The 108,360-nt window shown below is 40.8% G+C and overlaps 2 protein-coding genes and 1 pseudogene across 5 annotated transcripts; all 3 read right to left on the reverse strand.

Annotated features, from left to right (window-relative positions):
- Positions 1–411: 411 nt before the first annotated feature.
- Positions 412–33,392, reverse strand: LOC135709516 (aquaporin-like). 2 transcript variants are annotated; one of them, XM_065231913.1, is made up of 4 exons: positions 33,210–33,392; positions 1,243–1,498; positions 887–1,180; positions 412–824 (listed from the first exon to the last, which is right to left on the reverse strand). In XM_065231913.1, the coding sequence occupies exons 2-4, from the start codon at positions 1,489–1,491 to the stop codon at positions 618–620; spliced, it is 750 nt and encodes a 249-aa protein (XP_065087985.1). In that variant the 5' UTR covers positions 1,492–1,498; positions 33,210–33,392; the 3' UTR covers positions 412–617. The 2 variants fall into 2 exon arrangements, with proteins under 2 accessions (XP_065087985.1, XP_065087986.1); XM_065231914.1 differs by lacking the exon at positions 33,210–33,392 and adding an exon at positions 33,035–33,137.
- Positions 33,393–58,344: 24,952 nt separating this feature from the next.
- Positions 58,345–91,582, reverse strand: LOC135709423 (aquaporin AQPAn.G-like). 3 transcript variants are annotated; one of them, XR_010518349.1, is made up of 5 exons: positions 91,281–91,582; positions 60,101–60,351; positions 59,659–60,033; positions 59,252–59,596; positions 58,349–58,850 (listed from the first exon to the last, which is right to left on the reverse strand). XR_010518349.1 is itself a non-coding variant. In XM_065231730.1 (4 exons), exons 1-4 carry the CDS (start codon positions 91,378–91,380, stop codon positions 59,402–59,404), a joined length of 921 nt encoding a protein of 306 aa, XP_065087802.1. In that variant the 5' UTR covers positions 91,381–91,582; the 3' UTR covers positions 58,345–59,401. The 3 variants fall into 3 exon arrangements, 2 of the variants coding, with proteins under 2 accessions (XP_065087802.1, XP_065087803.1); XM_065231730.1 differs by having other exon boundaries at positions 58,345–59,596; XM_065231731.1 differs by lacking the exon at positions 91,281–91,582 and adding an exon at positions 60,468–60,516 and having other exon boundaries at positions 58,345–59,596.
- Positions 64,382–65,011, reverse strand: LOC135709548 (uncharacterized; annotated as a pseudogene).
- Positions 91,583–108,360: the final 16,778 nt, after the last annotated feature.

Below are 108,360 nucleotides of genomic sequence, written 5' to 3' on the forward strand. Positions count from 1 at the left end.
GTCTACAACACGTTGATTACATCTTGGTGTTTTCGAACGGAAGGTGTTGCGTACCATCTACGGTGAAGTGCAGATGGATGACGGAACGTGGAGGAGGCGAATGAACCACGAATTGCACCAGCTGCTGGGATAACCATCCATCGTCCACATCGCAAAAATTGGGCGACTACGGTGGGCTGGGCACGACTTCTTCGGACAGCAGAGGACAACAAGGCCTTAGCCTGGTTGGTAAGGTAAGGTAAGGTAAGTAACATCTGGGGTAGACAAAATCAGGAAAGCACTGTATTGAGCCGTTTTGATTGGCTTCAAAAGTAATGTTTAAACGCTATTTACCCTATGTTGTCATTTGATTCTCTACTATCCACTATTGATGGACTTAACGGACGCATTGTTTAAAACTTCAATATCTTTATTCCGCTGTATCGTCTCAAACATTACACATCGCAAAATACAGCTTACATTATCCTGTCCTTAAAATTAACAACAAATTCATCCACTTCCAGTAAACCGGAAACTTTCTAAATTCTCTTCTGTTCATTTGGCATTTGTTTTTCAGTGGCACTATCGATGAAGAGCGTTACCATAACATAACCTTCCACTGACGAGGTTTGAGCATTCTATTTCTCGGCATTGAGTGCCCTCATTTCACTGATCAGTTCCTGCTGAGGAGCTTCGCGCCTGAAGACGGTCTTGTACATGAAAGCGACAATGAACGCAGCGGACAGCGGACCCACCCAGTAGATCCAGTGATCCGTCCAGACGCCGTTCCACAGAACCGGTCCCAGCGATCGGGCCGGGTTCATACTAGCTCCGGTGTAGGGGCCCTAGAAAAAAATATTCATATAATTATACTTTGAACAGCTTTACTGAATAGAAGAATGCTTACGGCAGCAACGGCCAGACATCCGATGGTGAAACCGAACTTGAGCGGTACCGAATCGTGCAATTTGGAGTTGCGAGGATCCCACACACCACAGCACATCAGCACTAGGACACCGGTGGCCAGGAATTCGATTCCCACGGCTTGCATCGTCGTGATTGCATCGTTGGGCGTGGTCACACAGAAACCGGCTCCATTTTCCAGAGCACCCGTGAACACAGCCGCCGGGGTGAGCATCTTGAGCATTCCGAAACCCATGAAGCCTCCGACGCACTGGGCAATGAAATATCCGATAGCCATCTGGAAATCAAGGAATGTCTTATAGATCATGATGGCTTGGAAGTTTGAAGGTGAATAATTACCTTGGTGGAAACCATACCGTAGACCCAGGCCGCGGCCGTTACGGCCGGGTTGATGTGACATCCTGAAACGCATCCGAAGATCTGCACCAGGATCATGACCACCAGACCGAAGTTGATGCACAGCTCAAAGTGTGATGGAGTGTGCCCGAGTCCTCCTACGCAGCCCATGCATCCTAGCAGTACCAGCAGAGCCGTTCCCAAAAGCTCCGCCAGCAGAATAGATATGTTGTCTAGGGTTGATTTCTTCATTTTTGCTCTGCAATGAGAAAAGAAAATTCTTAAGTTAGAATACAGAACTAAGTCATTGGAGTGACGAGAAGAGTTCCGTCATGGGTCATGTTTCGCTTGAACCCGGTTCTTAGCATCATCGCCCGATTTGAGTGATGGTAATCAAAACAACAGGTCGAACGATGGCGATTGCCACAATTCACCACATGTGGTCATCATTACGGAATAACAACATTATCAGTGGCTTATCACTGTGGCTCGATTGGGTGAAGTTGAATGAGACTCACTTTTTCACGCTATGATCTTTATAAATCCGTTTTTACACAGCACTGATTGGAAGAAGTGCCTCCAACGAGGTATACTTCTGACCGATAATGGAGCTAGGTCGAGCTCATGCAAAGCTGATTTTCAACTCATGTGTGATATCTGCAGAAACGTTACACAACAGCTCATCAATGTTGTAGGTATTTACACATTGCGGCTAAGATTTTAAGGAGAAAATTTTTCCATCATTATTCTGCTATGACGTACGCTGGTCATATTACTGCTCAGCTGATAACGTTTCGGAGGTACCATGGGCTGTACATACCCAAGACAGAGCGTTGCCGTCTGAAACAGAAGAAGCAATTGTCGAATGATAACCGGATAATTGACACAATATAATTTTTATGATTGGACCCTGCCATAAACTACTATCCTGATTGTGGAATCCGTTATGGCATCTTGGGCGGTGATTTGAGACTGGGATTTTTGTTTTTATTTGTACTCTGCTTTGTTCAAGCTTTAGTTGGCGGCGGTGGCTCTTCTTGACCTTCTATCCCCTGAGTAGTTAGTGTGAATAAGGGCGTCTATTTGATGTTTTGCTGTACCTGTTGTGGACATCTAGTGCATCCTGTTCCCTTAACTTGTTGAGGACACCCTGTCTTGCCTCAAAAGTTACCCTTTTTGAAGTACAACATAAAGGGCACCATTACGGAGCATGAGATTTGATCAAATTATTCGCAGTTCTACTTGTCCAACGCCCCCGGCTGTGTGAGGGATAGAGGATGACACACACACACACACACACACACACACACACTCTGCTTTGAAATTTTATCAGGTTTTAGACTCAAAGAACGCTATTGAGAATTGACGAAGTGTTCTGTTTTGATACAGTTGCCGAGCTGGCTAAGTGTGTAGTAGTATTATCCGAAGCACTTTATCACCGAAGACTTCTAACGCTCTCCATTCGCGGTCCGCCTTGATTCATCGTGTAACGTAGCTCTGAATTCATTCTAGAAATTGAATGAATTGAGAATTTGATTTAAATAGGATCGAACATGTCAGCTCTAATACGGATCAATCACACCATCCCTTGATCCACAGAACGACCCAGCAAAGATAATCCGGAGAATTCGTATGTCACATCAACCGCTGTTGCCGATTGCATGGCGCTTTTCGCTTCCGCCACTAATTGGCCTTACTCTCATCACTCCCCTATCATCTCACGCACATTTTCGTCTTCTCACTGGACGGAGCAATTGGTGGATGAAAAGTGCATTCACGTGAATCGCGATTTCCGACGACTGATCAAGTCTGTCGGTCTGATGAAAACATCAATGATAAGCGGCACGAGTGCTGAATTACTAATTGTTCCCTTAGCCTAGTCAGTAAAGGCGCAGCTACAATACGCCGAATCCCTCAAGTTCACCCACTGTCAATTTGTGAATCAGGAATTGGTAGGCTTGAAAGCGAAATTAATTCGTGTATTGAATATTAATCAATTGATTACCTTCAAGTTTTGGATGTGCGAACACTGGTGGATACAGGTTGATGCGTACAATCATAAGTAGGTACACTTCGGAAATTGAAGATTCCATGCATGAATGTTGCAATACTACTATATGTCTCACGGTAGTAAATTTAACAAGCTGATATTTTTTTTATCAGCAACATATGTTGGCGGCTTATTAAAGGCTTCGAAGGTCAAGAACTCTTTTTTATAGGGGAAATGCCGGCTTCGACCATTCTTGGCATACACAGTTTTGTTCACGAACTGGTCATTTGCTAATAACTTTGCACATAGTTGACGAAACATAGTTCTTTTTGAAGCAGTAGATAGAATAGAGTTTAAGCTTGTTATAGATACAACATAAAAGGCAATTTTAATTCTAGTAATAAACTATATTTTTTTTTGCTTTGAAAAAATGAAGTGAGAAATGCTCGCTGCACATCTTGGACTTTAAGTGTAAAAATTCATTGGTGTTGATTCAAATGTTAAGATTTACCTACTCTTTGCATGTCTATAGTAAACTATGATCCTAATCTATCAATTACTTAAAAGAAAAACAAATTTCAACAACTGAGTGAAAAGTTATTAACAAATGAGCAGTTGGTGTGTAGAACTGTGCATGCCAAGCATGGCTTCGACAATACCTTAACCTATTACCGTCAGGGGGGTAAACAAAGTCCTAGAGCACTCAAATTTGGCCAATAGGATGCTCTGAAAAAGAATGTATCCACATGCCAATATTTACCTCTCAAGGGCGTTGTTCACCCCCTGACAATAATAGAATAATGTATTACCAAATCCATCATTTACACTACATACGTTCTTCCTTCGTAAGTGTTTGCGTTAATTGTTGGTACACAATGTTCTGTGCCTCAAGTTATGTGGATGAGACCATAAATGCTAAAATTAAATTGAATATAATCTCACCATGCATTGATCCCAAACGATCATTCAAAGTTGATTCGAGAATTTATATGTTACATAAATTTCCATCGCATGCTTCTTATCACTTCCTGTACTAATTGGACACATTCTATATTTCATTCCAGTTAATTTCTCTATCATCTCACACGCACATCTGCGTCTTCTCGAACTCGGTCAGCGACGACAAGTGTATTCCCGCAAAACGTTTCCGACTACTTATTAAAGCTGCCAGTCTGAAAACAATTAAATCGTACTTGTTCAAGTGCTGAATGTTACCATAGAGGTAACTCTAAGACCGAAAGGTTTCGAAGAAACGTGCTCAACTTTTTGGCTCAGCTCTGGTACTATCTTCGGTCCCAAGCTAATCGATGCACCCCTCGAAACATATGAAAATCCACGAACCCCTCATTTTATCTGCCAAATTTTCATAGAGAATCAAAACAGTACTAGAATTTCAACTAGAATGGGTTCGTTAATCGATTTGCTTAGGACCAATAGGCTAGTCAAGTAGTGAGCCAATTTAAAATCGTTAGTTTCGTATTGATTGTTGATATTACTGCTGCTGGTAAGAACCGGAACTGTGAACAGTAGGTAGGGTGACGGGATGTAATTTGGCTTGTGCTCCTTATTTGAGCCCATCACTGAGATCAAGGATTGTAATTTATGCATAATTTTTCTACGTCAACGACATGTTCTTTAGTGATAGGCACCCTTAACCAAAAAGTTAGCGTCATTACCGATAGTAAACATGTTAGTAGGTTTAACGTGTTAACGTTAAAGCCACAGACAAACAGACATAGGACTCACAATCACATTCTTCGCAAATCAGGTTTTGGTTGGGAATGTGCTCGCATTTATCATGGTGGCGCCACTGGAGCGTTAAGCAAGCCACTATATTTCGAATTCATCAGTGATGTCAGTTCTTTTTCAGGTCAATTTAGAAGATTTCTGTTTTCCATGATTTGTTTTCTGTCGATCTTGTTTTCCGTACTGAATACCAATGCTACTGACGCACACATTTTTTCAACATTCATGTACTTCAGTTTTTTGGTTACAGGAAGTTAATATTCATCCTAACAATCAAATATCTGAAGGTTTTAAAATATTTCATCTTGGGTTTTTTTTTGAAAAAAAGGTGATTTGAAGTATACTTAGCCGTTTACAAAGGCGTACACGGACTATTGACGATACAAAACTGTTACGGCTCGAAACAAATGCAGTTGAAAATGATTGAAAAGGGGATTAAAGTAGTCAACATACTTAGTTCCAATAGTACAGTAAGACTCTCTATTCGGTACCGTAAGATATCGTAACTTTGTCATGATCTCATAATGGCTTAGGCTATAAATTTACCATTATTCAGCCATTCCATAGCAAAACGATGTAGTGGTTCTCAGAATTTGGTATTTTTTTTTTTAGTTTTGTTGCAAAATATATATTTTATTAATATGACCATTTCATCGTAAAATTGGACTTGACTTCTCATAATCCAAATGCGATTGTCCTTTTCTAAGTTCTTTTGGATTTTAGTAAAGCTTTCGATGATATCAACCATAAATTGTTATGTCGTAAACTAAGTAGTTTATTCTTTCTCGATACAACTTCTGTGAACTTACTTACGCAATATGTGGAATTCAATAATTCAAAATTAGAGCTTTTGAATGTAACAAGTGGTGTCCCACAAGAATCTGTTCTGGGTCCACTGTTATATTCCATGTTCATCAATGACCTTGCAAGTAATTTAGATTATTGTGCTTACCATCTCTATGCTGACATAGGCAAAGCCAGGGGGCAAATTCAGATATAGAGCAAAAATGAGTTTGTTACCTTAAAAAATATATTCTTTGGATCTTAATTTCTTGCAAGTTTTTTTTTAAATTTTTTTATAGGCCTGCCAACACACCCCCACACCAAAGAGCTCACACTGAGAGCCCCCTGGTAGTGGACTCCTCGATAGTATTTTTTTTAACGTAACAAGAGAAAACATATTGACATATAAATATAACATTACTAATTTTAAATTTTTGTGATGCAAAATAACAATCATTAACAAAGTTAGGATGTACCCAGTGGAACAAAGTTCCTTTGAAGGGATCCTCAACTCATGAACAATTCAATTAATTAATATATACAATTTAATATCTTAAGGTTAGCGTAAAGAGTGTAAATTTTATAATTATAAATCGATAGTTGACTCGAATTTATATCAAGAACTCGTTGATTTTGGATTTGTAGTATGGCTTTAAACTGGTTTTGAAAAATACACTCAGGTCTTTTTTACACGGGGGATACGGTCCGTGTAAAAAAAAAACCGTGTAAAAAAAACCTACGAGATTTTGATTTTTCGCATGCTTAAATGTTTTTAAAAAATCGGATTTTGATGCCATTTGTAATTAAAGCATGATATGGTCCATATAGACATATTTTTAAAATTTCTGTATTTACACCAAAAATTGTGATTTTTTTTTAAGTATGCCATTCGATTACAAAAAGCTTGAAACGGATAATGTGATTGGAATCAAGTCGATAGGTGGTATCGTTGTCGAGAAATCGTTAAAAACGTACCGTGTAAATCGTGGAAAACCGTGTAAAAAAACCGTGTAAAAAAAAAACCGCGTAAAAAAAATCGTGTAAAAAAAGACTTCAGTGTAGTCGGTTGTTTAAGTTTTTCAAACATTCCGGAAGTGCATTGTACACAGATGGACCATAAAAAGAAATTCGTATTCGAACGAGGCATGTGAATGCTCTCGAGCGTATTAGGTTATTCGCATACCGAGTGTTATGATCATGATTTCCAGAACAACATGTGAAAAGGGCATAAAAGCCTTTTGTAAACAAACCTTCTTATGCCCTTTTCTCGCCACCCATATGACACCAACGGAAACTTTTAACATCACCGTGTAGAGGACACTTTCCCCTTCCCGATGATATTGCTGGTTTGCGTGATCGACACTCGGTTGGCGAGAAAAGGGCCTACAAAGGTTTGTTTACAAAAAGCTTGTATGCCCTTTTCACAAGTGGCTCTTGATTTGTGATCGGTAAAATAAGGTTACGATGCATGTTGGGATTTTTTAGCGAATCATATATAAACAAACAAGACTGTAACTTGCACAAATCGCGTAACGGGAGAATACTGTGCGAATTATTTGCGTAGAGTCGAAGAGTGGAAAACAATTGTGGATGGTGATAGATGATTTTTATGCACCTTTTTTGCAATACTTGCACTTTTTTAGTTTATCCTTGCAAGCATGTCCCCAAACGATGATTAAGTACTGCAGATGAGAATGAATTCAGCCATGATAAAAAAGTTAGAAGTGCGTTCCTAGGCACAAATTTACTAACACGATACACTAGGCCACATAGAGATGATACTTTGCGTTGTACATGTTCTATAATATGATCCCCCCAAGAGAGCGTAGGATCTAATACCAAGCCCAAATATTTAAAACTTGATACTTTCTCTATTACGTTAGACCCAATTGACGGACTGTTGTATGGAGATTTTTTTTTCCTCGGTGAGTGGAACACCATACATTTAGTCTTTGATAAGTTTAACGAAAGTAAGTTAGTATCAAAGTATCTCATGAGTACCTGTAAATCATCGTTTATGCAGGAAATGATAGATGCAGTATCCTGATTTGGGTAAAAAAGTGCTGTATCGTCAGCAAATAATTTAGCTATTCCCTTAAGAGGTAAATTTTCTATATCGTTTATATAGATAAGAAATAAGAGAGGCCCGATATTACTACCTTGTGGAACCCCTATATTTACTGATCGGAGAGAGCTATGTGCTTCATTATATACCACAAACTGTTTCCTATCACTCAAATAACTACGTATAATGTCATTAGCCAATCCACGTATGCCATAGCTTTCTAATTTTTGCAGAAGAATATTGTGATTCAGGGTATCAAATGCTCTTTTTAGGTCAATAAAGAGGCCTCCTACGATACATTTATTATCAATTTTATTTAGTAAAAAATCAACTAGCTTGACTATTGCTGTAGAAGTACTACATCCTTTCCGAAAACCATATTGAAATTTATGCAAAACATTAAATTTGTTCAAGAATTTGACAAGACTAAAGGGTGTCCACGATGAAATTGCCACACACAAAATTGAATCGCAAAATTCGAGTTTTCATCCGATTGCCATCAAATTTTCAGGGATTGAGAAATAACTATTAAACTTCATTTTACCGTTTTACTCGTATTTTATTTACAGTCCATACGCAAATGCCCGCACCTTGGCCTTAACCCCGGCCATAAGATTCTGCACAACCTGTGAATCAACCGTTTTTTGCATGTAAACCCATACTTTCTTCAGTTCCTCGACTGTCTTCACTACCTTAGGTCGTTTAAGAAGGTGCTGCTTCATAATCGCCCAGTACTTCTCGATGGGGCGGAGCTCCGGAGTGTTGGGAGGGTTGAACATTTTCGGCACGAAATTGACCTTATTGTCCGCATACCACTTCAGCACGTCCTTGGAGTAGTGGCATGAGGCCAAATCCGGCCAGAAGATTGTTGGGACGTTGTGGGCCTTCAGGAGAGGAAGCAGCCGCTTCTGGAGACACTCTTTTATGTACACCTGTCCGTTCATCGTGTCCTGGGTCACGAAAGGTGCACTCCGCTTCCCGCACGTGCAGATGGCTTGCCAAACCAGGAATTTCTTCGCAAATTTGGACATCTTCTGAGTGCGGACATGCTCCGGAACGCTGAACTTATCCTTGGCCGTGAAAAACAGGTTGCCGGGGATCTGTTTGAAGTCGGCCTTCACATATGTTTCGTCGTCCATGATGCAGCATTCAACTTTCGTCAGCATGTTGAGGTACAACTTCCTGGCACGGGTTTTGGCGGACTTGTTCTGCTTCTCGTCGCGATTAGGGGCCTTTTGTACCTTGAACGTTCGAAGCCCAGCCTTAGTTTTGGCCTTCTGGACAAAACTTCGGCTTAGGTGCAGCTTCTTAGCCACATCCCTAACGGAGGCGTTCGGATTTCGGTTGAAGGCCCCAACTACGTGGTTGTGATTTTTGGTGTTGTACGGAATACTTTTTCCTTCACTTCTGGGCTTCCAATCGGTGGTCAACCGTTCCTCGAACCGCTTAATCACTCGCGACACCGTGGAATTCGCGATTCCCAACGTTTTAGCGATGGAACGATGCGAGAGATCCTTGTTCTCGTGATGAATGCAAAAGATTTCATCACGCACGAGCTGTTCTTTCGACTCCATTTCCGCGAGTTTTGATCACAGGACTTTAAAACTTGCAGGATGTAAATAATGCACTATGAACTAAATCCACCCAAATTTTCATTAAATTCTACCCAACGGTTAAAAAGTTAGAGCAATTTCATAGTGTGGCAATTTCATCGTGGACACCCTTTATTTACTAGAAATTTTTCGAAAAGTTTATTAACTACAGATAGTGTGGAAATAGGACGATAATTATAAGGATCAGACACATCGTCGGCTTTAAAAATAGGCACCACTCTTGCTACTTTGAGACAATCTGGATATTTCCCTTGTCTCAGTATACAATTGTAAAGTTGAGTAAAAATATTTGCAAACTCATTGAGGTTATGTTTGATTATACTTGCTGGAAGATTATCAGGGCCACAGCTTTTTTTAGTATTTAGATTATTAATCAAGGAAGAAACATCAATTACATCAGTAGGTTTGAGAAAAATAGTATGCTCTAGGCGACTTACAGTACTCAAAGGATTTAAGTTATTTTTTCGAATACTACTAGCAAGATTAGCTCCAATGTTTGAGAAGAATTGGTTAAACATTTCACAAATTTCTGAACAATTTGATGTTTTATGTCCATCCTATTGAAATTCAATATTTGGAGCATGTTTTTTCCTTGCCAATATTCCATTTAAGTTTTTCCAAACCTTGGCACTACTTGTGTCCTCAAATAATTTTATGAAATAATCATTTTTACATCTTTTTTTTTAAGCAATATCAGTCTTTTTAGTTATATGTTTCAACATTTCTTTCAGATGATCATTATAAGGATTTTTCTTTACTTTTTTTTCAAATATTTGTGTTTAAGTTTTATCCATTGCCACGTATGATAGTTAAGCCAAGGACAAAGTTTAGTTTTAACATTCACTCGTTCAGTTATCAACTTGGTGCATAATGCTAATATATCATTATAAGCCGTTTTTATAGTGATAATGGATTCATTAACATCTTCGGAGCAAACGAAACCATTTAAAAAACCAGTAAAGAGTTTATTAAGTTAGTAGTTATCTGCAAATTTTTTGGTTAACACAACATGTTCTTTTGGAGCTTAAGATTCCTTCAACAATTCGTAAAATCAATTTTTGGATTTTCCACACTGATTAATATTTTTTTTAACTAGTTCGTTTATTTACTAGGCTCAGTCGTGTGTGACACTTTGCGGAGCCAAAATCAGTAATGTTTGATTTACATTTTAAATAGCAGTATTTCTAGGTTAGTATTGGGTACCAATTACTCGTGGCGGGCTCGACGTTAATGGGTAACAATTGCAATTGGAAGGATCTAGGTAGGAAACTGGTTTCTGAAGCCTCCTTCAGATACTACTCTCGGACGGTTGACCAAATCCTGGCTGGGCAGGGGCAAGTAGCACAGGAACAGGAGGATAATAAGACTGGGACACAATGGCGGGAAATTGTTTGGAAAGGAGGGGATAGTCACATCAAACTCTAACATCAGACAAACAAAGGAATTCGTAGATCGCTTGCATGTAGGGAAGATCACGTGTTCCCAATACATCTCTTACTTCACGGAAGGGTTGTCTACCTCGGGCCACTAGGGTATCCAATAGTCGTGCTCTGGAGGCGTCATTACCCGGGCAATACCAAACTGCGTGATCGATGACATCATAACCGGTTCTGCACCTACATATATTGCTGTCAACGAGGTTTATTCTATAGAGATTTGCGTCTAGCGAGTAGTGGTTGGACATAAGTCTTGACATCACTCGAATGAATCCCCGACTTACATCCAGACCTTTGAACCACGCTCTCGAAGAAACATTTGGAATAATGGAATGTAACCACCGCCCAAGAGAATTATTTGTCCAATTGTTTTGCCAACTTAAAAGAGAACTCTGACGTACTAATGGGAAAAATTCATCATGTGAAATTCTTCTATCATAAATCTCGCCTTGTTGTGCGCCCACCTTTGCGAGAGAGTCTGCCTTCTCATTGCCTGGGATTGAACAATGTGAGGGGACCCATACAAAGGTAATCATATATGATCTTTCGACCAGCAAACTCATCTGCTCCCTTACCTTTGAAAGGAAATAAGATGAGTGCCTACCTTGTTTCATCGACCGAATAGCCTCAATCGAACTGAGACTATCCGAGAAGATGAAGTAATGGTCTATGGGCATATCGGAAATCATCCCCAATACGAAGTTGATTGCTGCTAGCTCAGCAACATAAACGGAACAAGGTTCCTGAAGTTTCCGAAAGGCGGTTGAGTATTCATTGAAGACGCCGAAGCCAGTGGATCCATCAATGCGTGATCCATCAGTGAAAAATCTTCTATTGCAATTGACTTGTTGGTACTTTTTATTATTAATTATTAATTATGGTTCTTGTTATTGTTACTGAGCATGATTTCCGTCATCTTTGTCAATAATTTGACTGCGATAACTTGAAACTTGTTGCTAAGAAAATTCTTAGGAAAATTAAAAAAAATGTTGTTTGGGTAGTTGAAGATGCTAATTTCAAATAACAGACTGTAGTGGTAATTTGTATACGATAGATGGAGTGGATGAAAGTATAGAGTTGATAGTTCCGTTAGAGTACGGTAGTGTGAAAATTGCATATAGATAGTAGAATAGCGAGCTAGGACAACTTTTAAGGAAGGTACAAATCGGTTTTTCATCTCTTTTTACCAAACTCCCTCTTTGGAGAAAGATGCTGAGGGGTGTCCCCCCCCCGCCACCACTGGCAAAAAGAGATGAAAGCCGACCGCTCAAGTACCAACGATGTGTTTGAAACAGTTCTACCGATTTTTTACCGCACTTCAGTTGTTATTTGAAGGAAGGCATCCAGTCGTAGGTTTGGAATTTGCAACTATTGTTTACCATATCGTGACCATAACCTTTAAATGCACAAATATCAGTTTCTACGATACGTACAACATTCAAATTGTTACTCCACGTTTGCTGCACTGCAACATACATGAAGTAGCAATTTCAGGTGAAATTGGGCTCTGATTTCCGATATTTGTGTAATTGAAAATTCGAAGAGGAAGTGCATTGTAGCTTACGTAGCAGCCATTTGTAGACTCTACAAGGAATCATCTTAATAGAGATAGTATGCTGGATCATGACCACATTCAAAAAAATCCACATGTTCCATTCATGTGTTTTCAAATATGCATTTTGCTAATTGCCAGTCACCATGATATCATGTGAATTTCATTCGCATTTCATGGGATCAATGTTCAAAAATCACATGTTCCACCTGTCGGTGAAATCAAAACAAATCACACCATAATTTCGTGTGTTTAGTTATTGAAATTCATGGGATCTTATTTTACTGACAATAATTACTTTTACCAGTAGCGATCAATTTGTCAGCCGGTGTGAAGAAGTTAAACAGTTCTATATGAAATAGAACTTTATTTTTGGCTTCATTAGATAGATTTTCAGCCCTTTGGCTGGATCATCTTTAAAACAGAAAACTGATCAGGAATGGTAAGTAAATCCTATTAAATAACTGAGTATAATATCAAAAACTGGAAAACTTTATATCTCCATAACTGTCTTTTACAGTATCCTTGGGTTCCTAGGTCCTGGTGGAGTGACGTGATTGGAGAGAGCTGCAGTGTTTTTTCTTCTTCTTATCTTTTATGAATTAATAATGATTTATAATGAATTAATAATTAAATGAAATGCAATATTGTTTTGATCGATTATCAAAAATAAGATAAACGAGCCAGATATGTTCGAGAATATGCTTTTGAATGAAGGAAATTTGATGATTAAGTGTCAGACTGTTGATAACAAAATGTGAGACACTTGAAATCCAAGTGTATCACAATTGAACTTGTAGTGTTCGGGAATAATTTACATTATAAGATTCACACATGAAATGGATGTGTTTAGCAATTTGCGCAAATCGAAGTGTGGAACACATAAGGGTAACGTGTGAATTTTTTTTAGGTGCACGAAAACTGTGATTCACGCTAATTTCACGCATAAATTTTTAAACAATTCGATTAATTTTCAATAACCTTTGCGGACTAATGAGCTCACTAAATTTTTGTCAACTTGCCGCTTTTCATGTTGTATGAATACGATGTCAATCACTCAAGGTCTGACCAAACTATGTTGAAACAAGTCCAATTAGGTTCTGTGATTGTCGAGAAATGTGGGCTCTCTATAAGGTCGCCGAGTTTTGTAAAATCTTGAAGTTTGATATGTCGCACAACGGGTTTTGGTTCTTTTCGAGAATTGGTCACTTCCCCGAGAGCACCGGATCATTTCTGGGAATCCACAACATTCTCGGGAGTGCTTGTGTGACCGTGTTTTGTCAATAAGGCCATTACCGGCCGGATTCCATGAAGTATGTTGTGTCGCACGACGGGTTTTAATTTTTATTAAGAATTTCCAACTTCCCCGAGGCACCGGATCATTTCCGGGATGACAGATAAAATGAGGGACTCGTGGATTTTCCTATGTTTCGAGGCGTGCATTGATTAGCTTGGGATCGAAGATAGTACCAGAGCTGAGCCAAAAAGTTGAGCTCGTTTCTTCGGGACCTCCTGGTCTTAGAGTCACCTCTATGGTTGTACCTTGTACCTCTTAGTTTCAATAGTGCTATCGACAGTATTTTTTTTTACTCGATTAGATTATCGTGTGTCTTTGCCTGCAACTCAGTCGTGCCATAGAGGTAACTCTAAGACTAGAGGGTCCCGAAGAAACGTGCTCAACTTCTTGGCATTTATATGAGCATTTGTGTACGCATAGGTGCGTAAAAACAGCGATTTTTATTCTAATGTTTTGGTGCCCTTAGAAGCTAGAACAAACAATTACTTCAATACATGTATTGATAACATCGGGACAATGTTACAACATGATTACGACCAAGTAATTCTCGTCCATTCCAGGTCTTTCAATCCCATATGACTTTCACTGAAACAATCTTATTTTTCTTCGGACAACCACCGCAACCTTGAACCCGGTTATTGTCTGTAGATGAAATCAAGGACGAAGTGGCAAGCAATTTGAACCTGCACAGTTGGTTGAACGTTGAACCTTATTTTCTTTATCGGCCAACCACATCTGATGCACTTATATTTATCTTCAAGAGACGAAATATGAATCAATATAATATTCGAACAGTAACGCAATTGTTGCTTAAAACATCAACTTCATCCAACTCTGCACGTACTGCATCTATAGAATGTTAGGTCTTCATAAGCTGGAGGGATTGATTTCATCTTCGGATGAGCCCGAACTGCAAGCGCTAATCATGATTTCAATGTACAAGTTGTCTAGTTTTAGAAAGAATTTAATGTATGTAATACTCTCGACTAGTAGCCAGACTGTCTCGGATCTACTGCTTTAGGTTGGTTACAATCTGGTTGCTCTGATTACCAACGTGCCAGTAAATTTCTATCAGCTTATGAATGAGTATCTGTAATAGTAAACTCGTATCGAGATGCAGACAAACATTTGGATGTTGTTGTGATTCGATGATAGAGGTCGTTCATATCGAAGAGGTTCACTAGGCTAATGTAGCTCTTTCATATTTTTATATTGAAAATATCGAGTCAGTGTTCGGTCGTCATGAGAATGTAGCAAATTGTTCGGGTGTAATACATGGGTGGCCAACATCCTAAAAAAAAGTGTGAATAACCAGTCCGGCTGCTGTGGAGTTGTTCTGCAGATCTCCAGTCACATTATACTAGTGATCAAACTCGCCGAACTATTCTGCATCAAGTCTGGTAGCCTTACGTAATAGTCTGCTGGAATATTCTCTTTTAGAAATGAGAGTAACGTCATTATTGTTCAGATAAATGCACTGAACCATTGCAACCAAATTCCTTAACGTCGAGTGCATTTATCTGGCGATCCACCATCTTGATCAGTTTCTCTAAAGTGAAGATAAAGAATTACCATACAATTCACTGGTTAATCTTACCAACCATCAGAAACTGTCCTGTTTTGCGAAAAACAACTGAACGTATTCCTCCTGCGGTAATTCCTCCAAAGCAAACTCATAGGCAGACAACATTCAACTGATCCTAACTGTAGATGAACCAGCTAAGGGCTGAAAGTCTCTCTAAAAAAGCAAAAGAACTGATCCAAACTCGTTCGAATGCAGCACGCTGGCTGCACAAGGTCAGAGCGATTATTCGTATTCTTGCAGAATCTCCGAGAAATGCTAAACACGATGATGAATCTCAATAGTGATCAACAGCGGATCCGATAATCACCCATATTCTTGTTTTCGCAACTTTTTTTTTTGTATAGAAAATACGTTTCGAACGAAAACGAGAATATGGGTGAATAACATTTATCACTGCTGATTCCTCTTCAAATTACACAGTACATCGCGTAATATGATAAAATAATAATTTTTCACGTCACACTCACACCCTTCTCGCAACATCCAAATTACTGTGTTGATACCAAAATTTAAAAATCCACTTCTATCTTTTGCATCTTTTGCAGCATGGAAAAGTAGATGCAGCGAAAACGAAAACGAAGTGTGGAGAGAAATCTGACAAAATTACACTGATTCAAAAAAGGACATTTATCGTGGCTGCTATCTACATGGCATTTTAGATGTGTCGCCCCCCTCGTATAATCATCACAATCCTTAAGCAATTATCCAAATTGTTCATACATAAGCCCCTCGAAAATGAATCAGCACTGTCAGAAATGACGTTTGACTTCGATTTAGGTTGGGTACAGCCCAACGTCAACATAGCCCAACGAGCGAAATTTGACTGTACTAATATCAACATGAAGCTTTAGTGTGATAATTTATTAGCTAGAGAAAGTTCTGAAGAGGGTAGGTTGATAATTTCGGCAGTGTGAAAATTGAATAGCACTTGAAAATGAGCGAAGGGCCATTAATGCGACAGTACAAGTCAAACGCACACTCATAAACCTAACTCATACATGAATGGATGAGGAGACTTGAATGGATGAAGAGACTACAGTCAAAAAGTGTGCGTTTGACTTCCTCATATACTGTCTGCGGCTGTGGAATAGTTCTAGCGATTTTCATGTTGATATTAAATATCATTTCCATTCAACTTATTCATAGATAATTGGTGATTCTTGGCGATTTTTGGCGTTTTAAGAGTCATTTTAGCGATTCCAGAACCTTCGAGTTTCACGAGATTTTAACTTAACTATAAATTAATTATAACACTATTGGTGGGTCACAAGATTATTGAGTTTCTCAAAGTGGGTCGCAGTCAACGTAAGTTTGACAACCACTGACGTAGAAGAATCAGTCAATCCTGCTTTAAATTGATTTTTAGCGATTGGCCCAAATAAGTAGCATAGCCCCAATGTAACTTCCCGTTACCCTATAGTATAAATAAACAACAGAAAGTAATGGGCAAGAAGATGCAAATCTATAAACGTGTAAGTATGGTTCCAGATCAATCCCTAGCCTCTTGCTCCATTCACCTGTCCGCCTCAAAGCGTGACATAACTAATGGATGCTCTTCAATTGAAACGGTTGGTTACTGGGACACTCATCACACCCCCTTGAGAAGTTCTCTATCTTACAACTAGCAACTCACCTAGAAAAATTGCCCCAACCTTGCCTGCCATAATGACACACAACAACATCATTAAATCAGAACCTGCCTAATTTGACAGCAAAAAAAAAATCATTCCGCTTTTCGACAATTAAGACCAATCTTCCAACTGTTCACGATGATCCGCAAGACTAGGTACCTCATTCATTCATCGGCGTACAATTCTTATTAGAGTGGCAACCATCGCGATCGCGATCACATCGAGCCACGCTTATTGCATTCATTTATTCACACTCTTCTGCTGTTGGTTTTAGATATCTAGCGGCAGAACGAAACCAAGCAGTAGCTGTTCCAGAATGATTCGTGGCTTAGTTGTCGGGAGATAAGACGCATGCAGTGTCATTTACCGCCAGTAGCAATGACAGTTCTGTCTTCTCGCCATGTGTGACGTCCGTACACTAGTAAATACCTAGTAAACAACTTTGTTGTAATGATAATTATCACCTGCTGATGTGCACTTCATATTTGATTGGTATGATAAGGCCAATAAATGGAGTAAGACATTGAAACCGGTTGACACTGGATGAGCCTCTGCATGCGACATTCTTCTACAACGCAGCAAATGTTTTAAAATGCACGTCCCCGCACCGGTAATAAATTACAATAGCTTACACTGCAGTAACTTCAAGATTCCAAAGTTATCAGGGTGCGAAGCACTTGTCAACAGCCTTGGAAGAAAGTCAACAAACGCATTAAATCGCTGCTCCATGGATGAGGTTATCTTCGGTCAAGAGCTGGCGCTCATCATTAGGTGAGGCTTTGTCTATTCCATAGGCTGACATTAACCAAATTCTGCTCCAGTTGAACCGGTTCGAATTGATCAATCATGCTTACGTTTTTTTTCTTTCGGTCAATCAATCAATACAAGCTTGAGCAAGAGGACGTTACATCGGCGTAAAATTGCCTGAATGCTTCTAATAACTGACAATTCGCACTACCGTCATCCCGGTAGGCACCTTATGGAGGTTGAAACAACGGTCCGCTTATCTCGAAATGGGCAGAAGCTTATCTGGAATATTTGGTGAATGCGATTGTTTTGATTCAACCTTTGAACGAAATGCTGTAATCTGTTGTAGGTGCCGGTGGTTTGACAATGCTTGATTAAAACAAAAAAAAATATGTGAAAACGAATGAAAATGTGTCACGGTCAACAGCGACTTCAAGGGATTGCCCGAACATTTAAGCTGATATTGGAAAGGTTACCAGATTGTTTGATATATAACCACCCTGGTGCCACATTGAAGGACATTGATTGATTACGCTTTCAACCCTATCAAATATTATTTTACACATTGGTAGTAACCGAACTTGTGTTATCCTACGTAAACCCGTTACTATGCACGACAAACAACAGATCGATTAATTTGTTTGCTTGTTTTATCCCCTACTTCGGTTGATTGTTCCGGTTCTGTTAACGGTAGCCAACAGGAATTAGTAATTCAGCACTCAGCAACGTTTATCATTTTTCTTGATTAGTCGTCGGAAACCGCGTTTCGGTTGAATGGACTTTTCATGTACCGACTGCCTCGTCGAGGTATAGAATACGCAAATGAAAACTGCGTAAGATGATAGGAATTGGGAGTGTGCCCAATTAGTAATGGAAGAGATAAGCGACATGCGATCGGAAGACATGGCGCTGCGGTTGTTGGTGACATGTGAATTCTCTGAACAAACTCTAGGTGATAGTTTTGAATCATGGGATGGTGGGATTGTTACCGTGTAGGATCTTGCAGTTGATATTATTCCAGTCAGTGAACTATATGTTACACAAATAATAACGACCGAAGAGCAGTACAGAAGGGAAGATCAGTTCCACGCTTAATGACAAATCAATCTACATACCCTCTTCTAAAGACCATTCTCTAGCTAATAAATTATCACACTAAAGCTTCATGTTAGATATCAGTTAAAACCAACTCCGAAAATCGCAAACTTCGCGTATGAAGTAACATAAAAAACACTTTGAATATGTGTTCCAGTCTGGAGGAGTACAAGTCTATCGGGAGTTTCCTGAAGGGCAACACGGTGAATTTTTACACCCATGATTTACCGTCGCTGAAGCCACTGAAGGTGGGTTTGCGAGGTTTACCATCATTCGAGGCGGCCATTGTGAAGGCTGAGTTGGAACCAGAGGCAGTGTATCCCATGAATTGGCAACCCCTGCCGAACACAAGCTACCGGTACCGGTTATTCCTGGTCCACTTTACGAAGGGCTCCACCACACTTACCGGGCTGAAGGACAACATCCGGAATCTGTTTCAGGTCATCATCTCTTAGCAGACCTCCACACCGTGATGTAACGCTGTGCATCAACTGCCTCTCTTACGGCCATGGCAAATATGCCATGATGTGACAAGTGTGGAGGGACCCCAACTAGTGCTGTGAGGAGGTCGTATTTATCGATAATATCGATATCATTTCGATATCGGATTTTCAATATCAATATCGCGACCGATATCCGATACTCAATGGAAAATAGATTAAACATATTTCATTGCCTTCCAGCTTCCTAATTCAAAAAATAAAATGATTGATTGATTGATTTATCTTTATTAAGGAGGTTTTCAGCCTGAGGCTGGTTTGCCTCCTAAAATAAAAAAAAATAAAAAAAAAATAACATAAAATGATTCGAAAACACACACTGGAGCGGAGGGACCGAGGTTGCTATTTTTGACAGAAGTTTCAGAGCCGCCTGGTATTATCGGTACAGTTGAAAACCGAAATAACCCACTAGCAACACACTTAGAAATTATCGCTGACTTCGGTAATTTTTACCGAAATCTGAACAGCTGAACTGTTCGGTAAAATTTATGCAATTCAATTCAATTGCTTTTCAACTAAATCTCCACTAAAATAACAAGATTTGATCATTTAAACAAGGTTGAACATGTTTTGAAATTATTTTCTAACTAAATAGCTTTTAAAATGAAGGTCAAAGTTTTACCGAACGTTCAGCTGTTCTGATTTCGGTAAAATTTACCGAACACGGAAACAAAATCTTAGTGTGAACACTCGATTTTACTCTCGTTCTGTACGTTAAACATAGAGTTGCGCTATAATCGCACGGTGTCTGGCCATTTGGCCGAATGCCGTTTGGCCGAACGTCGTTTGACCGAATGACGTTTGGCCGAATATTTGAAAATAGATTTCCAATTTATGAACACTACTATATTCCTATTTTTTTTTTCACTTTCCGCCATGCTGGTTTTTTTACATTATAAATATGGGATTTTTTGTTTAATTGTAAATTGTATAAAACTGAAATTCTATACCGTCGATGGATTCATTATTATTTCAAAGATAAGCTTTTAGTAGGCAGCTTTGGGTATTTTGGGCCACCCTTTTTAACATGAGCCGTTATTTGTAGTTCTGTTGTTCTAGTTATTTTTTGCACAGTATACGCAGCTTGTCATAAAATTAAGATAAATCAGAATTAAATAAAAAATGGAGATTTTTCCTTCTCTGTTTGAGTTTTGTTGTTCGGCATTCGACCAAACGGCATTCCGCCAAATGACCCGGAACCAATCACACAATTATGCGCTACAATATAAAGGCTGACTAAAAGTAAATTGCTACGCACAAAAAGTCCTGTAATTCGTGATTCAATAAGTTTAAAAAGTCCATTAATGGTTGCTTTGCAGTAGTTTTATTAAAACTTCAAAGTTACAGCAAGATGGTTACATTTCTCCAGTTCGAACGAAATCTCGAACCTTCCTCTTGATGGAGCCCATCAGCGCCCGCACAGTGGAAACGGACACAGAATTTGCTTGATGTCCTTGACTGCCCCGCCACTTGGTCAAAATCTCTGCTTTGAATTTGCCCATTATTTTTCGATTGGTCGAAATTCCGGGAAATTCGGAGGATTCATTAGCTTGGGGACAAAATCGACCTTATTGGCAGCATACCACCACCGACGAACCGACGTGACAGCTCATACAAATTACTTTCAAATTCGTGCCCAAGACGCCATATTTAAAATACGTTAAACACTACCGAAATCTACTCATCCGATCGCGTCATACGATAAGCAAGGACACGAACCCACGTATAATTTATATTACCTTGGTTTGCGTCTCACCTCGTTTGACAGATCTGATCGCCCGTTTCAAAGTTCGAATCGCTTATTTGACTAATCGAATTGTGGACAAACGAAATGCTCCTGTGGCATGTCGGTTCATCGGTGATACCCTAGGGGAGTCTCACTTTTAGAATGCCCATTGAATAAGCATTTAATTTATATCAAATGCATTTAATTTCCATCCTTTGCATCAACCATTCAGTGGGATGTGAACTTCAAAACAAAGGATGCACTTTTTCGGTGACACCTATACATACATACATACATGCATCGAGGCGAAGATAAACAAACACAACAGGAAAAGAAAACTTGGAGTAGAGAATTCACGAAAATATCCCTGCAACCTTCTCCGGCAGCAAAGAAACTCTCCAACGAAATCATTCAGCTCCCTCCGGAATTTCCCCTGCCAACGAAATTTCACATTTTTTTTATGTAGGTATTGCCAATTCAGAGAAAAATTTGCATTTGGCGTCAGATTATCAGCTTTAATAGCATGCTGTGGCTGTCAGATGCGTCGGATTATTTTCACTGAAACGGCAATAATTGTAATATATTTATTTGTCAACATCAACAGACTCAATGTAGCCCCAATGTATTTTATTTAGTCAAACTAAGTAAAACGTAATCCTGGTGGATGAACCCTTTATCAGAACAAGACAAAGTTCATAGAACTTACGTTGGCAGCTGCTAGAATCGTCTTCGGATTCATGCAGAATTTAATTCGCCGAGAAGGCAAAACAAATCGTTGAAACTTCCAGGAACTCCCGCTGGCAGCATCCAAAATCACCTAAATCACGCGGAACTTCGTCCATCGATAACGTGAGAAAATGCCTGGAGCTTCCGTCTGCAGCATCCAATCTCTTCACTGGTATCGTGCAGAACCTCTTTGGCCGACAATGCGTGGAAACTTCGTCGAAAGTCTCTGGAAACCTTCTTTGGCAGCATCTGAATTTTCGATTGGAGTTTCGACGGAGTTTTCAGATATTCACGGCGGAGAGGTTTCCGAAAGATTTCGGTGGAGATTTTCGGTGCTGCCAAAGGAGGTTCCAGTGAGCTTCGACGGAGTTTTCTCGTGTTTTCGGTGGAGGAGGCTCTGCACGATTCCGGTGGTGATTTTGCTGCCACCGGAAATTTCGACGGATTTTTTTCTGCGGAATAATTTTCTCAAGTCAGGAGTGTGGATTTAAGCGAACCGAAGCCAACAACAAAACAGGACAAAACCCTTCATGTATACATGTATTGGTGGGAGGTGTCACTTAAAACTACACACAGCAAAAAATGCATTCAATTTTTTTATGTTATAATAAAGGGTGATACGGTCAAACTTTGGTCAATATCAACTTGACGTATTTCTTTCAATTTTGCATTTAAAAAACCTGAACACCCCTCATTTTGAAGGTGTGTGTGTGTAGAATGTTGCTCCTATTTTGATTTTGGAATTCACTCTTCAGTTGTCAAAATGCAGTCCAAGCAAGAAGAGCAGCGTATCAAAATTTTGCTCGCGCATCGCGAAAATCCGAGCTACTCGCACGCAAAGTTGGCAAAATCGCTAAAAGTTGCCAAATCAACCGTTACAAATGTAATTAAAGTGTTTGGGGAACGTTTGTCGACAGCCAGGAAGTCTGGATCGGGGGGAAATCGAAAACCGGAAGCCGCTGAGACGACAAAGAGAGTTGCCGGTAGTTTCAAGCGAAACCCTAACCTCTCTCTCCGAGATGCCGCAAATGAGCTGGGTGTATCGTCTACAACCGTGCATCGAGCCAAAAAACGAGCCGGACTATCGACTTACAAGAAGGTAGTGACTCCAAATCGCGATAATAAACAAAATACGACGGCCAAAGCGCGATCCCGGAGGCTGTACACGACGATGCTGACGAAGTTTGACTGCGTGGTAATGGACGACGAAACCTACGTCAAAGCCGACTACAAGCAGCTTCCGGGACAGGAGTTTTATACGGCAAAAGGAAGGGGAAAGGTAGCAGATGTTTTCAAGCACATGAAACTGTCAAAGTTCGCAAAGAAATATCTGGTTTGGCAAGCCATCTGTACCTGTGGCTTGAAAAGCAGCATTTTCATAGCTTCCGGGACTGTCAACCAAGAAATTTACGTGAAAGAGTGTTTGAATAAACGTCTGCTGCCTTTCCTGAAGAAACACGGTTGTTCCGTACTGTTTTGGCCGGATTTGGCATCTTGCCATTACGGTAAAAAGGCCATGGAGTGGTACGCCGCCAACAACGTGCAGGTGGTTCCCAAGGACAAGAACCCTCCCAACACGCCAGAGCTCCGCCCAATTGAGAAATACTGGGCTATTGTCAAGCGGAACCTAAAGAAGACCAAAAAAACTGCTAAGGGCGAGCAGCAGTTCAAGGCAAACTGGCTTTCTGCGGCGAAGAAGGTGGACAAGGTGGCTGTACAAAATCTGATGGCAGGGGTCAAGCGTAAGGCCCGGCAATTCGGATTTGGAAAAGCGGAAGCCTAACTGAATATTTTTCCTGAATTTTATACTAATTGAACTTGAAAAAGAAATTTAATTTGATTTTTTAAATAAACGATTTCACCGATTTACACGCGTTTTCCCTTGACCAAATTTTGACCGTATCACCCTTTAAATGCACCTCAAGTGATCTTCCTCTAGCAGCAGATACAGCTGCAAGCAGAAGCTAGCAATATAGTTTTGGAGAGCGCTTACTCAACTTTTTCACAACCATTATTCAGTTTGTCAGTCGTACTGAATAACAACAGTCAGTAAACGCTAATGTCACAAAGTCAATAAAGTAAATATTTTACTCATTTGAATGCTTCTACACAACCAACCACTCTTGCTGAATAACATAAACCTGAAAAGTGTTTTTTCAACAACAAAACAATGTGTACTCAGCTAATAAACTCTGTTAGCGCTACTTCGGAAGTATTTTTACAGTCAGCTAGGTTTATTTTTAGACGTGTGCAGTTTTACAGCTTTTACTCTGCTCCTTTAGAAAGCTGAAGGCACTAGTCGAGAAAAGTGATTGATATGCACTCTACCCAGCGATTTTGTTGTAGAAGTGCATGTAGGTTTGTTTACGACAGTGCAAAGTGTTGGCGTAGCTCAGTTGGTAGTGTCAAGGATAGCCAATGCGGTCGTATCGAGTTCAATTCCAGGTGGTGCAGGATGAATAATTTGGTGTGGTGTTAATTTCGATTAATTTGATTCGCAACAAAATAAACTCAATAAATTCCTTTATTAAAAAAAGTAGAAGGGTCTGTGCCTAGGGGCACGAACGGAAGCTTGACGTAGGACCGCTAGTGGAAGGAATAAATATGAAGAGCATTTAGTTCTTTTAATTCATCAATTATCTATTATCTCAACTCTTTCCGTTTTTGAATTGTAGGCGTACCAAATTTACAGTATTTTTTTCAAATAGAAAGTTGATTAAGAGAATCAATTAAAATCACTTGCACCCCTGCTTCCAAGTTTGGTTACAAGATAACAACTCTGGAGAGCATTTTGTGTGGTCGTTGGGGGCTTGTGGTTCTGAATATGGACAAACAAGCACAGATAAATTCTATTCCAACTCTTACTCTTTGTAAGCCTTATGGCCCTGAAAAGGGCCGTTTTATTGAAGAGGACATCAATGACCACTTACGCTTGGCGTGTTTAGTGTAGGTGACATCATCCCGGACCTCATTTTCCAGGAACACTTTCAGCACACCTCGTAGATCAGACCGGAGATACGTTGACACCACCACGGCGAACCAGACGACCGATGGCGGTTATCTCGAAGAACTTTACGATGACGCTTGGGGCCTCCTTTACCAGACCTTTTCCTCTTTTACCACGACCAGTCAATTGTTGCTTGTTAGGTGTTAAGGAGTGGTCTAGCCACCACCTTCCTACTGCTTCTATTGCTGTTCACCACGCCGTCCGAAGCGAAAATGAGCTAATGCCATACAGCAGCGCTCTTTTATATATATTTTCAGGTTAAAGCAAAATGATGTGCAACCAAGTGGTATAAAAGCTACAAAGACTCCTCCCATCAGCCTCTTGTCCTCCATCTCGAAGCTATTCGAAAAATTGATACTCAGCCGTCTGCTGGTGTTTTCCAGTGATAATAACATCTTTCTCAAAGAGCAATTCGTGTTTAGGAAAGGCCACTCTACCATCCACCAACTCGCACGGGTTACTAACATCATCTAGCGGAATAAGTCCGTTTCCAATACATCTGCCATGGCATTGTTGGACGTCGAGAAGGCGTTCGACAATGTCTGGCATGATGGTCTAGTGTACAAGCTGCATCGATACAACTTTCCGATCTACCTCTTGATCATCAAAAACTACTTGTCGGGCAGATCATTCCAGGTCTACTTGAACAATGTCCCCAGGCAACACACAAGTTCTTCAACAGTTTACCTTTGTAGGGGTAAGAGGTGGGACCATCATCATCATATAACCTTCGTATGACTGGTTTTAGTTGTATAGAAGTTTACTCAACATAATTCCATGAAAATGTGTTGCTTGGGTCCCCTCTGATACGTTCAACGTTGATGCAGGGGTCCCTCAGGGTAGTCTGCTTGAGCCTATCCTATTCAACATTTTCACGTCAGACGTTCCTCCCCTGCCGGGTGGTGGTATCCTGTCAATATTCACCTCCACCATCTATAAGGGTCGAGTGATCCGTGCTCTAGCTCTAACAATCAGGCCTGGATGTTTTGTCCGACTATTTTAAGAGCTGGAAGATTTGTATCAATGCAGCTAAAACACAAACCATTCTGTTTCCACACTCGTATTCACCTCGGCTTGTTCCGCCTGCTAACGTCAAGATCCATCTTGATAGCACTCCCATTGAATGGTTGAGTGAAGTAGTCTACCTTGGTCTCACCCTCGATAGCAAATTGCTATTCCGATCCCATGTGGACAAGACATCCACCAAGTGTAACATCTTGATCAGGTCGCTCTACCCTCTGATAAACAGGAAGTCGACCCTGTCCCTCAAAAACAAGCTTGCTGTCCACAAGCAAATCATTCTGCCGGCTATTGAGTATGGTATGCCAATCTGGGAGAGTTGTGCAAAGTGCCACCACTTAAAGCTTCAGAGGATCCACAAGATCCTCAGAATGATCCTTAACAGTCCACCGCGAACTCGTAATTCTGAGATTCACCACCTGGCCGGTCTTCAAACACTCGAGGAGCCAAAGACGTTCACGCTGGAAAGGTTCAGAGTCGCCTGTCTGCGATCAAACCACCAGATCATTCGTGATTTGGAAACCTAGTTTAAGTAGTTATGTGCTCAAGTAGGTAGGTTATCAAATTTTCAAATTCAAACCAAAATAATCCCACAAAGGGTATCCTGTAAATTAGCGCTAAACGCACTCATCACATTAGAATAACCAATTAACTAGAACAAAGATGAAGAGTCAAAGGCTAACCAATTGAAATGTTAAATCATATGTTGAAACATAAAAGCTCAGAAAATAAACGTAAATTTTACTACTACTACTCCCATTATGAGTAGTTTGCTATCAAGTAGCGACACTGGCTTTATTTCTTTTGCTTACACGGCGAATTAGAACGACCCAAATTTGAGTTTAGTTCACTCATAATCGCCAAAAGTGCAGGACCTCAACGATGAGTAAATTTGTCTCATGGTTTCCTGTGAAAAACCTAAAAAATCTGCCGGAAATGAGGAAATTGACGAACATTTTATTCAGTCTCGGAGTAGTACCAATAGACTGAGTGAATCCAATCTTTACTTTTCTCAAATTTGGGATTTTTTCCCTGGAAAATCCTGGAAAACCCTGGGAAAACATGAGGCAAATTTACTCATCGCTGAGTTCCTGCACTTTATTTCTTATTTCTGAGATAACTCAAATTTGGGTTGTTCTCATTCGCCGTGATATCACCTTTAAAGATATCGGCGCCGGTGGTTAGCGTGAAAACCTCTCACCCCAGCAGGGCTGGGTCCAATCTCAGTCGGCGCCACCGGCGTGTTCTAAGGCATAACATCTCTGATCACGCCTTCCTTCGGGAAGTAAAGCCGTTGGTTCCTGGTTGACTTGATGGGTCGATTGGTAGGGTCCAGGAGTGGGAGCTGCCTCCCTGGCGTCGGTAGCATTGGAGCTCAGTACGGAAAACAAATCCTACAATAGGTCCGGTCTACATTGATCGATTCTCTTCATCGACACTCTCTTTCGTAAATAACTCAGCTTCACAAATCTGGATCAACAATAGAAAAAGGCCCATCAGCATTTGTAAACAAACCGTTACAAAGCCCTTTACTCACAAAGCGAAGGCAACTCACACAAACCAACACCATCATCGGATAGGGGAAACTTCTACCTACACGATGATGGTGTTGGTTTGTGTGAGCGGCCTTCGATTTGTGAGGAATGGGCTTTGGAACGGTTTGTTTACAAATGCTGATGGACCCTTTTCTATTGTTGATCCAGAAATGTTTCCTGCCGTATTCGTCGAATTAGATGCTAGATTGTTGCTTCTTCCATCGAAAATATCCGGCCGTGGCGATTCAAATTTGATCAAGGTTGATCAAAATAATTTGTACCCCTGTTTCCAGTTTGATTACATGAGTATTTTGTGTGATCGTTGGTTCTGAATATGGACAAACAGGCAGATGAATTATATTCCTACTCTTTACTGTAATAAGCTTGGTGACCCTGAAAAGAGCCGTTTTGTTGCCAAAGTTGGTGATGATTTAACCTCCGAAACCAAACAGAGTGCGTCTCTGTCACTTCAAAACGTAGATGACATCCATGGCCGCTTACGCTTGGCGTGTTTAAAGGGTGATACGGTCAAAATTTGGTCAAGGGAAAACGCGTGTAAATCGGTGAAATCGTTTATTTAAAAAATCAAATTAAATTTCTTTTTCAAGTTCAATTAGTATAAAATTCAGGAAAAATATTCAGTTAGGCTTCCGCTTTTCCAAATCCGAATTGCCGGGCCTTACGCTTGACCCCTGCCATCAGATTTTGTACAGCCACCTTGTCCACCTTCTTCGCCGCAGAAAGCCAGTTTGCCTTGAACTGCTGCTCGCCCTTAGCAGTTTTTTTGGTCTTCTTTAGGTTCCGCTTGACAATAGCCCAGTATTTCTCAATTGGGCGGAGCTCTGGCGTGTTGGGAGGGTTCTTGTCCTTGGGAACCACCTGCACGTTGTTGACGGCGTACCACTCCATGGCCTTTTTACCGTAATGGCAAGATGCCAAATCCGGCCAAAACAGTACGGAACAACCGTGTTTCTTCAGGAAAGGCAGCAGACGTTTATTCAAACACTCTTTCACGTAAATTTCTTGGTTGACAGTCCCGGAAGCTATGAAAATGCTGCTTTTCAAGCCACAGGTACAGATGGCTTGCCAAACCAGATATTTCTTTGCGAACTTTGACAGTTTCATGTGCTTGAAAACATCTGCTACCTTTCCCCTTCCTTTTGCCGTATATAACTCCTGTCCCGGAAGCTGCTTGTAGTCGGCTTTGACGTAGGTTTCGTCGTCCATTACCACGCAGTCAAACTTCGTCAGCATCGTCGTGTACAGCCTCCGGGATCGCGCTTTGGCCGTCGTATTTTATTTATCATCACGATTTGGAGTCACTACCTTCTTGTAAGTCGATAGTCCGGCTCGTTTTTTGGCTCGATGCACGGTTGTAGACGATACACCCAGCTTATTTGCGGCATCTCGGAGAGAGAGGTTAGGGTTTCGCTTGAAACTACCGGCAACTCTCTTTGTCGTCTCAGCGGCTTCCGGTTTTCGATTTACCCCCGATCCAGACATTCTGGCTGTCGACAAACGTTCCCCAAACACTTTAATTACATTTGTAACGGTTGATTTGGCAACTTTTAGCGATTTTGCCAACTTTGCGTACGAGTAGCTCGGATTTTCGCGATGCGCGAGCAAAATTTTGATACGCTGCTCTTCTTGCTTGGACGGCATTTTGACAACTGAAGAGTGAATTCCAAAATCAAAATAGGAGCAACATTCTACACACACACACCTTCAAAATGAGGGGTGTTCAGGTTTTTTAAATGCAAAATTGAAAGAAATACGTCAAGTTGATATTGACCGAATTTTGACCGTATCACCCTTTAGTGTAGGTGACAGCATCACGGATCTCATTTTTCAGGAACACCTTCAGCACACCTCGTAAATCAGACCGGAGATACGTCAGACACCGCCTTGGCAAGCCAGACGACGGATGGTAGTTATCTCGAGAATTTGCGTTTGGTTCTGAATATGGCGATGAGTGTGCACAATATTACGCAATTCAATCCTCCCTATTCGCACGCGCCCAAGGATCGGAGGCGAATGCCACTTCGACTTGTTTCGTCTACTTACTACTCTCTGACGACTGTGCTGGGGAACAGCATATGTATGTAGGTAATTGGTGTATTTGTTAGTTAATTCGACGCTTTTGGATAATGCTGGACATTTACCAGTTTTTCAATAGTTTCTTGTTAAAAATCAACATTCGGAAGTATTGTTATCGATGAGTAGCCATATTTCTGATCGATTGGTGATAAAATTATTGAAATTGGACCAGGGGCAGCTGAGTTATTAACGTTCAAAATCTTTCTTAATTTGTTACATGTTCCATTTTCGGTTTTCACAAAGTGTACCCCCATATAGAAATCAAAGACGTAGTCCTACGTCAAAATAGCGTAAACAATATTTAACTTGGTTTCAAGAGAAAGCTCTGTAGTGATTATTTGATAACCGGGGAAAGATTGAATTAAGCGCCTTTCAAGTCCACACACAACTAAACAGCAGGATAACAGCTGTATAGAAGCGTTAATGGACATGCAATAAGAGCTTGTCCCAACCGTCCCAACAGCCAGAAGCAGCTGACTAAGTTCGTCAGATTTGATTGTATAGAGGTTGAGTAAAGGTTTCCTTATATCGTTTAACGTTTGAATACAGATTGAGGCTGTATAAATGAAATGCGTAAAGCGTTTACATTGTGAAAATTGTTAGTTGGGTACACGCTTTTTGGCTACTGAATTCTGCTTCATGTGCCGGTTCGGATGTTTACTGGCTTTGTACGACTTGTATCCTTCCCTGGAAAGGATGTTCCGCGCCCGTTTAAAAGTTGGCGTTGTACCTTCTGGCCACATCTCGGATCGAAAGACCGGGTTGGCTTTAACGCATCTTAACACCTTGCTGCGCAGCTGACGATGCCTGGTTCCAGTTTTTTCGCTGATTCCATTCCACACTCAGGGTTTCCTTGTAGCTTTTGAGCACTCGACAAACTGTTGTTTTTGGCATCTTCAGTACGTTGGAGGCGAACCAGCCTAAGGCTGAAAGCCTCCTAAATAAAGCTAAATTAATTAACTAATCTTCAGTACATTAGAAGGCTTTGAACCCGACCACGCCGGATTTTCCAGGTGTTTGTGCGCAATACTTTTCTTCTTTCGAGCTCCATTTGACGTTATTTCTGAACGCGATCGACTACTTTGATCAAACTTGCTCCAGTTGTTCTCTATAGAAGTGTTAACAAACCACTGCCAAAGATTTTCGATTCCCTCTAGTGCTGAGCGTGGTAGCGGCGAGCGAGGGGCGTACCAATTTACTTTTAGTCAGCCTTTTTTGTCATATTCAACGTACAGAACGAGAGTAAAATCTTATTTGTCTTCCAAGTACCAAAAACTGGCACTTTTCATTAGTTTAAAACCACTTCTCACGAATAAATAAAGTTCCTTCCAGATGGAGCGACGCGTTAACTTGGTTGTTCTTTGGTTATTCTGGCGTTGAACCATTCGCTCGTCATAGCTTCACACCAAGTTAGCGGTAGAGATCTTGTTCGTTGGCTCATCACCAACAAATTATTCACTATCAGCTTTTTCAACTGGAGCTAGAATCACCGACGGTGGAACCATTTGGATGATTATTAACATCAATCCCATATCAAATTTCGATTATTGTTGAAATCGGATTTTAAATATAGGTTATCGTATCGATAATTTAGACCCAATATTTATCGATAATATCGGATTTATCAATATCGACACAGCACTAGTGCCAACTTCGGTGGAAACCACCGTGCCTCCACTCGTGACCACTCGAACCTAGCACCGCATTCCCTCAACAATCAACAAATAAATTTTCCTTAATAAAGACAACCAACCAACCAACCAACCACAACAATTAAATTCAACCCCAATCTTAATACTCCCCACGCTTTTCGTCGTGAAGCGCTAGTGTTTATTTACATTGCTCGATTGAAACCGCGTTGGACGGTTCGATTGGTTCTTTTGGCTTCACTCTTCGCGCGTCTCTTATTTAACATCGTCTCTGGGCTGTACTTTTACATGATTAGTTGCATCAAATATATTATATTAACAATACGATCCACTTTTTCACCTAGCTGGCGAACCAAATTTTTAGCGATGAAAGCATCTCTGTAGCCAAAAAGGCTACCAATGTATTTGTTTATCGTCACGAGGGGTAAACCAAATGAAAATTGTTTAATATTTCAAATGAATGTATTTCTGTATTTCATTTTATTTGATGACAGCAGTGACATGTCAGATAAATTTGTACACAATGTACACAATGTAATTAATGAAAATAATTTGACTGTTACTTTTGTAATATGTGCTATATTCGCACCCCTCGATTGTAATTGAATGATTGTTGCTGACCTTTCTCAACGGTAGATGGTGCGTGAAGCAATATTTTGCGGGTCGCCATTGCAACATTTGGAAAAGGCATGAATGGATGGATATGATATATTTGGTTGCATGGTTCATGTACAATTGCGGTCCCTATGAATGAAAGTGCCAAAACTAGATTTTCCCATACTAATGTCCATACAAATTTCAAACGCATTGCGGAAAGCCGGGCTACAACCAATTGTCCCCAAATTTTGCATAGTTTTTTGGGACCTCAAAATAGAACCAAAAAGGGGTGTTCTAAAAAAATATCATGATGACCTACACGTCGAGCAACGAACTTTTCAGTCTCGGAGCACTTAATATTACATTACATGTTTGTTTACGTCTTATCTTTTATGTCAAAGATGGATTCCATCACGTGTAAAATTAGTTATTTTATAGTGTGTACTCTCTTATACCCATGCCAAGTAACATTGCAGGTTTTATCTAGGTTTTAAATAGTTATACAAGTCTAAATTATGGTCCACAAAACCCCAATCAAAACAAAATTTGTTACTTGGGATTCCATCAGGTGTATGAATTTCGGTACTTCACGGTATCCTGATCCACCCTATTCATATTAGTCAATATTAGATGCTTCCTGTATTGTCGATGCAAAAATATGTCTGCTGATTGATTAATAGCACTTATTCCCACAGGTAAATCGTTCGCTGTGAACCACCTACTTGCGGTCCACTAGTGGAACTTGTTGATTACTGAAGTAAATATTTAATTAATTTAATTGGCTTATGTAGCCACATTATCTGCACTATGCACTCAAACGAATTGGTGTTCATAGATCGCTATTTTTTTCTATATGACATTTTACAGTTTCGATTTGAGTGCAAAGTTGGCTAGTGTTCATTTTGGCGTATGCACTATCGGACCTGCAATTTGAATTTCCTCTTTATTGATTCGCCCGTGTATCATTTAAAATCATCCATAGATTATCGGCTAATATATTCCCATCAAGGGCTATGTTTTATGTATGAAATCAATAAAACACAAACGAGTTACTCCACCGGTCGAGACCCGTTCATACCGCACTTAGTTGAACTCTTATTTAAGCCTTGTTTTAACGAGTAGCTAGCTATCACTTACAACGAAAATTTCCAACCAAAATTCATCGATTCGTGCGAAGAAAGGTTTACGAACGAACCGTCACCGTTGTTTTGCGTTTCTTTCTTTAGAATTATTTATTTTCCCGTCCATTCATCGCTGACCGACATCTTTAAACAGCAAGTCCATTCTTATATACCAACGGTCATTAGTCCCGCGTTGTTCGATATCATTCCCTAGGTTCACACTGCTGTTTTTTACGTGTTAATGTATTCTTTTCTCTTCAGTCTCCTTGAAACTCACTTGTCTAATTGATATAGCCAAGATGATCACCGGTGTAACGTGGTAGATAAATTTGCACAACACTCTTCTCCACACACACGTGAGGCACTATTTTAATCAAACAAAATGCACTTATCTTGGAACATACCCCCTTTGCCTCTTCAAAGCCGGTGTCAGTTCAAGGAACCTAACTCACCTATTCGGTATCACTGGGAACTCGGAGAGAGGAAGAATCCTGCGCGTCCTGCTTCAAACGCCGACGAAACAGCACTACCTTAAGTTTAATTTTCTACCGAAGGCATATAGCACACCACACAGAACTGTGCTGATACGCTGATTAAGGCCGACTTACGACGACGACGACGATGGCGTCGGTGCTTACAACAACGAACAACGACGCGCACTACCCTAGCGCGAAACTGATAATGGAGCTTCTTGTCGAGGAGGAGGCGCCTGTCGCACAGCACAACTGCTTCTAGGCGCGATTAAGCCTGTTGACCTGTTAGGTACCTACAGCTGTGCTTATCAGCAGCGTGCCATGTGTTCATTCGAGCTCGAATGTACTCGAATGTGCATTTACTACCGCAGGTAGGTTCGAGGGGTTCTTCGCGATAAGGAAAGTATTTTTTGCTGAAATCAGAAACTTCCCCCATTTATACGGTGGGTGGTACCTTCCACCCACCGCTCTTTCTCAGCTGCCCTTCAACCAATTGAGCTGATTTCCAGTAGATCACTAGTTTATGGTTGACACGAATCACTTGAAAAAAATCAGCGAAATTGGTTGAAAGACAGCCGAGAAACGGCGGTGGGTGGACAGAACCACCCACCGCAAAAAGGGAGGGATTACTGTCAGTGATTTTTTTTTTTTCTTTTTCCCTTGCAACTGTCTTTACAGACGGCTAAGACCAGTTTGGTTCATTTCGCCATCCAGTCGGTGACTTTTCCCGATCGAACTCTTTTGTATATTTTCAATTTTCTATTTTCTATTTGCACAAACAGAGAGTGCGTCACATGTGTGTGCGGATGAGCGGTCAGACACATGTTTTACGATGATGATGCTGGATATATGGCATGGATGCGTTCATAGTAATCTGCTCTGATTTGGGTGTTCATTCACTCTCAGTCATGTAGCGTAATCTGGAGTACGGACAAGTCGTGGGAGACTGATTATTTTTAGTAACGATGTTTTCCACGGATGTTTGGATGGTGAAATGGGGGAGAATGCAGTGAGAGACTGCCATAATTGAATATTTATCAATATGTGCTATGCTTGTTTGTATGTTCTTGTAAATAAGCTGGGCTCAAATTCATTACCGTTGCGAAGAGCTTTTCGGGACAACCTCGAAGAACATCTTCATGTTTACTGGAATAACTTAACTTGATTGAACGCTCACTTATCCACTTATCCATTGATCCTCAGTAAAAATATCATACTAACAATATGATCCAGTCGTTCACTCAGCTGGCGAAGCGAATTCCTAGCGATAAGAGCGCATCTGTGGCCAAAAAGACTACCAATGTAAAATTTGTTTCACAGTTAATGCACGGCCAATGAGATCAACCCAAATTTGAGTTAAGTTTACTCTTAATCTCAAACAGTGCAGGAACTCAGCGATGAGTAGATTTGCCTAATGCGGGAAACCTAAAAAATCTGCCAGAATATGAAGAAAATTGAAGAACATATTACTCGGTCTAGGAGTAGTACCAATAGACTGAAAGGGTCCAATCTTTAATTTTCTCATATTCGGGATTTTTTCCTGTAAAAAACCTGAGGCAAATTTACTCATCGCTTAGCTCCTGCACTTTTTGCGATTTATGAGTAAACTTAACACAAATTTGGATTGATCTCATTGGCCATGTTGAATGAAATGGAATAGCAAGAATGGATCATATTGCTAATATGATATGTTTGTTTTAAGGGAACATGAATAGATTACATACCATTTGTGGAGAAAGATCTTCAAAAGTTGTGACCGGCCTTGTATTAGGTATATAAAAATACGCTACGAGGTCTATAATTGGTCAAAAATATGCCAAGTCATTTATGGGGTCAATGACGTTAGGCATACATACGTAAGGCTAAATTTCATCAGACGATAGGACAAATACTGACATAGTTACATGAATCAAGAAGGCTAGCGTTGCCATTGCAGGTTTACGGAACACTTGACGTACCAAAATCCGAATTTCTAACTCAAACGTGCAATCTGAACTGCTATTCGCCATCGATATATGGTGCACGAGACATCAGTGCTCATTTACTCACTCATAAATCATGATTAGGGAGCCTGCTTGCTTTTGATTTATGGCCTGTTTACATTTATGTACTTACCTTACAAATCAGGCTAAGGCCTTGTTGTTCTCTGCTGTCCGAAGAAGTCGTCTCCACTCTACTCGATCCATGACCATAGTTTGTCAGCCTCGTAGTCTGCGAAGGGTCCGCAGGTCACCTTCTACTTGGTCGATCCACTTTACCCGCTGCGCGCCTCTTCTTCTTGTTCCTGTTGGGTCGCTTTCTAGAACCATTTTCACTGGGTCGTCGTGCGGCATTCTTACGACGTGCCCAGCCCACCGTAGTCGCCCAATTTTTGCAATGTGGACGATGGATGGTTCTCCCAGCAGCTGGTGCAATTCGTGGTTCATTCGCCTCCTCCACGTTCCGTCATCCATCTGCACTCCACCGTAGATGGTACGCAACACCTTCCGTTCGAAAACACCAAGGGCGCGTTGGTCCTCCACGAGCATAGTCCAGGTCTCGTGGCCGTAGAGGACCACCGGTATAATCAGCGTCTTGTAGACAGTCAACTTCGTGCGGCGGCGAATTTTATTCGACCGGAGCGTCCTCCGGAGTCCAAAGTAGGCACGATTCCCTGCCTGAATTTCTCTACTGGTATCATTTTCGGCGGTCACCAGTGAGCCCAAATACACGAACTCATCGACCACCTCGATTTCGTCACCGTTAATCTGAACTCGGGGTGGGAAGCTTACATTGTCTTCCCTAGAACCTTTTCCTTTCATGTATTTTGTCTTTGATGCGTTGATGGCAAGTCCAATCCGCCTAGCTTCAGCCTTCAGTCTGATGTACGTTTCCGCCATCATCTCAAAGTTCCGTGCCATAATGTCAATGTCATCGGCGAAGCCAAGGAGCTGGATGGACTTCCTGAATATCGTGCCACTCGTGTCTATCCCAGTTCTTCTCATCAAAACGATGTTGAACAGCAGACACGAAAGTCCATCACCTTGCCGTAGCCCCCTTCGAGATTCAAAGGGACTCGAGAGTTTCCCCGGTACTCGAACAACGCACATCACTCGATCCATCGTCGCCTTGACCAATCGCGTCAGTTTATCCGGAAATCAGTACTCGTGCATAATCTGCCATAGTTGATCTCGATCGATTGTGTCGTATGCGGATTTGAAATCGATGAACAACTGATGTGTGGGAACGTTGTATTCGCGGCATTTCTGCAGAACCTGCCGAATCGCGAAAATGTGGTCCGTGGTAGGGAAGGCACCCATGAATCCCGCCTGGTATTGCCCCACGAACTCTCTTGCAAATGGTGACAGGCGGCGGCATAGAATTTGGGAGAATACCTTGTAGGCGGCACTCAGCAGTGTGATCGCGCGGTAGTTACAGCAATCCCACTTCTCGCCCTTTTTGTAGATTGGGCATACGACACCTTTCATCCACTCCTCCGGTAATATCTCATCCTTCCAAATCCCAATAACCAGTGCAGCGCTCTAGCCAGTACTTTACCACCGTATTTTAATAGCTCACTTGGTAGTTGATCTACACCAGTTGCTTTGTTGTTCTTCAGTCGACCGATCTCCTCCTCTGTTGCCGTGCCACCTTCGTTTCCTGCTGCTTCACCGTTGAGGTGCTCGTCATAGTACTGCTTCCACCTCTCAATCACTTCACACTCGTTCGTGAGAAGGTTACCGTCCAAGTCCTTGCCGTGGTACAGATTTTCCATCGCCTCGCGATCTCGGTCTTCCTGCTGATGCTTCTTCCTTCGGAAAACCGAGTTTTGTCTGTTCCGCGCTTGTCTGTATCGCTCCACATTCAATCTCGTGTGGTGTTGCAGCATTCTCGCCCGTGCTGCATTCTTCTCCTCCACTAACAGTTTGCATTCGCCTTCAAACCAGTCATTTCTGCGGTCCGGGATTTAGTACCTAGTGCCACTGCAGCAGTACTACCTATGGCGGAACGGATATCCCTCCAGCCATCTTTAAGAGAAGCTGCACCAAGCTGCTCTTCCGTGGGTAGTGCAACTTACAGCTGCTGCGCGTAGTCCTGGGCAACTCCAGCGTCCCGTAGTTGCGCAATGTTGACTCCTGTCCTACTTGAGCGTTTATGTCACCGATGACGATTTTGAACAGCCGTCGTACACCTACTCCAAGTGCGCATAGAACGCTTCTTTCTCTTCGTCGGGTCTCCCTTCGTGTGGGCAATGCACGTTGATGATACTGTAGTTGAAGATACTGCCCTTAATCCTCAAGTTGCACATCCTCGCGGTGATCGGCTGCCAACTAATCACGCGTTGGCGCATCTTACCCAGCACTACAAAGCCGGTTCCCAGCTCGTTGGTGGTGCCACAGCTCTGGTAGAAAGTAGCCGCTCGATGCCCGGTTTTCCATACCTTTTGTCCCGTCCAGCAAAGTTCCTGCAGTGCGACAACTTCGAAGTTGCGTGGTTGAGGTTCGTCATAGATTAACCTATCGCAGCCCGGGAAACCGAACGGTTTGCAGTTCCATATTCCGAGTTTCCAATCGCAGTCCTTAATTCGTCGCGTAGGTCTGTGTCGATTGTTCCGATCCGTATTTCTTTCTTCAGTATTTGCAACTTTGTTTTTTTTTCCAGGGTGGCTTGTTGGGCCTGCCCCAACCCCTGTTTCACCGGGGGACCATCGTGCACAGCTCTGTTCAGAGTCCCACGCTGGCACTAAGATGGTGAACAGACGCCGTTTTGAGCCACACCTCCATGGTGAACAGACGCTCAGGTTTGGTGAAGCATTTCCTTTATCACCGTACTGTGGTTACCGCACCAGTGTTCGCGTCGCATCCCTTCACTTTGCTATTGCTGGACTGGCAACATTGCCCAGGCTACGCCACCCAGGTGTGTCCATGTTTCAGCTGGCAGTCTTTTGTTATCATATCACTCGAGGAGGCGTGAAGTAGGAACCTGTGAGGACCAGGGCTAGGTATTCTGCTCCTTGCAGGTTGTCAATTCACCATTTTGTAGCCCATGTGCTAATTCATAATACTGATTAATCAGCTCAGAAAATCTGTTTACATCATGCTAATAACCATAGGTTCGTGAACGACAGGCTTACCAGCACGTGAATCAGCACAAGTGTAAACACCCCATTAGGCACGGTTTACACTTGTGTGGATTCACTAGTACTGGTGAGTCTTGCAACCCGCCAACCTGTCACGCTTCCCTTTTTAGTTAATTGGATGGCTTATTCTCCACTCGAAGAGGAGACCATCCAACAAGTTAATGCGTTGCCCGGCTATAAGACCTTCCCTAGGGAGGATCAATTTTTCCGAAAAGGGGAAGGAAGCTGACTGGTCGACTTAAATACGTCCAGTATACTTCACGTGACACGTGTGGGTGCTACTAATCCCGAAAACGTACAGGAGGCTATCAACAGAAACGACCGAGTACCAGCAGCTCGTTGGCGGGGTTTTCATCACCGGCCCAACCCCAAGGAGTTGCAACCCGTTTCCGAACAGAGAGAAATCAAATGGTCAGTATCGGGTTGACCTCCCCGTAACATTGAATATCAAAGCAACTAATATCGAACACGGAGCAACATGAAAACCTTAACAAAAATTAACCAAATAACATTCAAAAATACACAACGGATTACATTCAGTGTATCGATACGAAAAACGGTTTATTAGGAAACATTTCAGGGGAAACATGTCAGAAGGAAACATGACTTTGAACGTCGATTTCTCTTGAATGACCACACACTCACAAAATCTAACTATACCAGCTCATAGAACAAACATTTCTCTGTCAGATGATTTAGTTAGTTTGAGTGAGTGTGTTGTCATTCGTAAGAAACCGACGATGCAAGTCATTGTTTACATTTTGAGGTAGACCCTTCTGACATGTTTCGCCTGATTTAAAACAATTCTACTTGACATAAAGCAAAGACAACAAATCAAGAAGACTGGCAACTCTTCCATTTTTTCATACGAACGCTATGAGCCAGGTAAAATCGCGTCATCTTCCGCTCAAAGGTAAATTGATATGATGTCTTCGCATAAAGCACTACTTCGGTCCGGAAATTATCATCGATGTGATGAACGGCTGTCTCGGGTGTCTCCTACACCGGATTCACGGGCTTACACGCATGGAGCGTGGTACATACGCTCTGCGTCCGGATGCTGCTGATATCGCGCCGAACTAGAAGAATGCGCGTTGATCCGGTTGCACTTAACGGATACTGCGACAAAGGCACGAAATGGGCGACCCAACTAACAATTTTCACAATGTAAACGCTTTACTCATTTCATTTATACAGTCTCAAGCTGTATTCAAACGTTATACGATATGAGGAAACCTTTACTCAACCTCTATACAAGCAAATCTGGCGAACTTAGTCAGCTACTTATGGTTGTTGGGACGGTCGGGAGAAGCTCTTATTGCATATCCATTAACGCTTTTATACAGCTGTTATCCTGCTGTTTAGTTGTGTGTGAACTTGAAAGGCGCTTATTCAACCTTTTCCCGGTTATCCAATAATCACTACACAGCTTTCTCTTGAAGCCGGGTTAAATACTGTTTACGCTTTTTTATGAAGGAATTTATTGAGTTTATTTTGCTGTGAATCAAATTAATCGAAATTAGTTACAAATCATCACCAAATTATTTACCCTGCACCGGAACCTGGAATCGAACTCGAGACGACCTCATTGGCAAACCTTGACACTACCAACTGTGCTACGCCAACACTTTGAACTTATGTAAACAAATCAACATTCCCTTCTACAACAAAATCGCTGAGTAGAGGCTTTATAATAGTGCACACGAATCACTTTTCTCGACTAGTTATAAAAGAGCAGAGTAAAAGCTGTAAAACTGCACACGTCTAAAAATAAACCTAGTTGACTGTGAAAATGCTTCCGAAGTTGCTCTAAGACAGTTTATAAGCTGAGTACAGGTTGTTTAGTTGTTGAAAAAGCACTTTTGATGTTTATGTTATTCAGCAAGAGTGATTGGTTGTGTAGAAGCCATCAAATGAGTAATATATTCACTTTGTTAGCTTTGTTTTGCAGCTACAAGTTGAAAGTTGGGTAGTGTGTGTATAGAAGTGACATAAGCGTTTATTGGCTGATGTTATTCAGTGCGACTGACAAATTGAATAATGGTTGTGAGAAAGTTGAGTAAACGCTCTCCAAAACTATTTTGCTAGCTTTTGCTTGTAGCTGTATCTGCAGCTTCTTTTCAGCTACTTTACAGCACAACGCTGGAAAAGTTGGCTTACAAAGCTGAAAATGTTAGTTGGGGAATGCGTCCTTTTTCCGGCCACGTATACCCCGGGATCCATTGTAGTTGTAGTTGATCCGAGAATATGCCCGGTATGAGAAACACCCAGCATGCGCTTCCTATCGGTCCGATGGCCTGCTACCGAAAGAGGACGAGTATGCCACTCGCTTGATTAGCTACTGCTCAGCTGAGAAGGTATGAATGTGTTCATCCAACTGACAGTTTACCGAGGGGTTCGGCAATGGATGTTGTGTGATGATGAATAGTAATTCATTAAATAATTAATACACCCCACAGTTGATAGGCGGGGTCAAAGGCATGGTTGCAAAGACTCATTTCAGCTAAAACAATGTTTTTCTAAATTATGAAATAATTAGATGCCATAATCAAATTTTGAATTGGTAGGATACAAGAAGAGGTTGCAAAGAATGTGTTTGACATATTAAACCTGTTTATTTCACTTCATGAGAGTCACAATCAGCGATTTTTCACAAACTCACTCACTCACTCACTCACTCACTCAGCGATCAGCAAATCGCTGATTGTGACTCATAGAAAGCAAAATTTACAGGTTTTATGTTTCAAACGCATACTTTGTAACCTCTTCTTGTAAGTTACAAGTAAAACATGCCATCATACCATCTTTTGGTTTTATTATTCCGAAAAACATTATTTTAGCTGAAATGAGTCTTTGCAACCTTGGTCAAAGGTGGTCGTAACGGAAAAGGTGGTGTGTCGGCAATTGGCTTGCGCAGCCACGATCCTATTTAGTTTCAGGAAGACTAATGCACGCATAGCGATAATCACAATCACGCTCTCAAGGTTATCTTAACCAGTAGATTTACCTGAATACGTTCACTTCTACACACACTACCGCCAAACTTCTTGTTCTAATTATTGATTTGTGCCTAACTAAGGGAAAGGAAAATGAATTTAAGCTAATCAAGCTGAACATTGCATTAGGTCTTAAGTAACATTGATCCATTCTCTTGGTCGACTTTCTCTTTCGTTAATAATTTGAGCTCATAACCGTTTCTTGTTGTGTTTGTCGTATTAGATGCTAGATAAAAGCTTATTTTATCAATCTGTGTGCTGAAAATACATGGTAATGTATTTACATGGCCGTGGGGATACAAAGAGAAAGTCGACAAAGAGAATCTGTCAATGTTACTTAGGACCTAATGCAATGTTCAGCTTGTAATGTCGTATTAGGATTTCATGTCGCTTTACACCTTTTAATCACACAACGGCACGGATGAAACACTGAGCACTCTTGCCTCTTCCACGTACCAGAACAAAGTGGCAGATTAAAGGCTGAGGGAGTCCTCAGATACCGCAAAAGGAGATCTTTGTCCTCAGATGACGCGAATTTGGACGAAGTTCAATTCTCAAAATTGCTCACGCGCAATTCCTCTCAAAATTAGTGGCATCTCAACGGCCTATTTAAATCATGCAGTCAAATCCTCTGCACAAAACCGAAAAGGAAATGTCAACGCTTTTTGAATCGATTGGCTTGTGGGTCGATGTCCGCAAGCCAACGCCGTGAATATGTGGTATCAGTACAGACAAACCGACATGAAACTTAAACTTAACTCTTGATAGAGAATCCATAACGGCCGATTCAAATGTGCAGCGATCCCATCTGTTAAAACCATAGAAATATTTTATCTAGATAAAAATATATACATATATATATATATATTTTTTTTTTCCTTTGGTTTGTTTTTTCCGTCGATCTTGTTTTCCGTGCTGAGCACCAATGCTACCGACGTGCCAGGAAGGCAGCTCCCACACCTGGACCCTACCTATCGACCCATCAACTCATGAACCGGGACAAACGGCTTTACTTCCCATCCGAAGGAAGGCGTGATCAGAGATGTTATGCCTCAGAACATCCCGGCGGCGCCGACTGGGATTGAACCCAGTCCTGCTGGGGTGAGAGGTAATCACGCTTACTACTACACCACCGGCGCCGTTATAAAAATAATTTGTCCGAAATAGATTAGACACGAACCAACTCATAAATTTTGTACTCGTGTTCGTGGCTAGGATTAACATTTTCCGCGAACACGGCGGCAGATGTCAGTTTTGTGCTTTGAGCAGAAATTCCTATGTAATTTGTTTGATCATTCATATCGGTTTGTCGGTGGTATCAGAGTGATATACCAGTGAGTCAAACAAGCATTCTGTTTAGAAAATATTAAGAAGATTTCTTATTGGGTTGAAAAGTATTGTAATCAGGATGAAATAAATTCAAATAAAACGTTTATAAAAAAATTATAGCAGTAAATGCGTATTTTGACATAAGTAAGGGGGAAAAATCTGACGGTAGTCCGCAAAACTACGCCATTTTTGGTGAAGTTCAGTGTTTTTCGGAAACCGGAAAAAAACCTAACAAAAACCAGAAAAAACACATGGTTGCACTTGGTTGCAACGACCGCGGTTCACCAGTTAACTAAGAATTCAAATAACGTAAATAATCATACTCATTCAGTAGACAACGATAAAGTCACGCACAAAGCTGGAACATTTTGCTCCGTGGCAAGTGTTAGCAGCTTGTGTAAACAAAACGAATCACGTTACTAATTTACAGTTGATAATTTTCAATGATATTTAGAAAATAATAAAACATACTTTTACAGCCTGTTGTTCTCAAATCACTATGATTCATATTGCTGCATCAATTGCTGACACAAACTTGACCGGTTTACAACAATTTTGGTTAATCAGCATTATGAACCAGCTCTAGTGTTTTTTTTTTTTAATTTAGTCCGTTTACATGGAAGGCTCATTCGCGTTAGCCTTACGGAGCCGATAATGCATTTGATCGCGGACGGCTGGGATCCCTACGTTGTGTTGTGATACGGATAAGTAAGGAGACGAATAGATGAAATAAAACAGACCGATGTGCTTGGCCGTCCTGCGAAGACGGAAGCTACTGTTATATTGTTTATTTGTATTCGTTTGTATAGTAGCTACAGTGGGTAGGGTAGTTGTACATGACGATGACGATGACGTTACACAAACAGCATTGTTCATTGTTTCTAATAAAATTAACTTACTTCTATGTCTAGTATTAGTTGGGCCGAATACTCGTGACTTACCCGAGGTTAGAGGGGTACATTGTCGAATGATGGGAACATGGGAGGAGCTTGGGGTAGGATTTCGTTCAGAGCGTAGTCGCCAGTATGAAGGGTAGTGCTGTTTAAGATTCGTCTGGAGTTCAACCGGCTATGGTGACCAGTGGGTGACGATGAGCTCTACCGAGACGGGGGGCAAAACAAACAAAAACTAATGAAGTGAAACAAGTGAAACAACGACAAAGGCATTAAATTCTTATACTAGACATTTGCAAAAACACATAAATCGACTGCATATAGCAGAGATCGCGGGTTCCCAACAAGTCTCTGAAAGGGATATAGGGTTGCCTTCCTTGGGCCCAGAGGGTATTCAAAAGACGGCGTCATTATACGAACATTGCCAAACTGCGTGATCCATGTCATCGTAACCGTTTTCACACCAACAGATGTTGGTTTTTTCTATGGAGCTCAGGGTTCTGCATTTTCGAAACAAAGAAAAGAAAATGAACTCTCCGCAGAATCGCTTCATTTCCAGGTATCTCATTTTCGTGTGAGTCATTGTGTTTCTTGTCACGATGACCATTACTCCTGTCAAACATGACTTGGCTATCGCTTGTTTCGTTCGTCAAGATTATCAGTCCCAGAGCTTAAAATTATTGACTGCCTAGGTTGAGTGTGGAAGCACTGCACTATTCAATCCATTGCTCTGTGCAGACCGTTTGTACCAAACGGTGAAGGACGAGGCAATGAAAGAGCCAACAAAAACATTCAGTCACTCACGAGCAGGTGACGCACACCGCTTGCCTTCACTCACACAGCATGTAATTGAGTCATTTTTCCATAGAAAATGCACGCTCAGTCATTCAAAACAAATATTGGGTACCATGACAGAAGAATAAACGTGTTGACTGAGCTACTGACTGAGTGCTCGGCTGTCAGTGACTCGTTTACCTCTGAATCATTCAGACTCTCACGAGGCAGTGAATGATTAGGCAGACGGCAGTTTATATTCATATCAAAATGACTCAATGAACCTGAATGTTTTGCGCACTAATCAGTTCATTTAATTTGAAGCAAATGTTTGTTTCAATTGACGCAATGAATGACTCGAAAACTGCTTTCTTCGGTGTTTTTTTTTTCCTTTGGTTTGTTTTTTCCGTCGATCTTGTTTTCCGTGCTGAGCACCAATGCTACCGACGTGCCAGGAAGGCAGCTCCCACACCTGTCGACCCATCAACTCGTGAACCGGGGACCAACGGCTTTACTTCCCATCCGAAGGAAGGCGTGATCAGAGATGTTATGCCTCAGAACATCCCGGCGGCGCCGACTGGGATTGAACCCAGGTCTGCTGGGTTAAGAGGTAATCACGCTTACCACTACACCACCGGCGCCGTTCTTCGGTGTTTCCACTATCACTTTAATTCGGAACTCATTCGACTTGTCACTCGTTGCGTTGGAACGAAGACGAACCCTAGATGCTGAAAATAGATATCAGACGCCATTTTGGAATTCAATATGGTGACCATCGGGTTTCTCAAAAAATGAAAAATACCCTAAGATCTGAGTTTAAGTTTAAGAATGAAAATCTATATCCGATGCCATTTTGTAATCCATGATGGCGGCTTCCGGTTTAATAAAAAGTGGAAAATTGTATCAGATACCCATACATACGATTTTTTTAGATTTGGGGTAGCATCTAGAAGCCTGAAAACAATTTTTTTTTTCTTTGATTTGTTTTCCGTCGATCTTGTTTTCCGTGCTGAGCACCAATGCTACCGACGCCAGCTCCCACACCTGGATCCTACCTATCGACTTATAAACTCATGACCGGAGACTAACGGCTTTTCTTCCCTTCCGAAGGAAGGCGTGATCAGAGATTCTATGCCCTTAGAACATGCCGGAAATCGATGTCCGACGCCATTTTGAAATCCAAGACGGCGGCTTTCGATTTGAGGATCCTAAATATGGGTATTTTTATTTTATTTTGATTTCCGGCCTCTAGATGTCACCCAGATTCCAAAAATACCCACATTGATCGGTATTTGACAGTATTTCACACTTTTTATGAACCAAAGCTGCCATCTTAGATTATAAAATGGCCTCGAACATCGGTTTCTGGTCTGTAGATGTTACTGGGATTTCGAAAATACTCATTAATATTTGACAGTATTTCCCACTTTTTATGAAACCAGAAGTCACCATCTTGGATTTCAATATGGCGTCTTACTTCAATTTTCGGCATCTACGTGTAATCCCCGTTCTGAAAATACCCATGTTTTAGGGTATTTGACACTTTTCCTCAAATTGGAAGCCGACGTCTTGGATTTGAAAATGGCGTCGGACATTGATTTCCCGATTCTCCTTATTAAACTGGAAGCCGCCATCATGGATTTCAAAATGGTGTCGCATATATGTTTCCAATCTTTAGACATCACCTTAATTCCAAAAATATCGGGTACTGTAAAATTCCCACTTTTTCTGAAATTCGTAGCCGCCGTCAAGTATCGATTTTCATTCTCTACCGATTCCAAAAAAAAAATATTACAGTATTTCCCACTTTTTCTGAAATCGGATGCCGGCATCTTGGATTTAAAAATGATGTCGAATATCAATGTTTATTCTCTAGACGTCATCCCGATTCCAAAAATACCTATATATTGGTTTTTTAACCTTTTCTTGAACTGGAAGCCGCCATCTTGGATTTTCAAATAGTGTCGGTGAATGATTTCCATCCTCTATATGTCATCCAGATTCCAAAAATATCTAAACTGATGTGTATTTGACAGTATTTCTCACTTTTTGTTTGAAATCTGAAGCCGCCATCTTGGATTTAAAAATGGCGTTGGACATCGATTTCAGGCCTCTACACGATGTGCCGATTCCGAAAATACCTATATTGATGGGTATTTGACAGTATTTCCCACTTTTTCTCAAACTGAAAGCTGCCATCTTTCAAAATGACGTCGCATATCACTTTTCGATCTCTAGACGTCACCCAGATTCCAAAAATACCAAGAAAAATACCCATATTGATGGGTTAACAACATTTAATATCCACGTGCTCCGATCTATGCGCATGCGCATAAATGAACCGAGTGCACAATCGACAAAAGTCAGATAAACTGCGCGAATTGGATAGAACAGCTTCGCTTTAATGTGAAAGTAAGTTCATTTGACAATGAAAGACGAAATGAACACGAGTCAAGCCAAAGCAAACAGCATGAAAACTGATCGAAAGTGGTTTTGTTGATGTTGAAAGGGATCTGATCGAAAAGAAGACAGAATGACTTTCCATTTAAGGTAATAGTTTACAGTTTCGTCGGCGCTTGACGATTTGCGATTGAAAGTGACTTTTTCAAAATAGTCCAAATAGCAAAAAGTAAGAGATTGTATCCAAGACACGAACGTAGATCTGACGTAGGATTTCCAAATTAGATTTAATGTCGCAGCAAAAGTATAGTAAATATTGAATTGATTTCTTAACTCGTTATCAGTGATAAAGTTCAATGGTTGAAATTTGGAACCTTTTTGAAAGTTCTGTTTTTGATGTGATCTGACGGTGTCCTGGACGATACGTCTTTGATACAAGATCTTACTTGAACTCTTTAGTAAGCTATTTTATCTGTCATTTGTGGTCCTGAAAAAAAAACGATGGGTTGGAAGTTTGGAAGCCAGTTTTGAAAAATGCTGCGGATTTTTTTCCTCGATGTTCTTGGAGATTATAGCGGTGTGGAAATGAAATATGTATTAGGGAAAACACATCAATCACAGAAACTGAGCATACCGGACGGTACCTACGTTTATGCTTTTTGATGCAAATGGTTGGTTGGTTGGTTGGTTGTCTTTATTAAGGAGATTTTCAGCCAGACGCTGGTTCATCTCCGGATTGATGCAAATTTTAAGTTCCTTCTATTAAGAAAATTCAGTAAGATTTTTTTTTGGCTTTACTCTCCTTAAAGGAGAAGTTTAAAATTTGCATAAAAAGGCATACTCAGTTCTTGGTATCAATATTCAGCGACTGTGTTAGGGAAACCATTTTTCCCATCACGGAAACGCCTCGTTTTATGATAACAAAGTTACGCATTTTCGCACGTACTTTTTGGTTTATTCAATAGATAATAAAAAAAGCTAAAATTGACTGGAGGAATTTCTTGGAAAAATTTTCCAATCGCGAGATATTCGCGATCAACTAGCGTCCTAGAAAAATACATGGTCGTGTGGTATTCAGTCATTGCGAGAATTTGTATTGTACCACTTCAATACTTGACGCATTTAACCACAAACGTTTTGTTGCTGGGTAAATTATCAAAGAGCTTTGGGGGTGTTGCGGCTGGTAGCAAGGTTAGCGAACGTACAATGCAAATTAACTCTTAAACAACAATAATTTATGGTGGTCCTGAAAAGGACCGTTTTTTCGAAATGGTTTAGTAATGTTGAGCTATTAAGGTGTTCAACACGGATGAGGCTGACGATCTATATGTTATTTGGAACGAGAGTAACGCGGTTGGTATAGTTGGCCCACAGCGACTCACGACGAGCAACTGAATCCAATCAGTGGTTGAGGGCAGCCTTGATAGCTAGCTGCTTACGGGAAGCCTTTTATTGTGGACTGGAAAACACCACCACTCACCACACGCGTGCGGTAATTGAATGAACAGCGTTCGGTGAGACCGGATGGAATTCATTTTTGAAATCTGTGTTAGGGAAAGCGCTTTTCGGAGGCAATCGGTGATAATTTTAGTTGCACGTTCGTGCAATTTTCAATACACATTTTGAAAAGTGATAGAGTCTTAATTTTAACAGATTCGTAGATAAATTTCCTATCGATTTTCGTATTAAGAATTAAAATTCATCATCTCTAGATCAAAACCAGACCCCTTTCAAGCCACTACCGACTTTAATATTTGAAATTTCACCCACCAATGTTGCATGTTCAGCTGTTATTATCTGTTAATAATAGTTTCTGTTAATAGACTATGTAGAAAATTGGCCCACAGCGGCTCACGACGAGCAACTGAAATCCGATTAGTAGCGGTGCAACTTCTTTCTCCTTCTTTGGCGAATGGATTGCTCAGTGGGCTGCAGCTCACGCTTATGGGCAGCAACAACGCCACATGCCGAAAGCACTGCTGCTGGTGCTGATGATGACCACTAAAGGGTGATACGGTCAAAATTTGGTCAAGGGAAAACGCGTGTAAATCGGTGAAATCGTTTATTTATAAAATCAAATTAAATTTCTTTTTCAAGTTCAATTAGAATAAAATTCAGGAAAAATATTCAGCTAGGCTTCCACTTTTCCAAATCCGAATTGCCGGGCCTTACGCTTGACCCCTGCCATCAGATTTTGTACAGCCACCTTGTCCACCTTCTTCGCCGCAGAAAGCCAGTTTGCCTTGAACTGCTGCTCGCCCTTAGCAGTTTTTTGGTCTTCTTTAGGTTCCGGTTGTTGGCGGCGTACCACTCCATGGCCTTTTTACCGTAATGGCAAGATGCCAAATCCGGCCAAAACAGTACGGAACAACCGTGTTTCTTCAGGAAAGGCAGCAGACGTTTATTCAAACACTCTTTCACGTAAATTTCTTGGTTGACAGTCCCGGAAGCTATGAAAATGCTGCTTTTCAAGCCACAGGTACAGATGGCTTGCCAAACCAGATATTTCTTTGCGAACTTTGACAGTTTCATGTGCTTGAAAACATCTGCTACCTTTCCCCTTCCTTTTGCCGTATAAAACTCCTGTCCCGGAAGCTGCTTGTAGTCGGCTTTGACGTAGGTTTCGTCGTCCATTACCACGCAGTCAAACTTCGTCAGCATCGTCGTGTACAGCCTCCGGGATCGCGCTTTGGCCGTCGTATTTTGTTTATCATCGCGATTTGGAGTCACTACCTTCTTGTAAGTCGATAGTCCGGCTCGTTTTTTGGCTCGATGCACGGTTGTAGACGATACACCCAGCTTATTTGCGGCATCTCGGAGAGAGAGGTTAGGGTTTCGCTTGAAACTACCGGCAACTCTCTTTGTCGTCTCAGCGGCTTCCGGTTTTCGATTTCCCCCCGATCCAGACTTCCTGGCTGTCGACAAACGTTCCCCAAACACTTTAATTACATTTGTAACGGTTGATTTGGCAACTTTTAGCGATTTTGCCAACTTTGCGTGCGAGTAGCTCGGATTTTCGCGATGCGCGAGCAAAATTTTGATACGCTGCTCTTCTTGCTTGGACGGCATTTTGACAACTGAAGAGTGAATTCCAAAATCAAAATAGGAGCAACATTCTACACACACACACCTTCAAAATGAGGGGTGTTCAGGTTTTTTAAATGCAAAATTGAAAGAAATACGTCAAGTTGATATTGACCAAATTTTGACCGTATCACCCTTAAGACACGCGGTGATTGAATAAACACCGTTCGGTGAGACCGGAGCGAATTCGATTTTTAAATTTGTGTTAGGGAAAGCGCTTCTCGCAGTCAATCGGTAATATTTTTCATTATTATAGCAACAGTTGCACATTCGTGAAATTTCCAATAGGGACCATTTGCAAATTGATTTATTTTTCATTTTAGCAGATTCGTTCCAATCGATTGGCTTGTTAAGAATTAATATCCATCTGTTATTGACAGAGTTATTAGTGGTCAAATCTTGACCACTTTTCGTAACGCGGTTGATTTTGAATTTTTGAAATTGCACCCCCAATATGTTGCCGAAAGACGTAATCCTACGTCAAAAGGCGTTTTTCTAAAATAGTTCATACCTACTTGTTAGGGCAGGATCGTGGTTTCCGGCGGGGTATTTCTGAATCACACACGGATACTAGTCACCATCAATGGAAAGGTATTTTTTTGTTTATAAACGCATGGATTGTAAAAGCTAAATTTTATTTTAAGATTCTTGATTTCCGTTAGCTCCCAGCAGGATGGTTTCGGTCACGCAGGATTTGTTGTTCGGTGAGTTTAGTTTTTGCTCATTTGGAAACATACCCAAATAGCCACAAGCATGCTTGGCATGCACAGTTGTACACACCAACTGCTCTTTTGTTAATAACTTTTCACTCAGTTGTTGAAATTTAGTGTTCAGTAATTTATAGATAAGGATCATAGTTTACTAAAGACGTGCAAAGAGTAGATAAATCTTATCATTTGAATCAACACCAATGAATTTTTACACTTAAAGCTTGAGATGTGCAGCGAGCATTTCTCACTTCATTTTTGCAACGTCAATCAAATACAGTTTATTACTAGAATTAAAATATCATTTTTTTACGTATCTATAAGAAGCTTACACTCTATTCAAACAGAACTATGTTTCGTCAACTCTGTCCAAAGTTATTAGTAAATGAGCAGTTCGTGATGCCAAGCATGGCCACTAGGCTGGGACACGGATATATGAAAAAAAAAATAATTCTCGTTCCAGTATGATTTCCGGGCACCTTATGGGTCCTAGAATAACTGTGTAAAATTTCAGGTCGGTCGGTGGAACTATATTTTAGCGCCAGCGGTTTTAATTTTACATAGGATTTTCTATGGGAAAACTAACTTTTTCACATGAAAATCTGGTGAGGTCACCCATTGTCCTCTAAAAATAAATCAACCAAACTTTTCCCTAGAAAATTTTACAAGAAAACTTTTCTTTCAAGACCGCAAAACGATCCGACGCTTGTGAAAAAAGTTATTTAGCAATTACTGATTGCTAACCAAACGAACTGCTCATAATTCTTTTTTTCTAGCAGCACTGCCAGCTGCCGCCTGCTACTGTCTGCGCGAGGCAGTCGCGTTGTGTGGGGGTTCACTCAGCATGGAGGAAAGCCGATATCATGCGCAAAGAATCTTCGATTTTGATGAAACTTTACACAGGTTTCCGGTATAGTACAACAATTATGTTTCACGGGGGTCATTTGAAAACAAGCGTGATTTTTACACGAGGTTGTATTTGCTTTGGCGCCACAAGCATTATATCATAACACTAATTCGACTAAGTGTGAACGATCATCATGTAATGTCACATTTTTTCAACAATCCCAATGCGACGATGCACTACAATAACATCATGAATGTAACGATGCATTACTTTATGCTTTGTTTGCGAGTAACATAATAATAGCGTATGCAGCCAGCCGAAAATGCACCTGCTGGGTTTTAGGTACTCCAAGGTGCTACCAATCGATTGAGTGTTAGTGGCTAGTGGTAGTGAACCGTTTCGCCGCGGTAACTCACTTTTACCTACGAGTTGCACGGAGAGGGAGAGGGATCGTCGTCATACAGTGTGGGAGTAGGAATAGGTACCGTGAAACGGGGTATCTTTGATAATGCGGTTAACTTTGATAGTATAATATAAAGAATAAATTTACTCGCTGTGCTAGTTCCAAATAAGAAACATTGGTTCCATATTGTAGCTTAGGGTGTTTCCGTTGATATGGTATATGATTTTTATGTAGTATGTGCTACATATTTTACAAAAATATTAAAAAACTATTTTCGTGTTTTTCGCCTTTTTGAAAAAGCACTCAAACCATCACTTATGAAATGTATTTCCGATGCAGCCATCACAAATTCAATGTTGTATTCTTATTTCTTATGAAGTTTTCTGATTATATACTCATTCAAAGTTTCATATTTAAAGAACTAAATTGTTTGAGTTTCACTCATTTTTTTCTACATTCATCAAGCATTATCAAAGTAACCCCAAATCAAAACACTGAAGTTCGGTCACAAAACTAAAAAAAATAGTGTAAATGCTTTAATTTTCGTTCAACATATTACTAACGAATTAACTATTGGACCCTCAGTACTTGTTTTAAAAATATAAACTTTTGAAAAACATTCATTGCTGTAAAAATTTTTTAGAATATACTTTAAAAAACTATCAATGTTACCCCGTTTTACGGTAATAGAAATGTAAACATTAGGAAATTAAAATTAGTCAAAAAAGTACACCGTCGCGGGTAGTCTACCGGGGGCGAACCCCGTACGAAATTATTGCTTAGTTTTAGTAAGAATAAATGTAGTGTTGTAGTTAATAAAATCAATGTAGTGTTCTTGTAATAAACGGTATTTTGTGGATAAGACGTGTTGTGTTCTGCATGCGAAAAAAAGGATTGGTCTACGGATGACAGAAGGATTTGGTTGGAGCAAGGAAGGATACGGATTGGAAAGGAAACGTTCGCCGGGCAAGTAGAAATTAATATCAATCGGTTGGGACGGTCCCCGACATAAATTGGTCATCCGAGCCGGATTTTCTACTGCCGGTGGACTACGGATCGGTCGGATTTCAACAATCTGGCCAAAACCATCGACTTTACGCCATCGAACGAGCGGCAAACCGCCAGTCTCGTATTCAACAAAGGGTCTCGCCATTTTGAAGTGCCCTGAATGCAACCCATCGCCCTCCTCAAGCCATCATCAAAGGGATCAGATCGCCATCGTCAAACAGTGAAAGGTATCATCTGGCGCCAAACATCATCGATTGTCCTGGGTCGAGGAAATCGCCATCGTCATCATCAAGAAGCAACACAGAAGCAAGTCGCCATCGTCCTTCGACTAGTTAGTTCAACCAGTGTCTACGAGTGGATATTGGAGCTATTCGATCACTTTCGACGACCATCAAGGATTGTAGGACAACCAGAGCGTTGTTATATTACCATACATGTATGTAAGAACAAATATATGTCCACCGAAGCCTTCATTACATACCTCTAACGCCCGCATTTCGACCTTATGTGATTTGTGAAATCGTCGGACACGAATCGGTATCGGAGAGGTGAATCAGTTTTCGAAGAACTAGATTTCGGGCACCTTCCTTGGAGTTCGGTGGGATTCATACCACAACAAGCACAACCGACGACGAATTAGGCATTGATTTCTTCAACGACTAGAGGACAGACGACGTAACACGATAGCTTTCAGGCTCGGGCATCGTGCAACGGTCATCGTGGCCAGGTAAATACATATATACAGTATATGCCCAGCCGAAGCTGGATTTTGATTGATGCCGCACCTAAATAAATTCAACCTTTAGATGCTATTTGGACTATTGGAGTCAATTCATTCACGAACGCAAGCCCTGAGGTATTGTTTGTTTTCGGACTGCTACTTCCCGAGTAGCACATTTCTGTCACAATAAGTTGCAGCAACTTGTTTATGACTGATATAAGTTGTATAAAAGTTGCCACAACCGATTTGTGACAAGCGTTAGTTTGGTTTACATTCTGCGTGACGTTCAGCACCATCTGTAGTTCTCCAGGTGAGAATAAGTATATGTCCTGCCAAAAGCAGACTCTCTTGTGATACTACATTAGTACTTTTCTCCGTCGCTGAACTGGATAAACAATCGAGACGATCTTGCGTTTCTATACATTCGTGACTAGAGGATAGTAATCGTGATTTTGAGGCAATTTGGATTCGGCTGCACTGTCGCTGCACACCGAACGGTATATGTTCAGCCGAAGCTCAAATATTGGTTACTACATTCGCTTTTCCACTACTTAGGTCTGCACTGGCTCCGACCGATTGATATTAATTTCTACTTGCCCGGCGAACGTTTCCTTTCCAGTCCGTATCCTTCCTTGCTCCAACCAAATCCTTCTGTCATCCGTAGACCAATCCTTTTTTTCGCATGCAGAACACAACACGTCTTATCCACAAAATACCGTTTATTACAAGAACACTACATTGATTTTATTAACTACAACACTACATTTATTCTTACTAAAACTAAGCAATAATGGCAGAATCGCTACTACGATGCGAAATCGTTCTTGATGGAGAAGGCCAAGCATTTCCAGGAAGAATCAGTACTAAACCAGTCATCACGTAGTGCGGACGCCGCCAGTACACATAATACAATGGACCGTGTACGCCTGCCGCAAATCAAGCTGCAGACTTTCGACGGTGACATCGATGATTGGCTGAGTTTCAGGGACCTCAAAACGTCTCTGATCCATGAAAAGCCAGATCTTCCGGAAGTGGAGAATTCCACTACCTCAATGGTTGCTTAGCAGGCGAAGCTAAGGCACTAGTGGATCCGCTAAAGATCACTAGTAACAACTATCCGATTGCTTGGGAGTCGTTGCTAAAACGATACATCAACAGCAAGCTACTGAAGAGGAAGCAAGTGCAAGCGCTAGTGAAACTGCCTTCACTTATCAAGGAATCGGTCACGGATCTCCACAGACTGGCTGATGGATTCGATCGTGCGATGCAAACGTTGGATCAAATCGTTGAACGAGCCGAATACAGGGATTTGCTGCTGTTAGAACTGCTAAGTTCGACGTGGCTGGGAGGAACACACGGCCACTAAGGAGCAAGACACGCTGAAAGACTTTCAAGAGTTTTTTCAATGGAGAATTCAGATCCTCGAGTCTCTACCAGCAAAGAATGAATCCAGATACGAACCTCTTCAACCCAAACGGCAGCCGTGCCCATCGTGTACGGAGGTTCATGGACTACATACGTGTCCAGCATTCCTGGAAATGTCGCTGTCCAGCAGGGAGTCGTTCATTCGGGCACAGTCGCTCTGCCGAAACTGTCTCAAACGACGACATCTAGCTCGAGATTGCTCATCAAGGTTCTCGTATCGAAACTGCAAGGCTCGTCACCACACACTGCTGTGCTTCAAGGGCGAAGGAAGAAGCAGTAGGCAAGGATCACCCGAGACAGCCAATTCGGATAGAAGCACCAACCTGAACGATGCGAGTATGGGTTGAGACAGCATCGTCGAACTCGGCACAGCATCCTACATCGCAGGTACTTCTGGCTACAGGAGTTGTTGTGATCGAGGACAACTAGGGTTCTCGCTATCCAGCACATGCATTGTTGGATTCTGGGTCGGAATGCAACTTCATCTCTTAAGATCTAAGTCAGCTGATGAAGGTCGCTAGTGAGAAGGTGGATGTTTCGATATCGGGTATCGGACAAACCAGAACGAGAGTCAATCGCAAAATCCAAGCTGTCGTCAAGTCACGGTTCTCGTCATACTCTCGAACGATGGAATTTCTCGTCTTGCCGAAGGTCACAGCTTGTCTGCCTACTTCTACAGTGCAGGCAAATGGATGGGACATACCGGAAGACATTGAACTGGCAGATCCTGAATTCTTCCGCTCGAGAAAGATCGACTTGGTCATGGGCATCCAAGCTTTCTTCAGCTTCTTCCCATCCGGAAGAGAGATTCCACTGGGAACCGGTCTGCCAGTACTCACCGAATCAGTTTTCGGTTGGATAGTGACAGGCGAAGTTACTACATCAAGCCAAGGTACGAGATATGCTTGTAACATGTCAGTATCGAACGATCTGGAGAAGTCCATGGAACGGTTTGGTCCTGCAAGGAAGTGGGAGCCGTCAGCAAATACCCGCCGGGCGAGACACGTTGCAAGGAGCTATTCGAGCGTACAGTCGAAAGGGAATCGGATGGTCGGTAAACTGTAACTCCAAGCACAACGAAGTTCTTGCGAAACTGGGTGGGTTGAGCTGTTCAATTGAACCTACCTGGAATGGTGGGTGAGGAATGACGAACATTCCACGAGAGAAATGCTTAACACGATTGAAATTACGTGGCGAACAGGGTCGCCAAAATTCAAGCGCTGACAGAGGGAAACGATTGGAGAATGATTTGGGAATCACCAACCTTGCTGATCCAAGACATTATCGAGAATGCCCTGGTTGGAGGATCCGCCCGAACATTGGCCAAAAGAGGAATAGGAGAGACGACGCAATGTGGTGGTTTGCGCTTTGTCGAAATTATATGGGTACATTTCGGATTACTTAGCAAATTTCTCTTACTAGGCTAATTCAAATGACTGTTTACCGACTACGCTACACGACAACTTACGGTGTCCAGGAGACCAAGGATGGACAGTTTTTCTTCTTAACCAAGCCGAATGGACGATCATCCGGAAGGTACAATCTGAATCATTCTCAGAGGATGCTCCAGTTCGTCCAAATTCTCCTTTACGATGATTCAATCCTCATAGTGACGAACACGGAAGCCTGCGAGTTGGTGGTAAACTAGCGTACTCTGAAGAAACACAGCAGACGACCAAACATCTGATGGTTTTGTTGACTCGAAGTACGTTCTCGGAACTGGTTCTATAGTATCACGGTAACACTGCACTACTTTTTGGCAGTGATATTGGCCGCTAGGTGATAGGAATCATGCACGGAAGGTTGTTCGGCATTGTCAACGTTGTCTTCGAGCGGAACCTTTGATCCTACAGCAGTTAATTGGCGAGCTGAAGCCGGCTAAGTTTACGGTTCCATTACTCTCTTTTTCAACAATCAGACTCAAAATTAGTGGATAACAAAATCTTGGAACTAATCGCATCACTGAAAAATAAACACATCGTGAGATGATCTTCAAGGAATGTAAACGAAGGAATATTTAGCATTTCAACCTCTCGTATACCCCACTCCCACATTTTGGAGGAGGCAGCGATGGAAATATGAACTCGAAATCACTTCTCTTCTTGGCGATTGGCATAACAGGTACAGATTGCAGCAATGTCCAGTAGAATCATATATCCAGGAGGCTATTAGTCCAGCAGCAGCAGCTACACTGGCAGATCCAGAGATTTTTACGTCCGGTTGTATTGGTGCTATATCTGAGAGGATTTTAGTGAAAATGCGAGGAAAATACATAACAAATTGATTTCAAACCCAAACAGATCTAATTTCATATTTTTTTAGGTTAGTCAGTGGAAAATAATAAACAACTTTACACGGCGATGCGCCCGCTAGTGTGCGTGAGTTAAACGTCACTAATCGCACTATCGCAGCAAATGCTTCATTGCTTGACAATGGTCCATGCATCAATGATACATTACCCGAGCAAAGCCGGTTAACAAAATGATAGCAAATCGATATTAAAGTTTGCAGTTCCTATCATAATGAAAACTTATTTTGATTTCAATTGTCGCGACATAAGTCTGATATCATATTGTGCTTTCATTATGCAGTCAAAACTTTTCAAATGAAAGCAACTTAACTTGAAGTTTTGCTGTTAACGTCTTGTTTAAATTTTAATATAAGTTTATCTGTCGTTTATGTATAATAATTATTTGTTTTGTTTAACATATTTTAGGTCATTCATGACTTGCCCGGGGTGAGATTTGAGCTCAAATCTGTCAGCGTGAGAAGCATGGATACTAATCATTTACGCCAAGCCCATATTCAGTTAAACATTATGAATGCAAAATCAGTAATCAAATTGATTTCATTGAAAGCAACGTTAGTTTTCCGTTTGATTCAACAATGTTTACCGTTAAGTCAACCAAAATGAGATCAACTGGACTATTAAAAATAAGTTACATCATAACAGCAAATTCTGATTTCAATTTGATCTCCAGCTTTGCTCGGGTAGCCATGGATAACAAGCTGCTTGTGGGTATAACATTAATTTGACAGTACTGGGGCTCTTTTCCACTATAACACTTCTTCACTACTTCAGTGCCAACATTTCAAAGGGGCGTAATTGCATTTGTAAACAATGGCTTTAGCCGTTGATTTCTCGCAAATAAAAGCTCACTCATGAAAATTGATTGCACCAACAGGTAGATGAATGTTTCCTCTTCCAGCTAGCATTGTTAATTTGGAGGAGTGAGCTTTTATTTGCGAGAAATCGACGGCTAAAGCCTTTGTTTACAAAAGTAATTACGCCCCTTTGAAATGTTGGCACTGACTTGATGATTTTTCAAACACTGCATGTTTGCCGTTACTCATTTTATCGGAGGCATCGTGTTCGGAGTGTTAATTGACATTATTTATTTAAGTTGTTTTTTTTATTTTATTTCCATCAAATAGTTCACAAAATTGAGCTATGATCTGAAATATGGTCTCTTATAATAATATTTCTTAAAAATAGTAAGCTTGCCTATCGTAAAGTGTAGCCTTAAGTTGATATAATTTCCAATATCATCATTATGAGAATAGATTACCTCTAGTTTATCACGATATTTTATGCTACTTAACATAATATTATAGCAGCTGCCAACGTTTCAATTGGTCGCCAGTCGTTGTTGAATTAGTACCGAACCTTTTCATCCGCAATGTGAGCTTTTATATCTTCGAGGTCGAGTTTCGAACGCTTTTGGATACGGTTGTGTTTTAAGTTTGTTCTCTGTTTTTGCTTGCATTCGCTTTCATAGTTTTCAGCTGCATTTGCCGGATAAGCGCTGGCACTCTGCCTCCCGGACGGTTATCCGTGTGCGAGTGAAAATTTTAATTTCAGTTTATTTAGGCGGTGATGAGAACGGCGCTGATCTATTGTAAGGGTTTTGTGACTTGAAAAAGAAAAGCGAAGAAAAGTGATATTTGGTTGTTGTGTGGTTGGAGTCGCTGGAGGAGGAATTGTTTAGGGATATGCGTGGAAGCATCGGGAATGCACTCTCGGGTGAAGTGATTTGGTGAGTACGTTCCAATTGAAGATTGTTGACAAGTGTATTTGTGGTGATACAAATTATGGTTTAGATGACGCATGGCTTCAAACATTTTGTGTATCCAAATAAAACATATTACATACTAAAGACGCACAGGGTATCGTCTGCTGACCATTGCCGCGGGTATATCGTGGAAGTCCCAGGTACCCGGCTCAAGCTTTAGTTGGCGGCGGTGGCTCTTGTTGACCTTCTACCCCCTGAGTATTTAGTGTGAATAAGGGCGTCTATGTGATGTTTTGCTGTACCTGTTGTGGACATCTAGTGCATCCTGTTCCCTTAACTTGTTGAGGACTCCCTGTCTTGCGTCAAAAGTTACACCCTTTTTGAAGTACTAGTCTTCACAGTATAAAAGGCACCATTACGAAGCATTAGATTTGATCAAATTATTCGTAGTTCTACTTGTCCAACGCCCCCGGCTGGGTGAGGGATAGAGGATGACACACACACACACACATAGGAGCTCTTATATCTTCGGGTCTCCTGTTAAGCTGAACCGCCGTTTGCTCCTCCTGCAGAGGCTCCCTTCGGAAGACGTACTTATAGATCAGTGGCATTACCAATCCGGCCAATGGTGGTGCAATGAAGTAAACCTGAAAGTATTACCGTCCTTTGTTGTTACGGAAAATGATTACCAGAAGCAGATCATACATACCCACAGAGCCTTGTAGCTCCCATTCCAAATAGCCGGAGGCAGCGTTCTTGCAGGGTTCATACTAGCACCGGTGTACGGTCCTGAAGCAATGGAAATTCCACCGACGATCAGTGCAAATTTGACCGGTGTGTCTTCACCGAACTTGCTGTTCCGGGGATCCCAAAGTCCACAGCAAGTCCAAACAAGAATTCCAGTTATAAAGAATTCCACACCGAAGGCTTCCACTATACTCAGGTCACTGTGAGGGGCGGTGGCACATGATCCGTTTCCGGTTTCCATCGCCATAGCGAAATATTTCATCGGAGTAACGGACATCAGCAGCCCATAGCCACAGATTCCGCCGGAAAACTGAGCAATCAGGTACAGGATGAACATCTGTTTGAATTCCAATCACCTAGTTAGTAATGTTCTGATTTATTGGAAACCATTCAAAGTACCTTACCGGAATATTCAGCGTTCCGTAGACAACGGCCGCGATCGACACGCAGGGATTGATATGCGCACCGGAGATATGTCCGAATATGATAATGACTATCATAACCGTGAATCCGAAGCCTATGCCGCCGGCTACATTAGTCGGACTGTTGCCAAATCCGGACACAACGCACATGCAGCCCAGAAAGAGTAGCGTCGCCGTGCCACAGAATTCCGCCAGGAAGATTGAGACCACATCTCTCGTGCAGCGGCCGGTGCCTACAAGTGTGAGAAAGATGAATCGTGTTAAAGAGTCAATCGCCTAAATGGTTGCTTCACGCTACACTAGAGCACTGTCCGGTTTTACATTGCAGCGTGAAATAATCTATGCTTACTGCCGAGATAATCCAAAAGTGAGTGCAAACTCATTAATTGAATATTGTGAAGATTTTGTTTTCGGTAGAATTTTTGAAGTGCTTACAACTAGCCGGCGAGAATTTATTTAACCGTGTTGGTTCTCAGTAATCACACTAGACGTCGGTATGGTTGTAGTTTATTTACTGTTTTTCACTGTATAGGTGGTGGTTTGATGTCGGCTCATTTGAGCGCTTGCGTGTTGAAATTGGTGCTTTAGAAGCATCCTCGGAAGCATCGAAGCAGAAAAGCTTTTCCGGATAGCCACCTGGTTGCGGAATCGAAGAAATAATGCGAGATGGTTCGTTATGTGACATGTTGGGTGCTGTTTGTTGTGGGCATTTTTAACCATGAGTGTTATGTTTCATTGAAAATATCACTTTCAATTGGCGAACCAAAGCAAAGCCAAAACTGGTTACATGACACTCACAGATGGCGAGTTGGTGAAAATGGTAATGACGTTTTGATACGTAATTGCATGACAATTTTTTAAATACATCATATTTTTTTTTAAATTAACCACTTGATTCGAGCAGTTAAATTAACGTTTACTACCACTCGAACTTTGAAATAAAAAAATATTTTGAGATTTTTAATTCTAGAACCACGAGAAAAGTAGCCAGGGAGTAGGCTCTGCCTTTGAACAAGTTTGACGTGCATTTTCTTTGCTGTGATTTTTTCGGAGAAACGATTTCGGCATATTTCTAAAAAAAATAAAAAAACCAATCTGATAGTGATTTTCAAAGTTATTCAAGTTTGAGACTGTCTTTCCATGACTCTCAACAAAACCCGTGTCATGAAGTTATTTTTCAGAGCTTCAGAGGGCAGCAGCTCCAAAAACAAACTCCTTCAGTAAACCCCCGACGTTATTTCGTTTGCGACGACGTCACGGAGAAGCGAACCACAAGGGCTGATCCTGGGGACTCTTTTAGTGATATTTCATATTAGCTGAACCTGATCTGGATGATCAAAATGTGAATATTACAAAAAGATTACAGATACAGGACTACAGAAAATTCTCCCTGAAGAAAAGGAATCATCAGGAATCAGAATGTATTCAAGGAGAGGCAACATGTTAATTCTGTTGAATAGCACCAGGTGGATATCATTCTGATTCAAGCAAGAAAGGTGGACCATGAAAGTACCAGTAGCGCCATGCAATTTCATTCTGTTGACATTGCTCATGGATTCATTTGGTGAGTTCGTTCCTACTTATTAACACTTAACAGCAAAATCACAAAACCGTTCGCTTTTGGCAACGTGCCAAGATTGAACGGAATTTGAAAATAGTGTGTTTTGCTCCTTGTGATTACAAATTTTAATATAAGATTTATTATTAGTAACGTCTATGTCATGACGATGCCTCGCAGTAGTCCGAAGTCAACCAAATCCAAGGGGTTGGTCACTCTACACAGTGTGCCAAAATCAAACTTGGACACACCCGGGTGCAGTCATTGACGTTTTTTGGCAACCATGGTTACAATTTTTATTATCTTTAAAGTTACTGGCAACACTGAAATTGTTCTGCGCCTGCGCAGTGTGCATGTGTCAAAATGTTATTGATGTTGCCACTCCTAGTCAAATTATTTTCGAAACAACCGTGAATCTTCACCAAGCCTCGCCATGGATTCTCAAAATCGTTAAACCCGTGACGGCAGTCGCATCCACATTTCCTCCCAGACGAAGAACAGCTAACAGCGGTATCTTGACCTGACCGAGGTTTCCGGGCATTGGCTACACGAACTAGCGATGCAGCTACCACGGCTGCGGCTGCTTCCAATGCTGCTGCTGGTCCGTCTTTTTTTTTACGAATTTTAGAGGAAACGGAACAGCAGAAGGAACAGCAGCAGCAGCAGCAACTAAAGCAGCAGCAGCAACTAAAGCAGCAGCAACTAAAGCAGCAGCAACTAAAGCAGCAGCAACTAAAGCAGCCGCAGCATTGGAAGCAGCCGCAGCCGTGGGAGTTGCATCGCTAAAGGCCGACAACATAGTAGAAGCGATTCGAAGCGATTCGATGCGATAGCAATTGGCAAAGCGAAATGCAGCGGCAAGCGAAGCAACCTATGACATGTTTATTAATTTATTTGATAAGGCTCAACCGAATTAACTTTACAGAGCCGAGGATTCTAGGTCACTATACAATACATCTTAAAACTATAGTCAAAAGGTACAACACAATAAACACTTTATCTTCCGCTATCCAAAAAGCCTCCTCCATCAGAACTGGAGCCGCTTCCAGTGGTTTCATTGTATGGCAAATTGTTGTACGCCAACGAGGGTCAGAGCGCGTCCATTGCAGCAATGGACGCAAAATGTGGTCAGCACTCACACACTCATCACGAAACGGTTGCTTTTCAAAGTCGACGACGCATCGACCGAAAGAACTGCTGATGAAGAACAATGAGGAGGACCACACAATGGTTGCTGCCGAGAAAACAGAGGATCGCGTAGCACACATCGAGAGTGGCCTGCTTTTGTCGACAGCCGAGTGAACACTGAACCAACCTATGACATAGTGAAAGCGTTTTTGAAAACATTACAGTCGCGTGCGCAGTGCAAAATATTTGTTCAAATTTGTTATTCAGCATGGATTCATCCGATGAGGAATATTTCGCTTCCTCAAGCACGATTAATTTCATAATCAACAACGAAAGAGAGTTTGCAGTTCACCCGATCAATCGAAATAGAAGGCGAGATGGGGAGTTCTTCAGGTTGTACGAAGATCTTCGTAAATATCCAGAGAAGTTTCGGTCTTACACAAGAATGGATATGGACACATTCGATGTGATTTTGAATCTAGTGACAAACAAGATAATAAAAGACTGGACCAACTTTAATCAAGAACCGATTCTACCTTGTGAACGATTGATTGTTACTCTCAGGTATGATTTAAATTGTTTGATTGTTGGAACAACATCATATTCAAATGCACCTTGTATATTTATTTTGCAGGTTCCTTGCAACAGGATCATCTTTTGCTAGCCTCGCATTTTCATTCCGTATGGGTCAATCAACGGTTGCTAGCGTAGTCCGAGAAACGTGCCAAGCACTATGGGAAGTTCTTCAGCCGATTTATATGCCAGTGCCAACTGAGCAAATGTTTCGATCGGTGGCAAATGAGTATTGGACTAAATGGAATTTCCCAAACTGCATCGGCGCTATTGATGGCAAACATATTCGAGTCAGATGTCCAGATAATTCCGGATCAATGTACTACAACTATAAAGCATATTATTCAAGCGTTATACAAGCCGTTGCAGACGCCAATAGCAGGTTCTTGATGGTGGAAGTCGGTGGATACGGTAAGCAGAGCGATGCTGGAACGTTTAGTGCCTCCAACATGTACGAACTGTTAACCGAAGGAAGACTTAACATCCCACCAGATGCTCCATTGCCAGATCAGGAACTTACATTGAAAATGCCGTACGTATTTGTCGGAGACGAAGCCTATCCACTAATACGAAATTTGATCCGCCCATACCCACGAAACCAATTGACTGAATCCCTCGAATATTTCAACTCACGACTATCGAGAGCATTGAGAGTGTTGAGTGTGCGTTCGACATTATGACCGCAAAGTGGAGGCTCCTGTGGAAACCAATTGAAACAGGACAGGAGTTCACCGATGATATTGTGAAAGCGATTTGCATCCTTCACAATGTCGTCATTGACCATGAAGGACTCGATGTGCAACTGGAGGAGGCCGCTGAGTTGAATGAAGGAGGTAATAAGAAGACGGCGAACAACACATGTTTCAAAATATGTACTAAAACTGGACGCTTTGTACGTAATTACTTCAAAGACTTTATGAACAGAAATAAGCTTTGAAATCGCTTCGAACTTATGTATTTATCATATTGAAGTTGAAAATAAATGCACTGTTCAAAAATCAAAACTATTTTTGGGAGATTACACTGGAGATAGGTGATGTAATCACTGAGTAATATTGCCTTTCAGTGGAAATTATGGTGGAGCGCTGATCTTCATTTGTCATCGGGACGTCCTGGTACTCTATTGTGATAATATCATGTTGTTGCATTGGTGGAGTACATTGATATGAACAAGATGTCTGTGATGCGTTCATTTCAAACTCAGCAAATGGTGCATGGCTCTGCAACGGCGTAGAACTTTGAATGTTGTACACATTCGGATCATCCTGGGTTATGTTGTCCTTGTAGACAAGCTTGTGTACGAGACTTTGCATCTCCATTCGAAATTCCAGTTTTTCTCTTGGCTTCAGCTTTTTCACATGTGGCAGGAGGCTTTTGAAGAATGCTTCATCCTCATCGTCGTCACAAGCACTAGACTTATTAGCCTTTTTTCCAGTAGTCTCAATTTCCGGGCTTCAATGTCAATCAGCTGCTGTTGAACACCTCGCTTACCATTTCTGTTTCGTGGTTGTGGGTTCGGATGAGGAATTATTTCAGTGGCATTATATTAATTATGAAATAAATCACTATTTACACTTACTTGTTGCCTCTCCTCCCAGCTCACAGGAAACTTGTCGCCAAAGCTTATCGACCATCAACCGGTTCCGGTACTGTTTCAATGTTTTGTCCCACAGCGCTTTTCTCGTAAAAACGAGAGCAATCAGATTTTTCGAATCGATTTCGGTGTCCATTTTTCCTCACTAGAATCAGTCCACTTGCGTTCGAAGGCGTCAAAACCTGGGGGGGGACGTGCTGTCAAATCAGCCTACTGATCATCTTGTATGAAACTGGTTCCAAACGTAAACAAACGCTGTAGGCTTCTTATGGCTTGTTTTCGTTTGGAACCAGTTATGCGAGGTAGGCGACGATTGTTCGTATTTGACAGCCACCTCCCCCCTTGGTCAAAACACAACACGAACAGCTCTGTCGCTTTGCTGAACGCTTTACACCTCTTCGCATCGCTTTCACTATGGCTGGTTTGGGCGATTCCCATAGAACGCTCATAGAGGGTGCTTTCACGCAAGCGCTCCGCTTATTGCCAACGAATCGAATCGCTTCGAATCGCTTCTACTATGGTGTCGGCCTAACTCGTGTAGCCGTGGCCAACGCTGGAAACCTTGGGTCGGTCACGACAAGCGGTGCTTGAGTTTTAATCGGAAAGTCAACAACCAAACAAAAACCATACCATCCGACCATTTGAACTGCACGAATATATCCATGGCGGTGGCTGCTACACCAATCATTCCATCGTCCAACATATAATGGTGGAGGACCCTCTTGGCAAAAACTCAAATAGTTCAACAAATTATTTTTACTCCTGCCTTTTTGCACTTCCAACTAACAGCTTCATAATGAACGGGAGTTTTGTGCATTTGTGATCGATCGCGCTGTGGTTGCACTTCATGATGGCGTTCACTGCTAGGGCTACGCTCGGGAACTCGACCAATCCGGAGGAGGAGCTTTCCGATTTAAGCCGGAACATTCGCACTTGCGACGGGTGGCAGTCCTTGGTGGTGAATGCAGTCAGCAGCAGATCCTCGGACGGCATACGGGTGGAGTATTGAAGAAGTGGAGAATGCGATTTTTGCTGGCCTGGGAAGCGATTTTTTTTTGGAAGCGCTGTAGACCTTGAAGCTGATCGAATTGTACGGGTTGGTGGACTCTGACAAGTAGTTCTGCTTGGAAAATTGGCTGGTCCGTTTCGGGTCAGCGGTGCGTCCTTCATCAGTCCGATGTGTGCTCCGGCCGGTGTTGGTTTCCAGTTTTCCGACGGATGATGCTCGGGCGGTGAAAAATTCGGTTCAAATCCGTTTCCTCCGCCGGCTCCCAGAAGAGTTGGTTGACTAATGATTGACGTTCGTTGTGCGGGGTCGGCCTTCCGCCGAAGAAGGAAGGATCGTGTAGCATCGGAGCTCGTCCGTTGCAGGCATCCTTGGAGACGGCTGCATCCACTATGTAGTCCCAACTGGAGTCCGTGTCGTATTTGAAAACATTGAAAAACAAGAGCTGTTTTTCACAAGCAATCAAAAGTCAGTTCAAAGACTTCTTGGCACTGCCGGTACAGCTGCGGCACACTGAGGTACACTGAGAAAAAAGTTGGCGCAAAACAAGTGTGTAGAGTGACCACCCCTTGACCAAATCATAAATTGAGTTCGATTTTGGCAACACTACATTTTCGGGCTTGCTGCCAAAATTGAACGGGTACAATTCAACTGCAAAGGAATAGGTGGATTAAAAGTCTGTTAACAAACGTTTTATAATCTTGTACGCGAAAACCCAACCCTCTTACCCAACATCCCAGTGAGTCACGTCAACACATTTCTACCCATTCCTTTCTTGACCTGCGTTAGGGCGCTGGTATAGCCTAGTTTGAGATCACCAGTTTTTACACATTGAGAATGATTGCTAGTCCCAAGCATCAGGATTTTCCAGTAATCAAAGGATCACATTTTAATCCTTGTTACTTTTTATGGCTTGATAATAGTGACAAGACTCAGGTAGTGACCACCGCGCCGTTATGAATTTCTATATTGTGTATTTCAAATCGAAAATATTGTTTATGTTCATAGATTTCACATAATCCTTTTCCCTTTGTTCTTCTCCTTTTCCTTTCCCTCTTCTCTTTTCAGAAATCGAGTGATGGCGCTATAGTTATAAGTCATAAAAGGCTTAGAGTTAGTGCTAATGCCCCAACCGTCAGAAGAAAATCGGACATCACTTAACCTTTCTAGCTTTATGCTTCCAACGACCAACCAACCATATAATTACCAAATTCGGAACGTACCGTACGAGATGTCCACGTTGCATCCATTTATTGGATTCTGAAGCATCGAAGATTTAAGAGGCAACTAACCATCACTCGATTTCCTTTTGCTTCTTTTTCTTGTATTCCTAAATCATCACTTGCTAAAAGTATTGGTAAAATTTGTTGGTAGTGTGCGTCGCCGTGCCAAAACAGTCAATGAATCATAAATATCAACTGGTATGGTGAGCAAAATCTACCATCTCTTTTATTCTTTTACTTTTCAATGCAACAGCAAATGTGACGTCACACATGCAAGCGTATAAGAATGTCGTAGACAAAACATTCACACTGCCAGACAACGCTGTACGGCATTTTGTTTACACCCCTGAGCGGGAAAGCCAATAAAAGGCTACATGCAATGCTGCCATCTTCCCTTTTTGTGTTTAATTCAATATTTTTTAACCTTTGCAATTGGAACGTTTATGTTCCAGAAAAGGTCCCTTTAGTTATATTTATTCAGTGTTTGATATTCATTCACCATTAAAATCATCCACTCATCTATGTTATTGGTTGAAACTTAGTATTTGCATGTTTTAATAAACTTATGTTGACTGCTAGACGTAATACATCTGGCAACGCTTGTTCAATGATTCTTTTACGTTCCCTAGCAAAGAAGTGGAGTCGGAGTGATTTTCTTGGTGTTTTATTTTGTTCACCAAGAGATTTGACCTCCAGTTTTTATTCATTTTGTGTATTCGGTTACGTGAAATTGTTGAATTCTACGAAGAACACAAGTAAGTAAATGCAGTGATAGTGTTTTACTCAGAAAATATACGATGTAAAATCATGAAATACTTGCTTTAAATTTTCGAATAGCTTGTGTGTGAATGTATGTGTATACTAATGATGATGATTGAAGAATATTTCAAAAACAAGAAGAATCCTAATTGATTGACTGTGTTTTGAGCCTTAAACAGGCCCGATGTTTTCTGAATCATCTTGCCCCTTAAATGCTGCACAGTAGGCCTAGCCGTTTTGATATGTGTGACGCATCTTCGATGTGAAACATATATCAAATAGACAAGAAAGATGATGTAGGTACATATATATATCATTTTTCAGAATGCTTTCAAGAACTGGCTGTGTTGGTTTTAGATTAGATTAGATTAGAACCACGAGAAAAGTAGCCATCATTTGTGCGTTTCATAAAAAAATTGAAATTATTTGGTCCAGTGTTGTGGAATCGCTGGTAGAAGAAAGTCACGTCACTGCTTGACAAAGTGGTCAATTGCGGATCTGAAAACTTTCTTGAGCACACCGTCGTTTATTGGCAATATGGTTGAAAAATTTTATACTATAACACTTCGAAAATTTTGAATTATAAATGTGCTAATTAGTTGGCCAGCCCGTTAATTTCTGGCAAGCACTTCCAATAATTTGATATTATGTACACGCAAAATTCAGCATATTTGTAGTTATGTGTCAAAATTTCAGCTCAGTTGATCATAACCAAACCTTTTGCAATTAACATAGTTGCAACATGCAAAAGTTGGCTAGTTGGTATCAAAATTTAAAGGCCACCACTGTATATCTTATAAAGGAATATCATGTACCAACCTTCCAAAAGTCATTGAATACTTGATTACAACAACTTTCCCGAAGACGGCAACTTCCTAGAGCCAGCCAATGGCTGAAAGTCTCTTTAATAAAGTAACCTAACCTAGCTTCCTAGAAGGTCAGGATCACGAGATATAGCGTATGATAGAAAATCACATGCAGACCAGCGCCACGTTGTGTGAAAATGATGAACTAATTTACCTATCATCTCGAAGGCCTCAATCACTTCAACAACTTTCCCTAAAACAGTAATTTCCATGATGCCCAGGATCTCTGAGATAGAGTTTTGACAGAAAGCTCACATGCACACTAGTGCCGCGTAGTGAGAAAATTCTGAATTGCTGTCCACCAACCAAATGGTCTTGACCCACTGACAGCTTTGCCTAATACACTAACTTTCTATATTACCAGGATCACGATAGACTCCATTAACGCAGTTCATCCGTGCTAATGGAATTACTCGAGATCAACGTTAAAGGAAACCGCGCTATTCGCGGGATTGCTGAACGTCTGATAATTTTACGCGAACTTGTATATTTGTACGATATCTGTCGCTCCATTAATATTTGTCTTATTTCATAGAAATTAACACTCTTTTTAAACTGTGCAGCATACCAAAACAAAACCGTAAGATAACCACATAGTTACATCTCGTTTGCATAAGGCCTGTACTCGAAAGAAAAAATGCACCAGACAAAAGTGTTCGCCAAAAAAATATTTTAAGTGGATTTTCTTGAAACTTTCAGGGAATGAACTAATACATATGGATTATGTTTCGGCATAATTACTTTATTCAATTTCCTTTCCATCGCTGAAAGCCCGCACCTTTCCCTTAAGACCCCTGATTACATTTTGTGCAATGGTGGAGCCGACCTTTCTGGTCACTTTCATCCATTCTTTCTTCAACTCCAGCTCGTTTTTAAACACCTTGGATGATTTTCGAACTTTGGCATTCATTATGGCCCAAAATCTTTCCACCGGACTAATCTCTGGTGAATTTGGGGGGGTTGGCGGTTTTTGGTATAAAAACAACGTTATTGTCTCTGTACCAATCCAACGTCGATCGCGCGAAATGGCATGATACCAGGTCCGGCCAAAATAATGTCTCGCCTCCGTGAGACCGCAGGAAGGGCAACAGACGCTTCTGGAGGCACTCGGTGCGGTAAATTTCGCTGTTGATGGTAACCATTGTGACGTACGGTTGCTCAGTTTACCGCATTGGCAAATGGCCTGCCAGAGCAAGTATTTTTTGGCGAATTTGTCCACTTTCTTCTTCTTTATGTCTTCCGGAATATCAAACCGTGATTTGGCAACGTAGAACTCCAGCCCCGGTATCTGTTTTGCGTCTGCCTTGATGTAGGTTTCGTCATCCATAACCACACACATCGGTTTCGTTAACCACTCTCGATACAGCTTCCTTGCGCGGAATTTGGCCGCCGTGTTTTGTTGATCACGCTGGTTCGGTGCCTTCCGGACCTTGAATACACGAAGCTCAGCTCGTTTCATGGTTTGATGAACGAACCAGGCGGAACACTTTGCCTTCAGAGCCTTTATCCGGAGAAGAAAGTAGCTTTCGGCCGCGACACAAGGCATCTATACTAGCAATAGGCAATCTTGGATCGAATTACAAAAGATCGATTATTTTGGTTCGATTTTTTGAATCGATCTCATACACGACAAAAATCGACTGGATCGATCCTTTTCATTCGATTTTTGTTCGATCCAAAACGAAATTTTCTGTGCATTTGCAATTTAATATTGATTTTTTTTGTCTTCACCTTTGCACATCACTTACCTTGAACATAAATTCTGCAAACAACCAGTGTGACAGTCAGTGTTGGAAAAGTTCGCGATATTTAACGAAGTTTTATTTTTGCAAAATGTTTCCGCGCACTTCATTTTTTTCAGTTCCGGTCGAACGTTCAAATTTTCTTATCTGCATTGCGACACTGTATGAAAGTCATTTGAAGCCACTCGAAGAAACATGGTTGCCAGTGGAATTGCCAAAAGATCCCTTAGCAACCGTGTTGCTGTTTTGACAGAAATTTACATTGCGCGTCTCTATCAACGTTTCTGGCAGGAAGGAGAAAGAGAAAGTTTGGAGCTCCAGAGATGTTTAATTGTCTTTCTCTATCTAGCACACACCTAATCAAGTATCCTGAGGATAAACTTCCACATGTCAAATGAAATCAAAATAGTCATTTACTATATTCTCATCATGTATGTATGTTACACACACAACTTTTACTGCGTACGTAGTACACAATTTATTTCTAAATGATATAAATCATCACACTAAATGACTATTATAAATGAAATGCCATAACAAGATTGCTCATGTAACGTAATATCAACTTTAGACTGAACTTGGGGTTAATCTGCACCAAGTTTCCTATGATCAGTTATATTTGAAACATGTGATATTTTGAAAAATTTATCGATTCAAAATGATTGATTAAATCGATTCTGGCCACAAGATCGCCTAACGCAAATCTATACACTATGACACAAATGACAGTTTTTAAAACTTCTAAATAGAGCTGGAATTATGGCGTAACAGCCTTTGTAAACAATGACTTCTCATGTTGATTTCTCGGAATTCAAGGCACGCCTACACAAACCAACAAATCCATCGGGTAGGGGAAGTCTTCCTCTACTTGATGGTGATGTCGATTTACTTGTGTCATCTTCATTCATCAATGATTCTGCAGTATTGGTGATAAATGATGATTTCCCCCGCAAAAACGAAAACGACATAAGCTAATTCTCTAACGGCGCCGGTGGTGTAGTGGTAAGCGTGATTACCTCTCACCCCAGTAGGCCTGGGTTCAATCCCAGTCGGCGCCGCCGGGATGTTCTGAGGCATAACTTCTCTGATCACGCCTTCCTTCGGATGGGAAGTAAAGCCGTTGGTCCCCGGTTCATGAGTTGATGGGTCGATAGGTAGGGTCCAGGTGTGGGAGCTGCCTTCCTGGCACGTCGGTAGCATTGGTGCTCAGCACGGAAAACAAGATCGACGGAAAAAACAAACCAAAGGAAAAAAAAATAAGCTAATTCTCGATGAAAATTTCAATTTGTCCTATCTGATTAGAAAGATTCTTTTAATCGTCTTTCTCTTTTGATAACCACTGCTACGCAAATAGATTTGGCACTAATTTAACCCTCCGTTACACGCGCTGTTGTACTTTGTACAACACACATGAGTTTTCCTTTGCCATTTTGTTGCTGAGCTACCAATCGATCTGAAACCAACGAGTATTCCTCAAAAAACTTGTTTTGATCTGATCAAGCTAAACTTTGATTACAGTAAACTCCTAAGAAATGCGGATAATAGGGAAAATGTAAATGGAAACCGCGTAAACTGTGACCATACTACGTGGGATTTGACTTAATTGATTACAACATGGAATATATCGAGATCCTGACCAGATAGAAAGTTACTGTCTGTGACAAAGTTGTTCAGGAGATCATAGCCTTGTTGCTGGTGGATGCAAGTTCAGAATTTTCTCACTACGTAGCGCTAGTATACATGTGAAATTCTTGCATGTGATATATCTCGAGATCCTGACCAGATAGAAAGTTATTGTCTTCCACGAAGTTTTTCAGGAGATCAAAGCCTATTGCAAGATGGGCACCACCGAGCAGCTCGGTATTTTATTTTGCTGGATCTCAGCGAAAAACTTGCCACGTGGTGAGAAAATTCTTAACTACTGTCTACCAGCCAAAAAGTCTTGACCCCCTAAACAACTTTGCCGAAGACAGCAACTTTCTAGCTGATCAAGATCTCGAGCTGAATATGCGTGATAGGCACGTATAAACTAGCGCCACATAGTGAGAAAATTCTGAACTATTGTCACCCAAAAAAAGATCCTGACTTCCTGAAATACTTTGCCGGATATTTACTTTATATCTGGTTAGGATCTAGAGATATTTTATATGCGAGAATTTCACATGTATAGTAGCGCCGGGAAGTGAGAAAACTCTGAACAACTATCCACCTGCGAAAAGGACTTGACCTCCTGAACAACTATGCCGAAGACAGTACCTTTCTATCTGGTCGGGAACTCGAGATATTTTATATGAGAATTTCACGTGTATACTAGCGTCCCGTAGTGAACAAATTCTGAACTAATTTCACTAGCAAAAAAGTTATGAATACTTGGAAAACTTTGTAGATGACAGTAACTTTCTATCTGATCAGAATCTCGAGATATTTTATATGCGAAAATTTCGCGTGTATACTAATGCCACGTAGTGTTAAAATTTTGAACTATAGGCATTGACCTCATGAACAACTTTTTCGAAGCCAGTAATTTTCTACCTGTTCAGGATCTCGAGCTATAGCATACGCGAGAACTGTTCACGTTTACTAGCGCCACGTGGTGTGAAAATTTTGGACTACTGTCCACCACCCACAAAGTCTTGACCCCCTGAACAAGTTTGTCGAAAACAGTAACTTTCTATCTGCTCAGGATCTCGAGCTATTGTATATACGAGATTTGCTTGTGTATACTAGCACCGCGTAGTGAGAAAACTCTGAACAACTGTCCACCAACAAAAAGATCTTGACTTCCTGAACAACTTTGCCAAAGACAATTACTCTCCATCTCGTCAGGATCTAGTGATGTATCACTTGCAGAAATTAACATGTATAAGAGCGCTACCTAGTGAGAAGATTCTGAATAACTGTTCACCAGCAAAAAGTTTATGATCTTCTGAACAGCTTTGCCGAAGACAGTAACTTTCTATCTGGTCAGGGTCTCGAGATATTATTAAGAGAATTTCACGTTACTAGTTCCGCGTTGTGAGAAAGTTCTGAACTAATGTCCACCAGCCAAAAAGTCTTGACCCCCTGAACAAGTTTGCCGAAGGCAGTAACTTTCTATCTGCTCAGGATCTGGAACTATTGTTTATGCTAAAATTGCACGTATATACTAGTGCCACGTAGTGAGAATTTTTGGAACTACTCTCCACCAGCAAAAAGGTTATGATCTCTAGAACAACTGTGCGCAAGACAGTAACTTTCTATCTGGTCAGGATCTCGAGATTTTCTATGTTGTATCCAATTAAGTCGAATCCCACATAGTACGGACACCGTTTACGCGGTTTCCATTCACATTTTCTCTATTATCCGCATTTTTTGGGGGTTAACTGTGATAAAAGTTTAGCTTGTTTAGTTAAAAACTAGAGTCGGTGTATAATGAGTCACGCCAAGAGTGAAGCCAAGTCTACCTATTGAACCGTCAAACCAGCTACCTATCGGGCAAAGTAAACAAACATTACGATGCTATGAAAGGTCCACGAAAGGTATTGCAATAAAATATAAAATTTAATTGAAGAAATGATCATAAACACGCAGTGAGCATTAAATTGTCATGGAATACGTTCGGTAACGATCAGTAATGAGAATTTCTACTATTTTTTGTTAAGAAAATTTGACAAAATCACTGATTTAATGATTTACTACAGCCGCATTTTTTTTCTCTCGCTAGAAGTCATTTGAAGTTGTTGTAGAAGTCCTCTGTTGCCAAGTGAAAAGAATGGGAATCTTTCGAAAACCGTGATGCGAGTTCAACTATTTTTCTCTTGGCGTGACTCATTATACACCGACTCTATTAAAAACAAGTTTTTGAAGGAATACCCGTTTGTTTCATATCGATTGGTAGCTCGGCTGCAAAATGGCAATGGAAAACTCACACTGTTGTACAAAGTACAACGCGCGAGTACTCGTGTTACAAAAGTTGGCGCGAGTAACGGATGGTTAACAACACAGTTTGATAAAGGAGATTCTTATCTAGCATCCAAAACGTCAAATATAATATAGGGAAAGGTTTTGCAGCTGAGTTATCAACGGAAGAGAAAGTCGATGAAGAGGATCGGTCAATGCAGATAGGACCTTTTGAAATGTTTATCTAGAATTGTGTGTACCGTAACGGCTGATTCATTGGGTTTTTTGTGTTATCTACAGCATGTTATGTTCTTTTGGGCGGACGTTTACTCTGTCCGCTATTTACCCAAGGATAGTCCTTGCAGGGAATTTGATAAATTCCAGACTGTTCATCCGGTGGAACCTTATCTTTCAGGTTGCACGACAGGTCACGCAAAGTGCTGTCGCTCTTGTGTACTACCTGAAGTCCTTGTCGCTTGAGTGTGGATTTGATTGGGTTTGTGATTTTGGGATAGAGTGGCAGACTGATTCTTTTTACTTCTTCTCCCACCGGTTCTAGTGTGGTTATATTTTGTCGGTACTTCTTTCGTTTGTGTTTTTGGAGAACTCCTTTTCGTGCCCATTCACTTAAGCCGCTTTGCAGATACGGTTTCTTTCCTCTGCAAACTCGTCATTCTCCATGGGAACGTTGTAAAGAATTTTTTATTGAAGGGTTTTTTTTCTAGGTAGTGCAAAAACATCGTCTACATAGTGCCTCCACACACGTGGGAAAAACTTTTCCCTCATGAACTCATGAAGACGTTCGCCAGGAGAGGCAAAAGTTTGCTGCCCATGCTTAGACCAAACGTTTGCTTATAAAATTTCCTTCTAAAAGTGAAAAAAATTCTGGTTCATGCATACCTCAGCCACAAGCAGGTAAGCCTCAATGTGATTGTGTGGCACTCGACGACGTTCCAGATGCCGACGCAGACAACTTAAAGCACCGGTGATTGGTACACTTGGGAATAGTGCTGCAACATCAAACGATAACAATATCTCACTTCGTCTCAACTTGAACCCTTCAAGCTGCTCAACCAGATCTGCCGAATTTTGAACGCTTTTTCCATGCGTTACGGGGTAGTTCTTCATTTCATCCACTAGCCAAGCTGCCATTTTCTCGTGTGTGAATCTATGTAAAATGCTTGTTTAAACAATTTTAATAGATATATACGGGAAATGGATGTAATGTCGGCCTAAATGCCCCTAAATTGGGCCCATACACAAATTCAGCAATCGACTAAATTTTCAATAGCGACCAAAATATCCATATGTACCGTCTCAATGACGCGTTCGTGTAGATAAAATTTATTAATAGCAGATTTATAGCGATGGGCCCAATCTTAGATCCATAGGCCAACATTAGCGCCATTTTCTCTAGTCTAGATACTGAAATTTACAAGAATTTAGGCAATATTGGCATCAATTATAAGTCACAAATTATGATAAACTTGTAATTATTAACTATTGTTATTTTAACCTTCTTGTAGGTTTTACTTGTAGCAGTGAAAAATCCGGATTGATTTAAACGGTTGAAGTATTTAACTATATAAATACAGCTTGATGGTTGGATAAGAATTATCTAACATTAGGTGAACACTTACAATTCTGGGATATAATACTCCAGAATTCGACAGACAAGTTAATCTCGAGAAAACAATGGTTAAAGCTTCGAGATCTTATCTCGGCCTATGCTTGAAATCCGGTATAATCATTGAAATCGAGGATAAAAGCAACTTGCCTCTAATTGTTCTATACTTATAAAATTATACAGAGTGTTCAGCAAAACATTAGAAAAAATCTTCTAAGAGTTTGGTGATAGGAGTACAGACTGAAACCCAAGCTGAAACCCTATATAAGTAGTAAAGTACATGTTTAATACATGACAAATTATAATCACATGTTAATAATTAATATCTCGTACGCTGACGAGAATATCTCAGCCATAGCAAAATGAGTTATTCTTGAACAATTAGCAAAACACCCTCTGCGAAGAGCTCTGTCTGAAGTCTGCTCAAGAGTTTTCGAGAGATAATCGAAGAAACTGTTGGCAAGTTTTCCTCTCGCAATCAACAAGTTGATAAAGGTGAGTGGTCAGTTCTTGCGATGCTCAAGCAGTCGGCTATGGTTCGAGACTCATTGAAACCATGTTGATGCTTTTCTAATTTTAATTTTTCTATAATAGCTCATTTTGCTATTGCTTATAACTTCAGTAGCTCAAACAACTTTGTTTTTGGTTTGATGTTACAACAGCTTGCCAATAATTCAGTTATAGTTCCATAGCTTTTCAGTTATTAATTTTGAGATGATCTGATATTCTTTTTTCAATAGTAAAACATGCTATTGGATTGATATTCTCTTCTACTCGGGAAGCCTGCAAAACATTGTAAAGACTTTAAGGACCACGCACAATGGATCCCGTTGGTGCGATCCGTTCCGGTAAATTTGACAGATTTTTTTCCTTGATTTGGTTTTCGTCGATCTTGTTTTCCGTACTGAGTGTATCAATGCTTCCCCAACGACAAGGGAGGCAGCTCCCACTCCTGGACCTATCAACCCATCAACTCATGGACCGGGGATCAGTAAATCCCGACGGCGCCGACTCGGATTGAACCCAGACCCTTTGGAGTGAGAGACAGTCACGCTTACCGCTACACCACCGTGCCATGGGATACTGGCAAATTTTCTGGAAAGAATCTCAATCGGATCCATTGAGCTTGGCCCTTTGGCAATGAATTTACGTAGCATACTTATCGTAACATAGCTCGTAATTCAATGACCGAAGAAATTTTACGCAGTTTCATACTAACAAACCTCGCAAAATTCATAATTACTGAGAGCTCTTCCTTCCGGAGTTGCGCAATCGTAATCATAAGGGACATGGGAACCTGATTAGTATACACTGATAATAACACAACTGCTTTTTTGTAAGCACCGAGATTTTTTTACGATTGCCACACTTGAAAGGCCACCGTCATAAATCATGGCAAGTACGCCAACAAGGCTTGATGCATTCACTTGTGTGCTATCTGCAAACAGCATTCACTGTTATCGTGACATTTCTCTACGGCTCTAGGGCGAGAATGATGAGAAGCGCCACCCTTGTTGGGATGCTGGTCATTAGCAAGTGTATCTGATCGAGTGGTTATGAATCAAATTGTAGACTGGTGGTGATTTCCAGTATTTTCTGAATAGAGATAAGCACCTTTGCACGCGGTACGCCATCACACTTTTGTTGATATTGGTCCCAAAACAATGTGATATAACTGATTATTACCCAAATTTCTAAAATAAATAGTTAAAGAGGGAAATGTTTTCTTCTTTATTACAGTATGCAAAGAATATAATTTTACTGGCCCATAATAACATCCTTTGATGTTTTTGTTGAGTTTCAAAACATAATTTTAATTTGCTTAGAAATTCGATGAAAATGGAAGCGAGACTTTTTTTCAATAGGGGTACTGGATGTAATGTCGGCCTAAATGCCCCTAATTTTTGCCCATGTATAAATTCAGCAATCAACTAAATTTTCAATAGCGACCAAAAATGTCCACTAGTACCGTCCCAATGACGCGCTCATCTAGATACAATTGATAAATAGCGGATTTTTAGCAATGGGCCCAAGCTTAGATCCATAGGCCAACATAAGAGCCATTTCCCCTACTTAAATAAAAATATTGAAATTTTTAGAGAAATTATGTGGACGCAATTGCTAGTAATGTCATGAGTGAATTTTCAAATACTCTTATCTAATTTTGTAATCTTAGCCCGCCTATGCAAATTAAAATTTCCCCAACATTATGGTGGTTCTAGTTTCCGGGGGCAAGCAGAGAGTTTCGACAAATTGTCGTTTCAATATTTATTTACAGAAGCAGACACGACTATTTGAAAATTCACTCTCTGGATGTCATATATTTTACCAGCACAATCTCAATAAAAGTAAATAAATCTGTCAACGGAAGGACAAAAGGCTAAAGATTTCAATTTCGATTCGACAAAATTTGCATTCAAGCTTCAGGGGAAACATTAATAACTTGCATATTCTTCCGATATTATTTGCATCGCTCTTGGTGTATGTGGTGCATTTGGAGCTGTGTCATTTTGCCGAAGGACGTTTCACTGAAGAACATTTTGCCGAATGGATCATGTCGCCGAATTTTACAACTCGAAAGAACTGCTCAAGTCTACAAGAAGGAAGCATTCCTTCAAAAAGAGCAAATTTTGTTTTGCAGTGTTTCGGCTGTTCGGTTGTCACAGTGGGTGCATTTTTTGTTGACGTAGGACTACGTCTTTGATTTCTATATGGGGGTACACTTTGTGAAAACCGAAAATGGAACATGTTACAAATTAAGAAAGATTTTGAACGTTAATAACTCAGCTGCCCCTGGTCCAATTTCAATAATTTTATCATCAATCTATCAGAAATATGGCTGCGTATCGATAACAATGCTTCCGAATGTTGATTTTTAACAAGAAACTATTGAAAAACTGGTAAATGTCCAGCATTGTCCAAAAGCGTCGAATTAACTAAAAAATCCACCAATTACCTACATGCATATGCTGCTTCCCCAGCACAGTCGTCAGAGAGTAGTAAGTAGACGAAACAAGTCGAAGTGACATTCGCCTCCGATCCTCGGGCGCGTTCGAATAGGGAAGATGGAATTGCGTAATATGTTGCACACTCATCGTCATATTCAGAACCAAACGCAAATTCTTCGAGATAACCACCATCCGTCGTCTGGCTCGCCGTGGCGGTGTCTGGCGGTGTATCTCCGGTCTGATTTACGAGGTGTGCTGAAGGTGTTCCTGAAAAATGAGACCCGTGATGCTGTCACCTACACTAAACACGCCAAGTGTAAGCGGCCATGGATGTCATCTACGTTTTGAAGTAACAGAGACGCACTCTGTTTGGTTTCGGAGGTTAAATCATTACCAACTTTGGCAACAAAACGGCGCTTTTCAGGGCCACCAAGCTTATAACAGTAAAGAGTAGGAATAGAATTCATCTGCCTGTTTGTCCATACATTTGTGAAGCCGAGTTATTTACGAAAGAGAGTGTCGATGAAGAGAATCAATCAATGTAGATAGGACCTATTGAAAAGTGACGCGAGATTTGTTTTCCGTACTGAGCTCCAATGCTACCGACGCCAGGGAGGCAGCTCCCACACCTGGACCCTACCAATCGACCCATCAACTCAACCGGGGACCAACGGCTTTACTTCCCGAAGGAAGGCGTGATCAGAGATGTTATGCCTAAGAACATGCCGGTGGCGCCGAGTGAGATTGGACCCAGGCCTGCTGGGGTGAGAGGTAACCACGCTAACCACCGGCGCCGATATCTTTCAAGGTGATTTCACGGCGAATGAGAACCACCCAAATTTGAGTTTAGTTATCTCAGAAATCAGAAATAAAGTGCAGGAACTCAGCGATGAGTAAATTTACCTCATGTTTTCCCAGGTTTTTCCAGGATTTTCCAAGATTTTCCAGGGAAAAATTCCCGATTTTGAGAAAAGTAACTATTGGATTCACTCAGTCTATTGGTTCTTCTCCGAAACTGAATAAAATTTTCGTCAATTTCCTCATTTTCTGGCAGATTTTTTAGGTTTTTCACAGGAAACCATGAGACAAATTTACTCATCGCTTAGTTCCTGCACTTTTGGCGATTATGAGTGAACTAAACTCTAATTTGGGTCGTTCTTATTCGCCATGTACGCAAAAGGAAAAGAGCCAGTGTCGCTACTTGATAGCAAACTACTCATAATGGGAGGAGTCTTTGTAGCTTTTATACCACTTGGTTGCACATCATTCTACTTTAACCTGAAAAGATATAAAAGAGCGTTGCTGTATGGCATTAGCTCATTTTTGGTTCGGACGGCGTGGTGAACAGCAATAGCAGCAGTAGGAAGGTGGTGGCTAGTCCACTATTTACGCCTAACAAGCAACTGGTAAAGGAGGCGCCAAGCGTCATCGCAAAGTTCTTCGAGATAATCACCATCCGTTGTCTGGCTCGCCGTGGTGGTGTCAAACGTATCTCCGGTCTGATCTACGAGATGTGCTGAAGGTGTTCCTGAAAAATGATTTCCGTGATGCTGTCACCTACACTAAACACGCCAAGCGTAAGTGGCCATGGTTGTCCACTTCAATAAAACGGCCCTTTTCAGGGCCATCAAGCTTCCATCAGTAAAGAGTTGGAATAGAATTTATCTGTGCTTGTTTCTCCAGATTCAGAACCACAAGCCCGCAACGACCACACAAAATGCTCTCCAGAGTTGTAATCTTGTAACCAAACTTGGAAGCAGGGATGCAAGTGAGAGATTCTCTTAATCAACTTTCTCTTTGAAAAAGATTACTACAAATTTGGTACGCCTACAATTCAAAAACGGAAAGAGTTGAGATAAAAGATAATTGATCAATTAAAAGAACTAAATGCTCTTCACATTTATTCCGTCCACTAGCGGTCCTACGTCAAGCTTCCGTTCGTGCCCCTAGGCACAGACCCTTCTACTTTTTTCCACTCTCCGCATCACGAAAATAAGTTTTCGGTGATCAATTTGCGAAACCTCTATGCACTGATGTGAGCTGATTGCATGCTATGTTCTGCCACGTCCGTGGCCAGTTGTTTGTCGGATTGTTTTGTCCCACCTTTGGTTGTTCGGTTTGTTGCTGGTGGATAAGATCGGCGGAGGGGTTTTGTTGGACCAGGAGAGGAATTTGGGATAAGTTTGAAAGGATTATTCGGAAGGTCGGGAAGATCAGTAGAGATTGCTGGGCGGGGATTGTCATGTAAAAGAAGGGATCGATAGTAGGGACGGGAATCGATCTCTCGCAAATGCCGGTTGATGGCGAGCGATTTGCACTTGAGCGCTGGTAATTGCAGCAACAACCATGCTCGCGGTTGCGCGCCATCTGCAACATTGGTACGCGGGCGACCATCCCACTCCACAGGAAAGTACCCATCCTCGACGTAATTTTTGATAGGTGTAAGCCAAGCGGTGGTAGTATAGAGGAAAGGTTCCAGATCTTAGAGGTGCCGAACGTATTCAGCACAATCACCTTTTGTTGCAGGGTTAATTTTTGCGACGACTGGAACCACATAAGTTGCGCAAATTATTTGAAATTTTCTGACATCAGTACAACTCAAAAGAACTAATGAAGTTATGAAATTGGGTTGTTAGCGGAATGCTTAAATAAAGCAGCAAATAAGGTTATCTTCCATTTAATTCCACTTAATTCGGCGAAATGTCGCATTTGGCGAAATGACCCATTCGGCGAAATGTCATTCGGCAAAATGTCCCGCTCCCGGTGCGTATGGTTTACCGAATTTCATTAAACAAATTATTGCTCCGAAGGTATTCACCATTGAAATTATGAGTTTTACGGAAGAAGAAGAACGTGATCACAAAAAATGGCTGTAGTTCATATATTAAAAATAAAAGATCAGGGATTTGTCAAGGTATGACGGAAGGATTTCAAGTTTATCGAATACTTGCAGGGGTTGCGAAGCGCAAAATAAATAAATTTTGCATTATGTTACTCATAAGCAGTACGACTTTTGTATGGGTTAAATTAGATATTCAAGATCACTATGAATTACTTATATTATGAAGAAGGGTTGAAATAGAAGAAGTTTACCAGTTATGGCACTAGTGCCATAGAGGTAACTCTAAGAGTAGAAGGTCCCGAAGAAACGTGCTCAAAATTTTGGCTCAGCTCTGGTACTCTCTTCGGTCCCAAGCTAATCGATGCACCCCTCGAAATATAGGTAAATCCACGAACCCCTCAGTTTCCCTGTCAAACTTTCATAGCGAATCAAAACAAATATAGTGTAGTACTAAAATTTCGACTATAATGGGGTACGTTAATTGATTTGCTTGGGACCAATAGGCTAGTCAAGTAGTGAGCCAATTTAAGGTGATACGATACGTCACGCTTTTTTTTTGCTTTTTTCTCTAGTTTCTATGTGTCAGAGAAATGATTATCATTGATGCTATAGGGGTGTGAGTGTACATCATGCACTGTCGCAACTACCGTAAATATAGCTGCTAGAGTAACTTATTAATATGTTGAATGTGTAACAGTTAATAAAACAAATAGAAAGTTAAAGAAAAAGTGATATATATCTTACTGTAAATGCAAACCTTAATCATCTTCTAAAGATTATCTTTTTATCATCCAATATTCACACCATTACTACATTTCTATTCAATTTGCCAAAATCAACGATCTACCACCTCCCAAGGACATCCCTTTCTATACAGAAAAAAATCATACGCCTAGTCACCAAGGCCAACCAAGTCAAGTAATCATAGTAGTTGATTAATTCAAAGCCACACTTTGTACAGTTTGGTTACACACGACCGGTCCAAAAATGATTCCAGCACTCAAACCTCCCGGTACATGGTAAGAAAAAAGTACCCAAAAGTAAGTTATTTTCACACATCTCGCCACTTTATTGCAGAAAGCCAAAAGTAGGTAAAGTGAGTCAAAGTAGTTTTCATTTACTTGTGTTCAAATCGTATGGAATTGAAAATTCGCTTTCTACCCAACAGAAAGTCTGTTATACCCAAGACTAGGTGAATATGATCGTGATTATACTCAAAGTCAAAAGTAGGTAAATGTGAACTGGCCTCTAGATTCGGTTTTTCTTATCGTGTATGTTTTTGTTTTTACATCATTCTTTTCCCGCCTTTTTAATATCAGCTGATGGCTTCGACCAGTGCACCCTGAATGACAAATATGTTTTCTATAGAAGATTTGTAGGTTTATTTACTCCCATTTGTTTTCTGAAATAACAAATTAAGAAATTGTTTTTAATTTTTGGCTTGATGGTTTCTAAATTGAACATAGTTGAAGAACCTTCAAAAGCAATAAAAACATTGTTTATAAACACTTTGTTTCAATTAAATTTACAACACTGGATACGATGAAAGATGATTCGTACACACACCTTGGTTATGTGGTGTGTATAAAAAAAGTAAACAAAACAATTTCAGCTTACAAAATTATTCGCGGCTCGCGTTTTTAACGCAATTCAAATGATATTTGTATTTGGTGTATTCGAAAAAATGGCATACACATATTTACTCTCCAAAATTAAAACGATTATCGTATTTTCTTGAAATTTTCAGGGAATGAAAAACTACAAATGAGTTAATCCCACCCAACTCCACCCATCAAATTTTGTACAACCGACTTTCCCAGTGTTTTTGTTATTTTTACCCAAATTTTGTGCAGCTCCAGCTCAGTTTTAATAATTGTAGGATGTTTGCGAAGCTCCGTCTTCATAATTGCCCAGAACTTTTCAATTGGGCGAAGTTCCGGTGAATTTGGCGGGTTCATATATTTTGGCACAAAATTGACTCCGTTGGCTTGTTACCACTCCAAACCATTTCGAGCGTAGTGGCAGGATGCTAGATCAGGCCAAAACAGAGTTGATCCTTTGCGCTTCCTAATGAGTGGCAATTGAGGCACTCTTCCGAGTAAATATCACCGTCGATTGTTCCGGAACTGATGAAGGGAGTGCTTATTTCACCACATCCGCAAATCGCCTGCCAGATCAGGAACTTCTTTGCAAATTTCGATAATTTCGTCTTTCGAACATCCTCCGGAACATCGAACTAAGACTTGGCAACGAAATATTCTCGCCCAGGAAGTTAACGGAAGTCGGCCTTGACGTAAGTTTCGTCATCCATCACGATGCAACACGATTTGGTGAGAAACTTCGTGTAAAGTTTCCGGGCGCGGACGTTCGAAGGGATGTTTTAATTTTCATTCCGATTTGGGTCTTTTTGCACCTTGTAAACGTGTAACCCAGCACGTTTCATTGTTTTCTGCACAAAACCGATTGACTCCTTGGACTTTTTAGCGACATCTCGAATTGACATGTTTGGACGGTTCTTGAACTGTTGCACCACTATCCTGGCCATTTTACTGTCCATTGGACCACTTTTACGATCACCTCTTCCTTTTCTCGGGCACTCAGATGCTCCTTGAAGGTTTTTATCACACGAGACACACTTGTATTTGAAATTCCAATCTTTTAAGCGATCCATCGGTGGGACGGCCTCTGGATTTTGATTGTAAGTGCACAACATTTTTTCACGGACAATTTCTTGTTTCGATGACACAACTATGAAACTGGACAGATGTAAACAGTACACTATGAATAAGATTTACTCAAATTTTCTGTTTTTTGCTCATACGATTCAAAAGTTCCAGAAGATTTTCGGTGTGCCATTTTCATCGAATACACCCTTTAGTGCCATAACTGGTACGCTTCCCTTAGATGTATTGATGGTGACAAAGGATAACATTTCTAAAAATGATCAAACCAGTATACCCTATTTTGCAAAAGCGTGAACCGAACATCGTCGCAGTATTCCTCCCACTAAAATCGAGTTTTCCCTGCGAGATCCGAAACCCGCGAGTTCTACGAACATTCCGTCATGTGTAGTGAATTTTAAGTGTGTTTACGCTAAGTGTTTTCCCACAAAAATCCATCCACAAAACCGCAGAAACCCCACGAAGTGGCCGTCTAGAAACCTGCGATTTACCTACACGAAAACCAAAAATCTATTACAATGCATGTTAGTTCCGTTTCCTATCATCCTCTGTTCATGAACATCGCAACGAATGATAGAAATTGAGGCAGGCGATGTAATGGTTTTTTGTCTTTTTTATTTCGTGTTCTATCTACGCTTTCGACTATACGAGTAAACTTGTAGAACGACGCACACACTTGTCTCGAATCTCTCCAGTAGAAAAAGCATACGAAGTCGTGTATGCGAGAAAATGAGCGGAGAAAATAACTAATGAATACCCAATTCTGATCTGATACCAAAACTTGGTATTGACCAGCATGACATAAGAGGTAAAATACCAAATAATAATACCAAAAAATTACATGGAAAATACTTTGTAAATACCAAAAATTAATATTTGGATACCAAAAGAATACCTGGGTTGTATTCTGTTGGTATTGCATTATCATAATTTGGTATTGGAATGGTATTGTGGGAACATTTTTTTTTGTATTTTACCTCTTATGTCAGGCTCATCCATACCAAATTAAGGTATCGAGATATTCGTTCCTGCTCGGGTTGTTTGCTTTTAGGCTAAGCATGGAGAGAGCAGTGGAGAAAGCACAGGCCTGATAATCGCAACGTTTGTGGTTCAAGTCCAGTCGGCGATCTGTTTCCTATTTTTTTCGACATAAGTAATTTCACTCACTAATACATTCTACATTTTTCGGTCTCCAATTTTCTTGCATTGGACCGCAGTTAGGTATATTGCATCCTCGGTTCATGCGGTCTCCACTAACATCCTCTGATGATGAATCCCACATAATTGTAAGCGAATCTTACATCCCCCGGTTGGGTGTACTTAGTGTCTCTTCTATGGGCTCGCTGCGAGATACCGTCAGAAATGAAATTATTGGTCCATCGTGCTCACATATTAAAATTGATAGGGGAAATTGATGTATTGTCGGCCTAAATGCCCCTAATTTGGGCCCATACATAAATTCAGCAATCGACTAAATTTTCAATAATGACCAAACATCCATTATTACCGTCCCAATGATGCGTTCATCTAGATAAAATTGATAAATAGCGGATTTTTAGCGATGGGCTCAATCTTAGATCCAAAGGCCAACATTAGAGCCATTTCCCCTACAATAGAAAAGCTCGATAATCGGTGATGGCTTTCGTCTGTCAATGCACTGCTCATGTTTTAAAGAAGGAGTCATCTCCAAAACAGAGCAAAGTGGCGTTGGAGAATAGCATTTAGATTGTCCAAAAGCATTTATCTGTCAAAGAATTGCTCAAGTTATAAAGGATTCAACACCATGAGGTATACCGGTACCGGTGGTATAGTGGTAAGCGTGATTATCTCTCACTCCAAAGGGCCTGGGTTCAAGCTCAGTCAGCGCAAGAGAAGTAAAAGCCGTTGGTTGATAGGCAGGGTCCAAGTATGGGAGCTGCATCCCTGGTGTCGGTAGCATTGGTACTCAGTACGGATCTCAGATCGACGGATACAAAATCAAGGAAAAAAAGACTCCATGGCGAAAAATGGCTTAGAAGTACTTCAATTGGATTGATCAACATTGATCAATCAAATAACTGCTCGTGTTTTAAAGAGGAAGTCAACTCCAAAAGGAAGAGAGAGAACTTGGAATCTCAAATCATGATTAAGCTAAATTTTAATACTTTGCTCATTTTATTACTTTATGCCGGCGCCGCCACACTGGAGCAGATCAGTGATTTTCTCGGAAAAAATAATAACTTTTGAACGAAGCATCCAATCAGAATACTGTTTTCAATAAAGTTGTTTGTATAAGTTAAGCGCTTCTTTTGAATAACTTAATTAGTTCACAACTTGGTCGTAGAGATGGCGCGCAAATTTAACTTTTGAATAAAGTATCCTAGACGTATGGAGTTTTCAACACAGTTTTTTATCTATTAAAATGAAGGAAAGTTTCAGAAGACATGAAACTTCTATAACCTTTAGTTTCGGAGATATAGGGTATATTAAAAAATATGAAGCCAAAATTCTTATTTGTTAACTTTTATATATATTTTCATATGTTTGCTCTGGTTTCTGCATTTATTCCAACGGAAACAAACAAGGTGCGAATTTCCATTGAACTATATGTGGAATTTATAGTGGCTTTAATGAAATATTCTCGAAGAACATGATATTTTGCCTGTATTTTAGGTGGGTGGGTTTCTCATAAGGGCAGCTAAGGGCAGCTGGACTTTGTATCATTTGTTAGCTCATGTCATCTAACATATACCAGAAAACTAAAGACATGATATTGGACGATTTTTTTTAATTTCACTTTTTGTAAACCGTTACAAGTATCTCTACTATTAAGGAAACCTGTCAGTTTGTATAATTTTTATTCGTTAAACTTTGTAAATTACAGAAGCAGTAATGCTTTAAAGATTAAACTATCTCTTAAGTTAAAGCATTTAGAAATAGGTTGAATCATTTCCTTAATTGTCACTATCGTTAAATAAATCCGGTGGTTATAGTAATGCTTATGGATACCAACTACTAAAACATTGACGCACATAAATATTGCTCGATTACATTTTCGAAGAGACGTATTAGCTTTTGTAAACAATGCATTTGATCGTCGGTTTGGCGTAACTGGTAGCTTGCTCACGCATACTAATACTACCATCAGATAGTGGAAATTTTCTCCTACATGATAGTGGTGTTAGTATGGGTGGACGAGCTACCAGTTACGCCAAACCGACGATCAAATGCATTATTTACAACAGCTGATATGTCTCTTCGAAAAAGTTATCGAAAATTGTACGTTGTACACGATCACGTTGGCACAGCAGCACACAGCTTGTACGATGATATCACACATACAACTTTACCTGGGTAATGCTGATTAAGCTGACGTATACATGGTGGAAAGAGACGGATAATCTTGTTGTAAGCAGAGAGACAAAAGCAGATGATAGCATCAAAAACATGGCCGTCAGCCAGGCCCCTGGTTCGCTGGCAGCTCATGATAAGTAAACAATCTCAAAATTCAGCACAGCATTTAAAAATGGTGACATGTCAAAAATTTATATAATGTTATCCATTTTGTGAAACAGTTCATTTCAATGTAAAAGATGTTTTTATCGGTATATATAAAGTGAAATTAAAAAAAAATCCTCGAATATCATGTCTTCAATTTTCTGGCATATGTTAGACGATGACATGAGCTAACAAAACAGACAAAGTTGAGCTGCCCTTAGCTGCCCTTATGAGAATCCCACCCACCTAAAATACATGCAAAATATCATGTTTTTCGGGAATATTTCACTAAAGCCACTATAAATTCCACAAATAGTTCATTGAAAATTTGCACCTAGTTTGTTTCCGTTGGAATAAATGCAGAAACCAGAGCAAAAATATGAAAATATATAAAAAAGTTTTTTTTTTCCTTTGGTTTGTTTTCCGTCGATCTTGTTTTCCGTGCTGAGCACCAATGCTACCGACGCCAGGAAGGCAGCTCCCACACCTGGACCCTACCTATCGACCCATCAACTCATGAACCGGGGACCAACGGCTTTACTTCCCATCCGAAGGAAGGCGTGATCAGAGAAGTTATGCCTCAGAACATCCCGGCGGCGCCGACTGGGATTGAACCCAGGCCTGCTGGGGTGAGAGGTAATCACGCTTACCACTACACCACCGGCGCTGCTGATATAAAAAAGTTAACAAATAAGAATTTTGGCTTCATATTTTTTAATATACCCTATATCTCAAAAACTAAAGGTTATGGAAGTTTCATGTCTTCTGCAACTTTCCTTCATTTTAATAGATAAAAAACTGTGTTGAAAACCCCATGCGTCTAGGATGCTTTATTCAAAAGTTAGATTCGCGCGCCATCTCTACGACCAAGTTGCGAACTAATTAAGATATTCAAAAGAAGCGTTTAACTAATACAAACAACTTTATTGAAAACAGTATTCTGATTGGATGCTTCGTTCAAAAGTTATTATTTTTTTCGGAGAAAATCACTGATCTGCCCCAGTGTGCGCCGGTGGTGTAGTGGTAAGCGTGACTGCTTTCTCACCCCAACGGGTTTGGGTTCATTCCCAGCCGAGGTCGGTGGGATTTTTCTGAGGCATAAAAATCTCTGGTCACGTCTTCCTTCGGAAGGGAAGTAAAGTCGTTGGTCCCGGCCCATGTGTGTTGTGAATGGGTGCGATATCCTACGTAGGTGTGGAAGCTGCCTTCCTGCACATTCGATTGCCGTCAATGGATGGTAATCGATATCCGTCGGTGATTGGCACTAGATTGCGGAACAGAGACCGACGTTAAATAAAGGAAAGAAGTTTTTTCCTTTCGTTTTTTCACTTTGAGTATTTGTCTTACAACCGATCTGAGCTGTATGGCATTTTGAGAGGCATATGGAGTAATGAAAAACTCCTAAAATTTAATAAAGTTATTAATAAAGATAGATGATTTTTTTCCATTTGGGAATATTTTTTCGAAATCCCGGGTAAAAGTACACCGGAAATAGTAGCTTCCTTTGGAAACGCACATTTTTTTCCTTGATTTGTTTTCCGTGCTGAGCACCAATGCTACCGACGCCACGGAGGCAGCTCCCACACCTAGAACCTACCTATCGACTCATCACCTCATGAACCGGGGACCAACGGCTTTACTTCCCTTCCGATGGAGAGATTCCCAGAGATTTAATGCCTCAGAAAATTCCGACGGCGTCGACTGGGATTGAACCCAGGCCTTTTGGGGTGAGAGGCAATCACGCTTACCTGCGATACGCTGGGATTTGCTGATTTCCTGATCACAGGAAAGCTATGTGAAATTCACATGGATTTCATCCATTAGATATGTGATTATTTTTTTGAGTGTACAGTCGGGTTAAATTCGGGCTACACTCGAAAAATTCCACACGTCATCATTATGTGCCTCACACTTAATTTTGCCCTTATTGTGAAACACATCCATTTAATGTGTGAATCTTATGCTATGAATAATGCCTGAACACTATGGATTTGAATTGTGACAAACTTGGATTCTATGTGCCTCATTTGGTGATATCAATAGCTTTGCACTTCATAGTTCAATATTCTACAATGTTCTACTTTATCGACTTCTACTTTACCGACTCTAAAATGAATCGACAAATATATAAACAAAACTGCCAGAGGCCAGAGCTTTCACATATCTTTTTAATGGGTCTGATTTGGGATTCGATCATGAGCTGTTGGAGTGTGCTGCTGCCGGAGTCTTCGTTCGATCTCACTGTGCCCCGGTTGTTCTCATATATGAGGCGGGTTGATAGGATAAAGTCATAAGTCTTGTTTTCGATGTTCACCTTTCTGATCAAGCATCAATCAATTCACATACACGTTAAATCCATCTGTTTTGAACAGAAGTGTGATTCAAATTGCAATACATTTCAATAGCTAGTGAAAGATTTTCAACATTACAAAATTTGAAACACTATAAATTAACGTGTATAACACATTGAACCAATGTGAAATACACTCAAAGTAAATATGATTGTGCATTTAAAAAATCAAGTGTTTAAACACTTCGATCACCCATGTGGAATTTTTTGAGTGTAATGGGTCATTCGGGTGAATGTCAATCGGGGTAATATCCTAAAGCCTTGGAAAAAAACTCGCCGACTTAGATTTGCCGAAAATCGATCACTAAACTGTTATCTCTGCTGTCTGGCAGCGTAATCTGATAGGTACCTCAAGCAGACTTGTGTACCTTCGGTCACTGATAAGCCAATTCCGATCTCGTAATATCAACAACGTCGTTCTCGTCACCCATTTAATGGCATTGATGTGATGATGACCAGCGGAGTTCGCTTCAGCGATTAAATATGTTTTGATCGTTGTACTTCGATAGGTTGCACATGTTCAAACACTGCTCTTCAAATGGGATTATGCACTTGAGAAAGCGCAAATATAGTCAGAAGTGCTTCAATTTCCTGATGTTTAATCACGAAGCACTCTCATCTTACGCCTTTCTAGGAATCAATTTCATTCCTCACATGACCATAGCCATATCTCCTTACATGTAACATAACGCATGCATCCATTTACCATTCCCACCACGCTTTCATTCGCTCCACTCAACTTCCTTAACGTCCCAAATTAGTATCAATTGATGCTTTGTTATGGCCGAGTCACACCTCCCTAGCATCATGAAATTAGTATTTGGCCCTCGACCAAAATACGGGTTCGAATTTATTTTCATCGATCGTCAACTGTTTACCCTTTCTACTTCGTCTTATCATGGTCCTTACCCAAAAACGAACGGTTCTTCTCCGCATTTTGTTCGACGGCTGCCTGGTCCAGAGGCATCGGCAAGCGAAATTCCTTCCCGTTCTGTTGATTTGTGGCCATCTTCAACGGAGCACGTTACACCACGGCTATAAAAACCGGTATTACAACACGTTGCTGTATGCACTTCCACACTGACCTTTCACGAATAGCACCGTCGCCGAAATCAAGACGTTAGACGAATTGGAAAACACGACCGATTTGCGCGCCAGGCTGAGGCAAACTAACGATTGGATGTTTTCGCCCTGCTAAGGAAAGCGTTTTCCTCCCTCTTTCGCTAAACTGCCTCGCTCTCGTACGACACCACCACTGACTGGTTTGGGGTATGGTCGTCGCTTATATTGTATAGGTTAATTTACGGCTTTATCGCAAATTAAGTTATTGAGTGCTCATTTTATGCATGGTTCAGAGCCAAAGTTAAGCGCACTCTAGGACTTTGTTGACGAAAATAGGTAAAAGTAGTGCCGGAAGCTGTCATTTACCCTACCTACATACGTAGTTTCTGATGCCTCGTCGTGTCGTCGGTTTTAATGCTTGATGCGTAGCGATGCGAATTTTGGATACTTTGTTGATCGCAAAAGTGGCATTCATACCTCTGCCCAGTCAGTGGTTAAAATTCTGCGGTATGTTTTCAAATGTTTTCCATATTATTTATTGCGTTTACGAATCATTTCATATTAATTATAATATAGGTACACGACATGTTCAAAGGGGCGGATTGTTTAACTTTCATGTATCTCAGGTTTTTTTGACGTAGGACTACGTCTGTGATTTCTATATGGAGCACACTTTGTGAAAACCGAAAATGGAACATGTAACAAAATTATGACAAATTTTGAACGTTTATAACTCAGCTGCATCTGGACCAATTTCAATAATTTGTTCACCAATCGATTGATATATTTCTTCGCATCTGTTAAATTTAAGACTTTATCATTTTTCAATATGTCACTATTGCACGAATGTGTAACTGTTGCTTTGATAATTAACATTATCATCGATTGCCTGCAAAAAGCGATTTCCCTAACACAGATTTCAAAGTTGAATTCCATCCGGTCTCACCAAACGATATTTATTCAATAACTGCGTGATGAATGGTGGTGTTCTTCAGTACACAACGAAAGGCTCCCCGCAAGCAGCTAGCTACCAAGGCTGGCCTCAACCGTTGATCGAATTCAGTTCCAAGTTCCAATAACCGTGTGTGGTGGTGTATGGTCGTCGGCAGCAGTAGTGCATTCGGCGCGTGGCGTTGAACATTAATGTACAACACAACAAAAGGCTGCCTGCAAGCAGTGAGCTACAGCCCACATGAGCATCCATAGAAGGAGGAAGAAGCCGCAACGCTATTGATCGGAACCAGTAGCTCTTCGTGAGTCGCTGTGGGCCATATATGCCAAGCGCGTCACCCTCATTCTAAACAACATGTAGCTCACCAGCATCATCTGTGTTTAACACCCTAATAGCTCACGACAAAACGGTCAATTTCAGGACCACCATAAATATGTAAGAGAGTATATTTTGGACATTTGTCAAGGTCAACAATCGGCTGTCAGTTATCATTTCAAGATACAGCTGGAATTAGGGCGCAGCAGCTTTTGTAAACAATTACTTCTTTCGATGATGTCTTGAAAGTCAAGGCTCGCCTACGAAAATCAAAATAATATTGGTTTGCATGGGCGTGCCTTTAACTCCTAAAAATCATCGAGAGAAGTCATTGTTTACAAAAGCTGTTACGCCTAATTCCAGCTCTATCTAGATATGTTTAAATCTAATATACGATGTACTTGAAGGCAACATTGGGGGTGTGATTTCAAAAACCAAAGTCGGTTGGGCATAAAAGTGGTCTGATTTTGATCTAGAGATGATGGATTTTAATTCTTAATACGTCAACCGATACCGACCCCAACCGATTGGGACCTCCCTTAGCTCAGTCGGTAAAGCCGCAGCTACAAAGCAAGACCATGCTGGATGTGGCTGGGTTCAATTCCCGGTCCGGTCTAGGAATTTTTCGGGTTGGAAAATTTCTCGATTTCCCTGCGCATAGAAGTATGATTGGACTTGCCACACAATTATACCAATGCAAAAAAGGTACAGGCATCGAAAGCTCTCAATTATTAACTGTAGAAGTGCATCTAGATCACTAAGTTGAGAGCACGCAATAAGCTAATATGCTATATGCAATAAGCTTGAAATGCGAAGAAGAAGAAGAAGACATCAACCGATAGGATTTTTTTTCTACGAACCTATTAAAATTAAGATTTCATCATTTTTCACAATGTAACTGTTGAAAATTGCACGAATGTGCAACTGTTGCTACGATAATTTAAATTATCACCGATTGGCTGCGAAAAGCAATTTCCCTTATACAGATTTCAAAGTTTCATTCCATCCGGTGTTTATTCAATCACAGCGTGGTGAGCATCCATAGAAGGAGGAAGAAACCGCACCGCTATTGATCGGAATAGCAGTTTTTCGTGGGTTGCTGTGGGTCATCTATGTCAAGCGCGTCATACTTAAGAGTCTCGCGCAACACGAGAAAAGGGCCTATCATTGTTAATCGATTCTGTTCATCGATTTTCTATTTCGCGAATAACCCGACTGCAAATGAATTTTCCTATACAGTGTGTTATTTCAGGCGAGCTAACATCATCTTCTGTCGAACTGTGCTGCGAGCTTAGCGAGAAATTCGTTTATGTTACCGTGGTAAACCAAAGAGAAAATCGATGAAGAGAATCGATCAACGAGCATAGGCATTTTCAAATGCTTCACGAAGAGTATAAACAGGGATAACCCCGCTCAAATTACTATTCCTACACAAAACACAAGCTCCTGCTGCAGTTAACTAATAAGATTTATTATATAAGACCACGTAGTCTTACGTCACCATTGCGTACAACCTCATAGGGTTGTCCCTTGTAGTTTTTTATTCACCAAAAGCTTGTTTCGGTGCTTCCATTACTAAATCGGTTGGTTTTAAAATATTGCATCGGAGGAAATTTGAATTATTCATCTTTATCATGAATTCCTCTATCATTTAGAATAGTTGTGTTTTTGTTGTGAAATTGGACTTTTATTCGCAAAAAATCAGCGACGTACGTATTTGATTACAACATTAATTACGCCCAAATCCTAAAGACCTCCGGATTTTTGAGATTTTTTTAATCAAGTTGAAGTAAATTTGGTAGCAATTTGAAATTACAATATAGAGGCTAAAAACTAGCGCGTCGAAACAGAATTGAGTGTACATTCGAATTAAATTCTAAATAGTTCACATTCCAAGGAACAAATTTAAGTTTTATGCAGTACTACAAGACTACTATAAAACAACATTCATAAAACCCAGGTAAAGGCTATTTTGCCATTGATGCATCCACCAAAACCTCATTAAGACTATAATGTGTCTAGTTGGCCCATACAGAAGGTTCTGAAGGGTATATTCTCGAAGCTCTTCACGATTGATGTACTGCAAAAAGGATGGCTGACTAATGCATTAAGAACCATTTGAAAGCTGTATTTAAGCAACAATAAATGCTATTTAGGAACAATAAAAACCTTGTTCGAACCATTTTCCCTAGCCGTTTGCTTAATCCACTAGCTAAAGTATCAGGAAAAAGGATTCAGTAATACCATCTGATCTTTTCAAAATAATAAAAATAAAAATTGAATTTTCAAAATTATTAAAATAATTCTCATAAAGTGGCCTAGTTTTATGTGCCATATTAAATCTTTTGTGAAATGTACTTGTAAACATTGGAAAAAAAATAATTCCACCCACGCAGAAAGTCGATTTCACTAATTATTTTTAAAAGAGAATTTTTTTAAGATGGATCATACCAAAATACTTTAATGATTTTCGTAATTTAAATATTTTCTCATTGCATTAATTGATCATATCATATCCATCATCATCCATCTATCATCATCCATTCATCATCATCTATCCATCATCATATCCAAGTAAATGTACATTGAATAACGAAGATTGTAAAAATCAAACAAAATAATTGTAATATGGCGGCGGCATAAACATTCATTTTCATGGCCCATTTGTGAAAAAGTCGTTTTGCTTTCATGCTTGTGAACTGAATTGTATTTATCTAGAGCCATTTCATCATCATCATCATCATCATCATTTTGGTTTGTTTTTATTTAAGACATTTTACATCCACAGATGCATTCATGTCTGTTTCAGTTTAGTGTAATGATGTGTGGGTGTGAGTGTTGGCGTTTATCGTTAATTGCACCTAGTTTTGTCTCGTTTCCTCTCCTTCTGGTTCATAGTTGATCATTACATTTCATCTCTTTCATTTCTTCTTCTCAATTAATTTCACTTTTACTTCTTCTATCTTATCTCCAACTTCTTTCTTCATCATCTTCGTTTTTTCGTAGCCTTCGTCCGTTTTTCTGTTATATGGGTCTCTTTCATCTTGCTGATTCGGCAGCGATATCTCCTTATATCTTCTTCACTTCTGATCATTTGTTGCTTGTTGGTATTGATCTTCATTCACTTTTAATCTATCTTCTTCTTTCTTCTCACCATGCTTCAAATTATTTTCTTTACTTCTTCATTATCTTCTTTCTTCATCCTTCTTTATTTGCATTGCTTTGATTTCCTCTTCCACGTTTTCACGATTTCTCCAATTTTCGCTATTTTCCGTTTTATTTTCTTGATCTCCTTCGTCTTTTTCCGCTTAATTTTCCGTTCCGCCTTTACTTTATCAAATTTTTTCTTTTGATCTTTTTCTTATTCTTCTTCTTCTTCTTCTTCCATCCCCTATCTGGTTTGTTGACCTTCACCCTTCTTTACATTACCTATCAATTTTGTCCAGATCAGTTCATCTTCTTTGATCTTCATCCAGTTACATGTCTGCCTTCCTCACATTCTTCCTTCCTTCACTGCTCCGTTAACTGCATAACCTTCTTGCCTCTACACCGGGCTTTAGAGTTTCCTAGCGCATCTCGTAAGCTTGTTGTGCCAATGTCGTTCTCTTGTCGTTGCCTGCACTGCAAAATCACGTGTCACACGTCTAAGCCCGTTCCACAACAACTGGGCGGGGCTTTTTTCTTCAATAAGAACGTATGGGTTTACCGCGTGTGACCAATTCTCAGTCGTGTTAGCACACGATGGTCGAAAGTGCTTCCCCGTTTTTTTTTTTTTTTTTTTTTTTTTGTATTTATTTAAGACATTTTACATCTATAGATGCATTCATGTCTGTTTCAGTTTAGTGTAATGATATGTGGGTGTGAATGTGAGTGTTTATGATTGATTGCACTTAGCTTTGTTGCGTCTCCTTCTGGTTCATAGTTACATCTCTTTTGCTTCTTCTTCTCAATTAATTTCACTTTTACTTCTTCTACCTTTTCTTCATCATCTTCTTTTGTTCGTAGCCTTCGTCCGTTTGTTGTTATCCGCCATCTTGATATTTTGTTGACGGGTCTCCTTCATCTTGCTGAATCGGCTGTCATCTTCTTATATCTTCTTCACTTCTGATAATTTGTTGCTTGTTGGTATTCTTTATCATTCACTTTTAATCTATCTTCTTCTTTCTTCTCACCATACTTCAAATTATTTTCTTGGCTTGTTCATCATCTTCTTTCTTCATCCTTCTTTATTTCCATTGCTTTGATTTACTCTTCCACGTCTTCACGATTTCTCCAATCTTCCATCGGTGTCGTCTTCTTCATTTCGCTATTTTCCGCTTTATCTTCTTGATCTTCTTCGCATTTATCCGTTTCATTTTACGTCTCGCCTTTACTTCTTCATTAATTTTTTGTTGATCTTCTTATTCTTCTTCTTCCATCCCATATCCGTTTTGTATTCTTAATGACTTTCACCTTCTTTACATGACCGTATCAATTTGGTCCAGCTCAGTTCATCTTCTTTGATCTTCATCCAGTTATATATTTGCCTTCATCATATTCTTCTCAGTTAACTGTTTCACCTTCTTGCCTCTACACCGGGTTTCGGCTGCTCCATCTTCTTCACATTCTTCCTTCCTTCCTTGCTTCGTTAACTGCTTCACCTTCTTGCCGCTACACTGGGCTTCGGCTGCTCCATCTTCTTCACATTCTTCCTTCCTTTCTTCCTCCGTTATCTGCTTAATCTTCATTGCCATTACACCGGGTTTCGGCTGTTCCTTCTTCTTTTCTCCACATCCTTCAAATTTTTCGGTACAGTCCAGTTTGCCGAAGAAAATTCAGCATATTTGTGGTTTGCTCCTCAGAGTTTCCTAGCGCATCTCGTAAGCTTGTTGTGTCAATGTTGTTCTCTTGTCGTTGTCTTTCATAATTTTTGCACTGCAAAATCACGTGTCGCACGTCTAAAACCGTTCCACAACAACTGGGCGGGGCTTCTTTCTTCAACAAGTACGTATGGGTTAGCCGCGTGTGACCAATTCTTAGTCGTGTTAGCACACGCTGGTCGAAAGTGCTTCCCCGTTCCGTCCACTTGTGCGTGTCGTCTTTGACTTCTCTTAGTTTGGAGTCTCTGGTCGCGGACCATTGGTCGTTCCATCGTTGGCGAATGTTTTGCATCACCATTCTCAGCGCATCATCGCCTGGGATTGGTACATCAATGGGAGGTTGTGTTCTCGCCATGTTTGCTAACCGATCAGCTTCGTTGTTTCCGTGGATGCCGGCGTGTCCAGGTATCCAGCAGAAACAGTTGACCGACAGCGGGGAGCGCTGAGTTTGTCAGCTCATTGAGGCGATTCGATGCTCGTCGAATGAGAGGGAGGCTGTTGTTGTTCTGATTCTTTGCTAGTATCCGAATTGCAATTCGCGCGATGGATTGTGCTGCTAGCAGTTCGAACGGTAAGGTGCCCGCTTCAGCCATGATCGATTGTATCGGGCTAGTGACGAAGGCTCCGGAAGCAAATCGTACCATTCTATGGTAGGGTGGAGCGAGATTCTGCAGCGTTAGTGGTCCTCCTCGGCTAACTATTCCAATACCGTACATCAGTTTCGCGGTTACTAGGGCCGCTCCCACCTGCAGTAGCGTTTTTCGATTGCCACGCGGAAGTTTGGCACCGATCATCCGAAGGATTCGTAACCGAGGTTCGCACGCTTTCTTCACCATTTGACAGTGAGGTTTGAAGCTCAGAGTTCGGTCAAGGGTTACACCCAGGACTCTCAAACGGTTTGTCTTCGGGATGGATACTCGGTCTATTACGATTTTACTCTCAGGATCTCGACGTGCATTCGGACTGCAATAAAAGGTGTACGACTTTGAAGCTGATATGCTGAATCCAACGCTTTTCGTCCACTTGTCGACAGCTTTGACGGCGGCCTGCAGTTTACGATGTAAGCCTTCATTTTTAGCCCCTCGTACGATGAGAAGAATATCGTCTGCGTACAAGAGAGTGTCGACTCCTCTCGGTATCACCCGGAAGATGGGCTGCATTGCGACGAGAAACAGCGTCACTGATAGAACGGAACCCTGTGGTACTCCATTTTCCAGCTGGTGTTTGCGAGACATATGCCCTCCTATGGACACCTGGAATGTCCTTTCCGAAAGGAAGCTTTGTAGCATGTTCATCTTCCGTCCACGTATTCGCCATGATTTTAGTGTCCGCAGAACTCCGTGTCGCCAGGTAGTATCGTATGCTTTCGACAGGTCCAAGGAAGCTATCAGGCAGTGTTCATCTTGGGTTGGCAGCGATCTTTCCAACTCGGCAAAATAGTATCAGTGCCGCGGCCTGTACGAAAGGCGTGCTGACGTTTGTCAAGACGTCCACTCGACTCTAGCTCGGTGGTCAATCGACGATTGAGAATCCGCTCGAACAGCTTCGCCATGCAACTGGTGAGCGATATTGGACGGAAGGCATCAGGTCCGGAGTCGTTGCAGTGCGGTTTTGGAATGGGTACGACGACAGCATTCCGCCAGCTAACGGGAAACACACCCTCGTTCCAGATTCTATTGAGTAACTCAAGAAGCGTCATTTTCGCGGACAAAGGAAGACGTTGGAGTAACGGATACCCAATGAAGTCAGGACCTGTCGAAGCACCTCGCCCTTTGTCGAGGGCCCACAGGAGTTCGTTAAGGGTGATATCGATGTTGTAGACATCATCGGTCGTTGTCGGTGTTTGATCCATGGATTCTCGTTCGGCTGCTGTCTTAACCATCTGGAAAGATGAAGAGTAGCTAGAGGTTGCTGATCTTCCACTATAGCATTTCGCTAATTCCTCCGCTACTTCTTCGGGCTTGTCCGTGAATCCATCTGCTCGCTTGAGCACTACGGTCCGTTGTTGTCGATTGCCTCGCAGACTGTTGACCGTTCTCCACAAATCGGTGGTCGAGCTAGTTGGTGAGATTTTCGCTACGAAGTTATCCCACGAATTCGTTTTGGCTTGGTTGATAGCCTGTCGTGCCGCTGCTCTGGCTTCCTGGAATCTAGCCAATGCTTCGTGTTGGCTTGGATCGGAATGTTGTAGACGTCGCAGGGATCGTAAACATTTTCTTCGCCGTCGAATAGCCGCCTTTACTTCGGGGCACCACCATGGTACCGCTTTAGGTCCAACACGACCACTGGTTCGTGGTATGGACTTAGTTGCTGAGTCGATGATCATTTCGGTGAAACTGTTGACGTCCCACTCGATACCTGATCGAATACTTTCGGCTGTGATGCTTTCGTATAACGACCAGTCGGCTTGTTCGTAAAGCCATTTTTGTCGCGTCGTTCGCGAATACGACCACCCGGGAATGGATACCGTTATCGGAAAGTGGTCGCTGTTGAAAGTGTCCGAAAGGGTTTGCCAAGTAAACCTACGTGCCAGATACTCGGAGCAGAATGTCAGGTCGATTGCCGAAGTGTTACTTGTAGCCGGATCGATACGAGTAGCGGAGCCGTTGTTGAGAATCACTAATTGTTTGTCCAGGGTTTTTTCGGCAATGAATCTGCCGAGAGCGGTTGATGTTTGTGACCCCCAAGCGAGATGGTGCGCGTTGAAGTCACCCAGAAATATAACCGGACCGTTTAGTTGCTCGAACAACTCATTCAGTGCGGCCTGACTACCCTGGATTGCACTCGGTGGAATATACACGGATACTACTGTTACCTGCATCGGTGCGTAGATGCGTGCAGCTACGAGCTGTAAAGAGGTATCGATGGGTACGCGCTCGAAAGGTATACCTTCCCGGATAGCAAGGCCTACCCCGTGTTGCCAGTGGTGTACGCTGTTTGACTCTAAGAGGAGCGTGTAGTTTCTTCCAACGAAGTCTGGTTGCAGCACGTTTTGATTCACCTTGGTCTCCTGAAGTGCTATAATGGACGGTTCATGGTCGGCGATGAGGAGTTTTAGCTCGTTAATGTTGGCCCGTAGTCCTCGCAGGTTCCATTGAAGGGCAAAACAACCGTCAGGGCGACTTTCCGCGGATGATAGTGATGACGAACAAGACGATGATGACGATGAACTATGCATTCGAGTAGAAATTTCGGCCGGATTCCAGGAGGAGGTAGAAGGTGCAAGACACTCGTGACAGGTCCCACCTGCGGCCCCCTGGACATCCGCTCCCATCCTTGGGAGGGGGAGGTTACTTCACGCTCTCCCTCCACACACTGATTTTGCGATACTAGTTGTTGCAGTGATGATGACGGTGTCGATGTATCTCGACGGACTTCACCGGCGGAATGCCGGTTACTAGGACTGATTGTACGAACTTCACCGGCGGTATGTCGAGAGGAAAACTGCATGAGCGTTCTTTCCCCCGGAGCAGACCCAAACCGTTCCGTCCACTTGTTCGTGTCGTCTTTGACTTCTCTCAGTTTAAAGTCTCTGGACGCGAACCATTGGTCGTTCCATCGTTGTCGAATGTTTTACATCACCATTCTCAGCGCATCGTCGCCTGGGATTGGCACATCATCATCATCATCATCATCATCATCATCATCATCATCATCATCATCATCATCATCATCATCATCATCATCATCATCATCATCATCATCATCATCATCATCATCATCATCATCATCATCATCATCATCATCATCATCATCATCATCATCATCATCATCATCATCATCATCATCATCATCATCATCATCATCATCATCATCATCATCATCATCATCATCATCATCATCATCATCATCATCATCATCATCATCATCATCATCATCATCATCATCATCATCATCATCATCATCATCATCATCATCATCATCATCATCATCATCATCATCATCATCATCATCATCATCATCATCATCATCATCATCATCATCATCATCATCATCATCATCATCATCATCATCATCATCATCATCATCATCATCATCATCATCATCATCATCATCATCATCATCATCATCATCATCATCATCATCATCATCATCATCATCATCATCATCATCATCATCATCATCATCATCATCATCATCATCATCATCATCATCATCATCATCATCATCATCATCATCATCATCATCATCATCATCATCATCATCATCATCATCATCATCATCATCATCATCATCATCATCATCATCATCATCATCATCATCATCATCATCATCATCATCATCATCATCATCATCATCATCATCATCATCATCATCATCATCATCATCATCATCATCATCATCATCATCATCATCATCATCATCATCATCATCATCATCATCATCATCATCATCATCATCATCATCATCATCATCATCATCATCATCATCATCATCATCATCATCATCATCATCATCATCATCATCATCATCATCATCATCATCATCATCATCATCATCATCATCATCATCATCATCATCATCATCATCATCATCATCATCATCATCATCATCATCATCATCATCATCTTTATGAAGTAGGTCGCCTCCTCGTGGTGTGCCCTGGAAACGTTAATTACACTACACACTACCAAAAAGTCATGTAAATTTCGGTGCCCTGAGACCGACACATGCAAGCGGCCCAAATGACGCAAGAATCAGTTGAAAGAAACGAAAAAATAAATTCAATCTATCGTACTTTTTGTCGAGTTGCGTATGTTTTGGTTTGGGAACACTTAATTTTACATGACATGTTTGTTTACGTTCCATAATTTACGTCAAAGATGGATTACGTCTCGTGTAAAAATAGTTATTTTTAAGAGTGTAGTTTACAAAACAACATAAAAAGTGTGACGTTTGACCAACGTTTCTAATGCAAAATCCTACGCTGAATTCAATGCCGTGGTCAGAAAAAATTAAAGTAGAGCCATTTTTGAGATATACAAAAATTTTGATTTTTTGAATTTTGGGCAAAAGTACGATTACTAAAATGTCAATATCTTTGGAACTAGTGCACCAATTTTAAATCTTTTTTATGAAAGTGAAGCTAAATAAATTTGCTATCGTTCACTAGAATATAATGTCTTAATTAAAAATTTAATTTTGAAGTCATTTAAAAATTAACAGCATTTTTTTTTATTTTTCCTGCGAATTTTCCATAAAAATCTTGTTTTAATCAACATTTTTAATGGGATAAAAAGATTTAAAAAATCATTCCATAATTTATTCTTAAAGTCCATTAAAAACTGGAGAAAATGAGCCTTTAATGGATGAAATCGGTTGGAAATTGTATTTTTTTGTAAAATCATGGAAACTGAATGTTCCAAGATTGGCCGTTGTCCCGCTCCTAGGTTCATGCACCACTTCCAGTAAGCCTTTCTGCGGATGTGTACGCATACGGTGCATTTCACTAACACTACCAGCTGTCACGCAAAATTAAATGGGATATTTTCAACAATATAATTTACGCTAGTGTTTGTGAGACCGCTCGGCGAGAACCTAACGCAACCAACTCAATTTGACAGCTTTCCTTCTTTAACATTGCTTAACGATGTATACGACAAAACGTGAATTCAAGTGTAAAAATGAACCTCAAAAGTTTTGTTACGCGTGTGGCAACTATATATTTACAAAATCGGTCAATTTCACTGCTTCGTTGCAAACTGCATACAGGCTTTATTTTAAAATTGATCCTGAAACTTTGACGAACCGTGGATTCCAAAAGTATTATGTAGTTCGTGCAAAACATGCTTGGCTAGGTGGATGTCAGGCGCAAGGTAAATTGATTTTTTGAATAACTTTCATATAAACAATTTATGTACAGCATGGTAGTGCTTTGTTCTTTCCTGATCGACATTATCTTACTTCATCTATTTTTGATAAGTGTTAATGTCTTACTTACTAACTCACTTATTTGTTATCTGTCAGTCGCTATTTGTCCTTTGACATGCCCACCATATGGCGTCGACCGTTTTGTCATGCAACGGATTGTTATTTCTGCTTGACAAAAGTTAAGCAACAAGGACGTCACAAAACAGTTGAGTATCCACAAGTGGCTTCTATGACAAAACCTGTTCCACATTCAAGTTCGGTCCCGTATCCTGTTTATCCAAAGCGGAAACGAGCGCCCTCTGTTGAATCGACCGTTACAAAAAGTGAGGAGGAATTCAAGGAGGAATGCGAGGAAGACTTCGAGGTGGAATTGGAAAGAAACCCAAAACTGTTTACACAATCCGAATTTAATGATTTGGTGCGAGATCTCGACTTATCGAAGGAGAAATCCGAATTGCTGGCATCACGCTTGAAAGAACACAACATGCTGAGCAAGGAGGTAAAAATTTCTTGTCACAGGAATCGTCACAAGAAATTTGACAAATATTATTCTACAAAGGACAAGGCATGTTTTTGCCATGACGTAAAAGGCTTGTTTGAAGAGTTTGGTGACCCATATGATCCAGCTGAATGGCGTTTATTCATCGATAGCAGCAAGTTGAGCTTGAAAGCCGTTTTACTGCATCGTACTTTTGTCCAAAATTCAAAAAATCAAAATTTTTGTATATCTCAAAAATGGCTCTACTTTATTTTTTTCTGACCACGGCATTGAATTCAGCGTAGGATTTTGCATTGGAAATGATCATCACCTTACCGAGTTCAAAAATGCTGTAAACTAGTGTTATCGAACCCAAGGGAGAAATATTGCGGCTAAACGAACTACAGTAGAGTAAGGACAATGGAGCCCCATCCAGCTCGTCCTAGGAGGTCGATAAGCCCTGCACAAATCCTCGTTGCGCAACCGGCCCCCTCCCATGATGTAATGGTTTCGGGCGGTTCCGGGGAGGGCAAGGGCCAAGAGCACAGGGTAAGGTTTAGTGGGTCGGGAGCGCTACTTCTCCCATCCCCACACCCTGAGTTATCTTCTCAGGTGTCTGGGAGCAGATTCAGCTCTGCATAAAAAAAAAAACCCCTGCAGGCCTGGGTTTAATCCCAGTCGGTACCACCGGGATGTTCTGAGGCGTCAAGGAAAGTAAAGCCGTTGGTCCCCGTTTCATGAGTTGATGGGTCGGTAGGTAGGGTCCAGGTGTGAGAGCTGCCTCTCAGGCGTCGGTAGCATTGGTGCTCAGCACGAAAAACAAGATAATCATCATCATCATCATCATTATAATCAGCATCATGGTGAGATCAAAACTAGAGTGATTCATTGGTCATTACAAATTATATTACATCATTACATTTGTCATGACACATTCAAATACAGCTTAAATTTTCGGACATAAGTTTCTCCAATAATTCTTCAAGCCATATGAACATGACAGTTATCATACTCTTTTTGAGTTACGCCAGTGGTGAAGAGTGTGTAGTGCATCTTACTGAGGAGCATTCTGAATCTTTGCATAATGGTATGTTATGGGCAATGATGCACATTTTTTCCCAAAATTTGCCCATTTCGGATCTTGTAAAAGTTTCAAATTGGTGTCTTTGAAATTTTTAATAAATTGTTGCATGAAAACGGCAGCTTTGATCGAAATAAGGTCGGAGACAAAGTTGTTCAGAAAAAAATTAAGTCTTTTTTAAGAAAAAAATATATGATTATTTTTAAAGTAATTTCAAGTAAAAAAAAATGAAAGTCGAATTAAATTAAAATGTCCTTGACCGATCTTTGAAATATTTATTTAAAAATTAGCCTCAAACAATATGCAAACTTTTGGAATACTTAAATCATGGACTCTGTTAACAAAAATCATAGAACACGAACTTCAAAAATGTTCTGCGATTTTCGTCAGGTTTCAAGTGTCTGTGATTTTCCAAAAATTTACATTTTTGACAAGCTTTTTTATTTATTTTTATAGATTTGGAAAGGAAATTTTCAGATTTATGATATTTAAATATCGTTTTTACTTTTTTCTTAAAATAAATTAAAAAAATAAACAGTTTTTATTAATTGTTCCATAAAGACATTGTACTTCTCTATAACTTTGTCTTAGACGTCTTTTAGATCAGAAATGCTGTTTCCGAGCTAAAAATTTTAGAAGATTTTCAAGCTTGCCATTTTTAAAATTTTACAAGATGAAAGACTAGGTGCTGCAGTGACCCGAGATTCCGACAAAGACAGTATCCTGGGGGAGCCCGCCTTTGAATGTCTTCTATTCACGGATGTTTGGATATCGGAGATTTCAAAGCGACAAGGGTGGTTGCTGAATCGGATAGTATGACAGTATGTTTTCCTATAACAATAATTTGAGGAACTCCCTAATTATAAAAAAAAACGAGCAAACGAAAGTGTTTTTTAAGCTGAAAAAATTGCAGAATACACTACGCCTCTAAAACTTAAAATAATTGCACTAAGGCTTTTGTCTTGCTAAGTTCTCATGCTGAGCCACTGTGCAGTCGTCTGCAAAATCGGAATAGGGGTTCTCGAGCTCTGAGATTTGTTAGAAAACGCATAGAATCCTTAGCAAATTGAATATATCTCTGCTCCACACTGATTCCATCACCCGGTGACCATAAAATGCTCTTCTGGATATCCAGATTCACTGGAAAAACTGTCAATTTCTGAAAGTAGACCTGGAGATCGGCGACTTTTTTTTCTAAATTATAAGCAATCTTGAGCATAGAGGCTACAAGGTGGCCAGAAAACGGTCCTCTGGATATCCAGATTCACCGGAAAGTGATCATTTTTGGAAAGTGGTTCTAGATCTCGGCGTTTTTTTTTTTCCGGTGGCCTTAATATGCGTTTCTGGATGTCAGGATTCATCGGAAAAATTGTCAGTTCCTTAAAGTATACCTGAGGATCTACGATTTTTTTCTAAAGCATTGAGGAAATATGCTAACATTTTATCGATTCTACTTTTCGTTAGCGGCACCGGTGGTGTAGTGGTAAGCGTGATTGCCTCTCACCCCAAAGGGCCTGGGTTCAATCCCAGTCGGCGCCACCGAGATTTTCTAAGGCATAAAATCTCTGATAACGCCTTCCTTCGGAAGGGAAGTAAAGCCGTTGGCCCCCGGTTCTCATTAGTTGATGGGTCGATAGGTAGGGTCCAGGTGTGAGAACTGACTCCCTGGCGTCGGTAGCATTGGTGCTCAGCACGGAAAACAAGATCGACGGAAAACAAATCAAGGAAAAAAAACTTTTGATTGGCCAATAACAGATTCTTTTGGATTTTCATAATCTCCGGGAAAGTGGTCATTTTCGGAAAGCGGTTCTAGTTCTCTATGATTTTTAAGAAAACGCATAAAATCCTGAGCAAAGTGGTGATATCTCGTTCATCCGGTGGCCATAAAAATCTCTTCTAGATATCTGGATTCATCGTCAATGTCAATTCATGTCAATTCCTGAAGGCAGGCCTGAAGATCAGCAATTCTCCTCAAAATACATAGAACCGTTAGTAGAGTGGAAAAGTTATATTAATTCATCAATTCAACGATAGGCTCTTCAAAATAGAACCAGATGTTCAGGCCTAACATAATTAATTTATGTACAGGAATTCAGAAAGTCTTGTTCAGAGTTTACCTTTAAACAGGTACACATTTGTGTTCAATTGCCTTCTGCGCTTAGGAAAAGTTGCATGTTAAATGCAGAATCAATAATAATAACGAAAAACAGAAGCCGGTTTTAAAAGTGAACCTCAATTACTTCTTAAATAAGAAGCTTCAAGCATTTGAATCATCAGATTTCAACTTATGACTTTAGTTAGTGTAAAGTTCCTTATCAACTATGTTCTCTGTCAAGCCTACCAAACAGCCCATTATTCTATTGAGCGTCCTTATTGACTGTATTAATGTGCTGTTGTCTTTTTATTAATATTTGGATATTAGATTGTATCGCATATGAAATAACTAAACACAAACACAGTGTGATTCCTCCCATTAAGCATTCAATGCATCACCTCCTAGCACATGGATTGTTATCGACTTTATCGCATCTCACACATCGATCGCAGTGCCGGGGCGATGCGCGTATTCATGTTCGTTTCTTTCGGTACCTACATATGTAGCTATGTAGATCGTATCGCGGACTGCTGCAACTCACACGAAACTGGGGCATTTCACTGTCTCGAAATTTAGCGAGACAACTGGAAACTGATGACTGAATCGGAAGTTTGGTCGTTGAAAATGAACTTTCAACCCATTACCAACGTATCTGAGGCATTGTTAGTTATGTTGACTCCAACAGGTTGTTATCATTATCAGTAGAATATTCCAAATTCCATGACAAATATTGGACCTCTTGGAGCTCTCTCAGCCGTGTGTGCGTGCTGTTATCGGCTTCGCGGGGAACTGCTACTGATACCCACTTGTGTAAAGCAGTTCAATCCTTCTGATTGTTGCTGTTGTTGACGTCGTGTAATGGCCGTATCGTGTGATTTGCCAATGAGGTAAGTGTTTTAAATTTGTTTAACAGGGGGAGTGTTATTGTGACTGGGTCAATTGAGGTTGGTTTGCTTAAATTTGGTCGAGATATGGTGAGGACTTCCCGGACCTGTCGAGATTGCACACTTAGAAAGTTCTCAATTAATCCGGATTACTTATTTGGAAGCTCCAGTTCATTTTGATGTCAAATGATCTTGAAGTACGCTCGGGATTGTAGCATTGTTGAGATACGTTGGCTGTTTTCCTATCTTTTTTTTTTTGATACAGGGTCATAATCATTCAAAGCCGAAGATTATTTTGGACTTTAAACAAGATAAGAGCTTTGATAGAACTGGCCTTTCTTTCATTAAGTGTCCTATTAAAATGCAAGAAAATTTAATTATGACGCCATAAA

Source organism: Ochlerotatus camptorhynchus, unplaced genomic scaffold (genome assembly GCF_037179485.1).
Source record: "Ochlerotatus camptorhynchus isolate MF236.1 unplaced genomic scaffold, CSIRO-AGI_Acam_v1.1 ptg000361l, whole genome shotgun sequence".
Taxonomy (NCBI): domain Eukaryota; kingdom Metazoa; phylum Arthropoda; class Insecta; order Diptera; family Culicidae; genus Ochlerotatus; species Ochlerotatus camptorhynchus.

Coding starts and splice junctions, on each gene's coding strand:
- LOC135709516 (XM_065231913.1), bottom strand. CDS start 1,491: ATGAAGAAATCAACCCTAGACAACATATCTATTCTGCTGGCGGAGCTT. Junction 1,181..1,242: donor ACGGTATGGTTTCCACCAAG/GTAATTATTCAC, acceptor CTTGATTTCCAG/ATGGCTATCGGATATTTCAT. Junction 825..886: donor GATGTCTGGCCGTTGCTGCC/GTAAGCATTCTT, acceptor ATTTTTTTCTAG/GGCCCCTACACCGGAGCTAG.
- LOC135709423 (XM_065231730.1), bottom strand. CDS start 91,380: ATGGCCACAAATCAACAGAACGGGAAGGAATTTCGCTTGCCGATGCCT. Junction 60,352..91,280: donor GAAGAACCGTTCGTTTTTGG/GTAAGGACCATG, acceptor TCACACTTGTAG/GCACCGGCCGCTGCACGAGA. Junction 60,034..60,100: donor ACGGAACGCTGAATATTCCG/GTAAGGTACTTT, acceptor GAATTCAAACAG/ATGTTCATCCTGTACCTGAT.